This window comes from Castanea sativa, chromosome 12 (genome assembly GCF_040712315.1).
Source record: "Castanea sativa cultivar Marrone di Chiusa Pesio chromosome 12, ASM4071231v1".
NCBI lineage: Eukaryota > Viridiplantae > Streptophyta > Magnoliopsida > Fagales > Fagaceae > Castanea > Castanea sativa.
Window position 1 is genome coordinate 41,054,197 of NC_134024.1, and position 144,179 is coordinate 41,198,375.

The 144,179-nt window shown below is 33.8% G+C and overlaps 4 protein-coding genes and 3 pseudogenes across 5 annotated transcripts; 6 read left to right on the forward strand and 1 right to left on the reverse strand.

The window, feature by feature from the left end:
- Nucleotides 1-10,238: 10,238 nt before the first annotated feature.
- Nucleotides 10,239-15,590, forward strand: LOC142619768 (GDSL esterase/lipase At4g28780-like). The gene is made up of 5 exons (XM_075793043.1): nucleotides 10,239-10,560; nucleotides 10,695-10,822; nucleotides 12,167-12,409; nucleotides 13,822-14,074; nucleotides 15,135-15,590. The coding sequence occupies exons 1-5, from the start codon at nucleotides 10,290-10,292 to the stop codon at nucleotides 15,365-15,367; spliced, it is 1,128 nt and encodes a 375-aa protein (XP_075649158.1). The 5' UTR covers nucleotides 10,239-10,289; the 3' UTR covers nucleotides 15,368-15,590.
- LOC142619767 (uncharacterized) lies at nucleotides 14,339-51,215 on the forward strand. 2 transcript variants are annotated; one of them, XM_075793042.1, is made up of 17 exons: nucleotides 14,339-14,344; nucleotides 40,908-41,017; nucleotides 41,119-41,221; nucleotides 41,957-42,025; nucleotides 42,203-42,319; nucleotides 42,423-42,496; nucleotides 43,182-43,284; nucleotides 43,825-43,867; nucleotides 44,312-44,374; nucleotides 47,106-47,335; nucleotides 48,521-48,641; nucleotides 48,778-48,881; nucleotides 49,096-49,209; nucleotides 49,297-49,467; nucleotides 49,558-49,701; nucleotides 49,818-49,963; nucleotides 50,686-51,215. In XM_075793042.1, exons 2-17 carry the CDS (start codon nucleotides 40,954-40,956, stop codon nucleotides 50,835-50,837), a joined length of 1,818 nt encoding a protein of 605 aa, XP_075649157.1. In that variant the 5' UTR covers nucleotides 14,339-14,344; nucleotides 40,908-40,953; the 3' UTR covers nucleotides 50,838-51,215. The 2 variants fall into 2 exon arrangements, with proteins under 2 accessions (XP_075649157.1, XP_075649156.1); XM_075793041.1 differs by lacking the exon at nucleotides 14,339-14,344 and having other exon boundaries at nucleotides 40,832-41,017.
- LOC142620679 (dehydration-responsive element-binding protein 2B-like) lies at nucleotides 17,912-19,451 on the reverse strand (annotated as a pseudogene).
- Nucleotides 51,216-63,521: 12,306 nt separating the features above from the next.
- On the forward strand, nucleotides 63,522-78,925 carry LOC142619571 (CLIP-associated protein). Its single transcript, XM_075792715.1, has 20 exons — nucleotides 63,522-64,211; nucleotides 64,311-64,373; nucleotides 66,433-66,501; nucleotides 66,716-66,881; nucleotides 67,896-68,057; nucleotides 70,421-70,518; nucleotides 70,852-70,926; nucleotides 71,006-71,074; nucleotides 71,158-71,243; nucleotides 71,322-71,439; nucleotides 71,879-71,977; nucleotides 73,081-73,435; nucleotides 73,603-75,383; nucleotides 75,524-75,625; nucleotides 76,485-76,589; nucleotides 76,738-76,812; nucleotides 76,896-76,964; nucleotides 77,126-77,194; nucleotides 77,459-77,560; nucleotides 78,469-78,925. The coding sequence occupies exons 1-20, from the start codon at nucleotides 63,720-63,722 to the stop codon at nucleotides 78,628-78,630; spliced, it is 4,317 nt and encodes a 1,438-aa protein (XP_075648830.1). The 5' UTR covers nucleotides 63,522-63,719; the 3' UTR covers nucleotides 78,631-78,925.
- Nucleotides 78,926-80,666: 1,741 nt separating this feature from the next.
- LOC142620681 (two-component response regulator 24-like) lies at nucleotides 80,667-91,677 on the forward strand. The gene is made up of 4 exons (XM_075794006.1): nucleotides 80,667-80,759; nucleotides 81,573-81,742; nucleotides 89,004-89,292; nucleotides 91,501-91,677. The coding sequence occupies exons 1-4, from the start codon at nucleotides 80,667-80,669 to the stop codon at nucleotides 91,675-91,677; spliced, it is 729 nt and encodes a 242-aa protein (XP_075650121.1).
- Nucleotides 91,678-96,564: 4,887 nt separating this feature from the next.
- Nucleotides 96,565-97,342, forward strand: LOC142619143 (two-component response regulator 24-like; annotated as a pseudogene).
- A 21,608-nt stretch (nucleotides 97,343-118,950) lies between these two features.
- LOC142619130 (two-component response regulator 24-like) lies at nucleotides 118,951-119,687 on the forward strand (annotated as a pseudogene).
- Nucleotides 119,688-144,179: the final 24,492 nt, after the last annotated feature.

Sequence of the window (144,179 nt, forward strand, 5' to 3'; positions counted from 1 at the left end):
GTAGTATGGTAGAAGAAGATGTAGGGTAAAAGAGTACTGTAAATATATTTGTAAAGTCATTCAGCCAAAAAAAAAAGAATATATATGTAAAAGGTTTTAAACAATGAGTAAGGAGAGAGAAACAAAATTGATATTAATTAAGTGAATAATGTGATATTAATTAAGTGAATAATGTGTAAATCAATTAGCATTTAATGTTATTTTTTTAACCATTAGATCAATTAGAAATCTATGACTTAAAAAAAGTGTAATTCTTGTTGAGTTATACCAAGTGTAACTTGAACTCATTTATTTATTTATATATATATATAAAAGGGAAATTAATATGTTTGGGTAATCACAGGAAATCTTTTGATAACACATATTCCCATTGAGAGGTGCTACGTCCACAACATTTTTACAACAAATCATAGGTGGTTAGTTGTTATTGGTTCAAATTTGAACCTAACACTAAGATTACTTTTTTGCCCCAACAATAACATCCAGTAACATCCTGCCACTTAGGATTTGTTATAAAAATGTTGTGGACATATCATTTCTCATTCCCATTTGAACTTTTGCTTTTTAACCGAAAATCCATAATTGGTCTCCGGGAAAACAGATAACGACCTGTAGGCCTTGAATCTTTTTTTACTTAACTCAAACCATATCATTTGTATTATGGATTGTTTTGAGAAATTATTAGCGAAGCTAGTAAATGGAATCTTGAGCTAGCTGCTACTTGAGACACTATTTTGTAAATAAATAATTATCTCGAATAAATTAACTTTTTTATTTTTAATATTTCGATTGCCTAGATATTATTATTTTATATTTAACCAATTTGATGAATTACTCTTAGAAATTAATAGATAATCAAATCACTCTTTCAATAAATAAAAAATAATCTTCTTGCTTTTTACGTAAAAGCCTTAAGTATTCTTAAAGTATAAAAAAATTGTGTTTTTTCCTCTCACATTTATAATAGACTCCACTATAAATTTAATGAATAATCATAAATATAAGAGAAAAGTACCATTTTTTATACCCTAAGAATATCTAAAAATTGCTCACTTTTTACGTGTTACAATCCCCTTTCAGTGGAGTTCTTAATATAAGATTATAGTTTTATTTATTTATTTATTTATTTATTTAGCTTTGGACTAACATAACTATTTTCATAGATATTTATGATATGTTTGTTTTATGACGATGTAAAGCTGTTTTTAAGATGTGATTTTTTTTTTTTTTCACAAGATGTGATTTTTTTAAGGAAGTGGTTGCCGACAGATAGTAAGGACACCGTAGTCATCATCACATTATGAGCCTCATCAGCCAACATGATTAGGGACCTACGTCGTGCGAAAAAATAGACAAAAGTGCATTCTCCTTTCAAAAAAAGACAAAAGTGCATTCTACCCTCTTAATTATTTATTACATTAGCTATTAATCAACGTGTGTCTATACATACATATATATATATATATATATATATATATATATATATATATATATATATATATATATATATATTTAGAGAGAGAGAGAGAGAGGAACGAGCAAGACTTTTTTTTTTTTTTTTAGAGATAGTTTTAATTTATGACGTTCGTTCTTGATGATACTGTTTATCATCAGATCAAGACACCAGTTGGTTTTTAATGTAAATCAGAAATAAGAAAGACTTAGATACTGTATTTAGATACTGTTTCAAGATTCTGTCATCTAAAATTTTTTTTATGGGATAGAAGTGTAATTTTTAGATAAGTATTAATATGGCTGAATCTTAAAAAAGAAACCTAAAAAATAACATATAAAATATTGTACCTAAGTTTTGTATTATATAAATTACTTTGTCGGCCATTAATTCACTTATCTTACTACTATTTCATAATTGAGGGAGGTGCTAAATAATATGAGCCCCAACCAACGTGATGGCTTCGCTCCACACGTTGCTGTCCAACACAAAGTGAGGCCAACGCTACGTTATGAGCCCTTCACCAAAATTTAAATGTATGTTTAACTTTTAGTTTTGGTGTTCCTGTTTACCGCAAATATCTACTTCACTTAAAGGCAAATCGTTAATATTGGGAAGTGATCATTGATATTTGTTGGTGCATTTTAATATTAATTGACAAATAAATTTAAATACTTATGTGTATCAGGAACGGATCTAGGAGGGGGGTTTAAAAGGGCTTGGCCGCCTTGGGCCTTAAAAAAAAAATGGTATAAGCCCTAAACAAACCCATGTGAGTTCTCAATCCAAAACACAACAAATTTTATTCAAAAAATAATAATAATAGTAATAATAACAAATAAAAACTAATGGTGTTTTGTATCATTTGTCTTTGTTAATAGATAAATGTATCTTAATGTATTAAGAAATAATGATTTTACGTATTTGTCTTGATTAATAATTTGTTAATACTATATGAATACTGATTTGGAATTTTTTATTTATTTATTTATTTTTTTGTTTATCATCTGGCCCCGGTAGCTTGAAATGGAGAGTTATTGTATTACAAATAACTCCAATCTTTAATTCTAGACACTCGTACCATTAAAATAATTATTATTATATTTATCATCAAAATAAATATGATGATAATGTTCATTATTCTTTTTTTTTCTTTTTTCTTTTTGTTGAGAAAACACACACGTGCACATATATAATGTTCATTATTCTTGAGTGATTTTATGAGCCTATATATGTACCTATTTGCACCATATATATATTATAAAAGTATCTATGTATATAAAAAAGTGATTTACAATTGTACATATTTGTAGAATTGTTGGACAAAGAATGGTGTTCTTCTAGTTGAACATTTGCTCTGCAAATTCACGAAGCTTAGAGTGTATGTGGCTGGTTGTTATATCTTGAGAGCTTTGTGCCAGTGAACCCGTTACAGTGATTAAGATATATTTTTGATATTTTCTTGTGGTGCTGTGAAATGCTTTAAAAAGAGTGAGTGTACTAGCGGCTCCAAGAATTTTTTTCAAAATGTTTATTAAGAAGCATAAATTATATAATCTAATAAACAAAGAAATTCATATATCGACAACAACAACAATAAAATAATACGCAAATACATAAAGTTTATAATTGCCTTTTACGAGTTTTCATATTTTGAAATCATTGCATGATAGTCTCATTATCAATGCTACAAGCTAGATCTCTTTCAATGTACACAACTAAATAATCATTCATTCACTAAATGTAGAACAAATTATGGAGTAAAATTTAATTTTATTGGCATAAAAAAACTGAAGGTCTATCCAAATTTTTTTTAAAAGATAAACAAATAAAAAAATTTAAATTATTATATATTAAAAAAAATTTCAGGTTAGAGTGGTTCTAGGACTACTCTGGCCTTAAGGTGGCGCCACCCCTGGAGTATACCATGGTGATATATATCTTACTATTCTTATTATTACAAGTTTATTTGCACATTATATGTGATTATTTATTTAAGTGATTAATATAACAAGTGAGTAAAATTTTCAAATAAAAATTGTTCATAAAAAAAAAATTGTTTTTCATTAAAACAAACGAACTGTAGGTTTTTGCACAAATCGAATAGAAAACATATGTGACCATTGAATGGTGGGAGTCTACCATGCATCTTTTCCATTTTTCTTTCCCTTTCCCTTTCCCTTAAATGATCTGTAATTAATGCATGTCCTATAAGGCTATAAAAGGCTATTAGTAGAGCCCAACTACTTAGAGAGCTTCACTTTCACCTTTCATAAATGAGGTACTAAAAAGCTTGTCTCTTGATATTTGACATTGGAGAACAAATTAACAATCCGCGGAGGGTTGGCCCTCCCCTCCCCTTTTTTCCTAGCTGGAGTCGTTTTCTTATGTAGCTATTTAATCATGAGTGGATTACAACAAGGCTTATAGAATTCTTCATTATAAGTTATAACCGACCAAACTTGTGCTAGAGATTAATTGTAGGCAACCTTTTCACAATTGTTGACTTGCGCACCATTGTGATTAAGTGGTACATAATAAAAATAATATAAATGTTCGACACAAGTAAAAATAATATTTTAATTATAATAAATTACGTTAACAATTGTGAAAAATGTTGTATTTACCATAACTACTCAAAAGAATTTCTCCCCAAATATATACATCCCTCCCTTCCCTTGTTCTTTTTCGCTTAACACGCCTAACAATTTTACTTGTAGGGGTTTCCTGATATCAAAAACTCCTGGATTTAACAAAATAAACAGGGCTTGCTCTATGGTGGAAGGCTTAAAGATTGTTCATTGAATGGTGTTACAATGCGTGGCCTATGACGAATGACCATGTGTCTTTGAGCCCCTGACCATACTAAGTGAGTTCAAGGACTAATCTAGAATTGCTATTAAAGGAGAGAGATAGAGGAGATCACAACCTCGATCAGTCACGGATTTATGCATTCTAGTTTTTGCCCTTTTAATTATATCTTTCAAAGCAAAAACTCCAAAGATAATGATGGAGATGCATGAGGTTGACATATATAATGGAGTTCAAAACGTAGAGACATAAAAAGCAGTTGCAAATACATTTACGAGCAGTTGGACTCCAGAAATTGTGTAAAAAGAGTAGTACTGTAACCGACGCACCGTCATACTTAATTATTTGATTGAAAAATTTGCAGAAGAAATCATGAAAGTCAGCTAAATGTTCAAGTTGGCCAAGTTGGCATTCTTGACACACCAAAGAACTTAACTCAGGCCGACAGACACTAGGGTTTCAAGCAGAGAGGTCGGTGTTACCGCTGACACTAGACTCTTGGACATTTTCTTTTTGCCACAAAAGAACAAGTGAGAAGCAGAATATGGGGGAAAAAGAAAAAGCCAAATTGCAGATTGATATTGGTCATGTATGTAGATCTTTCTTACTAATTGGTTACTCCGTTTTAACTGATGAATTAACTTTCTTTTATAGATGGAGTTTGACCGTGCAATTTAGGATAAGATTTGTCCCTCTCTCTCATGTAGTTGAATACTTAATTCTCAATGTCTCATCACAGGTGGTGACAACAAAATTGAGTGATTATATAAGATTGATGGACCCTAATTTTATGGCTTAAACTTTTAAATTAAAATAGTCGCAGACCCACGCATTGGGCGAGATAATTTTTTTTTAGGGTGATCTTATTAAATATATTTGGGGTAATAAGTAATAACGCTCTCTCATTTTGTTTATATTAATAACAAAATATTTTAAATTTATTTAAGAATCTGTTTATAAATGTTTAACCATGGTTAGTAAAGACACTACTCATAACTTAAGAATGAAAATACAAATTTCTAAAATACCAAAACATTTGAAATGACAAATCTCTCCATAACTCATTGGGAAAAGAATGGGGAGGGGGGGAAGCAAAAGACATTACTTAATATTTTGAAATACACTTTAATTTAAAATTTTAAAATAAGAGAATTTAATTTTAAAATTAAGGATAATTTGGAAACCTACCTTAAGCACAAGTAGGTTAGTACACAATATTTTAATATTAATTTAACAAAGTCAAACAAATGTAAAGGATAAAAATATTTTTTCCTTTCAAGTTTGGGGTAGAGTGTCATTTCCTCAAACCTCAATGAAGGGGAATGTAATTACCCCTATATTATTATTATTGTTGTTGTTGTTGTTGTTATTAATAATTGATTTTTCATTTTCTTTTAAGTTAATAAAAACCTTACATATACCCTTCTATTTATTTATAGAATATACATTTTTTTAACCTTTACGTATCTTTTTTTTAATGTGAATCTTTACATATACCTTAAGTAAACTCTATTTATTCCACTTCTTTAGATGTGTAAAATCATAAACTACTACTTCATAATGATAATAGCTAATTAGTTTTATCACTTTTTTTTCATAATTTCATTTATAATGTTTTTTACTGTTATCATATATTTACTAGCTAATGATTTTCATAACAAAGGTGCTAAATGAGATGTAGCATCGTTTATTAGATTTTTAAATATAATTGTGTATGAAGATTATATATGTGTGTGTGTGTGTGTGTGTGTGTCTCAAAAAAAGGATTTTAAAATTTTCTAACTTTATTTCTTATGTAATTTCTATTATTACATGAGAAGATCTCCTTTTAGTTATGAATTAGAGTTTGATTAGTTTTAAGTTTAAATATATTGCTATGATTATGTTTAATTATTGATTATTGATTCATTTTTTTTATGTGAATGTAACAGTTGATTTTATTGAACTGTAAAGTTTTTAATGTTCTCCATATTGGTCATATTTATTTTTTAGTTTTACTCCTTACAACCTCTTTGTTTTCCAATTAATAGTTACTGATTGACATTTTTTTTCTTTACCATCTCTCTCTCTCTCTCTCTCCATAGGCAACCTACTATTTTCCAAAATTTGATGATGATTTTATTGCATTAAACATTCATTGTAGTTTTTTTTTTCTCATTTAATTTTGCTACCCTTAAGTTAGTATATCCATAACTATTCTTTATATTATATTTAGTTTGATATCCTTATTATTATTTTTTTAATTTAGTATTTCCCAATTGGCATTTGTTTTGTATTATATTTTTTCTTTGATGTATTGGGTTTGAGAATGATTGTGTCCCTAGTATTACTCCACTTTATGAGGACACTTTTATTTATTGAATTTAAGTAAAATTTTAATTTTTTTAAATAAAAAGGAGAGAAAAATATAATAATTTAATGATATGGAAGATGTGGGGAGATAAATAGTGATATTAAGGTAGAAGCTAGCGGGGAGATGAAAAGATAAAGGTAAGGAAAAAGCTTGAACAAAGGGTAAATGTTTTTTAAAAAAAGTACAATTTTTTAAGGATAATTTTATTGATTTGAATTTAAATAAAATATTCCATGTTTAATTATTAAAAAAAAAGAGAAAATATAAATAATTTTCTGATGTGGAAGATGTGACTGAATTTAAATGTTGAATAACATAATATGAGAAGAAAAAAAAAAAAAATAAATATATATAACAATAAATACCAATAAAGAGAACAATTGCACATAAAAGATTTTTGTTTTTTCTTATAACTCTAATAAAGATTGATGGTTTTTTTTTAATATGTGTTTTTGTATTTTGTTTTTTTAATTTCCCATCAGAAAGTATTTTCTTTCCCTTTTATAATTTTGATTGAATTTTGGTTTGGATTTATGGGGGGTAAAAGCTATCGAATAAACATTTGGGCTTTGGGCCTGATTGGCTAGTACCAATTTGTTTTTGTTAGGGGGGCCTCTAGACCCACGAGTCAGCCTACACTACAGACGTCCGAGGAGTTGTCCAAGGATGAATGTCTCCTCGGATGGGCTCGGTGAAGATCCTAGGATTTGCCAAGAAGGTTAAAAGCAGAATCTTGAAAGAACTGATGGGTAAGAGGGTGATCCAAGCACCCTCTAAGATGCAAGGATGTGAGATAAATATCTAGGAAAAATGCTGCTACCTCCACATTAAAGACCCTGCATCTACCTTCCTGGCCGCATTAATAGGGAAATGACCTCTGAACAGTAGGATTCAGCTTTCTTGCTATTGTTTGAAGATTTCAAGAAGGTGGCGAATGGGACAAGTATCTAAGGGGAAGATTTGTATGACACATGGATGAACAGTGGAGGGGAAGAAGTATATAAGGAGACGAGAGAGGAAAGAGAAAGGGATCTGCTCCACAAACTAAAACAAGAACTAAGAGTTGTAAATTTTGGCCTGGAAAGAGAGTATTTATACAAACCATCATCGGCTTACGTCCGAGGAGATCTATTTGTTATATTCATTCATCATTTGCGCAGATTGTAACATTCCAACTTGTTAATCAAACTTTCAACATCCCGAACCTAGATTTCAAACCCACACTCTACAAATCTTATTGTATAAGGCTCGTTGGGCCTGAGCCCAACATTCGTTTTTAGGTCCGGGTACAATTGTGCACTTATAGGATTAATACTTAATTTATTTTTAAAATAGGAATTTGAATACGCCTACCAGTTTTTTGACTAATAAATTATTATAAATTCTATTTTTAATTTCTTTAGTTTTATTTTAATTTTGGTTAAGTTAACATTGTAATTTTGTGATGATTTTTAATTATTATGATAATTTCCTTATTCCTTAAGAAATGAGTTGTATATTAAGCAAGTGTAACACACTACAACAAAGTTAGAAGAATATGGTTCACCCTAAAAAATATTAATGAAATACACAAAAAAATATTAAAATGATTTGTAGAGATAAAAAGATTTAAAAAAAAAAGTGTAAAAAACTTCTCTTTTTTTTGAAAAAAAAGACAATGCTTGAAGTAATTGTTACTTTTAATATATTACACTTCACTGCATACTATTTATATTCCCACACATTGCGCGAGTCTGCGGCTAGTTTCCTATAAAAACTAAATGATTCTACAAGTCTTCTATTGGGAATAAATTCTAATCTTAGGTTGCTAAATGCCAATGTAGTAGAAACATGGTGAGAGAGAATAATGTGTTGTGCTCATGGTTAGTGTAATAAGCATGTGATCTGATTGTGGGCTTCTTTTATAATAGGATCTTTTGTTACTCTTAGAGCAAACAAAATGACACCCTTATCCCCACCCAAAATGTTTTCCTATAATGACAAGCTTTATCTTTTAACCTCTAAGAAATGCAATGCAATGACCAAATGATATGCCCAATTATATATTGTCTCTAATCAAATAAACAAAGGCTTCTAACCCCTTTAGGTACAAGTTTATACAGAATTCAATTGTTTTCAATTTTTTCTTTTCTCTGTAAGAAAGAACCATCAACCTTAACTAACCAAAAAAAAAAAGAACCATCAACATTAATTAGAGTTATAAGAAAGAACAAAAATAGGATAACATTTAACAATTAAAGGAAAAAAAAAACAATTTAAAAAACAAATCTAAATGGCATTAACCAATGTGGAGTTTTAAAGAACTATTGGTTTACCTAGAATATAATAGAGAAAATAAAAATGAGACTAATACTAATTCTAGGAAACATATATAGAGAAATAAAAATAAGGATGCTAATTAAAGAACATTGGCAATACCATCATTTCCGTTTGAAGCTTAATCATAGCTCCACTAATTGGCTAACCTTTAACTTTTGGGGAGTATATATTTAGGCGTTCTCCAATGCCGTAAAATTCCTTATTGTCTAGTTTTACTTGAAGTCCGGCAAACTACCCGATTAAATTAAGTGAGAAAATGAGCATAATAATTCTAGTGTAGAAAAAAAAATATAAAAAAAAATAAAGAATTCCAAAAGATTAGTAATTTGGCATAAATAGAAGAATGTATAAAAAAATTATTGAAAAATTGAGAGAGAAAGAGAGAGAGAATCTTTTTTTGAATTCTAGCAAACTAGCCGATTAAATTAAGTGAGAAAATGAACATAATGATTCTAGTGTAGAAAAAGAAAAGAAAAAAGAAAAGAAAAGAAAGGATTCTTAAAGATTAGTAATTTGACATAAATAGAAGAATGTATAAAAATTCATCGAAAAATTGAGAGAGAGAGAGAGAGAGAGAGAGAGAGAGAGAGAGAGAGAAAACCTTTTTTGTGAGAGAAAACCATGCATAGAATGGAAAAAGAGTGTGAATAAGAAAAGACAAAATAAATGAAGATGAAGAGAAAGAAGAAAAATAATATTTATGTAGAGGGTAGTAGGAAGATGAAAAGAAGAAGAATAGTATTTATGTAGAGGGTAGTGGGGGGGATGAAAAGGTAAGGGTGGAGAAAGGTTGGAAAAAGTATACATATTAAAATAAAATAAAAAGTAAATGTTAAAAACAATTATAGGAAAATTGGAAAGAAAATGATAATAAGGTGGATGTTGATGTGACTCAACTGGAGCGTAGCAACAATAAATATTACGATTTAGCTTATATATATATATATATATATATAGATGATATTCTAATTCTAACGTGTTATATCAATATAAGTTCACACAAAACAAGTTTATTATTGAAACTTTATCAATATTGGATTAAAAAAATTCATTTTTTTTAAAAGACTTAAGAAATTATCTCCTAAACAGTGGGTACTTATTATATGCCAACAACTCCACTTCCTTAATTACGCAACTTCCACCCAGATTTCTTCTGAGCCTTTGCTTTTGTACATTTTTGTCCTCATCCCCTTCTCATGCATGTACAGAAGAAAAGTCCCATTTATTACATGAAAAAATGGGAGAAGAAAAGGTCAAAACTTAAACCCTATAAAACCATCCCCACTGTCCAATTCACAACCAGAATCCTCTAAAAATAAGAGAGAGAGAGAGAGAGAGCTGGGTGCCAAATAAATGGCCACTACATTATTGACCATGCCAAGTCCTAGGGTTTTAATGCTCACCCTAACCATTGTCCTAGTAGTATCAGTACTGGGCACAGTTGCACCTAAAGCCGAGGCAGCTCGTGCCTTCTTTGTTTTTGGGGATTCACTAGTAGATAGTGGCAACAACAACTACTTAGCAACTACTGCACGTGCCGATTCTCCACCAAATGGTATAGACTATCCCACCCACCGGCCAACTGGCCGATTCTCCAATGGCTTCAACCTCCCTGACATTATCAGTGAGTTTGTTGTTTTAATTTCCATTCCACTTCATTTCTCTTTTCTAAGCTTAAAAAATTTTCCTTGTACGAATGTGTTTCATTGAACTAATTAATAAAACATAATAAAATGTGTGCAATATATAAACACTTAGGTGAGCAAATGGGGGCAGAGCGCACATTGCCATACTTGAGTCCTGAACTCACAGGACAAAAACTGCTTGTTGGTGCCAACTTTGCTTCAGCTGGCATTGGAATCCTCAACGACACCGGAATTCAGTTTGTAAGTCCAACATAAATGAAACTTTCAGTTCATTTCTTTTGAGTTGGAACTTTTCTACCGTTTAATGCGTAGAAAAGGTTTATAACAACTTTTGCCATACTTTGACGTGGTCAACTACTAAGTTATTTTGAAATGTAAATGATATTATGTTATTTTCTTTCACATTTATTATACCTATCATAAATATAAGAGGAAGAAACATCGTATCATGCACTGTTCTTTCAAAAGTACCTAGTGTAAGTTTGGAAAGTGTCTAGTGTTTAAACAGTAGGTTCCGTGCACTATTCACGAGACTCACAAGTACGGAATTTAATAAAACTTTCATTAAAATTAAGTCTCATTATACTATTCACACATTTAAAAATTATTTTGTTACAGTATTTTTAATTTTCAATAATAAGTAATATCCAAACAGATTCGTAATAATAAATTATGGATAATTGTGAGCGGTGAAAAAAGACCACTTTGGTAAGTTGTAGCAAATAGAGTGATTCTAGAAGAATTTTTTTTCCCACTTTTAGCTCTATTTTTGTGAATACTTCCCAAAAACATTCTCTTTTAGATTTTTTTTAAAGAAACTTCTCTTTTAGTTTTTTAATTTATTTATGTATGTACAACATATTAACGCCTCTTTTTTTTTCTTTTTCTTTTTTTTGGGTTCGAACATATCCTAACCAACTTTTACCCAATAAGCAAATAAATTTTAAACAAAAATCACCATCCAAACAAACACTTTATATGTAGAAATATAATGATAAAAAAAAAAAAGAAAGGAGGTGAAAATATGGAACTTTGGCATGTGAAATTGAAAGACATTTTTCTAACCCGAACTCCAAAGTTGCCTTCTCTTGACTTCCCACCAAGAAGATTATGATGTAGATATATGTATGTCAGAGCTTGAAATAGAAATGTACGTATGAGCTTGTATATGTACACCTAAAACTTGATATTGTAATCGATGGTTCCCTAGTCAAACATATAATACCGAATTTGAAATTGGAGCAGCCACAAGTTAAACTGCTGGCTGTCTCTTGGGCCCCTAATTGATTCTACCATGCATAGAGGCTAACGAATAGACAATAACTCTCCCCAAACATAGCTTACAACTTTTACTGTACTGTGCCCTCCAAAGAAATCTGCTACCTGAAGAAATCGAAGAATTTCTTCTGGACATATAGTTTATAAATATCCCTCTTCATAAGTATGAAGGTTACTTTTAATTTTTGACACTGTTTGGTAAATAGTACGCATTAAGTTTTGTGCAGCAATTTATCAAGCATTCCTTTGAGGTTAAAGTTTAAATGAAGTAATGAGTAGTGAATCAAAAAAATTTTCATTTTGCAGGTGAACATAATAAGAATCTTCAGACAGTTTGAATTGTTCCAACAGTACCAGCAAAGGCTGAGTGCACAAGTCGGACAAGCCCAGGCTAAGCGGCTAGTGAACGATGCACTTGTCCTCATTACACTTGGTGGTAACGATTTTGTTAATAACTATTTCTTGACACCTTTCTCTGCAAGATCACGCCAATTCTCCATCCCAGATTACTGTCGTTACCTCATCTCTGAGTATCGAAAAATTCTAAGGGTAATTCTCATAAATAAAAATTTCTTCCCTTCACAAAATCCTAGCTAGCTAGCATATTTTGTTCTGTAAGTTAAATTACTAATTGTTTAAAAAGTTTTAAACTATGTAAATTTAGTAAATTTAACCATTTAACTATATACTTAACACTGTTGAGAAAATTGAGTTTTGGATGAAAATATTTGGGGGAGTATTGAGTTATTTACGAAATAAATGTTTGGTGGGTGAGGACCTAGCAGCACGTTTAATTGTTTCATAGATATGGTACACACATTGAAGACTTGATAGAGATGGAGGCCTCTTTTTTCTACAAACCATGCATGCAATTGGGGCCAAATTTTGGTCAACTAGCAGGGGAAGAAAAACCACAATAAGTGTACGTACTGTAGAAGCATTAATTTTTTTTTCACAATTACAGATGATATTACCAACTCCTTATTAAAAAAATAATAATAAAAAAATAAAATAAAAACTTTTTTTGATCTTTCGCTATCCCACTGGATTAAAGACCCTGGAAACCCCACTTCCCTTTATTGCCGTATCTCTGTGGCTGATCAATATGGTTGATATGAAATCAATGTTCAGACTTGGTCAAATACCATATATCCAAAATCATATCATTGAATTCAGTTATCTTATTTTCTTAAATGACTTACTCATTGTTATCGAAATATTAATTAATTTCTTCATCTTTTATTAATTTAAAATTTTAAAATAAATAATAATTTATTATGCTTTATGATATAAAGCATATATAAGTGATCTTGCATTAAATCTTATATCTATTTTATCTTCCATATTTCAAAAGTTAAAAATGAACTTATCCTAAAATAATAAGTGATAATTCATAATTTACCAGTTTTCTTTAATTGATTCCTATATATTTTATTTAGTTCAACTAGCATACTAAAATATAAAAGATGTGATTATGAAATTTGAATTCCAACTAGTCACTTACACCAAAAACTAATTAATGTTTTGATTTGATAATAAATAAATAAATAAAAGAGGACATAATTCTTACAAGTGTGTTAAATTTAAAATTTGTTACAACTTACAAGTACTCAATTGTAAAATAAATGAAAGTTACTTTAAACCAAAAACAGTTTAGCAATTGTGGGTTCTAGTTAACTCAATTAACAAAGTCTCTAATGGTTGAATAAGAGATCTAAAATTCAACCACATTTATATAAAAATAAAAAATAAAAAAACTTATTGGTGTCTTAGTCTGATGATAAGTTGAAACTCTCTAAAAAAAAAATAGTTTAGCAAATTCTTAATTAGAACCTCTCTATCTTACTGAAAAGAAAAAAAAAAATCCCATATGCATGTTTTGCTTTTGTTCTTTTTTTATTTAATCATTTATTATTTTGTTTTGGCACTTTGGTGAAGATTGTTTTCTTGTGAAATTGTAGAGACTGTACGAGCTGGGAGCCCGAAGAGTAATGGTGACAGGAACTGGGCCACTGGGTTGTGTACCAGCAGAGCTAGCCATGAGGAGCAGAAATGGGGAATGTGTCCCAGAGTTACAACAGGCTGCAGGAATTTTTAACCCAGAGCTCGTCCAAATGATTCAACAACTCAACAGTGAACTAGGCTCAAATGTCTTTATTTCTGCCAATGCCTTCAATATGAACATGAACTTCATCACCAACCCCCAAGCATATGGTTTGTTTTCCTAATTTGCACCCTATATATATAGCAACATTAGTGATAAAAAAAAATATCACAACTATTTTACTGACATATTTCTAAAATAGCCTACCACCTCACACACACACAAAAATAAAATAAAATAAAATAAAAAATAAACCTGTTTCAACCTTTTATTCTTTTGGGTTTTTCATACTTTTTTCAAATGTTTTGATCCTTTTAAAAAAACCAACTTTTTTCCTCCAAAAAAAAAAAAAAAAAACAATACCAAAACCAAAACCAAAACCAGAACCAGAACCAAAACCAAACTTTTTTTGTGGTGTATGGTCCTGGCCCTCCTGGGTCCAGACCATGTAGAAGGCCACGTAACAATGAAACTTGTAGAATTTTCACGTCATTTGGTATATAAAAGAAAATTTGTAAAAAAAAAAAAATCATTTTTAAGATAAAAGTATTCCCCTAATACTTGTAACGTAGCTACAGTACAAAGATCAATAAGTTTTTTTTTTTAATTTATATTATTTAAAGGTCGATAGTTTTGGGTGATCATGAAAAAAACTAAAACGTTTTAAAAAATAGTAAAACTCATAAATATATCCTCTAAAAGAGAAACAATAATATAAGGACCCAATAAACTTTTTTTTTTTTAATTCCAACTATTCAATCTCTATATTCTATAATGATTTTTTTTTTATTTTGGGTGGAAGTGGAACTCATAAAAGTATTTGAAAAGAAGAACTTGGATTTTAATTTATAGTTCAAATTTTTATTAATACAATAATTTAAAATAATCAAGGTAAAATATTATTTTAAATCTATTACATTAGAAATATTTCTGTTGAAGTAGATTCTCAAAACTCAAATCTATCATGTGATAATAACATTTATACCGAACAATATATATAACTTTCAAATTCCTTGATTTTAAATCCCTAAATCCAAATGCATCCTATTATTTTGATTGGCCTTATATCAGCAATTTGTGACATGGCTCTTATCTTTCTACTTCATTCTCCATGCATATTTGGTTGGGAAAATGAGTAATTAATTGTATGTTTCTCCCTGGGTGGAGCAGGTTTTGTTACATCAAAAGTAGCATGTTGTGGCCTAGGCCCCTACAATGGACTTGGTACATGCAATTCACTGTCAAACCTATGCCCAAATCGGAACACCTATGTTTTTTGGGATCCTTTCCATCCAACGGAGCGTGCAAACCGGCTCATTGTTCAGCAGATCATGACTGGTTCCACAGAGTACATGAACCCAATGAACCTGAGCATCATTATGGCCATGGACTCCAAGAACTAATAGCTAGTATTATTATTATATAACTAATAATCCTCAAGAAATTTATATATTTAGGTTCCAATGTACTTATTATTCTGTGTCTCTACTCTCTACCCCTTGAATGCATGTTTGCTGGTGTGGATTATCAATACAGTCTATTGGCAATAAGGTACAAGGCTCATATCTCAATTGTGCAACTTTTTAAATATAAATATTGATGAACTTTGAGATCTGGTTCCTAGTATCTCTGCGACTTGTGGCTGTGCACTTATGCGTTACTTGTATTGTATCTGATTTCCTTGTGTTGCACAATCACGTCATATTAAGTGGCTTGGTTGAAATTTGATTGTATAATGTTGATGTATTATTGATAGCTTGGTGAAACCTTATTTTTCCTATTTCTTATTATTCCTTTAAGGCTTTACTGTATGAATTTACTAATTGGAAGAAAATAAAGTTCTTTGAAATTGTGAACTTCAAAGTCTATCCTTTTTGAAGTTAAAATTAAAAGTACAGCTTGGTGACCCTATGTATGTATAGATGCAATAATATTCATGTCTCTAATTTATCTTATTTATGGGAGATGTATAGCAAGCGTATTCAAAGAAACCATTGATATATTGTCTGTTGATCATTTTCTTTTGTGATTTCTTTGGACCAATAAATAAGATTAAAAACAAAAACAAAAACAATACAAATAAGATGAGCATGAAAGCTCGTCATTATATTTTGCCTATTGTTGGATATTTTTATAAAAAATATCATATTAATTTTATGTGAATTGAGAAAATCAATTATTCCTTAATGTCAGATGCGTTAATTGCTAAATTTTGAAAATTCAAAATTTGAATAGCTATTGTCAATGGTTTTAATTAGAAAAATCTCTGAAAATTAATGTGAATTTTAATACCATATATTGTGAGCTTTTAGTGTACTTTCCATTCTAAACGTTTTGTATTCAAACGTTCTTATTTAAATATGGCATAATAACGTTATATTTGCAAGAATCTTCAGCACTTAAATGTACAGTTATTACTAAATTATTTTATGTTATAATAAGTTACCATATATACAAAAATGTTTACTATTTGGTTTAATGGAAAGTGGTCAAACAGCTAGCAATCTTTTTTAGAGTAAACGGCAGAATTAGAACTAGCAGTTTTTGTAATATAAATTCAGCAAGACTTTTGAAAAGCTATTATGGGCCATTAAATGTTTGGGATTATGATGCTTTCCTTTTTGTTCTCAACGTACAAAAGCTTGACCGGTTTATATAATATATATATATATATATATATATATATATATATATATATATTTATTTATTTATTTATTTATTTATTTATTTATTTATGATCATTTAAAGTTTTAAATATAGAAAACGTTTTTACTTTTTTGACTAATGACAAGCAACATATCTTGTTATATATATACATGGAAGGAAATAAAAGTGAAACACAAAAAATCTCTATTTTTGAATTACAAAGCTGCAAATTTTTCAAAAAACAATTTTTTTTCTAAACACTTACCATCTTTTGCTTCCTACTACTCACAAAAAATATTTTATCTTTTACAAAATATTCTGGGAAAAGAAAGTACTATAGAGAGCTTATATCCTACGAGTAGTGTAGGCTCGCAAGGATAATCAGCAAAGGTTGCTAGGCTGTTGTATCCTGGGAACAACGTGCAGAAACTATTTGTCTAACTACATCGGATATACCGTAGACGGCACGATTTGTCTCAAGACAGTGACTTGATCCACGCCTCATCTCCGCCACCTCTTTTTGGTAAAATCAAATTGTGTAATTTCCAAGGAAAATTCAGGTATTATCTCTCCTTTATTTCCAACACTTATCATATAGTTGGTTTCAATTTTATTAAAAATAATGTTATGTTTACAACAAATTAATCATAAGTGACAAGTTTTTTTTGTTTTAATTTAGACTCACCATTAAAAAATACTTTTTTTATTCACTAATAATAACTTATCACCTAAGATTTGTTATGAAACTTTTGTGGACATAGTATTTCTCTTATGTTAAACATGTTATAATTATTGCCATCTATGCATTATAGTTATTGCCAGATTTTTATTGTCGAGAATTGGAGCGAAGAGACAATGAAATAAAACAAATAAAAAAATACATTAAGAGGAACGAAAATTTACTTGAATAAAGTTTAATAGAACAATAATATAACAGCTGACAGCTGTTATCCTCCATTGAATCTTCAGTACAATACTTGAACCTACTGCTATACTACTTCTATTCCTAAATTATTCTAATGAAACAGAAAAACAACTATTGATTAAAACAGAATAAGTATGCCTATACATATACCCTACCAAAACCTTTTGATGAGTAATACCATTACCAACCAAACTAGACATTTACATGATGTCTAAACCTTAAAATAGAATCAGTAAGCATATAAAAATCCCCTACCAAAACTTTTTGCTAAGTAATATATATACCAACTAAAACTAGATATTTACATAAAGTCTAAACCTCCAAAGCTCACTCCAATGAACAGTGTGTTATAAGTGATATAACCGTAAAGAACCAACTAAAACATCTCCAATCCAAGTTTATCTGCACCATAACCAAAACCCAGCACTGAATCTGTGTTGCATAGAGGATCACTGTTTAATAGTGCCATAATTTCAGCCATAAAAATTTCATTTTCTGAACAATCCCGCAAGTAATCCTGTCCATTAGACTCATCCTTTGATTCTACGCCCACCAAAATACTCGGCATGGCAGTCGCAAGTACTCCTGTCCATTAGACTCATCCTTTGATTCTCCCCACCAAAATACTTGGCATGGCAGCTTCAGTGACAGGATAATACAGAGCATCCTCCTCAGTAAAAATCTCAGACACACAGGTAGACTTAGTGGCGGAGCCAAAAAGTTTTCTTTAGGGGGCCACGACTAACCTAAACCATATATCTAAACAACACAAAACTCAAGAAGAAGATAAAAGTTCTTATCATTATCATTTATATTTAAAATGCTATGAAGAATTCTTTTTAAATTTTATGTTTCAATTTATTTATATTTTTTAGATGTAAAAGAACATTGTCATTGTTTATTATTTACTCTATGATTTATAAGTTATCAAAATATTAAATAAAACACGGTTTCTTTTAACAATCTGCTAGTAGCAAGAGATTGTAATTAAAACAATTATAAATTATAGATATATGGTTAAAACGATTGAAAATTACGTGGAACAAGGAAAAAAAAAGCATTATACTTGGAAAGATATTATTACATTTTACACACCAAAAAAATTGAAAAACAATAATGTTATTTACAATCTAATATATATATATATATATATATATATATCATCACTCTTAACATATATTATGAGAGAATTATTACTGAATTATTTGTTGATTATGCTTACTCTAAAAAGTATTTAATTTAGACATTTAATAACAAATTGAGGGGCCAAGTTGTATTTTCCCAAGGAGCTACTTATAAATATAATTACATCATAAAGTAAGATATTTTTCAAAATGTTTTGGGGGGGGACTTGGCCCCCTCTGCTCCCTTTGATCATCCGCTTCAATCCAACTTCAATGATAGGATAATAAGGGGCGTCCTTTGTACAAAACTCAAAAAGGTTTGTCGCAGTTGTGGATTTAGATCCCACAGGACTTCCCATCGAATAAGGGCCTGATTCAGAAGAAGACAAACAACACTCCTTTGCAGACTCCATCATGAATGTGTGACTCGTGACATTTGGAAAGTTGAGTCAAGCAGAGACAACGTACGTTGTCCTAGTAGCTTCATCATAAGCGGAGGCAGCATCAACTACAGTATCAAAAGTCCCAAGCCACAGTATGTTTCCACCATTTGGCTCATGAATTTATCCCATGTCCTCTTCCTAACTCCTCTGTAATGGCACTATGAATTTTCAAGCCCTCCCTTTCCTTTCATACACCCTTTGGCCGGAACTTTAGGAGTATGCACAAGACTTTAGGAGTAGCACAAGACTTAAGTTGGGTAGCATTGTATTCTTTCCACTTAGCCAGTCTCTCAGCTACAGAGTCTTCTCTAGTCTTCCTCTTTCTCTTCTTCTCATCAAGATTGTCCATTTGAAACTCTTTCAAACAATTCCAATAATGCACCTGTTCAACAAAACTCCTAGAAACACTAAAATTCAGTAACAATGTCTAATTTCTCAAAAAAAGAAAATCACAAACCCTTTAGCAACAAACCCCAAAAAAATCAAACAATCAAAAAAACGCAAATGCAAAAGGAAATTTATTTATTTTGTATCGGTCAAACAGAAAAGGAAATTGAATTTCCCAAACAAACCCTAGAAATTTAATTTAATAATTAAAAAAATCCCAAACGGAAAAGGAAATTAAATGGCCCAAACCGAACAATTACAAACCCTTTTGCAACAAATCCCCCAAAAAAAAATCAAGAAAACCCAAAAGGAAAAAGGAATATATAGAAAAGAAGAATATTTTTTTTTATAATTTTTAAAACATAAAAAATGAACCGCTCTAAGACTCAAGAAAACATAGGTGCGCCTCTAGGGGCTGCGCACTTACGTCCAACACACACGAATGCACCATGCGGCTGTTGATGCAATTGCAGGCACATCCATCACAAATCCTTTTTTTTCGAATTTTGATTCAGCCCAATACGGACTGATTCGGTCTGGAAAGGGATGAAAGAGCGCCAAAATAAGTGTTCTTTTTTAAAAAAGTAAAAAAGTAAAAAGCAAAACAAAACAAAACAAAACGCACCATTTGACTCTAGTTTAAAGGGGAAAAAAACCCTAAAACTACAACTCAAGCTCTCTCGTTCTCTTTGTTCTCTCTATCTCCAATCTCTCTCTCTAATCCACACTCTCTAACCCACGGCTCATCCAATCAGAATCCCTTCATCTCTCCTCAAGCTCAATGACCTAAGCTCCCTCTTCATCTCTCGATCTCAAGCTCACTGACCCAAGCTCACCGGCAAAGGTATTTTGCTTTCCTTCTCACCCTCCATCTCTTTCTCACATGCTCTATTGCTCATTCTATATCTGTCCCTCAATCTATCTGACTGTCTCTATTATCCTTTTTTTTTTTAAAAAAATTATATAAGTTGTAATGTTAAGACTTGAGTTGATTGCTTGATTTTTTTATTTAGTTAGTATATGTTTGTCAAATTATTTAGTATATGTTTACCATTATATGAATAAATATGTATAGCAACATATAGAAAATATAAATATAAATATATTTAATAATTTATTAATAAACGTATCATGTTGCATCCGCACCTTACTTTTTCAAAAATTGCTGACTCACCGCACCGCACCCACACCTGAATCTGCACTTGTGCTTCCTAACAATGAAGACCACAAATGAACAAAGAAAAATCCAAAATTTCCACATTCAACGAAAAGCCTAAAAACCGTAAACCCATTTACAACTAAACCCAAGAAATAAAAATCAAACAAGAAAATAAAGAAAACCCAAAAAAAGGCAAAAAAAATTATAAAAATAAAAATAAACTTATACAAATTGTTTGAAAATTAAAGTACCTCCTCTCAGTTAGTCGAAGAAGACAAGAAAGAAACTTCTAGTGTTTGTAATCTTTGTTTGATTCTTTCAACCAAAACAAGGCATTTCAGAACGATTAAAGGGGGGGGGGGGTGCCAATAGAGGGCATTAGGGCAACAATGTCAAAATTTTATGAAATTTGGCAGGTTGAAGGAAAACGACATTCTAATCCAGAATCATAACAGGCATGTCGCCTAAATTTAGGTGAATTCCTTCGTTAAGGCCCCCAAAACAGTGTTTTTGCTATTTATAGTAATATTTGTTTTTCCTTAATAACTTTTAGTTTAAAAGTCAGAATAAGATCCTGTCTATTTTGGGACAACTCTTAAGGTCAGTAGTTTATGATTCTACATTTAACTCAATTTTGCCATTTTTGGTAAATTTCGGTATTTTGTCACATAATCACTTAATGAGTGCAAATTAGGGTTTTAGACGTTTTTCTCAGTATTTATACGTTTTTTAGCCTTTACAGGCAAATGAGACTATTATCAATAAACACAAATGTTTTGTCAAATTTTTTACTAGTAGATTCTAGTTTTTTTTATTTTATCTCATTATGGATTTAGGAAAACCTCTCGTGGATTTGAGGTTTACTACCAGAAACTAACAATTTAGTTTATGTTCCATCAAGAGAGTATCATGTGTGCTTTTTCCAGGTTTCTACGACATCAATTGGGTTACAAATATCATATCTAAAAAAACCCCCAAAATTATAGAAAGATATATTTGTAACGATAGAGAGTTGGAAAATACAGTTAGAAATAGTTCAATTTCTTAGGAAAACAAATTATCTTCAATAAATTTTTGAGAATAAACTATGGATTATATCATATTACAAAATAATTATATATTCTCACGCATTACGTTGGTCTGCGACTAGTTGTTCAATTAGCCCTAAATCATTAAAAAATTGTTCATATGGATCTTGTTTTCTGAAAATTAGACTCATAAAACAAAATAAAAACCTCATATGTTGGCAAAGTATAACTTTTGAAATCTTAACTAGACGAATCCAATCTGATCCATGTGTTGGCAAAGTATAATGAACCCTTCTTTTAAAATTGATTTTTAAAGCTATTGTTTTGGCTTCGAAAATTCAACTATTCACGTACAACTTTTCAGAATTGTAGTAATACGACATATTGAACCCCCCAATTTGATGGAAAATTCGACAAACCAATTGCAAAGAAAGCAACATAAGTGCAAAGAAACCCAACATAAGCTAGGTTGGGTCCAGAGGGACTTGTAGCGTAACATCCCAAGTCGTCTGGGACAGTAACAATTAGCCTAACTTGTGGAGAAAGAGTGGCTTAGCAAAGAAAGAAAGAATCTAAGGCCAAAATGGGGTGAAAATGGCCAAATATTACTATTTTGCAAAATTTGTAGCAAACTAGCACTATTTCGGAAATATTTAGCAATGTATCACTTTTTTAGTACTCGAGTTTCACAAAATCGAGTTCTAAATAGTACTCGAGTTCAGTAGTCTCGAGTTCCTAGGGAGTCGTCAGCGTGACACTGCTGACCTGAAATTTATGCAATTAAAAAAATAATGTGGTACTCGTGCTTAGTAAACTCGAGTTCCATGCAATACAATACTCAAGCATACCAAGCTCGAGTTCTTTATAAATAAAATTCTCTTTATTTTTTTTTCTACGGTACTTGAGCTTACTAAGCTCGTGCTTCTTGTAATATGAAACTCGATTTGGTAAGCTCGACTTCCTTATAACTTTTTTTTTTTTTGGATAATCGACAAATAAACATAAACATAAAAATAAGTAGTTTTTTATGTTTATATTTATTTAAATAAAAGCATTGTAAAATATAGAGATTTTAATTTCAAAATATGAATTTTTATGCCACTCATACCCCTCGTTCATTCATTTTGAACACACTCATCAATTTCTTACTTGTCGGAAGTGTTATGATCAAATTGGTTAAAATATTGGGTTTACAGTGAGAAATTAGAATAACATGTAAAAGAAAAATCTCACTCCATTTTTAGGCATGGGCACACCAAAAGAAGTTTAAGCTACATATTGTTACTTTATTAATCCTGTTCTGAATTACTGTATGGTCAAATGATTAATAAGTATTGCAAAAATAGTGGACCACTCGAATATAAAGAAGAACTTAAGTTTTTCCACATCTGGATATGTAAGTTCTTGACTTGCAGCATTTCTAAGAGGAATGTGAAACTTTTTTTTATGTATATCTAAATGTTTGGCTAATGATGTGAAAGTCGCTTTGGCAACTTTTTTTCTTGGCGAGTTGTAGCACCCCATGTTTAGATATTGTTCACTATTTTCTCCTAAAACACCTCCTAAAATTGTGTTCTCTAAATTTAAAAGCCAAATCTGTATGCTTTTTCATATTTAAATTTCACAATAATCGAATCCATTTTTCTGCATTGATAAAATCTATTTCTACATTAATAAAAGTTGCTCTTTGCACATCATGTAAACTATATATTCAAATCTGCTTACTGCATTCATAAAATCTGTATTCTGCATTAATTAAAACTATTCATTGTTTTCTTATAAAAATTGTTCACTGTTTTCTACTTAAAATTATTTTTTGTTAAACATTATTTAAAAAATTGTTCACTTTCTATTTTGCATAAATTATTCTCTATTCATTGCATAAATTGTTTACTGTTTTCTCATAAAACACCTAGTGAAATCGTGTTTTCTAAATTTAAAAGTCAAATCTAAATGCTTTTTCATATTTAAATTTCACAATAATCGAATCTATTTTTCTGCATTGATGAAATCTATTACTACATTAATAAAATTTGCTCTCTGCACATCATGTAAACTGGTTTTTGTGTTTTTTTTTTTTTTTAAATATGTAACCATATGAATAATGGACAAACTCCATGAAAGAAAAATGAATGATTTGTATAAATCACCTAATGGTAAATGCCTCGAATAATTCAAATTTGTAAAAAAGTTTGAATTAGTTGAATGTGAAAATTCAGGAAAATTGATGGAAACTCAATGAACGTACCAAATCGTGAAGGTGTACATAAGATGTACAGATAGTCTAAACTTGTTGAGATTTTTGATTTCATTGAAAGAACAAAATAATGAAAATTCAATGGAAAAGTATGTACGTTAGATGTACGAATCGTATGAATTTGTTTAAAAATTTAAATTCATTGAATGCAAAAAATTGTGAAAATTCAACAGACGTACATATCGTGAAAATTCAAGCGAAAATTGTACATTAGATGTATAGATACTCAAAATTTGTTGAAAATTTTGAATTCATTGAATGTGTATAATCGTGAAAATTCAATGGAAAATTGATGAACATACCAATTCGTGAAAATTCACTGGAAAATTTTGTACACTGGATATACAGATCGTTCGGATTAGTAAAAGAATTCGAACTCATTGTTTGTACTTTCAACTAAAACAAATTTTTGCAACAAGTCCTGGGTACAAATTCAGAATCATTGTTCAAATTCATTCATTGAATGTACAAATTCGGAAAAAATCGATGGAAAATCAATGAACGTACCAAATAGTGAAGGTATACATAAGATGTACAGATAGTCTTAACTTGTTGAGAAATTTGATTTTGTTGAAAGTACAAATTCATGAAAATTCAATGGAAAATTATGTACGTTAGATGTACAGATAGTATGAATTTGTTTAAAAATTTGAATTCCTTGAATGTACAAAATCGTGAAAATTCAATGGATGTAAAGATCATGAAAATTCAAAGGAAAATTGTACATTAGATGTACAGATATTCAAAATTTGTTGAAAGTGTAAAATCGTGAAAATTCAATGGAAAATTGATGAGCATACAAAATCATGATATTAAATGGAAATTTTTTTACATTAGATGTACAGATCATTCAGATTAGTAAAAGAATTCGAATTCGTTGAATGTACAAATTTGTGAAAATTCAATGGAAAATCGAAGAACGTACCAAATCATAAAATTCAATGCAAAATTGTGTACGTTAGATATACAAATACTCAGGACTTGTTGATAAATTTCTTTTCGTTGAAAGTACAAAATCATGAAAATTCAATGGAAAATTGTGCACATTAGATATACAAATCATTCGGATTTGTTAAAAAAAAATCAAATTTGTTGAATGCACAAATTTGTGAAAATTCGATGGAAAATCATTGAACGTACCAAATCTTGAAAATTCAATGGAAAATTGTGTACATAAGATGTACAGATAGTTCAACCTTGTTGAGAAATTTAATTTTTCTACTTTTTCTGCATTGTGCACTTTAGATGTACAGATCATATGAATTTGTTAAAAACTTTGAATTCGTTGAATGTACAAAATCATGAAAATTCAATGGAAAATTTTGTACCTTAGACGTATAGATCGTTCAGATTAGTAAAGAAATTTGAATTCGTTGAATGTATGAAGACGTGGAAATTCGATGGAAAATAAATCGAAGAACATACCAAGTCATGAAAATTCTATAGAAAATTGTGTATATTAGATGTACAAATATTCCGAACTTGTTGAGAAATTTGTTTTCGTTGATAGTACAAAATCATGAAAAATTCAATGATAAAATTGTCTACATTAAATGTACAGATCATTCGAATTTGTAAAAAAGTTCGAATTTATTGAATGTGCAAATTCGAAAAAAATCGATGGAAAATCAATTAACGTACCAAATCGTGAAGGCGTACATAAGATGTACAGATAGTTCAGACATGGAAAATGCATGAGTACATAAACATAGGCAAAATAATTTTATGCAGAATGCTAAAAATAGTTTATGCAGAAAACAGTGAACAATTTTTTTGAGAAAACAATGAACAGTTTTAATTAATGCAAAAAATAGATTTTATGAATGCAGTAAGCAGAATCGAATATATAGTAAACATGATGTGCAAAAAACAAAGTTCATTAATGTAGAAACATATTTTACCAATGCAGAAAAATAAATTCGATTATTTTGAAATTCAAACATGAAAAAGCATTCAGATTTGGCTTTTAAATTTAGAAAACACGATTTCACTAAGTATTTTATGAGAAAACAATGAACAATTTATGCAGACAGAAAATAATTTATGCATAAAAGAGAGTGAACAATTTTTAAATAATGTTGAACAGAAAATTATTTTATGTAGAATGCTAGAAATAATTTATGTAGAAAACACTAAACAATTTTTATGAGAAAACAATGAACAATTTTAATTAAAGTAGAAAACAAATTTTATGAATGCAGTAAGCAGATTTGAATATACTAAAAACATGATATGCAGAGAGCAAATTTTATTAATGTAGAAACAAATTTTATCAATGCAGAAAAGCAGATTAGATTATTGTGAAATTTAAACATGAAAAAACATACAGATTTGGCCTTTAAATTTAGAGAACAAAATTTCGGGAGGTGTTTATGAGAAAATAGTGAACAATATTTAAACATGGGTTGCTACAACTCGCCAAGAAAAAAAGTTGCCAAACTTTCACATCATTAGCCAAACATTTAGATATACATAAAAAAAAATGTTTCACATTCCTCTTAGAAACACTGCAAGTCAAGAACTTACATATCCAGATGTGGTAAAGCTTAAGTTCTTCTTTATATCCAAGTGGTCCACTCTTTCTATAATACTTATCAATCCTTTGACCATACGGTAATTCGGAACAAGATTGATAAAGTAGCAATATGTAGCTTAAACTTCTTCAGTGTGCCCATGGCTAAAAATGGAGTGAGATTTTTCTTTACATGTTGTTCTAATTTCTCATTGTAACCCCCAATATTTTAACCAATTTGACCAAAACACTTCTGAGAAGTTAGAAATTGATGAGTGTGTTAAAAATGAATGAACAAGGGGTATGAGTGGCCTAAAAATTCATATTTTGAAATTAAAATCTCTATATTTTACAATGCTTCTAATTAAATAAATAAAAACATTAAAAAAAACTACTTAGTTTTATGTTTATGTTTATTTGTTGATTATCCAAAAAAAAAAGTTATAAGGAACTCGAGCTTACCAAACTCGAGTTCCATATTACAAGGAACTCAAGCTTGGTGAACCCGAATACTGTAGAACAAAAATAAAGAGCATTTTATATACAAAGAACTCGAGCCTGGTATGCTCAAGTATTGTGTTGCATGGAACTCGAGTTTACCAAGCTCGAGTACCACATTTTTTTTTAATTGCACAAATTCCAAGTCAGCAGTGCCATGCTTGTGACTCCCTAGGAACCCAAGTTCACTGAACTCAAGTACTATTTTAGAACTCGATTTTGTAAAACTCGAGTACTAAAAAAGTGGTAGATTGCTAAATATTTTCGAAACAATGCTAGTTTGCTACAAATTTTGCAAAATGGTGGTATTTGGCCATTTTCAGCGCCAAAATGGCATTTTACCACTATTTATGGATATATATATATATATATATATATATATATATATATATATATATATATATATGAATATACCACTGTTTCGGAAATATGTAAGGATCTACCACTTTTTTGGTACTCGAGTTTGGAAAAATCGAGTTCTAAATGGTACTCGAGTTCCATGAACTCAAGTATTAAAGAAGTGGTACATTACTAGTTATTTTCGAAACAATGGTAGATTTTCATATATTTTGCCTAAAGGTGCTAGAGTGCCATTTTTGCCACGAATCTAAAGCAACTCGGAGTAAGCGAGAAGATATCTTATACCTCTAGCATATGCATCGTGGTGCTCATATTAGGAAAGATATCTCAAGTTATGGATACATACAACTGGCCTCTCCCAACAGATGGGACCCAACTATTGTCAGTCCCTTGCGTGTATTCCTCCTCGTATTGTCTTTTTTTTGGGTAAAACGTAGTGTGTCTCACGTCAATATGAAGTTTACTGTGCATTAGATTAGGTAATTAGTGGGATTGAGGACCCAGTTGGGAATTAAAAAAAAAAAGTGACTTTCAATCATGACCTACAAATTTGGAGCTCATCATTCATATGACCTATAAAGTTGGTGCTCATTATGATCATCTCTTGGCTCCAGTCCAGTAACTAAACAATTACATTAAACCGATATATAGTTGGTAATCATCATTCTTGACCTATAGAATTGGTGCCAATTATGATAATCTCTTGGTTCCAGCCACAGAAATAGTATACATACCAAATGGTTAAAATTCATCAAACAATGTTGATTTCTGTAAAAATTGGGTGCAGAGTATTCCTGTTGCTGGCAGGCATCACAAATAGAAAGCGGGTTTTTCCAAGCAACTAAATTACAACCCTTTTCTTCTTCAGGATAACCTTATGAACACACAGGATTTTTATTTCTGTAAGCTAAAATTCAGTTTTCCCACATAGGATTTTACTTCTGATAGTCTTAAGAAGCCTAATGAATTCTGTTGGGATCCCACACCCAAGATATGATGCCATAACTTGTCTGAAATCTGATGGACTAGTACGGCAAAACTTTAGATCATAACCTCCAACACTAGTCTCGACTCATAAGTCTCTTCCCTTTGTGGTCGTTTCTCTCTTCTCTGCCTGTGCTTCTGTAAACACTCTTATGGGATTTCTTCTCCTTTGTGTTTTACCTGTTGGCCTTGTGCCAAACTTATCTTAACATTCTCATTGGGATATTCTCCCTACCCACACCCTCCATATCCACCATATCTCCAAACTCAAAGAGGAAAAGTTTTTCACCAGTGTGTGATGCCTTATGCCTCTATCCCACTCCTTTAATTCACTTCTTCATATTATACAACAATACATGGTTACATTTGACAAGAATATATAATGGTGCAAAACCAAAACTTGAAGTCTTGAAAATTTTATTAAAACTTTTTTTTTCTTCAAGGTCACTCGTCAATCATCACTGAAATTGTAATTTAAAATCATGATTTCAATTCAAAAATTGAAGTCATGATTTCAATGTAAGAAGTGTGTATCGTTTGTGTGCTATAAGCGGGAGTGAAATAAACACCACCCTTTGCTACCATTGATTAGTTCAACATTAATCTCCTTTTTTTCTTTTTTCTCGTTGTTGTATTTCCTCATGGATTCTCCGTTTGTCATATTTTGCTTTTAGCATATTGAGTATTGCCACTAGGGCTGTCCACGGGTCGGGTTGGGTCGGTTTTGGACCCAACCCGGACTCGACCCGCCGGCGTCGGGTGGAGGGGCGGAGGAACCTGTAACCAACCGCCGGAAAAATTGGTCGAGTCGGTTTAGGGTGCGGGTGAGCGTCGGTCGGGCCGGGCGGGTCGCCGGAATAAAGAAAGGATCGAAATCTGAAAAAAAGCGTCGCGCGGAATCTGAAAAAATTCGTCGGAATCTGAAAAAACTCACCGGATTCTGCATTTTCTCACCGGATTGTACATGTTTTTGCTGAAAATCGCTGGGATTTGGCCGGATTTCCTCGAATCGAAGCTTGATCTCGTCAGATCTCCTCGATTCGAAGCTTGTTATCGTTGGATCTCCTTGAATCTAAGCTCGATCTTACCAAATACAGTCGAGTTCTCTTTAGATTTCCTCGAATCTAAGCTTCATCTCGCCGGAGTTGGCCGGATTTAAGCATATTTGAGTGAGGATTTGAGCGGATTTGTGTAAAGAAAGGCCAAACGTCGCCGGATCGGAGCTAAGAAACCCAAACGTCACCGGATTTCAGCTTCTTTTTGAGGTTTTGTCGGGCGGGTTGGGTAGATCGGGTTCTTGAGGACGAAACCCGTCACTCGACCCGCCGGGGTCGGGTTCTGAAGACTGGGACCCGTCACCGACCTGTCGGAGGTGTCGGTCCGGCCATGACGAGTCGGTTTCGGTCGGGCTGATCGGGTCCGGCTGGTCGTCGGGTACTCTGGACAGCCCTAATTGCCACCCTTGTTTACCTTCTTCTTGATCCTCTCACAGCTTCTTTTGTAGGTTTTCTTTTCAAGTTTAGCTCAAAAATTCCTTTTTTTTTTCCTTAATTTTTGGGTTGAAAAGTATGAGATTTTATTATATCTGGGCTAAACTCTTTAGTTTTGAATTAAAAAATACAAATAAAATAAACATCAGAAATTAGAAATATAAACCCTAAAAATGCAATAAAAATGATAAATATTCAAAAGAGTTACTCGGTCTACATTGGTCCTATTCGGTCCATGTTGGTCCATTCTGCCCACTTTGGTTCTATTCGGTCCACATTGGTATTCGGTCCAATTTGTCCATTTGGTCCTATTTAGTCCACATTGGTCCTAATCTATCCACTATGGTCCTATTCGGTCCTATTTGTTCCTACTCAGTCTACATTAGTCCACTCTGTCCTATTCAGTTCACTTTAGTCCTATTTGGTCCTCCTTATTCCCATTCGGTCACATTTGTCCATTCGGTCCACTTTCTTCCATTTGGTCCATTTGTGTTCACTTCAGTCCATTTAGATCACTTCGATTCATTTTTGTAAACATGCATACAAGGAAAAGACATGTTTAGGTTGAGAGTAACTATTCTAAATCCAAATTTATTTAAAAATAGAATAATATATATATATATATATATATATATATATATATATATATATATATATATCTCAAACCCGTAATATCTAAAATCTTAAACATAGCATATATTGTTGTTATACTTTTGTTGAGCCACATTAACATAGCATTTTAGTCCACTTTAGTCCGACTAAATTTAAGTGAAAGTTTTTTTAAACATTAAGGCTATGAAAATACAATCTAATATTTATGGTAGTTATTCATTTATTTTAACAGCATTACTTTTAAATAAATTGCATGAGATTGATTATACATTCAAGCAAAAAATAATTAAATAAATAAACAAATGTGTGCATAACTAGACCGAATTGACCGTATGGACCAAATTGGATCAAATAGACCTAACTGGACCGAATTGACAAAATTGGACCGAATAGATAGAAGTGGATTGAATGGACTATATTGACTGGATTGGGCCGAATGGACCAAACAGAACTGAATTGACCAAAGTAGACCGAATTGAACTGAACTGGACCGAATAGACCTAACTGGACCTAATTGGCCAAGTGGACTGTATGGACCAAATTGGACTGAATAGACCTAACTAGACTGAATTGGCCAAATTGGACTGAATAGACCATATTGGACCGAATAGACCTAAATAGACCAATTTGGACCGTATGGACCTAATAGAACTAACTAGACCAAGAAGATTAAAAGCTGCAAAGCACGCCTTGTAGCATGGAGCAAGTTAGCCTTCGAAAACACAAAAGCTCACCTAACAGAAAAACAAATGGAACTTGAGGAACTAGTGAAACAGGGGTATGCACCAAATCTGAAACGTATAAAGTTATTGAAAAGGGAGGTCAATGAATTGATACACCATGAGGAAATTTTTTGGAGGCAGCGGTCTAGGTCCTTATGGCTTCCGGCGAGCGACAAGAATACCAGATTCTTTCACCAAAGGGCTAGCCAAAGAAAAAAGAAAAATACCATTGATGGACTGTATGATGAAAATGGAGTGTGGCAAACAAACATGGGAAGAGTCTACTATTGCTGAGAATCCATGCTGACTTGTTCAAAGCCCACAGTCATACAAATATGGATAGGGTGTTGGATGATGTTAACAGGGTAGTCATAGATGAAATGGTGCAATTTTTAAACCAGCCATACTTGGAGGAAGACGTAAAGAGAGCTCTCTTTAGCATGCACCCATCAAAATCTCTCGGACCAGATGGTATGTCTCGTTTCTTTTTCCAAAAAATTTGTCACATTGTTTGGTTGAATGTAACCTTGGCTGTGTTATTTGTCCTACACTCTAGAAAATATATAAGGAAAATGAATTTCACACATATTGTACTCATAACTAAAAGAATGACCCATAAAATATCATGGAGTTCCACCCTATAAGTTTGGGTAATGTTGTATCTAGTATTGTATCAAAAGTACTTGTAAATCGAGTAAAATCTATTTTACCCAATATTATATCTAACACCCAAAGTGCTTTTATTCTTGATAAACTTATCATAGATAATACTACAATTGCATTTGAAATGCTTTATCGAATGCGCGACCGGAGAAAAGGAAAAACATGTCACATGGCGATAAAGCTTGATATAAGCAAGGCGTAAGATAAAGTCGAATGGAGTTTTCTCCGATGGATTATGCTCAAGATGGGACTACCTAATCATTGGGTGAATTTGGCTATGGAAACCTTGAGTACAACCTCCTTCTCCATACTCATCAATGAAGAACCAAGAGGCCTCATAAAATCAACCCATGGAATAAAGCAAGGTGACCCTTTATCCCCTTACCTCTTCTTATTTCGTGCTGAGGGGCTATCTTCTATGATCAGGAAGGCAATGATTACCAATAAATTAAAGGGTATCCAAAGTTGCCGAGGCGGCATTCGTATCTCCCACCTCTTCTTTGCAGATGATAGCCTGTTGTTAAGGCTAAGAGAGGCGAATGCCAATAGCTCCTTGACATCCTTACACAATATGAGGAGGCCTTAGGACAAGCAATCAACAAACAAAAAACTACAATTTTCTTCGGCAAGAACACTACCCCAAGAGTTAAGGAGGAAATTCAGAATTTGTTCGGTGCACAAGTCATGACAAATTGTGAAAAATACCTTGGCCTCCCTGTGGTTGGGGGAAAATCTAAGGGGTAAATATTTAAAGATCTACAGGAACGGATGACAAAAAGGGTGATGGGGTGGAAGGAAAAAATAATTTCTATAGCAGGAAGGGAGGTGTTGATAAAGACGATGTTGGCTTAGTATTGGTGGGGCCGAACCCGCAATGAGAAAAAGATACATTGGATAAACTGGAATAAATTGTGTACCCCAAAGAATAAGGGAGGAATGGGCTTTCGAAATATTCACGTTTCCAATCTAGCTATGTTAGCCAAGCAGGCGTGGCATTTGGTCACAGGTACACAATCTCTATTTTATAGAGTATATAAAGCTAGATATTTTCCCCGGTGTTCATTCTTGGAGGCTGAGTTGGGTCCAAATCCATCATTTGTGTAGTGTAGAGTGATTGCCGCAAGAGAGCTCATCATAGAGGGATCACACTAGCAAATTGGGAATGGGCAAAGCATCACCATTAACAACCAAAAGTGGCTGCCACGTCCACCAATATTCAAACCAGAGGCTGACACATTAATGAAGGTAGGGGACCTTATTGACAAACACACCAATCAGTGGGATAGGCCACTGGTTACAAGCCACGTTCACGCAGTCCACACAAGAGGATATTCTTAGCCTTAGACTCGATGACCTCCAGACACAGGACAGAATTTCTTGGAAGGAAAACAAAGCCCACTGCTTCACAGTCAGGTCGGCCTACCTTGTTGCCCTTCGCTTGAACCAAGGAGGAGTGGTTGAGCACTCCAGAGCGCATGAGGACAAGAGGTTGTGGAACAAATTATGGAGATTGCGTGTACCACCGAAGGTGTGAAACTTCCTATGGAGAGCATGTTCAGACGTTCTTCCTACTCGAGCTAACATTGCGCGACGAAGACTCCCTATTAACCCTCGCTGTGTAATCTGTGGCCAGGCAGAAGAATCGGTCTGTCATGCATTATGGGAGTGTCTGTTAGCCACCAATGTTTGGGCACTGGTTAAAGGAAAACTACAGAAAAGCTCAGCGGTAGTACAGGATTTCCACTCCCTTGCTAGACAAATGGAAAACAAGCTCACGGGTAAGGAAATGGAGGTATGGGCAATGGTTGCTTGGTCCATTTGGAACGCTAGAAACCAATTCTGTTTTGAGAAGCAATCCCAACATGGAGACATACTCCACGGTGCCATGACCCTGCTACAAGACTACCAACGTCTGACTCAGCACCTTGCCGGACAGAATCACCCAACGTGAAAGGGCTTTAGTGTTTTTATGTTGTGTAATCTCCTTAGTTGTTATAAGTGGACCAAGAAAATTGTAAGCTACTCTGGGGTTTCCCCTGTTTTTTTTATTAATAAAATTCTATCTTCACTGTCAAAAAAAAATATTAATTGAATAATGTTTTCTTTTAAAAAAATATATTTTCTTACCTTTTAGGATCCAACTAATTATGTTTTTGTATTCAAGCTCACAAACATTACCTTTTTAATTGGTAATATGGTTAATTACGTAATTTTTCTTGTGACATAGTCAATCTTAAATAGGATTTTATCAATTTTAATTTTGAATTTGAATTTTTTTTTTTTTTTTTGCAAATTTAACTATAACATATATTGTTAATAATATTTTATAAGTGATTCATCTATTATGAAAAAAAAAATCTAGCCTTTTTTATAATTTAGTACATTAGTTGGAGTATTGCATTATTTGCAAAATTTCTTTTAAAACTTTTAATTCTAAGAAGAAATCTTTTTTTGAAGAAATTCTAAAAAGAAATCTAAACCGTCAATATCAAAATAAATATTATGCTTGGGATAGGCACTCTCTTTTGCCAGTGTTGGATTTCAGGTTTGAACTTTAGATTTTAATGATGAATTTTTATTTTTTTTTGAAAAACATTAAATTTTTTTTAAAATTTGGATAGAGAGAGAAAGGAAAGATCTATGCACCTTGGGTGTGTTTGGGAGAGTAAATATTGTTACTATCTTAAAATTGCATACTAATAGAATGCATAACATTCAAAAGAGGATAGGTTTTTTTTTTAAATAACTTTTTTTCATAAAATTTGTTTAATTGGCCGAAAGAAGGTTCTTAAAATTTTTTATCTTACACAATAAGACAACTAGATATAATATAATTTGTTATATAAGGGCCCTTGGGCCATTGCCGAGTACTGGTAGCAAATTATCTTAAAATATGATGAATGGTGACTGGTGAGTATGTGCAACCAAAACAAAAAATGCACCAAAAAACCTACTCACATCAACTTATTCATCTATCTTTCAAGATGGGTTTTTAAATCTTTGTTTATTTTTTTTTGTGTCTAAATAATTATGATAAAAGTAAAAGTGTGTTTGAAAAGTGAGAGGAATAAAAAAAATAAAATAGAATTTAGAATGTTGAAATCAAGATGCAAGCTCAAAGGTTCATCAATGGAGGAAATGACAGACATGCAGAGAGAAAGAGAGAGTGAATGAACATTACGGAGCTTGAGAGAATGATTTCTATATATTATAAATATCTGACTCTGCTTCCTTATATACCAGAAACAGAACACTGAAAGTCAACTATTACAACCATGACAAATGGCAGATGACAAACTAACTAAAAATATTCTGCAAACTACACCCGTACTAATATATACAACACTATGCTACTGTAGCTTAGTACTACTATATACTAAATACAACACAGAACCACTAAAACTAATATCTACAAGATATTCTATGCTTATAACAAATATCTACAAGACACAAATATCTACAATCTACAAGATATTTAACACTCCCCTCAAGATGACTAAGGTCATCTTGGATAACAAGTAATGAAATTGTTTATGCCCGAGTGCCTTAGTGAAGAAATTTGCAATTTGGTGTCTAGTAGGTACATGGATGGTCTTGATCACACCATCTTGAATCTTATCTTGGATGAAGTTATAGTCCATTTTTATATGCTTTGTTCTTTCGTGGAAAACTGGATTGGCAGTAATACAGTTGCCTTGCTATTATAGTAAAGAGAAGCTGCAGATTGTGCTCTAGTCCAAAGGTCTTGAGTAAAGCTATCAGCTAAACAACTTCACTTGTGATTGTAGCCATTGATCTGTACTCAGATTCTGCTGAAGATCTTGATACAACCGGTTGCTTTTTACACTTCCAGGAGATCAAAGACTCACCAAGAAAGACACAAAAGCCTGATATAAACTTGGACATGCTTTCCAATCAGCATTACAGTAGGCCTTAAGCTTCAATTCTGAGCTTGCAAAACGAAACAAACCCTGACCTGGTGTCTTCTTTAGGTACTTAAGAATTCTATAGGCTGCTTGCAAGTGAGGCACCTTGGGAGAGCTCATGAACTGACTAAGTTTGTGTACTGAGTAGCATATGTCTAGTCTAGTGAGTGTCAAATAGAGTAATTTACCTATCAACCTTCTATACAAAGAAGGATCAGGAACATCCTCACCCATTGAGCTACTGAATTTGGCAGATTGCTCCATTGGCATATTAGTAGGCTTGCTAGCTAGCAAACCTGTATCAGACAATAGCTCCAAGGTAAATTTCCTTTGACATAAACTAATACCCTTCTCAGTTCTAGCAACTTGTTGTCTAGAAATATTTCAAAGTGCCAAGATCTTTTAGCTCGAACTTGTTGTCTAGAAAAAGTTTGAAGGTGTTAACAGCATCCACATTATTGCTAGCTATAAGAATATCATCAACATACACTAACAAAATGATGATTGAACCTTTGTGGACCTTGGTGAAGACAGAGTAGTCAGATTTAGATTGGATAAAACCATCAGCAATGATAGTAGCAGACAACTTAGCAAACCACTGTCTACTAGCTTGCTTGAGACCATAAAGAGACTTTGTGAGTTTACACACCTCCCCCTTGCTGCCAAATCCAGGTGAAGGAACCATGTACACTTCCTCATCTAAATCCCCATGAAGGAAGGCATTGTTGACATCCAATTGAGAAAGATGCCAACCATAAACAGCAGTAAGAGCCAATAATGTTCTAACAGTGACAAACTTCACCACAGGAGAGAAAGTCTCATAATAATCAATACCCTCAGCTTGAGTGAACCCCTTTGCAACCAATCGTGCTTTGTACCTCTCAACAGACCCATCTGCCTTGAGTTTAATTTTGTAGACCCACTTGCAGCCAATGGGAACCTTGCCAGGAGGAAGTTTGGTCATAACCCAAGTGTTGTTAGATTGAAGAGCATCAATCTCAGCCTTCATGGCAGCTTGCCACAAAGGATCAGGCAAGGCTTGAGCATAAGAAGTAGGTTCCTTGGCAACAGTTAAAGCAATGGCAAAAGCCTTATGTGAAGTAGACAATCTATTATATGAAAGAGTAGAAGATAGAGGGTAAAGAATACCTGGACTGTTAGAAACAGAAGAATCATGAGATTGAGGTAAAGAAGTTGTGGCCAATACATGAGCAGAAGCAAGATTACAGTGATATTCATGAAGATATGAAGGAGGTTTATGAGGCCAAGAAGATCTTCTAACAATTGGGAACTCAGGTACAGGAGAAGAAATAGGATCAAGAAGGTCAGTAGGATCAGAAAGAGCAAGAATAGATGGAAAAGGAGCTGAATCAGAATGCACAAGGTCAGGAAATTCATCTGGAGGAACAGCAGGTTCAACAAAAGAGAAAGGAAAAGAAAATTCTGCAGAAACAGAAGGAATAGGATCTGAAACAGAATTCTGAGGTGGAAAAATAAGAGAAGAATTGGGAGTAGGGGCTATGATAGATTTAGAGGTCCAATGTTTGAAAGGAAAAATGAACTCCTGAAAAATAACATCCCTAAACAAGAAAACAATCTTAGAAGCCAAATCATACAATTTATAACCCTTGGTACCAAAAGGATAACCAATGAAAATGCATGCCTTAGCTCTAGGATCAAATTTTGTTCTATGTCTAGTTAAGGTTGAAGCATAGCACAAACAACCAAAGGATTTAAGATGACTATAGGTAAGTGGATGACCCAAGAGTTTCTCATAAGGAGTAAGATTTTGTAACAATGGACTAGGAAGCCTATTAATGAGATATGTTGCTGTCAAAACACAATCTCCCCAAAACTTCAAAGGTAAATTAGCTTGAAATCTTAAGGCTCTAGCAACATTTAAAAGATGCCTATGTTTTCTTTCAACCACAGCATTTTGCTGTGGTGTTTCAACACATGACAATTGATGAATTATACCCTTAGAAGCATAAAAAGAAGAAAGGGCAAATTCAGGTCCATTATCTGACCTAAGCACTTTGATAGGAACATTAAATTGTGTTAAAATCATGTGAAAGAAGGATTGAATCGAGGCAGAAGCATCAGACTTATGCTTCAACAAATATACCCAAGTACACCTGCTATGATCATCAACCAAGGTAAGAAAATACCTTGATCCATTCAGGGAAGGAGTGGAATATGGTCCCCAAATGTCAGCATGAATCAAATCAAAGCAAGATAAAGAAGTGCTGGAAGAATGAGTAAAAGGCAATCTGTGCTGTTTAGCTAAATGACAAATGTGACAATCAAAAGGCGTATTTTTATTGCAAGAATTGATTTCAGGTACAATATTATTTAACAAAGTCAATCTTTGTGCAGATGGATGACCTAATCTATAGTGCCATAGCCTAAAAGCACTATCAGAAGAATCAAGACTACAAGAATTAACATTTTTGACATGAAAACAAGATGACAACATTGACAAAGCCTCAGAAACAGAACTTGGTAGAATGACCTGTGGAGTGCACTGCAGTGTGTAAAGACCTCCTTGCTTTTTACCCAACCCAATCATCTTCCAATGCTGTAAGTCCTGGAGAAAACAATAATTGGAAAGAAAGATACAGCAACAAGAAGGATTCTGGGTCAGTTTGCTAATAGAAATAAGATTGAACGAAAAACTAGGAATGCAAAGAACATTCTCTAAGATTAAGGAGGCAGAAAGTTGAACAGTGCCTATATGAGTCACCTTGACCATATCACCATTGGGTAATCTAACAGAAATCTGAACAGAAAATGTAATGGACTTAAAAAAATGAAGAGAGTGAACCATGTGGTCAGTAGCTCCACTATCAAGAATCCAATCAGTGGAGCCTATATGTGAAGTATTAACACTTGAAGAAAAAACTGAATACTCAAAGGATGGATAGAACCAGATACCTGACAGCTCTTGACCTTGAGAACCAAATGGAAGCTGAGAACCAAGAGGAGGCTGAGTTATGATGCTAGCAACCTGGTGAGTAGTGGTCAAACTTGCTTCTGGTGGGGCTTAAGTACCAAAATGACACTGTGAATTCAGCAAACCAACCAACTGTTGATACTCAGCTCTAGTGAGGGAGATAGGTTCATTGGAACTATCCTTAGTTGCAACCAGATTGCTTGCAAAGGTGTGAGACTTGTTCTTGAACTTGTACCCAGGAGGATAACCATGTAGCTTGTAACACTTATCAACTACATGTCCCATGACACCACAGTGAGTGCATTGAGGTCTGCCACCAGCCTTTGACTTATTGAAATTCTTGGCAAAACTACCAGACTTGGATTCCAATGCTGCCAATGCAGCTGCTGTCTCAAGCATAGCCTTCTTACCAGAACCAACTTTTCTTTGCTTCTCATCTTGAAGTAAAAGAGAGAAAACTTTACTCGAGGAATGTATAGGATCCATAAGAAGAATCTGACTTCTGACAGCTGCATAAGTCTTATTCAACCCCATTAAGAAAGACATAGTACAATCCTCTACTTGAAGTCCACAGGTACAAGTCATATAATTGGTAAATTCATCCCAAAGACCCTTAAATTTGGTGTAGTATGCATTGATGGTGAAGTCTTCTTGAGTCAAAGAACTGATTTCTTTTCTCAACTCAAAGATTCTAAGCCCATTGCCCTGCCCATATCTGTGCTGCAAGTCAATCCACACATCTCTGACAGTATTGAAATACACTATACTTGGTTGTAAATCCTTAGAAACATAATTAAACAGCCAAGCCAAGACAGTGCTGTTGCATTTACACCAGGCTGTGTAATAGGGATGATCAACAGATTGAGGTTTAAGAATAGAGCCATCAATAAATCCTAATTTAGTCTTGGCATCCAAAGAGATGAGGATTGCCCTACTCCAAGTGTTATAATTCTCCTCAGTAAGAGGTTGAACTACCAATGAAACACCAGGATTATCACCACTAGATAGGAAATATGGACTGGAAGAATTTTCCCAAGGTTGAGCAGTACGAGCCATTGCACTAGTTGTGCTTTCAGTCATACTTAGAGCAATGATGAAGATACAGATTCCCAAACTAGAATTAACAAAGGCAAAGAAAACCAAAATTAACTCTCCAGAGTGTTCTTTAAGAACAAGAACCAAATCAAATCAAGATTCAATATACAACCTTGATGAAATCACAACAGAGAATTGCAAAGTGTGAATTGAAACCCTAAGATTGAAGAAAACCAGATCAAGATTCAATTTACAATCTTGATGAACACACCACAAATTGGGAATTGAAGCCCTAAAATTGGAAAGAAAACAATGTCCAATAACAAAGAAAGAAATCTAGGTTTCAATATGCTAAAGAAGACAAAACCTAGAAGAAGATGAACTTAGTGCAAGAATCAATTAGAAACACAATGAAGAAAAAAAAAATATTCTAATTGATCTGAAAGAAGCACCAAGAAAGAACGGAAAGATGAAAATTGAACTAGGAAGAATCAGAGAATACCAGACTTGAGCGATTCCCTGAACTAGTTTAGCTCTGATACCATGTTGAAATCAAGATGCAAGCTTAAAGGTTCATCAATGGAGGAAATGACAGACATGCAGAGAGAAAGAGAGAGTGAATAAACATTACGGAGCTTGAGAGAATGATTTCTATATATTATAAATATCTGACTCTGCTTCCTTATATACCAGAAACAGAACACTGAAAGTCAACTATTACAACCAATACAACCATGACAAATGGCAGATGACAAACTAACTAAAAATATTTTATAAACTACACCCGTACTAATATATACAACACTATGCTACTGTAGCTTAGTACTACTATATACAAAATACAACACAGAACCACTAAAACTAATATCTACAAGATATTCTATGCTTATAACAAATATCTACAAGACACAAATATCTACAATCTACAAGATATTTAACATAGAATAAGGAAGGTGAAAAGAAAAAGTAGCTAACTAAATTAGAAAAATAGGTTTTTATCCATAAAATAGAAAGAAAAAAAAAATCTAAGAAATCTGCTAGCAATGCTCTTCCTTAATTATGGCTTAAGGATTGAATCATTGAACCTCCCCATAAAAATAAAATAAAAAAATTTGTCGAGTGGTGCAATAAATGCAATAACTAAGAAAAACGGCGTCGATGCCTCTTGATATTTTGTCTTTCATTTTCGTGTGTTGCTGTGTCCGAGCGTGAGTGTTGTCCAAAACCAAAACCTAAACAAAAACCTTTTTTTTTTTTACCAAAGAATGAGAGAGGTTCCATCTTTGATATCCTTATGTATTCATTCACTCAAGAAAGAACTCATCCATGGTATTAATTTATTTCTTTTACTTTTATTAATTCATTATCATGCTTTAATATCATTGTTTTTTTAGTTTGATTTTGTTGTCTATGTTGTTTCAAACTTTCAGGGGATGATCTTGTACCGGTTGTCTTCGAGCTTCCACACGAGTTATTTGATGCCTTAGTTTTAAGGTTGCCCCCATTGGCCTTACAAAACTTGCAAACACAAGCGTATGCTCACTCGATTCTCCTACTTTCTCACCAACACTTTTTTTTTTTTTTTTTATTAATGTGTTTTGTTCACTGTTGTTGGGTTTGGATTTTTATTTCTGGGTTTCTCTTTTGAACAATCAAAGAATAGAATTTATCAGAAATGAGTGAAGAAATTTTTTTTCCTTGCACTTGAATTCAGTGTTGTTCTTTTTTCTTACTGTAGGATTTGGGTTTTTTTGCGAACATTAAAGAAAGGCTAAAATCAGTGTGACTCATGATCAAAAGCAATGGTGGGTGTGTGTAGTTATAAACTGTGATGATTTTTACATTTAATATACCCAGTGCACGAAGCTTTGTGTTTTCTTAGAGGGTTAATTGGTAGGCAACCTTATCTCCATTTTTTTTTTTTTTTTGAGAGGCTAATTCGTGAACTCAAACTCACACTTTGTCGCTTTTGGTAAAAGACACTTGACATCACAACGAGGCCCGACCTCTACAATTATAAAAATTTAATGGTTGTAATTATATGGGGCTAGTTGCACTTCTGTTTATAACCATTTTTGGGTGAGATCAAATCCGAGGTCCTTGGGACAACATTCATGAGAGTGTATGAGACTTCAGGAGTAGGATACCAGGCACCTTTGTTGATGTAGTGTAGTTAATTCACATCTCTCCTACCATTACTAATTACTCACCTTTCATTGACCCTTTCTTTTTACTCTGGAATTGTTATCCAATTTCTTGTTTGAACAGGCCATTTGAAGACCGTAATTACCAGGAGTTTACTGATGATTGCTTTAGAAATGGAAGAAAACGTGGAAGGTTTGGAACAATTGAGTGTTTTATTTATTTATTTTGATAAGAACAATTGAGTTTTTTTATTTTCTTTAATGACATACTCATTCATACATTCTGTGGAGTTTTTACTCAATTTAGGGATGATATGTAGAACAGTACAAATGCCCACTGATTGGAACTTTTTATTTTTTTATTTCACAGACATTGGAATTTTAACACAGAATGGAGAGCATTATACAAATTGCGTTGGCCTGACCTTGTTGAGCAGATCGAACCAGTTGATTGGCAGCAGATGTATTGGGAAATGCATTTGCAAAAGTAGGCCCATTTGTTGACACAAACTTTTAAGTTCATATTGTTACATATTCATGGTTTCATCTTATGATTTAGGCCTTTTGTTATGTTGAACAAACTTGAACAGTTGCCTAGATGAGGCAACAGAGATAGCATTGCTTCCATCTTTTAATGGATGTATTGGTGACATACGAATTCCAGGTACTAATTATGATGCTATAATTATCTTTCAGCAGTATTTGAACATTCTGAGTGAAAATGGCTTCCAGCTTAAATTATAAAGTTTGTCGAGCCTTGTAATAGAAAATTGGGTTTAATTTTCCACCATAGCTGGACGACATCATCAGTTGCTTCCTTTCATGTACATGCAGAAATGCATCTGTGTTATTTCTTAGTGTAGATCATAATTATGAAACTAATTTTATCACTTTGGACGCATTCCATTGCACTTGTAAAGTAATCCAAGAGTCTTTTGTGTGTTAGAAGTATATTCAAGTGAATTTGATGAAATAAATAAACAAGTTGATGTAGCTGTTCTTCCAGAACTAAATTTTATTTATTTAATATATCATGGATGCCCTCTTGTGGAGCTCTAGGGACGGGGAATTGATGATTAAGAACTCCCCCCTGATTCCATTGTAGAATTGAGCTTTTGAATCTCATTAGTAAGTTTCAAAACTGCACTTAGTGGGTACACATACATCACAACATTTTCTTTTTCATTGTCTCCTTTTGTGACTGTTATAAAGATTCTACATAGAAAAAAAAATAGCAAAACAAGAGCTTTCTACTTCAACATAAATTTTTTTGGGGGGTTCGTTTTTGTTTTTATTGATACCTTGCTAAGTTTGTAAACATTTGTTTCCTCATTTTTTGTTCTGTGCAGATGCTGTATTAAAATTTATTGGGGTTGATGGACAAGAGAATCATTTAACTTCTGATTATTTGAAGTTATCTTATCATTGCCAAGCTTTTGTTTGCTATGCTAGGTAACACATTATGCTAGTTTTTACATTATGAGAGCTTATGCCAATGTTCTATTATGATTTGCTGGAATCTAGTTACAATATAACAGAAGTACTTCAGCTATCTATTCCTATGCATTTTTATACTTCTTTTGCCTGTATTTATTCTTCTTGTACTAATAAATTTACTTACGATTTAGTCTACACTTTGCATCATCTAGGTTATTTCCAAATGTGCTAAAATGAAGTCTCTAAAGTTTTTATATCATTAATGTTTTTCTAAGCTTAAGTCTTTAATTCTTAGATCATGGTATAAATGGATGCTTGGTTTTGGCTGCATCCATGTTTCTTCTCCTTTAGATTTTATAGATTGGCTAAATATTGCTTATAAAATTTTTGGGGAGCCTTTTTCTATACATCCAAGTGTACATGTGGTCTCTCCTTTTAATAAAATTTTTTAGTGCTTAGATTAATTAAAATAAACATCTGTTATTCTTTCTTTGTTGATTTTTTGAGTTATAAGGATTGTTTAGGTTGTTACATGATGTTTGTTTCTTTGTGCAGATGTCTGAGACTTCAACATATACTTTGCACTGCAGAAACTTGTGTATGTTATTCATTTCATAGTAGAAGATGTCAGTTACTTGATGAGTTGGTCTTTAGTATCTAAATATGTTTTAGTGCCCTGTTTCATTTGGTTTTGGATTATATGCATGTTTTGGATCCCTTCTTTGATTAATGAAAACAATAATAAAAGATTGGGTTCTATTTTGCTTCTCTTAAAACTGCATTCTCTTTTCCAATAAAAATAAAATTCCTGCACTCACCATATTTAAAAATAAATTTTTACTAACACATTTTTTTCTGCATGGAGGGGCTATAAACTGTCTTACAGACTAGGTTATAAGGTATATTGCTGGTGGCATAAGAATTGGATCTAATTGACTCTGAGAGTGCGTACACATGTGCATCCATGCACATCTGCTAGTGCTAACATAATTGCTTGACATATGTTGTCACTTTATCTGCCTCTAATATTATTCTCTTGCAGCATTTATTGAGAACTGGCAAATTAAAGAGCTTGGTGCTAAGGTGGATCAGATCCAAAGAGCATGTATGTTCAATTGTTTTCCAAGTATTCTTAAGTTTATAAGACACTTGTGCTCCTTTGATTTGTGAGACGAATAACTTCATTGGTTAAGAGATGAAACTATTTACATGCATGCGAAAGGACCAATTGAAGCAAACACAACTGAGAAATAGAATAAGTTATTAACAGCCAATGTGCTTTAGCTCAACTAGCACCTCCTCGGCTTTCAAATGCTAGGGGGAGAGTGAGGTTGTGAGTTCAAAACCAACTGGGTGCACGCATAAGTTACCAATAAAAAAATTGTTAGCAACTTTTTTCCTTAATTAGTATTTTTTTTTTTCTATCTTGTTTAGACTTCTGAGGTCGCCAAATATTTTTCCAAGCAACATTGAGTCATGCATGTTCCTAGGCAACTGATTAGGGATAAGGTAGTTTTTTCATTTCAAGTTTCTGGCTAATTTCTTCTCTCTTTTGTCTTCCCTCTCCCCACTCCCCCCCCCCCCCCCCCACCAAATAAAAATCTCACCTATTTGATTGCCTCATCTTATAACAAGGATTCATCACTTTCAACAAGCATTTTCCATGAAAATGCATGCATAATTCCATCCATTTCCCTGTTAGTTTGGAAAACTGACTAAAAGTGTCAAGAAAAAGATCGGTTTCATAACATTGACTGTACGTGATGATGCCAAAATCGTCAGTTGGGTCACTCGTCCAATTCGGAGCTTTTGGCGATCTTGTAGGACCTGCGAGATCAAGAGAGTTCATCGAAAAGACCACCGGGTTGTGCCCGGTGGGTGAGCCTCCGATGCTTCAGTTAGTATCAACCCAGATCTTTCATATATAGATGGTATTTTGTAATAGTTTCTAACGTACCTTAGCAAATGGACAAATTGTCCTTTTTATAGATGACATAGGTAGCTGTTGGACATAAATAGGGGTGATTATTACCCTAATTGTAACGTTCTTTATCTTGATAAGAGGGTTTAAGGTCTTTGATGATCGTTATTGAATGTGTTGGGCAGTTACTCATCTATCTTTGATGGCCTACTAATGACGCAATGACTGTCCATTAAGATGGACGACCTTAATAATTTTTATGGACTCTAACATCCATTTAAGGAATCTTGTCACTTAGTCCTCGTCAGTGATTTACATCCGTCTTTGCGGAATCTCATCACGTAGCCATTTTTTGGTGATTTACAAGTCATTTAAGGAATCTTGTTTATTTGACTCATGAACATGTTATTTTATTAGGTTCAATCAAGAGCCCTATAATTTTGAGATAAAAACAAGCCTTATAACTTGTTGGACTCAAATAAAGAAACAAATTTGAACAAAAAACACTCACTTTTGAAATAGAAAATCCTTAAATAGGAAATAAATATGACAATTATTTTCATACTCATAGCATATAATAAGCCTAATTTGTAATCACGTTAAAAAATAATAATAACGAATCACAGCTGCTAATGTGGTATGTCATACTTGGTGCTTTAGAAAATGGTTTTTGATGAGTCCATAAAAATTATTAAGGTCGTCCATCTTAATGGACAGTCATTGCGTCATTAGTAGGCCATCAAAGATAGATGAGTAACTGCCCAACACATTCAATAACAATCATCAAAGACCTTAAACCCTCTCATCAAGATAAAGAACGTTACAATTAGGGTAATAATCACCCCTATTTATGTCCAACAGCTACCTATGTCATCTATAAAAAGGACAATTTGTCCATTTGCTAAGGTACGTTAGAAACTATTACAAAATACCATCTATATATGAAAGATCTGGGTTGATACTAACTGAAGCATCGGAGGCTCACCCACCGGGCACAACCCGGTGGTCTTTTCGATGAACTCTCTTTATCTCGCAGGTCCTACAAGATCGCCAAAAGCTCCGAATTGGACGAGTGACCCAACTGACGATGATTTTGGCATCATCAGTACGTATCATCCCATACTTGGAGATCACAAGAAAAATAAAAGACAGGGAGTTTTAGTGTTTCAGTGTCATGTAAACTTAGAAGACAGATTAATGGTCCTATAGGATACCACTTCAAGGAAAAATCATATCAGTTTTCACTGAACAATATGAGTGTACAAATTATTTACTTAGGACAGAGCATTCTTAAAGAAAATATGAATGGAACCTACAAGAAAATCTAATCATCATTCATCAATAAAATTTTTGAATGAAGTAGTCTAAGTTAAAATGCATATGAGATTCTTTGTGGATCTGAAGATAACAATTTGCCCCTTTTCCATTATTCTATTGCGGGGGCTGATGAAATATAGACCAAGTTGGCAACTCCTTAACAAAATACATTCAGTATGCACCATGAAATGAAAGCAGAAAATTTTTTATCTTCATATGGTGTGATTCTGCTGAAGCACCTTCTAGGAAAATGTTTTGGAATTTGTTACCTGTGCTAGGTTCATTAAAAAATATTTTGGTTTACGTGAATACTAAGAGCGTGTTTGGATACCGCTTATTTGCTGAAAACTGAAAACTTATTGCTGAAAACATTGTAACAAAATAATTTTTAAATGTGTGAATAGTGCTATGGGACCCAAATTTACCTAGAAATCTGTGAAAAAGTGAGTTTGGTGGTATGTGAACAGTACCCATGGGAGTATGGGACCCACTAAAAAAATGCTGAACGCGCGGATTGGGCAAAACGCCCAATCCAAATGCACGCTAAATGCTTCCTTCCAATTGCTAATATGATAATTTTCCATGCACCGTTTTTCAGATTGATGGGTTATGCGAACTTCTGAACCAGAACAGTGAAACGTTAACATCACTTGAATTCATTCACTGCAAGCTTTCCTCAAATTTTATCAACGCAATTTGTGGTTCTTTACTCATACAGAGTATGCAAACCCATGGGATACAGCACTTCTCCATCAATGCATCTAGCTTTCTTGAACACAACCTTTTTTCATTACCTGTTGGACTTTCATCATTTTTATCATCGGGAAGGTACATCCATTCTATTAACGGTTCACGTTTATCAACTTGTATGTATATATTATCTGTGATTGACTGGGTTGCTTAACCTGCTTATGAACTCACAAACCTTTAGATTGTAACTACAAAAACTGCTGTCTGCTGTATTCTAATTATGTTTCCTTTTTATTACAATGTGGTGCTTCAAGGGGTATATGGGGTTGACATCTTATAGAAGCAATTTGTCCCTTTCCCATGGCCAACCATGAGTAGTGGAAATCCTATTGACTGCCACTTGTTTTATTTTGTTAACTTCTCCTTCCTATTCTTTTTTTTCTTTTTCTTTTTTAATTCCACTATTTTTTTTTTCAAATACAATACATTGTTCCTCTGTATTTTGTGGTGCATTTATGTTGGCATAGCAGTTCGCACTCCCTTATTTTGGACCAATAATGTTGAAGATTTAGAGTTTGATCTGCTTGTAAGGAAATCCCATCTCTTAAGATTTGTAAACTTTTCAAAGAAGTTGCAATCAAGTGATCTATGATACCAGAAAACCCTAGTTCAAATCAAATGGTACTCAATGAAATAGGTGTTTGAAAATGGGATAAAATCAATGTGGCAGACAGTATCAGGCAGAGAAGTCAGTTCTAATATCTCAGATTAGATAACAGTGACAATCTTTATCCACTTCTGAGTTGGGCGCAATAGAAAGCATACAATCAATTTTCCAGTACCGTTGTGAGTTGATGGAGTTTCAATGCCTGGACTTTTGTAGTGATACTTATTGGGCTTTCTTCTTGGATTTTCAGAGAGCTTGGGATCTAATCTCATTAGGCAAACTTTGTCAAGGCCTAGTTATCTTTAATGCATTACACATTTCATTCTTGCAGAGCTATATGTTTATTGCTTTCAATTTTTCTTTTAAAAAAAGAGATCTAGTTTGACCAATATTGCAAAATCATATTATACCTGCATAGAAGAATGCAAATATTAATTACTTACCTAAACATTTAATCTCATTTAAGATGAAGTCTGAGACTCTGAAGTATATAAGCATATAATACTATTACAAAACTTAAATATTTAATTATCTGCCACTTAAAGAAGAATTCAGATGAAGCTTTAAGCATTTTTAACTGTATGTGTACTTAAGGACTCCAACATATCCAATGGTATATGCCATTAGTCATGAAGTCCCTGTTATTTTGCTATCAGGTCCTTGTGTTCATTAAACTTCTGTGACAACCAGCTGGGTCGAAATTTTGCAAAAATGGTCTTTAATACCATTCTCGATGTTTCATCTAGCATATCCATCCTTGATCTTTCAGAAAACAATGTGAGTCATGCATTCTTTTTTAGATAATTTATATACTATGTATTTGATTAGCTAAAGAAAAGAAGAAGAAAAATATATATGTATACTTTGTATCTTTTACTTTAAACCAACATAAAGCTTCATAAACACTTTGCAGATATCTGGATGGCTTTCTGATTTTAACAAAAGATCCTCTGGTGGACCCTTATCATCCTTAGGAATTGGCAAGTCCTTGCAATCTTTACGTGTTCTCAACCTGAGGTACCACACTAGCAAAGTTATGTCTTATATGCAAAATTATTCTTCCCTAGGATCAATTCATGGCAGTTGTGGTATCTTGGAAATTGTAAATTGTACCCCTGGGTTTGTGCCTAGTCTCTTAGAGGATATGAACTACCACAAATCAATGCTGATAATGTTGTAGTGAGTTCCAAATATTCTTCCATGCAAAGAGAGCTTACTAATCTGATTTTAGGGGTAACAATCTACGCAAAGATGATGCTGAAAGTCTAAGATATGCATTAGTTCATATGCCTAACTTGGAGGACCTGGATATAAGTGACAATTCCATTGAGGATGAAGGAATCAGGTGAGTTGAATTTCCATTCTCCTTATGTGTTTTTCGATGCAGTAGCGAATAGGCATTTGTTTTCTCACACTATCTTTGAACTTGCAGGAGTTTAATCCCCTATTTTGTTGAAGCAACTGAAAGATGCTCCTCCTTGGCTGATTTGAATTTGGAGGATTGTGACCTTTCATGCAATGGAGTAACCCAACTTCTACATACGCTTTCAACCTTTAAAGGACCACTAAAGTCCCTATCTCTTGCTGATAATTGCCTTGGCAGGTTTGTCCGGTTGACACTGGCATAGAAATTACACTTCACCTCATCTTTTTTTTTTTCAAATATGTTGAGATTATTTGTACTGTCTTCCAGCCAGGTAGCTGTAGCTTTGGGAAAATTTTTGCAGACATCCATTGAAGTACTGAATATTGGAGGTATTGGACTGGGTTCAACTGGTTTTCAGGAGCTACAAGAAGGCATGACGAAGGAGTTGAAGCTAGTCAAGATTAACATAAGGTTCAAATTGATGCTTATATATGTTCTTTGTAATTTTTTGTGGTTGCTATGGTAACTAATATTTTTTACTTATCAAAAAAAATATGGTAACTAATATTTTAATGAATTTCATACAGCAAAAACCATGGTGGGATTGAAACTGCCAAGTTTTTATCAAAACTTTTGTCATTGGCTCCCAAACTTGGTGAAGTTAATGCAGCATATAATTTTATGCCTATAGAATCCTTAAGCATCATCTGTGCAGCACTGAAAGTTGCAAAAGGTAATTATTTGAAACTTTTAGTAATTTTTGAATGGATAGCTTTTTTATTATAGTAAATTTTCAAATGTATATTTGAATATTCACTAAATTATAAGTGCAGCTGGTTTCCTTCTTTTTGCATTGACATCACTAGAGAATTCCAGAATATGAAATTGATTAAATTCTATCATTTGTATTTTTTTGACGTAAATTATGCACTTAAGACTAACTGCATTTGGAGTTGCCAAGATGCAAACAATGTTCTATTTACTCTGTTGTTCTTCACGTAGAGATTCAGTACACTATCTGAGGAAAAACCCTCACTCAACCTTACTTTGATTGAGCCAAGAGAGAGTATCATTTGAGTTGCATCTATAATTGCAATCTTGATAGTATTGTTGTACTTGTATCTTTAATCCCATTAAACAACATGCCAGTGTAAAGGAACAGATATCATCTTTTTTCAATTTGATAAAGACTATGCAACTCTAGAAATTTCAAATGCTAGATAAAGCTAAACATATTATTAATTTGGAATGCTATTTAATACATAATTGAACCATTTTTTCCGCTTATTTTGCTTATGCTAAGACTAATATTTTTTTAATCATACAACAATAATAGGCTACTACATAAAATAAAAAGGGGGAAGGGGGGGGGGGGGGGGGGGTTTAGCGTGTCCATATGAATTCCTCCCATCAGGAACATTTGGAGAGTTTTACTATATTCTTCTTGTGATTTAGGTCATCTTGAGCGTTTGGACTTGACGGAAAAAACTTTGGACTATCAGTTGGCGTATGCTTCCATGCTTAATGGAATTCAATGTAATGGAAGGCCCATTGTAACTCTTCCAATACGATCAGCCGCAGAGGCACCTTATGATGATGATCCCTAGATGTTAATGCTTTCTTCTGTTTTTACTCAACCAATATATATGGTACTGCACATTGCTGTTTCCTGAGTTTGTGATCAGTGCATTGAAATTATGCCAGCATTTTGAATGTAATTTTTTGTGTAATGCATAAGGCTTTTTCCCTTCATAGTTTGTAATAGGTTAGGGTTGTTCACTGCTCAACAATTCTGGTGTATACAGTTATTTGATTTGAGCTGTATTAGATTCATCAGTCTGTTGTAACCATATTAATGTTGTAATTTTCTTATACATGTGTTGCCAATTGGAATATATAACTTTTGTAAAGCACAATGATAGTTAAACTTTATAAGATCTTAGGGCCCTCCATCACAAAATATGTGGGGTCAAGATTTTGCTCTTTGATTATGTTTTAACACCTAGTGTCCAGCAGGATTTTATTATTTCTGTCTTTCTGCTTGCTGTCTTTTATCTTTGGATGATGGTTCTATTGCCTGCTTCCCAAGGGAACACGGAACACTTACGGGTTTAAAATCCTGATTGGCCCATTTTTTGGGGTTTCTATTTTTTTTATGAACGAAAAATTGGTAGAGGGGTGCGACTTGAGTTAGCATCTGGGTTTCTATATAATCTGAATGCTGCTCTGCCTTGTATTTTCTAACGTACCAAATCAAGCTCCACAGAGGGAGATGCAAGGATTTATTTAAGTGAAAACGAAATATTGCTCTCAAGGCCTAGGCATGGATTCGCTTGTATAGAAGAAAACAGACAACATTATTCGATATAAATCATGCAATGACAGTAGGCCAATGTTTTGGACAGGTGGTTCTAATAATTGCTTTTTTCTACGTATCTATTTTCAGTTCTTTTTCAACTTCAACCCTTGTTTGGATATCCCATTTAAACAGGGTTTTATTATGTCTAGAGACATGGGTCACCCATGTCACTGAAAATGAAACAAAATAGGAATTCAAATGGCTGCCAATAAGATAATAACAATGTTATAAACACAACAAAATTCATAATTTTTTTCCACAACTTTTTAAGGTTGCAGATTGTGATAGTAAAATCATGTTTATATGAGATTATTTTTATTGTATACCAAGTACAATCTGCCAATTCAATAGTTGTGAAAAATATTAGCATAATTTGTTGGTTCATTTGATTTATGAGATTACCACCAACATTATTTATATTATATACCAAGTACAATTTGACAACTTAATAGTTGTGAAAAATATTGGCCAAATTTGTTGGGTCATTTAATTTATTGATAAGATAAGATAGTAACTATTATTCTCAATGACGGCTCTTGTGCGTAAAAAAGAATGCCCACACGTGTTGCTATTACAAGCTTTCTTCTTCTTCTTTTTTTGAGAGAAGTGTTGCTGTTACAAGCTTCATGGTCTGTATAGTGCAGACTCTCAAGTCTCAATAAGTAATGAACCACCCTGTTGTGTGTGTGCGTTTTTTTTTAGAGAGAGAAGTGTGTGAGTACTTTAATAACTTGTGCATCATATGGAGGAAGAGAGTCGTTTCCATCATGGTAATGAGGAAGGAAAAAGGTGATAAAGACATCCCATCTTTAAGAAGTTGGACAGGATGGGGTTGTGATGCAATGTAAAAAAGCTGACTTGTCCATGAAGAATGGTACTAAAATAAACTAATAAAGGCATCACTCTCACAACTGTTTTTTTTTTTTTTCCTCCCTTTCTTTTTCAATTGGAAGGATTTCAGTTAACTCAACTAATAAAGTTTATGATGGTTGAATAAAAAATCTAGAGTTCAATTCCCGCCTACACCAAAGACCGATTGATATCTTGATCTGATGATAAAGAGCTATCATCAGAAGTAGACGTTATAAGTTGAAACTCTCTCAAAAAAAAATATTAGAAACCCCTCTTTGGATTATAATGGAGAGACAATGATTTTCCTTTCTTTAAACCCTCTCTCCTTCTAATGTAATGTGAGCCATTCGACTTTAGGTTCATTGTTCAACAACATTCAATTTTAGGTCTATTAATTGTTCAACGACAATGAGAGACTTTATCTTTACTAAAATTTATTTAAGTAAGCTTATATTTATGAAAACATGTTTGCAAATATCGAATTATCAATAGTAAAAAAATATATTTGTAATTGATATTCTAATCTATGAAAACAATAAAACACAAACCTTAACACTCCGTTTGAGAGGAGCAAAAAGAATGGAATAAAATGAATTATTTTGGAATATTTACTTCATTCATTAGCTTTCTATTCCCTTATTTGGAAATTTAAGTGAGAGATAATAGAATAGATAGGAAAAAATACTCATTTCTCTCTAGTTTCTCAAAACATTAAATTTCCATCCAAACATTAGGAAGAATATGAGGGAATGTAATTAATTTTAATGAATTTTTTACTAAAAATTCCTAAAATATTTCTATACATTTAGTCATTTTTTGAAAAATGAGAAGTGCTATATCCATAACATTTTTATAACAAATCAAAGGTGGTAACATGTTATTGGTTATAATTTTAATTCACAACTAAAATTACGTTTTTGCCCACTAATAACAACTAATAACAACCTATCATTTAAGATTTGTTGTGAAAATATTATAAAAATTCTATGAACATAGCATTTCTCTTTAAAAAAAAAAAAGAGTTTTTCTTTTTAAAAAGAGAAACTTAAATACTCATTCAATTCATTTCTATTTCTTTAGATTAAGTCCACGTTTAGCAAAAATTATTTTTACCAACTTATTTTACTATTCAGCTTATTTTTGCTATTGTTCATAGGTCTTACTATACTTTTTGGTACTATTTATGGGTCTCACTGTACTATTTCAGATAACTTTTACCTTTATCTACAGTACCTTTAACAAAACGTATTCAATTTCAGCAAAATAAGTGGATCCCATATACTAGCCCGTTTCATTCCATTTATTTATAAACTATAAAAAAAAGAATAAAAAAAGAAGTGTAATAGTGTTGGGATTGCTAAGAATTGCCCTTGTGCTTAGATACGCAAGTATTCCCAACAAACCTGATCAGCCAAGCTGTAAAGGTCAAACTATTCACAACAAAATGGCAAAACCCACTTAATTATATCTTATGGTATTAGCAAAAACCTAACATGATTTTTTTTTTTTTTAAAGAGAGAAAGTGGACAACTTTTTTTCCTTGAGCTATGTCCAAAAGTAGTTGTTGAGTTGGCTTTGTCATGAAGTTAGCCTTTTTCCCTCGTCGTGCACTGCCAATCATCTCCCCTTGGGAACTTATCCCATCCAAAACCCAATTAACAAACATTTTATTATGAATCTATCATTACTTCAACGACCCGTGAACAAACAATCTGTTAGTAATTTCTGGTAGCTAGAGCTTGTTGTCATTGTTCATTTTGGAGACTATGCCTATGCCATCATTTTATTTATGGACCTTTGTTTCAATATCCCAAGAAATAGTGGTCCTGCTCCACATCAATCTTCATCTATTACAGTGGCGGATATATCTGAGACTATCTGAAAGGGTAAAAACTATAACCTTGTATTTTCAGAAAGCAAAAGAAGGCTGGGAGTAAGACAAGAGCAGGGTAAGTCAGGATGGAGTGTGAGGTGGAGGCATTTTGTTATCCCTAATTAGGTGGTTCTACTTCTATCCTTGATTTGATAGAGATTATAGAGAAACGAGACGGACGCAATGAGAACATTGAGAAAGAATTAACAATTATATTTAAAATATAGCAATATAAAATGTATAAATAAGATGCTTATAAAAAATTAAATTATATATATACACACGCTCAAAATGGAGTGGGACGAGACAAGGCCCGTCCCCATTTAAATCAAGCAAAACCAGAAAATTTTGCCATCTCCGCTTCCCAATTCTGGAAAAAAGAAATTGAAAGCAGGGCTGAATGTAACATAGATAGATACACGCCAATTTGGTAGGCAAAGTATTTCATCTTGCATCAAATAGAATATATGACAATCTGATATACTGCTTTATAATAAAACGAAAAATTAAGGTAATGCGTGATATTCACACATGACTGAATCTTGGCTTTAACGTGATTTTGGAATAAAGAACAACAAAGCCTTTTAGTAAAGTATTGGAATACTGACAGAATATTTTAGATGAAATCACTATATTAATTAGCAATACTGTGAAAGGCATTGTGGTACGAATGCTAATAGAAAGTATGAATAATGAATCTATAGCTATAAATTCACTACTCTTATCATTAAGGTGTTGAACCTTAAAGCTTCTGCTTATTATATTGATGGTCCAGTGGCAATTAATGAATACTTCAAAATGAAACTTCATTGATAAATGAGGCTAAAAGAAAGGGAAAATTTTTAGAAAGACAAAATTTTATGTAAATGGTAGAAACAATATGTGGAGCCCATGAGAGAGAAATACAAAAAATTATCAACAAAATTAATCATTTTATTATTTTTCTCATAAAATGTTTCTAGTAATAGTTTATAAATCAATGCCCTTAGTAGGCATTTGTTAACATTTCCCAAAAAAGAACGAAGATAAGGTAATAGCTGGTAAGAGTTTTACTTAATTCTAGGGTTTGCAGTTGCTGATCTACGAAGTATGTTACTTCTTTTCATTTTTTTTTCTTTCTTTTTTTTATTTGGCTTCAAACAATATTTCAAATTATATGATACATGGATGTTAGAGTTACATGTGCGCCATTTGATTACTCATGGTTAGGGATGCGACATTTATTTATTTATTTTTCACAATTGTTGACATACTTTAATAGTTTAAAGGGATAAGTATGCATTCTAATAATTTATGAGAGGTAAATGTTACGCAGGTAATTGTTTAAGAGAGTAAGTATATATTCTTCATTATCTAAGGGGCAAATGTAAAATGCGGTATAATTTAAGGGGGTAAAATGTAATTTTTTCTCTTTTTGTGAAATATGACTTGTTTTAATTGGTGTATAATAAAAATGGTATTAGTGATGGACACATATAAAAAATTATGTTTCTTTAATTACCAAAGCTATGTCAACAATTGTATCAAATGTCGTGTCATGGTATTACTCTAGTTTTTAAAGGTGATACCGCACAATGCAGGAAACAGATCACTTTAAATGTAACTTTTTGGAACTAAGGCAGGAGACAAAACCATAATTTTATCTTTGGGAGAATAATAAATATACTAAAATTTTAAAATAAAGCAATGTATGTTTAGTGTTAACTAATTTTTAAAAAAAAAAAAAACAAAATAACTGTTTTTAATACATTTCACTCAATCATTTATCAAAATGGAACATAAAATTCTTTTAAATCCCCATATTCACTCATGATTAATTATGTACTGAATTTGTAGAAAGTTTCCTTTTAAGGTATAAAATTAACGAATCCATCAAAATAACCATCTTCCCTTTATTGTTAAAGCTTAGATTTGGCTTCTAAATTATTTGAATTTTTTTTTCTTATAAAAATTGAAAAAGTTAAATATTGTAATATGATTTTCCATTATCTATAAAATCAAATAAAAATTATATTTTTTATTCAATTATATGTCTAATAATCTTTTTACTAAATAACCAAGGAAAAAAATACACACCCAAACACAAACAAAAAATTATTAAAAAAATACTTAAACAATCTTTTAGAGCCAGACAATACGGTAACATATCTGAATTTGAAGGTCTTTTTTTTTTTTTTTTTTTTGTGATAATCTGAATTTGAAGGTCTACAAGTTTTAACTTTGGATCCCAAATAAAGGTGTCGTGTCAAACAAATGGTCAATAGTCATCAACCATTTGTACTAAAAAAAAATACACGCACCATCATTTGAATTAGGGGGAAAAGTCAAATACTGAAAGTCAAACACATAATTATCGCAATCTTATAGAAAAAAACTCCATGAGAAACACAGTCTATTGAGATTTGAGACAATTATCTAAATAAAATTAATGCTCAAATCAAGAAAAAGGGTCAAATTTTCAATTTTCAATTTTGGGCATTCATTTCTGACTAAGGCTATATATGAGTACATATAACGCCTTTCCAACTTAAGTATATTTTCCGAACAAAAAAAAAAAAAAAAAACTTACATATATTTTATTCCTTTTCCCTAAAAAAAAAATGTATATTTTATTCCTTTAATTTACACTAAATGAATTCGATTAATTAATTTTTAAGATTCTTAGAAGTCCATTGCTTAAAGGCTCGAATTATAATTCACTATCATCACCTGAAATTTGATGTTGTACAAAGACTTCAATAGGACTACGAGTAGGAATAATGTGGAATTCGTGCAAAGCAAATTCAGATCCTCTATGCTTAGAAAAATTACCCAAAAAAAGAAAAGAAAAAGAGAGAGCAAGTAGAACAAGCTCCTCGAACCCTACAAAATCAAGGGTAACTATAGGATACTCCCGGAGTACCATAAATGTATACTTCCCTTCTTATATAATTAAATTCATGGCAAGACCCACAACTCATGTGAGAAAGGGGAGTACACATTTATGGTTTTTTCGGAATATTCAAGAATTTTCCCAAAAACAAATAGTTTGTCTATTAATCAAAACAGTATATCCCAAAAGGACACTTATTATAAGGCTTATGTTAATGAGTGCATTTAGGGTAAGGGTTAATAAAATGAAAGATTTGACACAATTTTCATAGAAAATATAAAAATCCGTCAAAATAATTTATTTATTTTTTCCATAAAAATTTTCCAAAAATATTTCCTAAACCAATATACTTGGGGTATCTCTTAACTTTTTTTCTTATTTTAATGCATTAACTATGATCTCTTGGGGCTATTAGGTCTCAACAAAAGTAACTAGATTGTTAAATGGTAAATTACTATTTTGGTTTTTTTTTTATAAGTACTATTTTGGTTCTTAAACATTACTAAAAGTTTTTTTTTTTTTTTCCATCTCTATTCTTTTAAAAAAAATGTTTTGTGTCCCTAAACTATTGAAAAGTTCATTTTTTGCCCCTAAACTTTAGAAAAAATTTTACTTTCTGTTCTTAAATTTGACCAAAAATTTGTTTTTCATTCCCTAAACTATTTTTTTTTATTTTAAATTCCATCCCTATTTTTGTCTTTAAATTATTAAAAGAATTTTTTACAATTTTTTTTTATAAAAAAATTTGTAGAGTTTAAGAACCAAAATTGTATTTTGCACTTGTTAAAATATTGATCATAACTATAAACCCACTGAGTTTTTTTAATTTATTTTTGGAGATAAAAGATAGGAATAAACCCACTAAGTTGGCTTGGATGTTACTTGTTAGCATGGAGGTGGATCTCACCTTGAGATACTGGAAATTTAACAAATTGAGCATCCATCAATAATATCCAAAAGAATGAAATTCAACTTCAACATGTAAAAAAAATCAACTGTTTTCACACTTCACATGAGAAGACATTATATGTCATAACTACTTGGAAGCATATAAAAAAATAGTAAATTACAAACTACACTCTTAAGGTTTGAAGTTTATTGAATTTTACACCTTGAAGTTTGGTTCCATTAGTAAAACTCCACCATTTGTTAGTTTTGGCTGTTAAGTGACATGTTGGCGTGCTAATGTGATTTTTTGGGTGCCAAATTAGCCTCCCAAAATGACATTGTTTCACTTAAAACAAAGAGCACTGTTGGTGCTTCCAAAATGATGTTATTTTGGGAGGCTAGTTTGGCAAAAAACAAATACACTTCAGCACAATAGATAGTGGTTTAACAACCAAAAACTAATGAAGGGTGGAGTTTTGCTAATGGAAATAAACTTCAGGAGTGTAAATCCAATTTTTCAAACATCTGGACATAAAATCCAAAAAAATATAGATTTTTCCTTGAAACATGTAATATGCATTTAACAATAATAATAAGTACCATACAATAAGCATGATTTACTCAAATTTGTGCACAACAGATTTTCTTGAGCAAGTATATTGATTTTTCGCCTAAAACACATTTTACACTCTATAAATATGGGTTACTTCTAAATTGGTCCTCAATATTCAAAAATTGCAATTTATATAATTGACTATTACAACAGTATCAATTTTCTATCTAATACAACATTCTTTTTAGGTGAGTTAACAGCAAGTTGTAATAGTTGATAACATAAATTGTACGATTTAAGAGTTGAAGGTATAATTGTATAAATAAAGACATGAATAAGGCTTAAAAGAAGATAAATAGAAAATTTAAGCCCTCGTTTGAGAGGAGAAAATGGAATGAAATAAAGATGAATTAAAAAAATAATTTTAGAATATTCTTCTCTTCCCTTATTTGGAAGTTTAAGTGGGAGAGAATGGAATGGAATATGTAAGAGGGAACATTCATTCCTCTCTATTCCCTTAAAATCTCAAATTTTCATTCCCTTCGAAATTGGGGGAATGAGAATGAATGAAATTAGATTTAATGCATTTTTACTAAAACTCCAAAAATACTTCTATATATTTAACCCTTTATTTAAAAATAAGGTTCTAATAATAATATTATGTAAAATGATTCCGTTCAATTCCCTTTATGTTACTCATAAACAAAATTACTTATACATTCCATTCATTTTCATTCATTTATTTTAAAATATCCAATTAAAGTTATTTAATTTAATTTCATTCCATTCTTTTGTATTTCTTTCCCTTGGTTAAATATATTCCATTTCATTCCATTCTTTTCCATTCTCTTATGATTATTCCATTCCATTCTCTTATGAACTCTCAAACGAAACCTAAATAACCTCTTAATGGGAATGAGATTATTATAATGAAAGTTAGATTTCTTTGATTTGAGGTTGTGTTAAAAGTTCTTTATTTTTTGGCTGAAGGGTGTGTTAAAAGTTAGAAGTTATTATTCATTGTAAAGGTCTTAGATTTGGTGACATTTCTTCTTTTCCTCTTTTTGGGCGCTATTGTCTTGTCATGCAAATTGATTTGAGGCAAGGACAGAAAGTTAAGGGCATCCAAATTCGTAGAAATGCCCTTGTTGCTAACCACCTTCTGCATATGGTTAAATATTATTATTATTATTATTATTATTTGATCCGTTTGGTTGAGGAGAAAAGTGGGGAGAAAATGAGGGGAGGAGAAAAAAGGGGATTGAAAATAGTGGGGTGACTAGGAGTGTTTTTCCTGAGTCCATTTTTTGGGGGGTGAAAATGTGAAATGGTTTTCTCCCCAATTTGGGGAGAAAATGAGAGGAAAAGAGTGGGTTTGATGAAAAATTACTATCTGCCATGTTCTCTATTAAACAATTTTTTTTGGCCCCATATTAATTTTATTCATTTATTTTAGTACTTCCTTATATATTATTAAAAAAATTTCTTAATACTAGGGGTATAGCTGTATAGGAGTAAATTTATACAATATACATTTTCTATCATTTCATTTTTATTCTTAACCAAATAAAACAAATTTTCCATCTCTTCACTTTCCACAACTCCAACTAAATATCATGAGCGAAAATTAAAATCTCTTCCCCCTATTTTTCCATCCTTTCCCAATTTTTTCATCCCTAACCAAACAGACTTTCTTCAGTCAATTTGTTACAACCATGTTAAATCGATAATCGTGAAATTTCTAAATGGTTCATCAATTATTCCAAATTATAAATTTTTTCTCATCTTAACTTACACTGTTATTTTCAGCAAGATTTAGCACAAACCCTAGGTATTAAATCTGTATTACACCAAAAATAAAAATTAGTTTGTTCACTTTAACTTCTTTAGAAGTAAGATGGAGTTTTTATTCAATTTAGTAGATAAGTTTTCTGATTCTAACAAAAGAAGAAGATAAGTTTTCTAATAATCACTCTAAGTTAGAGAGCTAAACTCAATTTTTCCCTCTTTGCTCCTTATGTTTTTAAATGTCTTAACATTCTTAAAGCAAATGTAATAGAATTGACTTCCTTGTGGCAAGAGTTTTGTAACATTAACCTAGATTCAAAGTATAAAAAAAAAAAAAATCCCATATTAGTGGTATTTGGTGGAGGAGACCGACACAATAAGAGAAGAATTCACACAGTTAGTTAATAAACATTGTGTTTTCTTAAAGATTAGATACGACTAGGATTAAAGCAAACTCCTCTTATTATAAATGGGATTAAGAACTCTAGTTTCAGTGACTAAAACGGAATGTGAAAATGCATATATGGTTAACTCAATTACTTTTTGGAATTTTACACATCTGATATCTACGACACATATTCTAGTTTGTCACGGGGACCTCCTCTTCATTAATGTTTTCTTATGAATATTTGGTAATGGTGTACCTTACGAGAAATTATTATTTACATCGGGAGAATTGTTGATATGGTTCTATTTGGCCAATAAGATGATGCTATTTATGTAAATATATGTGTAAGCTTCCTAATTAGCGTAAAGAATAAAAAATAAAAAATTAGTAGACAATGTCGCATTTGCATAAATAACAATATTTTATTAGTTGGGAGGTCAGGGAATACTATGTTAGCAGTCCTCTTTATAGACTTAATAATTTCTTGTACTCTACCTGCAATGTAAAAAAGTGTTGGATTATGTTAACTAACAAAATTACGGTTTTAATTAGAGAACTGTTTTTGTTGTTGTTGTTGTTGTTGTTGTTGGATGTGTTAATAATAACTCCTATTATTTTGTTGTGCATGCGTTAATAGCTATAGTATTGTTGAATTAAGTAATTTATCTCCATTTAATTCACGAGTATCTAATTATAAAGAAAGTTTACTTATTTTCTGCTTTTAATTGTTTCTTTAACTTGCCATATTACTACCTTAAACATTACAAAAATTAATCTTTAACTTTGTTTTTTTAAAAATATTTTTTTATACTACATTTACATTACAGAGCATTTCACATTTTGACTTCATTCTGTATTTAAAGTTTCCAATAATACCTCATAAATAAAGTAATAAACTACAACTCCTACTATTTTTCTAAATAAAATTCCATATTAAAAAAATCTACCTGACAATAAAGAAGAACCCACCACGCTCTAATATGCATTTCGGAGTCACAAACCCAGGCCTATCACCATCTGGGCCACCACACACACACACACCCCCCCTCGTAAATCGGGGCCAACCCCCCAGACAATACCACCCTCTTCAAAATTATATAAACAAATAAATACATACATTTCTCCTTTAAAATTTGAGGTCATTTTAAATTTTTTATTCATTTTATTTTTATTTTTATATTGGCTTTATCATGTATTTTTGTTAGTAAATTGATTATTCATAATATATTTTTACAAGTGTCACAGTGAAAAATTCTTACATTACACAAAATTTTAGATCTAGTTTTTGATGAAGTAGTTAAATATGAAGTGCACTCAGAGGGTTAAATTACTAAGAATAATGGATTACAGAGCTAAGATAAAAATAAAATCTTGTAGAAAGGTCAAAATATTTATTTGTCCCAAATTATTGTTTCTTTATTCCATTTTAAGGTATCCCTGAAAATGGTCCCCATTGAAAAGTCAATAGATCAATTTCCAGACTTACCATTTAATTTTAAAAATCGTGAATATCATTTTTTTTTTTGCTAGAGTTTAAATGGAAGACAAAATTTAATTTACACTTCAATTTATAATAGGAATATGATGTGTACCTATCATGTTTATTGAACATGATTATGATTATATTCGATCATTTAAGTGCGAGTAATATGTAATGTACATGACAATGATGCACGCTATCTTCTTATTGGAAATTGAAATTATAAACAGAATTGTTGAAATTATAAATAAAACTTGAATATTTTAGCTGATATAAAAGACTATATTAATTAATGAGTTAGATTCAAGTTACACTTGGTGTAATTTTAAGCAATGTCACACCACTTAATATATATATATATATATATATCAATAGTCAAAGTTTAGAGAAAAATCTAATTAAATTCTACAATTGAAGTCCAATTTGTGCCATATGTCCTAAATTATTTATTTTTAGAGAGAGTTTTATTTCTTAATTTTGGATTCAAAAACCAAAGAGTTTAAAATTAATGAACATAAATTTAAAAAAAATGGACAATTTACATTTTCTATTCTTTTTTTTTGAAAAGATTTTCTATCTAATAATATTATTATAAGACTTTTTTTAAAGAGTTAAAAAAATATAAGAATTACTATTAATAATATTTAAAAATTATATACGTAAGAATTATATTATTTATTTTAATATATGTTTTTTTAAGTATATCCATGTATATACATAGATTATTATTTTTTAATTGGATACACATTTTGACTAATCCATTATTGGTTTATATTATTTTTGTATATTTTTCATAATTGCAAAATTTTAAAGTGATTAAAGATCAACAACCATGCCATTAATTACTATTTAAATTCAAGTTTTATATTTTAAAATAATGCAAAAAATTTAGTTTATAGCATTTAATTAGCATAAAAATTTGTATGCACCTTAAAAACATACACATAATTCAACGATAAAATTTTTAAAATTTGAATTGAGCAATAGTATGAATTCGCATGCTTAGAATTACAGGTGTAACTTTACCAAACCCAAGCCATAAATAAATACTCCTTTTCTAAACAATTGAGTTTTAATAAACAACCTCAAATTTCGAAATAAATAAAAAAATAAAAAAAAGCCAAAACAGACAGAGAGACACAGTGGTATATTGGGTAAATTAAACAGAAACGAGTGTCAAATTGCACAACCACCGCCCCCAACCACATTAGTCTCATCATCTTCTTCCCCGTCAATCTCAGTAAAGCAACAACAACAACAACAACCTTCACTCTCACTCTCTCTCTCTCTCTCTCTCTCTCCGCTTAATTTAGCGGCAAACTCCTCCACTCTCTAACTCTCTCTCTACATCCACATTGCTTTCTCACTCCCTCACCAACACTCTCGATTTATAAACAACCACGTCCAGATCTGACCCTAAAACACAGCAGATCCAAATGGAGGAAGCGTTAGAGCTCGCACGTGCGAAAGACACGAAGGAGAGAATGGCCGGAGTGGAGCGCCTCCACTCGGTTCTAGAAAGTTCTAGAAAAACCCTAACGTCTTCGGAAGTAACTGCTCTAGTCGACTGCTGCTTAGATCTCCTCAAGGACAACAACTTCAGAGTCTCCCAAGGCGCGCTCCAAGCTCTCGACTCCGCCGCCGTCCTCTCCGGCGACCACTTCAAGCTCCACTTCAACACCGCCCTCGTCCCCTCCGTCGTCGAGCGCCTCGGCGACGCCAAACAGCCCGTCCGCGACGCCGCCCGGCGGTTCCTCCTCACGCTCATGCAGGTCTCTTCTCCGACCATAATCGTCGAGCGAGCGGGGTCTTATGCTTGGAGCCACAAGAGCTGGAGAGTGAGAGAAGAGTTCGCTCGCACTGTCACTTCGGCTATCGCGCTTTTCGCCTCCACCGAGCTCCCTCTTCAGCGCGTTATTCTCCCTCCGGTAACTTCATCATATAATTGTTCAGTTTTCAACAATTTGAAGAGCGCGATTTTGTTTTTAATTAATTATAGATTTTTTTTTTGTTTTTTTCATTTTCAGATTTTGCATATGCTGTCTGATTCCAATCCTGGTGTTAGAGAAGCCGCTATTTTGTGCATTGAGGTTGGTTTATGTTATATTGAAGATCAGCTACATCCACTACTTCATTTATTTTATTTTATTTTTATAATTTTATAAATTTTTTTTAGTATATTACTTTACTTTAAAGATCAGCCAAGTTCAATACTTGATTTGTTAATTTTTTTTTTTGATTTTTTCAATGCACAAATGAATTCAGGATTGCTATGATTTTTTTTTTAAAAATAGGATACCTTGATTTTGTTCTGAGACATTTTGCTTGACATTTTTTTTTTGGTGATGGAAGATTGGACGAAGGAAGTGTGTTAAGGGATTAAGTAATATGGAAGTAGCAATGATTTTGAAGCTTGCTATTAGTGAATGTTGGATTTTGTAGTTTGTCCTTAACCGATAATTTAATTGTGTGAAGAATGAAGATTTGGTATGAGTCTATGAATACCCTATGCAACTTAAAAGTGTCTCAAGATGGTTGGAGGATTATTACCATCAATTTTCAAGTTTTTCATGTCTTTTGTGACCAATTTTCTATGAGGGGATAGGAGATCTACTGAATATGTTGTCGCTATGGGATATAATTTTTTTTATATTTTTGATTGGTAAATTATGTATGTGCACTAAGCACTTTAGTTCTTGAATCTGTGGCCGCAGTATACCTTTCGTGCCATTTGAGCTAGAGCTCATTGGCAGGGATAAAGATCATAAACGTGCTCCTGCTACTCCAACTCATATAGGAACTCTCCATCTCCATCTACATCATATTTACGCTTTACACTTGAAAAAGAGAAGGGCTAAATCTATGTACTCCCCTTCAAAAATTACCGCTTTTTAATTACACCCCTGATTTTAATTTTTTTAATAACACCCTCCTACTTCAACACTAGTTTAATATAACCATGTATGTGCTATTTTATTATTATTATTTTTGAAAGTATTGTTAGATGCAAGAGAAGCCATATAACCATGTATGTGCTATTTATGTCAATTGAATCCTTAGCCATTACATAGAAGCATTGCTTAAACCATCTTGATCTCAGATTTCGTATTCTTCACCCCCTGCTTGGAGAGTGGGCTACAATAAGGAGATTGGGTGTGTATGTGGAAAACTAATAGAAGAGCTATTTGGGTTCTTAGAAATTGGTTAGGAACTTAGGATTCTGTCAATCTTTTGTTGCCTCTAACTTTTTGAGTTTTCTTGTCCTTGGCATTTTTCATGATTTTTGTACTCTGATTTTTTCTGTATTTGGAAAAAAAAAAAAATTTTAGTTAGTTATGTCTAATAGCAATTAGGGGGTCTTACTTGGTCCATCTCTTGCCTTTTGGGATTTGTATGTTTTTTAAGAATCAGGTGTCCTCCCTCGGGTCCTTAAATTAAAACTTCTAGTCAGCATCTTAGGGCCACCTCCTCATATTAATTATTTGGTGTGTGTGGGAGGGGGGGACTATACATACTTGGGGGAATAATAGGCGCTCGAAGAGCTCCGTAAACTCATGTTAGCAAAAAAAAAAAGGTTTAAATTAACGAAGTTAGTTTTGGAAATTTTTGTCTTTTTATTTAAAAGACAATAATGATGTTTCTCTGAAAAATTGGTTGTTCTAAATAGGACCAGGATGAACAGAGTATAAAATTGAGCCATTTATGAACATTGGGACGTGATTTACAATCTTTGGAACTTCTCATTTGATGATTTGCTTATATTTGAAAAAATAGAAACCTTTTTTTTTTTTGATAAAATAAAAAAGAAACCTTCTTAGTTGATTCTATTTAAATGTAGGACTGATTTGTTGCATTAAACAATTGTTATTGATATTTTTGAAGGAGTGATACGAGTTTTATGGGATTGATATTTTGACTTGATATGTTGCATTGAAGGATTGGAATTTTGGAATTTTAGGTGTATCAAATGCTATGGTAACCGAAGGGACCATTGCTAGGCAACTGGGTGGTCTAGTTATGCTATACTCTTACCTCACATAAGTACTTTTATAGATGTTCTGCTTAATCAGTCATCTCAGTTGCTTGTTGGAGACAAATGAACTTCTAGACAACAAATTGATCTGATATTTTTTCTTTGTTTGTTTGTAGGAGATGTATGCACAGGCTGGACCTCAATTCCGTGACGAACTTCAGCGCCACAATCTTCCTTCATCCATGGTGAATATCTAACTGATAACATCCCTGTCTCACTCTCCTATAGTTTTTACATCTTGCAAATGTAGGCTACTTTGTCTTCCTAAATTTCAGATATTGTCATAAACAATAAACGCTTATATATAGACTGGTTGGTGATATTAAAATTTCTACATAAAAGGATGGTATTACTCTTTTTTATTTATTTATTATTTTTTGATGCAATATATAACTGCAGGTGAAAGATATCAATGCCAGGCTAGAGAGGATAGAACCACAAATTCGCTCTTCAGATGGAGTTACTGGCAATTTTGCTGCAGGAGAGAGTAAACCTGCAAGCCTTAACCCCAAGAAAAGTAGTCCAAAGTCCAAGAGTTCCTCAAGGGAGACATCTCTCTTTGGAGGTCAGGAAGCTTTGACCTCAAATTTTATTACTATTCTGATATTTGTTTGCTTGTGTTTATTTTTTTTTGAAAAATAATTGGCCAACACTTCAACTTTTGTACATTCTTTCCCCTGCATTTTTTCTTTTCCAAATCACGGTCTTAAAAGTCCATAATTTTCAAAGTATCATGTCTCAAGGATAGCTTGCTACATCTTTGAAAGTAGCGGTTACATTGTTTTGTTTTATTTAAGATTGTGGAATTCTTTACTTTTTTGTGTTCAAAATTATGTAATACTACTAAGTGTGATTATTTTCAAATTATCTTTATCTTTTGACTGCATGTGAGATAAATTTAGCCTTGTCTAAAAAGAAAGAAAGAAAGAAAAGAGATAAATTTGGCCTTGGAAAGGTGGGAACTGATATAGTAACATTGCAAGGTTACTTTGGTTGATTTTGGAGGTTAAATGTCACTGGAATTGTGGCCTTTAGAATAGATTCTATATCATATTCGCAAAAATGTAGTAATACACTTACTACTTTGCATTAGTTTTTTCTCTTTTTAATAATTTTTTTTATGGCACCTATCAGTTGCAAATAGGAGCTCTTTGTTTCAATTTTTATGCATGTTCTATGTTTTTGATCAAAGTTGGCAATTCTGCCTAAAGCATTTCTCTTCCATGCAGTAGTTAAATATTTCACTTCCGTAATAGACTTGGAACATTATAGGCAGAGATTAACTGTTGAATATTGTTATCTTATTTACTTTTAATATAATTTTTTGTGGAAATTTATTTTTTTTATTGTTCTTTTCTTGCTATATGTGACATTTTGAATTATATGTGAAACATATGGGTTTTGCCGGAAAAATTATTGATGCTGTCAGCACTACATGTGCTAAGTCTGATGTTCATGTTGTGGGTGCTTTTTTTTTTTTTTTTTTAAATTTTATTTTATTTTATAAATATTGGCATTTTAGTCTTTTCACTCTCTGTAGATTTGGTGACATTTGATAGTGGGTGCAATTTCTTTACAGCTGAAGGAGATATTACTGAGAAACCCGTAGACCCAATTAAAGTATACTCAGAGAAGGAGCTAATACGGGAAATTGAGAAGATTGCTTCTACCCTTGTACCAGAAAAAGATTGGTCTGTCCGGATTACTGCGATGCAGAGAGTTGAAGCCCTTGTTTTTGGAGGTTGGTTATTGCTCCTGTCTCTGTCTGTGCTTGTGCATCTTTGCTCATGCCTGTCTCTGCATGTGTTTGAAGATTATGGTTTTAAAGTAATACTTTGAAATTAAGATATGAATTTATATACTTATGCTGTTTTGGTAAAAGAGAATCTTGCCTTTGCTAGTGAAAATAAGAAATTATCCAAAGAGCTGGCTAAATGTGGACAAGTACAATAGATGGGTTTGGTTGTAAAATACTGATTAATGAAAGAGATGATGTGTTAATAAATACTGGTTTCAAGAGTACGCATGTTTTATACTACTTTGGTCATGAAGTTCAGCGTTACTACTAGATTGTGTGATGACATTGATGAGGTTCCAGTTTTGGTTGATTTAGTGATCATGGAACACATGAGGCATTATTAATTATAGAATATGTGTAGCTCTCTATACATAGCTTGTTGTATATGCTTATTCGTAAACAACTAGAGATGGGGTGTAAGTGTCTGTGCCTGATTTGATAGGTCTTTTTAGGGTGTTATATCTTGCTTACTCTTTTATTGCTTAATATTTTTATGCATCTTTGTTATTTTGGTTGGTGATTGCAAACTAGTGAGGCTGTAGGAGGTTTTTGGCTGAATTCATCCTTCCATTGTGCAATCAATCCTCCTCTCTCTCAACCTCCTCCTTTTTTTGTTCTTCTCTTCTAACATTTTTTTTTTTGAGATGTGGGGCTTCTACTGGTCATTGTGTCTTTCACTCCCATGAGTATATAATATAATTGTAATGTTACATGTATGCAATTTTAAACTATGCATGCATATGTTAAACAGGTGATTATTTTGGTGCCATTGTTGTCTATGCCCTAGTTTACCTCTTCCTGCTTCTCACCTTTTACATTTTAACTCTGGTTTGAATAGTGTTTCCTATTTTGTAAGGATTGTACTTGAAAAGGTGAATTATTTCAATCTAAGGGCACCTTTCAATGGAAAGTGTTTCAGATAATTATTTCTTCTTTAATTGCCAAATAGGTGAAACCAGACCGGAGTTTATGACATTCATTGTGTAACTCCAAATCTTTTGATTATAATTTATACCCCTTTCTTCCATGCTTCAATTTGATCATTCAATTTGATTTGTAGCATACTTGTGATGGACCAGATGCTTTGAGACTGGAATGGGCATAATCTTTTACATTCTTCTGTCAGTAAAGGTCAATTATTTTTAACTTAAGGTGCAAGATCTCACTTTGCCAGGGGCCTTGAATGCTTGAAGCTCAACTGGAACTATTAAATTATCAAAATAAAAAAAAGGTTCTCATTTTAACTAAAATTAAGATTTAAGACTGAATTAAATATGCTTGAGTTGAGTTATATTAGTTTCATATAAAAAAAAAATACTTGCATTAAGTGCGTTCCAATTCTCTCAATTGATAAAGTCTTTTGTTCTTGAATAAGAGATTTGGGGTTTGAATTCCGCCTACACCGAAAACTAATTGGTGTCTTGGCCTAATGATAAAGAACAATCATGGAGTGGACCCATAGGTTAAAATTCTATTGTACTTCACCAAAAAAAAAAAAATAACTTACATTGAATGAGCACGACTTCTATGAAGTAGAGGTCATCGATCTAGTTGGATGGGACATCCTCCCACATGAATTCTGACTAGTAAAATGTTAATAAATCGATATTGAATGTTCTAATAGGATAAAACCCACCCCAAATACTTATCTACCGACCGTTTTGGTGTGCCTGCTTACGTTTATCAATTGAACAAGAATGCTGGAAGGTAATATTCCTGTCCTTGCCATTGCCCTTGGTGAGATGAATTAGTGAATTAACCCTACTATTTTATGCTTATTACATTTGGGAAGGTGGTGACAGTTTAAACAACACTTGAATTTACATTACTCATATCATCAATTTGGTTGCAATTTGGCGTCCACATATTGACAATCAGTGAGGGGCTCATTTTGGGGTTCCATTAGGTTAAGATCACTCTTTCTTGTCTACCTAAGCTTTACCTTTGATCTTTTTTTCCCCCTCCTTAATTCCTCTTTGATGCATCATTTTCCTTTTTTGTTTTCGCTCATATGACTAGTTGTGCATTTTACTTAAAGTAAAGGTAGTTGGGCTTGAGATCAATTCATCTTTTTCCAACTGTAACTTAGGTAACATTTAAAAAAAAATTGTAATACTACGAAAAAAAAAGAAACCTTTTTTATATCTACTTTTTTATTTTTCTTTTCCCCTTTTGTCACACTTAAGTTATTTCAGAGTGTGTGTTCTCAATCAATTGGTTGGCATGGCTTGGATATGAGTTTTGTCAAACCATTTATTCCAAATTTACATCAAGGCATATTTATCATTGTCATTTTTTTCTATCAGGTGCTACTGACTATCCATGTTTCCGGGGACTCTTAAAGCAGCTTGTTGGCCCTCTAAGCACTCAATTATCTGATCGGAGATCTAGCATAGTGAAGCAGGTGTGCTTGCATTTTGTTGTGTTTCCAGCTTCCAGTTGTAGTTCCTTTGTGTAATTCAAATCACAGTAGGGAAAAAAATTGTAGTGTAGATTTAAATATGCATTAAGAAGGGAAAGTCTTTGCTAATCCCTGGCTGTAGTCTTGGTGATGTTTTGGAAGGAAGAATCTAGGAATATGGTCATATTTGGGTACAATGTAAATGTGTCTCTGATAAATTACACTGCTGCAACCCCAAATATTTATCTGTTTTTTCCATCCCTCTTGATATTCTTGTAGTTGTATGTAGCTTTTGATCTTTTTTCCCCTCCCTCTTGTTTGGTTCATTCTTTCTAGGCATGCCATCTATTATGCTTTTTGTCGAAGGAGCTGTTGGGAGATTTTGAGGGATGTGCTGAAATGTTCATTCCGGTAAGTTTTACCTTTTCTTCTTGACCATAGAAATCTTTAAATTTTGAAATATTTAATGATTTTATTATATGATAATCAGGTCCTTTTCAAGCTAGTTGTGATCACTGTACTTGTAATTGCAGAGTCTGCAGATAACTGCATTAAAACGGTAATTCTAGCCTTTGTTTGCTTTCTCATTTTTCCCCTTCACTCTCTATGTGCTTCCCTTGACTTATCCTTTTTGCATTCCAGATGTTGCGCAACTGCAAAGTAGCCCGTGTGCTCCCTCGAATAGCAGATTGTGCAAAAAATGATCGTAACGCAGTACTTCGTGCGAGGTATGACTGTCAGTTCTTTTATAGTTTATAGCAGTGTGTCATTGTTTCACTCACTATTTATATTTTGTTGTACTTAAGGTGTTGTGAATATGCACTGTTGATATTGGAACATTGGCCTGATGCACCTGAAATACAGCGATCGGCAGATCTATATGAAGATCTTTTAAGGTGCTGTGTTGCAGATGCAATGAGTGAGGTAATTATATATGGAATTCTTTTAATTTTTTGTGATTGGACTTAAAAATGCATTTTACACTGTTGTTGCATGATAGGTTATACTTGTGCTTGTGAACTAACATGCATGACATTGGAACTGCCCATGCATAAGCTGACAGGTTGTGCTTTTATAGTCGTCGTATTTCTAGTTTTCTACTTCTTTGAGTTTCTAATCATCATTCATTTTAAGTTATTTTGATCCTCCAATTTGAGGTTTTAATTTGTTCCTTTCAGTGAAGGGCCTCTCGCTCTCTCTCTCTTCAGTATTTTTCTTTTAAAAGAAAGGGGAATTTGGGATGAAGAACTCATCATCACCATTATCAACTTCCTCTCCTTCTTTGAGTTCAATAACTAATATGCTTCTCAGATTAATTACTGGCATCTGTGACGAGAAAATGCTAATTTGTTCAACTTGACAGGTGCGATCAACTGCAAGAATGTGCTACAGAATGTTTGCAAAAACTTGGCCAGATCGTTCTCGCCGCTTATTTTCATCCTTTGATCCTGTTATTCAAAGGGTAAATGTTTCTTTTCCTCTTGATGTTTCAATATTATTTTTGATGATTAATATATATATTTAGAAAGTGCGAAAAGGGGTTCAATCCTAGTACATGGGAAGTATACAACAGAAGATCCAAAAGTAAAAGAACAAAAAAAATACAAAAAATGAATCATCTATCCAGAGACTCTATAAAGTTTGAAGTAGAGAAAGAAATAGAAGCCGAAGTCAACTCATAGGGCCTTCAAAAATATAAAAACTTTAGCTTCATCAAAGCTAACTCCTTTCCCTCAAAATAAATATTGTTCCTTTCTTTCCATATGCACCTCATTAAGTATAATGGAATAGCTTTCATTATTTTGTTGCTAGCCCTCTTGCTGAAGTCCTTTACTAGTTTTCAGCAAAATAGTAAATCCATCATGGAGCTAGGCATTACCCAACTAAAGTCAAACAAACAAAAGATTAATGGCCACATTTCTTGAGCAGTATCACAATGGAGGAAGAGATGTATAACTGACTCCTTTTGGCTCTTTCGAATAACATTGATCTATAATAGTTATCCCCCTTTTCCTGAGATCATCTGTTTTCAAAATTTTCCTTAATGCAGCACACCAAGAGAAGAAGAAGGCCACCCTCGGGGATACACAAACTTTCCATATGCTTTGCCATGGAAATTTTTTTCCCCCTTGTATAATTCCCTTTAGCTCTTCACTTGCAATCCATTGTCTTTTCAGAGGGTTCCAAACCATCTTATCTTCCTCCTCCCACCGTAGCTTGCTAGCATAGAAATCATTTAGAAAATGCTTAATTGATTCTAGTTCCCAAAGTATGTATCAAAAAGGGTTCTAGTTCCCAATCATGAGTCGCTTTGAAGAATACTAGGGTCCAATGAGTTTATCCATTGCACTAAATCTACCACTCTGGCACCTGTCTCTGGCTATTAGGAATAGCTCAGGATCCTTTTCCTTAAGCATATTATCACCATTCCAAATATTATGCTGAAAGCAAATTCTGGATCCATTCCCCTCATCAAATCTCACAAATTTAAAGAAGCCATCCCAAGATGTTTGTTTCATTTCATTGCTCAAAATCATTGTTGGAGTTAAATCCTTTTTTCCACAGATAATAAATGAAGAGGATGGGGGCATACACAGGCGACATGCTTCCCCTTCCGTCCGTGATAGAGGTGCACTGACATCATTTACCTCTCAATCATCTGCTCCCTCAAATCTAGCAGGATATGGAACTTCTGCTATTGTTGCAATGGACAGAAGTTCAAGTTTACAGTCAGGGACATCTCTTTCTGTTGGACTGCTGTCACAAACAAAGTCACTTGGTAAAGGTAATGAACGCAGTCTTGAAAGTGTCTTGCACGCGAGCAAACAGAAGGTCAGTGCAATAGAAAGCATGCTTAGAGGTTTGGATCTGTCAGAGAAGCATAATTCTTCAACGCTTCGATCATCTAGTTTGGATCTAGGTACCAACTGACTTTGCCTATTAATTATTTTTCCTTCAGTGCAGACATTCATTGTCGAGTTTCAGTGCATGAAATCGTTCAGTGATGCTGTGATGAATGCCTTTGAAATTGTTACATTTTGAACAACCTGTGAATGGTAAATTTTTCTCTTATTGCCCCTAGTGCAGGAGTTGACCCTCCATCGTCTCGTGATCCACCATTCCCTCCTGCTGTCCCAGCTTCTAATCATCTTACAAACTCTTTAATGGCAGAATCAACTGCTTCAAGTAACACTAAAGGTAGCAACAGAAATGGTGGCTTAGTTTTGTCTGACATCATCACTCAGATTCAAGCTTCCAAAGATTCTGGGAAATTTTCATATCGGGGTAATGTGGCAACTGAGCCTTTGCCAGCATTTTCATCATACCCAGCTAAGAGGTCTTCTGAAGAGAATAATGACATAAGGGAGGCCAGGCGATTTGTGAACCCCAACATTGATAGGCAGTATGTGGATACACCTTACAAAGATGGGAACTTTAGGGAATCACAGAACAGTTATATTCCCAATTTTCAGAGGCCGCTTTTGAGAAAGCATGTTTCTGGACGGATGTCTGCTGGCAGGAGAAAGAGTTTCGATGAAAGCCAGCTGTCACTTGGGGAGATGTCAAATTATGCCGATGGTCCAGCATCTCTAAATGATGCTCTGAGTGAGGGACTCAGTACAAATTCTGACTGGTCTGCTAGGGTTGCTGCTTTCAATTATCTTCGTTCTCTGCTGCAACAAGGCCCAAAAGGTATTCAGGAAGTAAACCAGAATTTTGAAAAGGTAATGAAGTTATTTTTCCAGCACTTGGATGATCCCCATCATAAAGTCGCACAGGCTGCTCTCTCAACACTCGCAGATATTATTCCATCTTGTCGAAAGCCATTTGAGAGTTACATAGAAAGAATCTTACCCCATGTTTTCTCACGTTTAATTGACCCAAAGGAATTAGTTAGGCAAGCATGCGCTACAACCTTGGAAATTGTAAGCAAAACTTACAGTACAGATTCTCTTCTACCAGCTTTGCTCCGTTCACTAGATGAGCAGCGATCACCAAAGGCCAAATTAGCAGTTATTGAGTTCTCTATCAGTTCCTTTAACAAGCATGCAATGAGTTCTGAAGGCTATGGTAATAGTGGTATTCTTAAGTTATGGCTTGCTAAATTGACTCCTTTGGTCCACGATAAAAATACCAAGCTTAAGGAAGCAGCTATTACGTGCATTATATCTGTTTACTCCCATTTTGATTCAACAGCTGTTCTGAATTTTATTCTTAGTTTATCGGTTGAAGAACAGAATTCCCTGAGACGAGCCCTAAAACAGTACACTCCTCGCATTGAAGTGGACCTAATGAACTTTTTGCAGAACAAGAAAGAGCGGCAGCGACCTAAGTCCTCTTATGATCCATTAGATATTGTTGGAACATCTTCTGAAGAAGGATATATTAGTGCATCGAAGAAGAGTCATTTCTATGGAAGGTATTCGGCTGGTTCTATTGACAATGATGGTGGGAGGAAGTGGAGTTCTACTCAAGAATCAACACTGATCTCTGGAAATGTTGGCCAAACAGTTTCTGATGTAGCTCAGGAGAACTTGTATCAGAATTTTGATACTGGTTCTAATACTGAGGGCCTTAATTCTAAAACCAAGGATTTGCCTTACATGGTCAATCCTACAGGTCAGAATTTGGGCTCCTGGTCCACCCAGCTAGAAAATGTTGACAATAGCGTGAACTTGGAAGGTTTATCTTCTCCTCGCCTGGACATCAATGGTCTGATGAGCTCGGATCGCTTGGGGGTTGCACAAGTCTTGGGCCATGTTGATGAAGCTCCAACTGAGTTGGACCTTAGCCATTATAAACCAAAAGCTGTAAATATTAATGCTATGCCGGACACAGGACCCAGCATTCCTCAAATTCTTCATCTAGTGAGTTCTGTGATATCTGAAGCTTAAATTAGTTTTTTTCTCAAATTTATGTTGAGAGATTTACTTTATACACCGTTATTGTTTAGGACATAACTTCTAAGATAGTTATACAAAGAGGGTTTACCTTTGTTTTTCTTTAGATATGCAATGGGAATAATGACAGCCCTGCTTCAAGTAAGCGTGGTGCACTTCAGCAGTTAATTGAAGCTTCCACGGCTAATGATCACTCTATTTGGTCTAAGGTATGTTCTGTTTCCATATTTGCTAGCAACCATAGTGCACTTCAGCTGTTAATAAATGCAAATGTATGTACCCATTAGTTACTAGAATGAAAAAGCTAGATTTTCTTGTGATGTGGAAGAAAAACATGTGACCTTCTGATCTGTGTTGAGTTAATCCACTTTCTTGATCTAATAAATTGTTTGGAATCCCTAGTAGTATTTGAAAATTTGAAATTAGTTTAATTGCAGTAGGCACTTTTTTATACAACTAATTTACATTTGAGCTCTCTTATTCTGTGTTGGAATGATTATGGTGTTCTGTTCGGTATTACTCATCTGATAAGACCTGGTTTATTGGTCACAATTGAGCAACCAAGTTCATTAAGCATCCTTTGTTGAGTACTGTGTTCTTCAGAAATCATCTTACAAGGGCAGTGAATTCAATGATATTAGCAGTGAACAAGTGGAAAAGTATAGAATAAGGATTATTCTATTAATACAATCTAGATACACTATTATGGAATATTTGTTGGAGTTTACTTGTTATCTGTTAATTAGAGAAATAAATAATGTGTCAACTGTCAAGTGCCTTCCGACTTTGGCACACAACCAAGCACATGTGGCATCATTACTTGACTCTGTTCTGTATTTGTTTTATTCTTTTTTTTAAATGATATAAATTATTAATTAAATTTGACCTGTTGCTGCTGTGTGTATCTAAGCAGTAAAGTTTGAATAGCTGTGTAGTTGAGGAGTTGGTTGTAAGTTTATAAATGAATCCCTTCAAAACATTTTTGGTAATGTGTATGTTAATGAAATCTACTTTAAAACTTTTTTGTCTACATGTGTATGCTAATGGGGTTTCATGGTATATTTGCAGTACTTCAATCAAATATTGACAGTTGTACTTGAGGTGTTGGATGATTCTGATTCCTTAATTCGGGAACTTGCGCTTTCATTGATTATTGAAATGCTCAAAAACCAGGTTTGTTTTTGATACACTTTTGTATATCATCCCATATATATATATATATATTTATTTATGCTGAGGGGCATTTCATGCTTAACAACTGTCTTCATTTTTCTCCACCCCCCTCTCCTCTCCTTTCCTCTCTGTGGTTTCATGTTTCCAGAAAGATGCAATGGAAGATTCTGTTGAGATAGTAATTGAGAAGCTGCTTCATGTTACGAAGGATATTGATTCCAAGGTTATTTATTCTGTTGAAATATCTTAGTTGCTGTCTACTTGCTTTCCCTTTCCATATCTAATTCTATTTTACTTTGTATTTAGGTTTCAAATGAGGCAGAGCACTGCTTGACTCTGGTTTTGTTTCAGTATGATCCTTTCAGATGTTTAAGTGTATGTTCCGAAATACTCTCTCTCTCTCTCTCCAGGAATATCTCCTTCCCTTCCCATCTCCACCACACCCCAAAAAGTCATATGGAGAAAGAGTGTCTGCTTTGTTCACCCTGTGCTTTATCAAAATATAACAAAGATGCTCTCAATTATTGATACTGCAGGTTATTGTCCCTTTATTGGTTACTGAAGATGAGAAAACTCTTGTTACTTGCATAAACTGTTTGACCAAGGTACCTTTCTTGGAACAGCCATTCATTTGAGGTGTAACAACTATCAATATCATGAATCTAGTCTCTCAGTAGGAGGTTGCTTCTTATTGTAGCGTCATGGATATTTTTTTTAAGCATATTGAACTCTTTATGTTTAAATGAGGAATCTGGATGACCTATTTTCTGAAGCTTCCTAAACTCTGTTTATAATTAAAAAATCAAGTTACCTATTTTAATTCTTATGCTATTTTTATCTACACTAATTTTTAAGCCAATTTTTATCAGCTTGTGGGCCGGCTCTCGCAGGAGGAACTGATGGCTCAATTACCCTCCTTTTTGCCTGCTCTTTTTGAAGCATTTGGAAATCAGAGTGCGGATGTTCGTAAGGTACTAATTTATAAATCCGCACTTAATAATGTGTTTCTGTGCACTAAAACAGTTTTTTGTTAATGGTAGAAGTGGAGAGAACAGATGCAGTTAAAAATATTAATAACTTATCTTTGGTATTTAATTACTTAGGCCTGATAATCATCCCCATTAACTAGAATGAGAAATGAAGTGTTGATGTACAACATTTATATTACAGTGTACAGCTAATCACTGCATGACCTCAGTTGGCCTTGTTATTTTTTTTTTCTATACTTGCTACACTCCTTTACATTACCAAGTAAGAGTAAATGCTATAAACTTCACATACTCTTCTCATCACTTCTTTTCTCTAACCAGACTGCCACACTTGCCAATTTCTTTACTGAAATTTAAACAACAGAGTTTTTTGTTTTATAAAAACAGTTTTATTCTTTGACAGGTGATTTGAGATCAAAGTAATGGATTAAAAGATCTGTTTTGTCCTTGTCTTGGCCTCGCACTAGATTATTCTTAAAACATTGTTTTCATAATAGTTTGTTTGTACAGGTTTTTGTTTTTCTTTTTTTTTGGGGGGTGGGGGGGGGGGGTGAATTATTGTTGTTGAGAAGTATTAACTTGGCGCAGAAATGAGAAAATAACTTGGAAATGTGTTTCTGTTGTTGCCCCCTAATAACCTAATAGATGCGATGACAAATTAGATAAAAATGGGAAAGAATGAGAAGCTTGCACGCCTCCCCCGTTCCTGCCCGTTTTTGGTGGAATGTAACTGATAGGAATGAATGATACGATATGACACTATGATTTCAGATTACTATTAGACCAGATAATGTGCTCAACATGTTTATATTGATGTAATTCTATACCCTTCTCCTTATCTGTTCTATTTCTAATTTTGTGTTACTGTATGTCAATTTTGGGATGTACAGACTGTTGTTTTCTGTCTAGTGGATATTTATATCATGCTTGGAAAATCATTCTTGCCTTACTTGGAGGGGCTTAACAGTACACAATTGCGGTTGGTTACGATTTATGCTAATCGAATCTCACAGGCTCGGACAGGCACTGCAGTAGATGCTAATCATGATTAGCCAGTTGAGTCAGAAGGATGTTGTTGGTATGGGGTGTTGGCTTATTCATTGTTGTGTATTTTGTATATTGTGTGAATGCATTGCAGAGGCAGGTTTTCTTCTCTCCCCCACTCCGCCTAATTTTTAATATATATTTTTATCTACCATTTTTCCCCCGGTTTGGTTGGTTTGTGGAAGTAGAGTGTTTTTGGTGGAAGCAAATATTGAATTGTACTATTGTGTCAATATTGTAATCTACATTTTTAGAACATTATCATTTATATGGAAGGTTTTGGAAAATTTTTTTTTTTTTTCCCTTTATTGTAAAAGTTGAACACATTCACATTTTGTATTGTTTGATGGCATTCACGCACGTGCATACCTGCGCACACAAGGCTCAGAAGGAAATGAAAATGATACACTAATCTCACAAGGTAGCTGGCGAAATGCCTTGCAGCAATACTCAACAATATATCACGCAGGAAAAAAAAAAAAACTAAAATCCAGATTTTTGTTATGATTTTTATATAATTTTATAAGAGAAAAATTCAATCCTTGTTTATTTTAAAATGTAAAACAAACGCACGATCCCTAAGCCTTTAAAAATACTGAAAAACACTCTTTCCGTAAATAGGAGAGGTATCCCAAGTTCCCAGCTGAAAGAGGACTTAAATTTCTTCCATAGTTATAAAAGCTCTAATACATGGTTAATGAACCAAACATTGAAACCCATGAAATTACTCACATAAGTCCTCTAGGAAACCATAGAATTTACTCACCCGCACAAAATTCGAGCAACTTTTTCAACTAATAAAAGGAAAACGTTAGTCATATCTACACTTACACTACAATGTTAAGTCATATGTGGACTGCTCGTAAATTACTTATAAATTCAAGATTCACCTAGTTAAGTTATATGTGGACTGCTTGTAATCAATCAATATATATATATAAATGCAGAGACCTTATGTAGCAGAGCATGAGGTTCTGCTAAGTGGCGCCTTCTATGGTTAGCTCTTTTGTTTAAGCTATCTAGTTTTTTTTTTTTTGGCTTACAAGTTATTACACCTCATCTTTTATTACTCCTCCTCACTCCTCTCTCTTCAATTGACTATAAAATAATGTTTAAACTCTCAAGTATGTCTCTTACTCTTACAAAACCCAAACATATCCTTAATTACACAAACTCATTTTGTTTTACCTCTTGCTATTCCGAGTTTTGACCCTTCTTATTTCCATTTCAATCTCCTCTCTTTCCCATACATTTAGTCACACAACCAAAAAACCAATCTTCCCTTAAATATGTGGTTGAATCTCAATCTCAGAGGATTGTGTGAATGACTTCAAAGGGCCTCAAATCCACTCCGGAGATGTTCTCCATGCTTCGCATCGATTTCATCACGTCACTAAATCTTTCTCTCTCTCTCTTTGTTTCTCTTAAACTAAATTGTTATGCTCTTTCTCTTTCTCATTCTCCTTTTTTAGAAAAATAAAAATAAAAACAGATTATTAGCTTCTTTAAGAATCTCAGGAACTCCACGTGGGATGCTTTTTTAGCGCACAATGTTTTGTTGAATTCTCTTTTTGTTTCCATAGAAATTAGCATCTTAGAGATTTTGGCTGCAAATTTTCAAAATCAAATGAATTTGAATTTTGGGTTTCTATGTGGTCTTTTAACGATTGGAATGATTCCAGGAATATAGGGCCGACCTAGAAGATTAGCCTTAACCCAAACAGTCGACCTGTTAAGGTAATAAGAGAACCTGCGTTTGGGTTTTTTAAATTCTTAAAAAACATCGTTTGGGTTTTTCATTTTATAAATTTATTATGGAGTTAGATTCTTTACAAAAAAAATCAATAAGAAACTTTTTTTGAAACGAAGAAACACAATTCTGTTAATCTATCAACCACCAAACATTACCCCTATACTTCTCTCTAATTGCAGATGGCAGTTAATTGAGATAAATTTATAACTAGTGGTTCAGCCAAATCCCACAAATCAAATGAATGGGTTACTTCTGAGCTTCTAAAGTGGCTTTCCTAGATAGAATACCTTTATGGACCTAATATACATAGTCAGTAATCTCCAGACCAAGAACGACCAATTCCCAGAATTGCAGAGCTCTATAATCACTATGAATGGCAGTAGAGTAAGAACTGATACTACACAATCATATATAACTACACACCATAACTGCCACAAAAAAAAAAAAAAAAAACCCAAGTGTCAAGCTTCTATTAGTATGGCTACAGTAAGTGAGGTTAAGTAGTGTATTAATAGTTGGTCATTATTTTGCAAGTGTAACCCAATAGTGGCCTCCTTTAAGTAAAGAAATTTCATCTCTTGGCCAAATTTCTGGAGCCATTTGACATAAGAAAAAAAAAAAAAATCCTTTTGTTTTATGCCTTTTATCTATTTTTACTACCTCTTCTCTTCCCTTCTCAAAATTTTTGTCTGGCAAGCTCTTTTATAACTAGAACAGAAAATTATCAATCTTTGAAATTTTTTATATTTTTTATTTAATATTACCTTGGTTGGATAATCGTCCCCAAAGACTTCAAGAAATTTCCAACAACCACATTTTTTGCACTTATCTCACTTCAGTCAGTTGTGCAACAAATGCTTCTGAAGATGGAAGGTTGGCATGCCTATCATTGAAGGTTATCAAGGTTAGTTTTTATCCTCTTAAGTTTTGTCAAACAGCCTAAAAAATTTAGTATTATTAGTATTATAGTTCTAGACTATGAATCAGTTCCATTTAGAAGTTGCAACTTAGCATTATAGCATTTAACATTCTTTGAATACGTTTGAAGAAATTACTACCAAAATTTTTCACTACCATTACTTTTCTTGACTATATGAAAATTTTTATGAATTTATTAGTCCTCCAACATGAATCATGATTGCAATAAAGTTGATTTATGAATGGAAATTCAGTCTCCTTTTTTAAATTTTCTTTCAGGCCTTAACTATAGTGTTTGATTATTACAAGGGCAACGCTTCAATATTTGATTACTACAAAGGCAATGCTTCAATAATTGATGATGTATTTGCAACACTTTGGTTGAAAATTCATGGTGGCAAAAATGTCCATAATGTGTGGGACATTTTTAGGGTATTAGTTCTTGGTAGGTATTCAATAAATTCTAGAGAAATACATAATGAGAATTCCAAGTAGAAGACTTGGTCTTGGTGCCAGAGAATATATTTCTTAGTGCGTTTGGCCATAGATTATGTATATTAGAAGCTTCAAGGATGATGAAAACTCATTTTAAATGAATCATTACACTTCTATTAATAAGTTGAACAATGATGAGATATCACCCTTTCATTCTCTTTATAAAGATGAGTATGGTTAAGCAAAAATATCTTCCTTCTAAACTCTATTCCATAGTGATACAATGGTTGGGAAATTATGCGTTGGGCATAATTTGGTGGTTTACATACAAGACTTTACTACTCTTAGGAGCACTATTGGGTATATTTGTTAAAACATCAATACCATGTAGCTCCTTGACAATTAGTATCTATGTGGTAGCTAGTTGATAAGATTCAAGAATTACTTTGAGGAATGTACTTCATAATGATTTGGAAATTTAAGGGTTTTCTTTTTTTTTTTTGCTCCATCCATTTCTCAAACCATTTATTGATAGATAGGAGTTAGGTTTCTTCTAGAAAAGAAAAGAAGAAGAAGATAGGATTTAGTTTAATACTCACAAACCAATCCAATTATATGCTCGCTCTCTTTCAAGGGATGTGAAATTAATAATTGTGCATGTAACTTAAGAAAAATAATTAAATAATCGTGAATTCATGTACCCAACACATGCATATCATTAATTATGTTATTCTTAGTAATTTCTGTTTCCTTTTTATTTTCCTCTTATTTAGTATATAAGATAACTGAACCTAATTATGTAAATATTTTACCATAGGTTATAAATATTAGTTAGAAATTATTTGAAAATGAAATTATAAAGCATCCGCACATCGCGCGAGACATCATCTAGTTACTTATAAATTCAAGATTTACCTAGTAAACACTTAATGTGGAATTTAGCACTTCTCGTAATCTATATTTATATATAAATGATATGTCTACAACATTTTTACAACAAATTCTAAGTGATAGGTTGTTACTGGTTGTTATTATTGTGGCAAAAAAGTAATCTTAGTATTAAGTTCAAATTTGAACCAATAACAACTAACAACCTGTAATTTGTTGTAAAAGTGTTGTAGACGTAGCATTTCCCATTTATATATGAATATCTAAAAGTTAAAGCGTAGCATTTAATGTTGTCATGTTTCTCTTGAGCCACATCAGCAATCATGTTATTGTCATTCTTTTTTCTGAATTTCTCCTATAATTTTAAAATACTTTTCCTAAATTTTAAAATACTATTAATGCCAGCCTTATTTCCATCATAAAACCCAATCTATATGCATGTATATTACGTTAATGCTGTCCACCCTAAAGCCCAAATCCAATCTGAATAGTCTTTACTCTTTAACACCAACCCTTTCGGTCTCCCCATGAATTTTCTTTCCATTTAACGTTAATTTTCTAAGAATATCGTTAGTTGCCATGTTGCAAAATAAACTAGAAAAGTAGCATCTCGAGTTTTTAAAACTAGAGATCAATGGTAGAACTTGAGTTTCTAAAACTCGAGATGCAAGCAATAGCATTTGATGTGGAAAAAATTCCACATGGAACTCGAGTTTTAGAAAATCGAGTTCCACCATTTTCTTTTTCACATCAGCTCTTCATCTTTGTTTGTTTCTTCTTCTTCCTTAGTTCTTTTCTTCTTCCTTCTAGTTTGAGTCTTCCTTTCAGATTTGAGTCTTCTTCTTCCTGCCCGATTTGGCCCTCTGTTCTTCTTCTTCTTCTTCCTTCCTGATTTGATCCTCTGTTCTTTGTTTCTTTGTTCCTGCGTGATCTGATTTGTTTTGATTCGTTTCACTATAGAAATCGAGTCTTGGGGACTTAGATTTACTTTTTGCAAACTTGAGTTTTTAAGACTCGAGATCTATGTGGCGAAAAATAACCAGATCAGCAAGGGGAATTCGAGTATTTGAGACTCGATATTTATATTGAAATCGAGCCTTTTAAACTTGAGATGCTAGTTTGCAGTATTGTTTCTATTGCATGTCAACTTATTATATTCTTTCCCTCACCAATGTTATCCTACAAATTTCCTCGTCTCCCCTCCTTTTGCTCTACCTATGTTTCACCGTTTCAAAACTTCAGGCCTTCAGCTTGTTAACGCCAACTTCTCTCTCTCTCTTCCTAAGATAGTTTCAAAACTTCAAACCTTTGGCTTTCTAATGCCAACCTCACTTGATGATTCACTTCAAGTATCCACATTAGAAATTACACTTTAAAACTTGAACGCAACAGTAGGTTCTTATTAGATATTTCAATAACATCACATCATTAATGTAGCCATTCCTTAGAGAAACAATGGTGCTTACTTTATTGCTATGCAATCTTTTTGATTTTAATTCACTGAGACTCTAGGTACTTTCATTTTTAAAACACATACCATACCTTCTTGCTTTTATTTATTTAAATGTTAATTTTGTATAATGTGTTTTATTTATTTTGATTGTTATGATATTTGTAGCTGAACTTTTTTGCAGTCACAATTTTTTATTTCTCTTCATCCCCCTCATGAAGTTTGTGAGGTTTTTTCTGCATAATTAATATATATGAACATAGCTAGCTATGTACCATTTTCTCTGTTTATATGATTGAATTCTTGTTTTGGGCGATTCAATTAATTTCATATTTTTTTTTCAGACATCTTTTGAGTAAAGATATGAGTTTTAACTTTTTCATTGTGTCATGTAGTCCATATACCTGGGTTTAGGAACATATTGCGTGTATCATTGAAATTCTGCAGACGTGTTTGAGCAAAGGTGGGGGGGTTTTCTATTTCCCACCATATCTCATAGTCACTGTATGTGATTTTTTTAGGATCTCACTCGATTATTCCATGAACCTTTCTACTTTTGCAATCTTCTCTCCTAATTAGGTGGATGTAAAAGTTTCCCACTTTCAAGAATGTACTTCAGGTTTGGAATTTGTTGCTAGAAAAAAAAAAAAAAAAACACAAAAAATCAACAAGCCCCTCGATGCAAATAATTTGATTTATGCAATTCCTTGGTACAAAACTGATAATAACTTGCACCTGTGGAATGTGTCTTTTATTGATATTGTATTAATCTCAAGCCCAATGGGTATGTTAGAATTATCATTTCTTACTCGAAGGAAGGGTTTTTCTGCTCAGGTATGAAGAAAGTTGGGCGATGATATTAATTACTAAATTAGTCTTTCCCACTAAAGTTGATATGATTTCTTAATTACTAAATCAGTCTTGCCCACCCTTTTTGTGGATTAAATGGTTTCTAGGTAATCTCAATTTGAAAAAACCTCCCTTTTTTTAATTTGTGTTTTAAACAATAGTTTCTTCAAAGACATTTTCTTTGCTTTTGGAAAGCAAAAGGATTTTTTCCTTTAATTCTGGCACAAAGCAATAATCCTCTGATGTTGAATTGGTAAACTTTGAATTTTCCTATTTATTTTCTTATTAAACACCATATGACTTTGTTCACTCTTATATGATCTTCTACTATGTGCATATCAGGGACGGAGCCAGAACTTCGAGTTAGGGGGGGGCAAAATTCTTCTAAGATTGAATCTTACAAAAGGACTCATTTTTATTTTTTTATAAGAACAAAAGGACTAATTATTATTACTAAATAAAGACAAATATAAGAATGCGGATAGTATGCATAAGAAATTAATTATAAATTTATTTCTTATCAATTCATAATTTAGTTTTTAATTTATAAATTTATTAGCTTGTTATAGTTAACACATTTCCCTCAACAACCCAATAGCCAACCAAATGTTTTTATTAACTGTACAATTTTTTTTTTCTTTAACTATACTTCTTTTTTTAATAAGTTTCTTTAACTTTACTAAGTAACTTTTTAGTAATTACTCACTTAATCTATTCTCTTTATAAGTTATAATAGGTCACGCTCACACACACTCAACACTTCATAGTTTTGCAACATATTTCACAAAGAAAAATTTAAAATAAAATTAAAAAAAAAAACAACAACAATGCAATCACAAACAAAGACACAAATAACATAAATGGGTATGGAGGGAGATTCCAAGAGATAAACAAAATACACAAATGGGCATGGAGGAAGTGAAAAGAAATGTTTGCTATTCACGTACACTAAATTGTTTGGGCTGATCTGTCTTATTATTTGGGTTGGTTTGTTGTGTTGCTTAGACATTTTTTTTTTTTTTAAGGGGCCAAGAGTTTGGAGATGGGGGGCAGGTTTAATTCTTCTTGGGCCTAAATTGTAACTCAAGCCTATTGCATATATATGGCTGTTGGTTTTTCAAAATCTCAGGGGGGGCAATGGCCCCCCAATGCCAAACTGTAGCTCCGTCCCTGGTGCATATCATGTGCTTGTGTTGTTGTGCAAGTGCAAATGTTTTTCTTGAATTAGTAACCTAATTTACTAGGTTATAAAAGTAGCAGAGATTCTTGTATAAAAAATTTAAGAAGGTTCGTATTTTTTTGATTATGATTGGGGTGTAGTGGCAGATCTATGTGTTTTACTATTTGTTTTTGTTTAAAATTATTTTATTTATGGTTTTTGCATTGTTTCCTAGGTTTAGATGGTGTATCTTCACTGTTAAAAGTTGTAGTTAAAGCTTGAATGTTTTAGTTTAGTCATTTGACTAATGGAAATTAATTGTTTGTTTTAATTTTTTTGCTTTTAAACAGAGAAATAGGTGTTAAACTTTGTTGAAAAGGTTGATGATGGTCATTGCAATGGAATAATTTCTTTCAAAATCTAAAGCAAACGAGTGGTGTAGACTTAATTGGATTGAATAAAATTTTTTTAATTTTTAAAAAGAACGAATTATCTTCAACACATTTTAGAGAAAAAAAAAATTATAAATTGTATTTTAATTAGAAAATAATTATTTATTTCCACATATTGCGTGGGTCTGCGACTAATTACTTATACACCTAAGATTCACCTAGTAAAAACCTAATGTGGAACTTAGCACAGGCCTACAAAACTCTCATTCAAAAAATTTAATCCAATCAAATCCATACAATTTAGAGTATTACAATCTCCTTCCCTTGACGTCCTAGTCACAACCTACATTGTGTTATAGTGCCCTTGAGCTACATGGCATACTAGGTTGGCTTTGGTACTGTTTCTAACAAGGGTGGCGCCTAGGAAGCAGTTTGGAGGTCTGAAATCCATGGAAGTAGTTTATTTATCATATTAGGAGGTCTTGCTTCACATGAAGTAACCATCAAAATAATTGGGTCCATAACACTATGTTGCACCACATTTTCACCAATTCATAGGTGATCACCTATGTCTTCAACACATTAAAGTTTCTCCTCTTGTGGGGGTGGGGTGGGGGTAAGAGCCAGGGTTCAAGTCTCTTAAACGGAGATTCACACACATATAGTTAGATTAGAAATTAAAGTGAGATTTCTATATCATATAAAAAAAGTAAAAAACTAAGATGATACCACATCATTAATCCACTTACCTAACCTTAGAATAAGGTTTTCCAAATCAATATTATTAGACTCATCCACGTTAATTACTACCACACACCCTTTGCGCATGATGATCATTCCACAAGTGTAAGTGATGGTCATTCTACAAATATAAATGCTAACGATTGAACCTTGTAGGAAAATATCATATGAGCCTAACGATTGAACCTTCTTTTTTCTCTTTTGTGAGACTGTTGTTTCACAGTGGATGAAGGGTTTTTACTTTTTAGCGAGATTTAACTTTAAAAGCTTAGCACCTAAGTACTGTATGCGTTTTCAAATCAAGGAGGAGAAAACACTCTTATTACAACTAACAATATATTTGAGCTCATTTAGAAGCATTTTATCTAGAAGGTGATTTTAATATTATAACAAATTAGTTCGAAGAATAAAAGTAATCAAAGCAAGCGTGCAATTATCTTATTTTTTACAAAAGTTTCTGCAAATGAAATATTAATGGTGCAAAAATCAGTTGTCTTAAGCTTTACCATATATGAAAGAAGTCTGGATCCATTTACTCAATTTTCATAGTTATGTTCCTGTGTTGTTCAATAAGACAACAAAATTACTACCGGAGACTGCAACATAGGAAACACTAAAGTGCGAAGTTATGCAACTTGTTTCTGAAAATGAACTAAAACTGGTCAATTTTATGTTACTCAACATAAGGATAGTTCAAAGCTAAGTTGGTGAGAAGAAATATTTTACTGAAATTTATTTCGACCTCAAGCAAAAAGCTAGTCTCATGCTTTATGTCACCATTAAATGTAAGGCAGCTTGCAAAGTTTTAAGTTCGTTTGTCCATCGACATTGAATTTAATGCATGCCATTGTATAAATAAATGGACAAATATCTACAGGAAAACTTAATTTTCCCGTTGGTCCCTAAAACTATAAGAATGAGATCCTAGAAAATGAGAAATTTCATTTTTAATTTTAAAAAATGTGAAATTTTGAAATGGTTGAAGTTTTAAATTTATTTATTCACATTTATAAAAATAGAAAAAAAAAAAATTATCATGTTTAGCACGTGTCGATCATTAGTATTTTGTTCTTGTGTCATTAAAATGGCATGATGTATGAAAATCATGGATGTCAACTTCATAAAGAAAAAGTCTGGCTGTCAGATTACAATGCATCTTTTACTACAGCTATGTTACCACGAATCTCGGGTTTCTGCACTCTCTTTTTGTCAAATTCTGTATATTTTATGCCCACTGGATATGGTAGTACACATAGAAATGTTAGCTGCTTCATCTATATAAGCTGATTTAGAAGTACTTGCATTATCATCAGCATTGAGCTTTGAAGAGTATAGTGGTAAGTCACAATATTACCTAGAGTTGTCCTAAAACAGTGCTGTTGGTTTCTTTTAAAAAATATAATTTTCCCCTTTCTAATTTTCCTCTTTCTAGACAGAAGATGTTGCTATTTGCAGTTGGGCCAAAAAGAGCTTTGGCCCTACTTGACTAAACAGAGTAGCTACAACTAAATTCTTATTAGTTTTATAGCTATAAACTATAATTGTGTTTATCTATGAAGCCTTTGCAAGTATTTATCTCAAAAATGAAGCTTGAGTTTGTATTAAAAAAAATGAAGCTCGAGTTTGTTGAGGAAGAAAAAAATGTGTAGGAACAGAGATGTATTTTTCATTTTTTGGATAATTTCAGTATTGATTTCACTTAATTATATGACCTATTGTTTGATGCAATTGTGTCTAAATTAGTTCATTTTCATTCCCATCTTATTGTGCAGAAGTTATTAGTTGGATTTAAGAAGGAATGGGAGAAGAAGTGATCATGTTTCCCCCATTGGAATGAGTGGAGGCTCAGCTGAAGGGAATGACAACAGCGAGGGGCAGCCCTTTTCCTGCAAAAACAAGCTGACAGCGCTTGTGGTGGATAATGGAGGAGTATGCCGAATCATACAGACGGCACTCCTACGCTCCTATGGTGTGGAAACAGAAGCTGTAGAGATTGGGGAGGCTACAGTGGAGCTCATTGCCTTTGGAGCAACTTTCAATCTCATTATCATTGAGATGCTTTTGCTTGTCCTGAATGGCCCTGAGGTATATATTACACTGGGAAGCACAGGTGCGTCGTTTGGGCCGCCGCACCTGCATCCGATGCGGGGAGGCGCAGGCGACGCCACTGCCTGCGCGTTCGTGCCGCGTCTGACATTAAAAAAATAATTTTTTCGGTGCGATATGCGCTGATTCGGGCTGACGTGCCCGAAATCGGGCCGATTCGCGCCGATTCGGCCAGAATCGGTTTGTATCGGGCACAACACCAATACTGGCCGATACCGGTGAAATAGGCCGATACGGCCTAAATTCAAAAAAAAAAAAAAAACAACAGGTGCGCAACGCACCGTTTTACTTGGCCGAAAAAAAAGGTACAAACGGTGCGTTTGGAAAAAAACAAAGACCCTATAGCTCTCAGCCAAAACTCTCATTTCTCTTCAATTTTCAGTTTTTCACTCAGTCCGCTTCTGCTCTCAGCTGACCCAGCCCTCTGCCTCTTCAATCTTCATTTTTCTTGTGCCTCTCTCCCACTCTCTGCCTTCACTCTTCAGCTAGGCTCTCTCCCATTCTCTGCCTTCACTCTTCAGTTGTGCTAGTCTCATTTTTCAGCACTCCACTTCGTCTCCCTTGCTCTCCGTCTCCCCTCACTGTCAGGTATCATATCTCTCACACTCACACTCTTAGTTAATTGTTAATAGATGATTTTTTATTTAGTTAATAGTTATTATTACTCATTGTGATTTGTGATTGTGTTGTGAATCTGTGATGTGTGATTGTGTTGTGAATCTGTTATTATTACTCATTTGTGATTGTGTTATTATTACTCATAGTTAATAGTTATTATCACACTCTTAAATTTGGTATATGTTTATATAATATGAAAAAAGTATGTTTAGCAATATATTAAAAATATAAATAAAAATATTTTTAATAATTTTTTAATCGCCGCATCCCGCCGCACCCGTACCCTACTTTTTTAGAAATTGCTGAGTCCCGCACCCGCTCCCGCACCTGCACCCGAATCCCGAAACGCACCCGTGCTTCATAGTTATTACATCTTTCTATTTTATCTTATTAGCTAAAGGGCCAAGCTCAATTAATTATCTAGTTATTCATAATCAACTTGTTATAATAAGGTAAAACTGCAAAATTGACCCTCTAACTTTCAACGTTTTTTATTTCAGTCCTCTAACTTTACCAACATACAAATCAGAAGCAAACCCACCAATCAAAATCGTCTGGGCATGAACCTGACGCCCCAAACCCGCATCCAAAACAACACTACAAGCTTTAAAAAGCGCTGAAAGTGTAAAAGACACAGGCCCAGTACCTTCACTTCTCATACGATTATACAACACAACTGACTCCAAAAAGGGTCCTTGGGTAGCGTAATTGCGAATGAGTGCAGTCCAGAGAAATGGGTTTGGGTACTTAACCTGATGAAATACAAGACGACGAGGGTAAGAGTGAACTGGGACATCGAGTTTAGTAAGCATACATATAAGCTTAGTGAGAACGTAGCAGCATTGGTCGAGACCCTTACAGAGGATATGGGCGTGGACTGGTTTGATTTGAGTGAGTTGGGTACAGCCATGGAGAACAGAGATGAGGTGTGACTTGAAAAGCTTTCGTTGCTGAAGCTGAGAGAAAGGCGGCACGGAATGGGTGAGGAGGATGATGGATGAACGGAACTGGGTCGACGGTGGAGAAGATTTTTCAGATTTGGTGTTGCTGGGTTTGTAATTGTGTTCGTCTTGTGGCTCATTTGGGGTGGGGTTGCTGGCCTTGGCCTTAAATTTTATTTTTATTTTATTTTTTTTATAGATTTTTCATTTTTTTTCTTTTAATTCCGAATTGTTTTTTTTTTAATTTTTAAAAAGAAGGGTAAAACGGTCATTTCTCAGTAAGTTTAACGGTAATCTTAACTAAGTTTTAACAGAAGCTTGGATTAACAAAAATTGAAAGTTAGAAGATTGAAATGACAAAACTTAAAGTTAGAGGACTGAAATTAAAAACGTTGAAAGTTAGAGGGTCAGCTTTACATTTTTGCCTTATAATAAATATCTTCTAATATGTCAAGGGTTTTGTAACTCAATTGGTTCCCCTAGTATTTTCAATGGAGGAGTCCAAGTTCAAATGCTCCCTCGTATAGTGTTATACTCATGCTAATTCATTCTTCATGTACAATTTAACTTCCGATTTATTGTACTTTAGCCAAAAGATAATAATATCCTGTTCTATCTCATATATTAGACTGCTAGGCAGATTCGTAACATGGGTGCCCAAAGCAAGATTTTGGGGATCACTGCATTTTTTGAGGAAAGGGACCAACAAGAATTTCTTGCTGCTGGAGCGGATGAGTTCATTGAAAAGCCATTGTCACCAGAAATTGTGATCCCAATCATGAGGGAGCTCGACAACTATATGTGAAAGCGCACATCAGAATAGCTAGAGGAAATATGGAAATGCTAATCCCTATCATATCATATTGTACCGTTATCTTTTTCTATGTTATGTTTTTCATTTGGACTGATGTACTCATTTGTCATAGGCACTTGTAGTTGACATTTTTCCGCGTCCTTATCCTTTAAAATTTAAATAAAATTACGTCCTCTAAGTTTCTTGCGAATTCTTGTATCACATGTTTATCCTCTATTTTATGCTCTTTTCCTTCTCATTATTATCGTTACTACATACAAAAATGCCAATTCTCTATTGCATTCGATGTCAGACTACCTATATGCCATCGTTGTTAGTTGGTCAATCGAGGGATGGAACCATAATTTCATCTTTAGGGGACCAAAGTGTGAACAAAAAGGCTTTAACCACTTAAGAATGTGGAATATATATATATATATATATATATATATATATATATATATATATATATATATATATATATTCTTCTTTTTTTGAAAGGGGAATATTCATTCAATTAAGTGGATAAAATATCATGATACAAAGTATCCATGGCTGATGGGGGAGAGTCCTCCATCTAGTACAAATCCTCATCTAATGCATGTCTAGCATATTGAGCCAAATCATGGGCTACCCTATTCCCACCCCTCCTAATATAGCAAACACTAGACCAATGCAATCCCCTTATCAAATGTCGAATGTCAATAGAGAAGTATTTTCCACAGAAGAAGAGATGGCATGAATAACATTGCTGTTGTCACCCTCAATAATCAACCTAGAAAAACTTGCATCCACAGCAAATTCTGTAGCTCTCCGGCAAGCAACTCTGCTTCTTCACTTGTGTGCACATCCAGTCCACTAGCAGTCATAGCAGCCGTAACCTCTCCCTTTTCATTTCGAACAATTGCTCCAAAACCAGTTCTGCCTAAGCCCGAAAATGGTGCTGCATCAAAGTTGAGTTTGTACGCCTCTGGTGGTGGTTGCCATACCTCTTCACTATATATTCAGTTGTAAATAAATACAAGAAAAAAAAAACTAGCGCAATTATTTAGTGTTATCCAAATCTATATATATATATATATATATATATAAATAGAGACCTCATGCGGAGTACATGAGATCCTACCATATAGCGCTCTAATATTGCATTTAACTTCTTTAACCCCTTCTCATTTACCCTTTTTTACTGTTACCCAAAAGACTGTGTTAACCTTTTTTTTTTTTAATTTTGTATTTTTTAACTGTTAGCATTTACGTTGTGTAGTGCTACGTAGGACTCCATTCTCTGTCATCTCTTCAAAAGCTTAGCTGTTGTTTCTTCTTCTTCTACAAGATTTAGTCGTTTCAAATTGCCAACCTCTCTGTCTTCCTCATAATTAACATGGCTGTTCTTACGTTCCCGTTTTCATCTATTATAAGTGAAATGAACCTAAGGATCATTGCCATAATATATTTAAATTCAATTACTATCTCTCTCTCATGTCTTCTCTTCATCAACTTTAAACCCGTCAATGAGACTGTGCCCAAAAAAAGGAGAAAGAAAGATGATTGCTACTTAGGAAGAAAGAGAGAAAGAACTTCAAGGCTAAATAAGACATTCACAGATACAAAAGGAGCAAACTTCAAAGGCCAGACCTAACTTGCTTTTAATTGAAGGTTAATCATTCTTCTTCTTTTTAATACGAATATAGTGTCTCTATATTTATGCAATTTTTTTAATCTCTTTGTTTGTTTATTTTATTTGAAAGATCAACTTTATGAACAGAAAAAGTTGTTGCATGTAATGTGTTTAATTAAATTTCTCTAAGAAAGGTGATTTGGAATCCTTTGATTCAATTTCTTAGAGTGTTACAGTCTTCTATATATTTGGTAATTTGTAAATTTTTTTTATTTAACCAAAATTGTAGTAAATTTCGTGTATAGGTTTTTAGATTTGCTATAAGACTTACTTTATTCTAGACTGAGTAGTGATGACCCTTTCCACATTTGATGTTACAAAAGAAAAGACTGCGTCTTAATTTGTTGAGAGCCAAGATGTTTCTTTTTATGTTCGCAAGCACTAAAAGTATCTTCTCAAATCAATCTCATAGGGTCAGCTTTTTGGCTTAATATGTTTCTGTATATGTTCACATACGTTTATGTTTTTTCCTAATGGAGTTTGATAGTTTGGCAGATGAAAGTTTCTTCTAATGATATATGTTCCTAAACTTTCCAGTTCTTCGAACAATTTTTGGCTTTCCTTGACATAAATCAAATGGGACCCTCCCAAGAGGATGTTTGTGCTTTAATTGTGACCAGAGATTAGAAACCATTCTCTATTCACTCTCCAAGGTATTTTGTGCTTAAAGTCATTTGTTTCATATATATTGATAAAAAATATGATTCTTCCATGTGTTCTACAATATTAAAAAGGTCCATTCTCATCTTGATATGTAGATGACAATAACCTACGATGAACTCAATTAACAAGTTCAAAAACTCCAATTTGCATTTAGTTCTTCCCATAAATAACATATATGAATTTATATATTTGATAAACTTAAATATGCATTCAACGAAATTTGCTTAAATATCATTTTGATTCGTTTGGTACAGCCTGCAATTAACTCTAGTAAACAAAGTGTTGGAAAGACCCGTCTCAAGGAAAGAGCCATGTTTACTGATGAATTTTTGTATTGGGTTTGTATTGCAACACTGCTGGTTTCTCTCTTTGTTTTAATGTGTTTTCATTACATTGTAATCATAAAAAGATATTTTTCTTTTCTTACATTGGTTTTTCCTACTGCAATAAGATCCATGAGGTTAGGGGGCGACATTATCCTTAATTATGATGGTTAGTGGACAAAGTTATTTGGTTTTCATAGAAAGTAACATCTCAAAAAAAAGATTCTGAAACATTTCCTTTCAAAATTAAATGGATTTTAGGTTTGTATGTGGTCTTTTAATGTTATGAAGATCCTAGCTAGATGGATTGGCATAGAATCTCAAGGCGAACTGTGATTATCGATGGCCTGTCAAGGTTAAAAAAGAAAAAAAAAACTATGTTTGTGCTTTGTTTTTGTTTGTTTATATATATTTATATATATATATATATATGCTATAGTTAAGTTCTTATAGCAAGTGATGTGCTATAATATATTGCATAAAACATTACAACATTAAAACTATATTGCACGGACAACTTATTAGTAAACATTAAAAGCTCATGACCATTATCAAAAGAAGAAATGTTTTCCTCTCTTGGTAACAGAACCATCACTTTGTCTTGTTTCCAAGATCTTTTAATTTATTACTTGGAGAATCATATATAAAGTAACTGTATGCGTATTCCACTCTTATTTTTTTGCTAAGTACTGTATGCGTATTCAAATCAAGGTGGAGAAAACACTGTTATTACAACTAATAATATATTTGAACTCATTTAGAAGCATTTTATTTAGAAGGTTATTTAAATACTATAACAAATTAGTTCGAAGAATTAAAGTAGTCAAAGCAAGCGTGCAATTATCTTATATTTTACAAAAGTTTCTGAAAATTAAATATTAATGGTCTTAAAATCAGTTGTCTTAAGCTTTACCATAAATCAAAGCAGCCTGGATCCTTTTAGTCAATTATCATAGTTATGTTCCTGTGTTGTGAGTATTGTTCAACAAGACAACAGAATTACTACTAAAGACTATATGCAAACACTAAAGTGTGAAGTTATGCAACTTGTTTCTGAAAATGAACTAAAACTGGTTAATATTATGTCACTCAACATATGGATAATTCAAAGCTAAGTTGGTGAGAAGAAATTTTTCACTGAAATTAATTTTGACCACAAGCAAAAAGCATTCTCATGCTATATGTCACCATTAAATGTAAGGTAGCTTGCAAAGTTTTAACTGGAAAACTTAATTTTCGGTTGGTCCTTAAAATATATATAAAATGAGATCCTAGTAAATGAGAAATTTCATTGCTAATTTTGAAAAATGTGAAATTTTGAATGGGGTGAAGTTTTTAATTTATGCATGCACATTTATAAAAATAGAAAAAAAAATTAGCATGTTTGGCATGTGTCGATCATTAGTAATTTGTTCTTGTGTCATAAAAATGCCCAGATGTATGAAAATCTTGGACATTAACTTCATAAAAAAAAAAATCTGGCTATCAGATTACAAAGCATCTTTTACTACAGCTACGTTACCGCGAATCTCGTGTTTCTGCACTCTCTTTTTGTCACCATCTGCACATTTTATGCCCACTGGATATGATAGTACACAGAAAAATGTTAGCTGCTTCATCTATATAAGCTGATTTAGAGGTACTTGCATTATCATCAGCATTGAGCTTTCAAGAGTCTAGTGGTAAGTCACAATATTACCTAGAGTTGCCCCAAAACAGTGCTGATGGTTTCTATTTAAAAATATAATTTTCCCCTTTCTAATTTAAATTATTATTGTTGTATCCTCACAATTTAAGTGCACTTACGTCGTTGTTCCTGAATTCCTGAATTTCATAAAGTTCTTGCATTTCTAGACAGATGATGTTGCTATTCGCAGTTGGAACGAAAAGAGCTTTGGCCCTACTTTACTACACGCAGTGGCTACATATGAATTCTTATTAGTTTGATAGCTCTAAATTATAATTGTGTTGGCCGATGAAGTCTTTGCAAGTATTTATGTCAAAAATGAAGCTCAAGTTGCTATAAAAAAAAAAAAAAAATGAAGCTCAAGTTTGTTGAGGAGGAAAAAAATGTGTAGGAAGTAGGAACAGAGATGTTTTTTTCATTTTTTTGGATAATTTCAGTTTTGATTTCACTTAATTATATGACCTATTGCCTGATGTAATTGTGTCTAAATTAGTTCATTTTCATTCCCATCTTATTGTGCAGAATTTATTAGTTGGATTGAAGAAGGAATGGGAGCAGAAGTTGATCGTGTTTCCTCCATGGGAATGAGTGGGGGCTCTGCTGAAGGGAATGACAAGAGCGAAGGGCAGAGCTTTTCCTGCAAAAACAAGCTGACAGCGCTTGTGGTGGATAATGGAGGAGTATGCTGAGTCATACAGACAGCACTCCTACGTTCCTATGGTGTGGAAACAGAAGCTGTAGAGACTGGGGAGGCTGAAGTGGAGCTTATTGCCTCTGGAGCAACTTTCAATCTCATTATCATTGAGATGCTTCTGCCTGTCCTGAATGGCCCTGAGGTATATATATTACAACTATCTATTTTATCCTACTGGCTAAAGGGCCATGCTCAGTTAATTATCTAGTTATTCATTATCAACTTGCTATAATAAGTATCTTCAGATATGTCTAAAGTTTTGAAACTCAATTGGTTCCCCTGATATTTTCAATTGAGGAGTCCAGGTTCAAATGCTCCCTCCCATGTTATTCTAACAAAAAAAAAAAAAAAAAAATATAGTGTGATACTCATGCTACTTCAGTCTTCATGTAAAATTTAACTTTCGATTTATTGTACATTAGCCAAAAGATAATAATATCCTGTTCTATCTCATATGTTAGACTGCTAGGCAGATTCGTACCATGGGTGCCCAAAGCATGATTTTAGGGATCACTGCATTTTTTGATGAAAGGGACCAACAAGAATTTCTTGCTGCTGGAGCGGATGAGTTCATTGAAAAGCCGTTGTCACCAGAAGTTGTGATCCCAATCATAAGGGAGCTCCACAACTAGATGTGAAAGCGCACATCAAAATAGCTAGAGGACTTATTGCAATGCTAATCCCTATCATATCATATCATACCGTTATCTTTTTCTATGTTATGTTCTTCATTTGGACTGATGTACTCATTTGTCATAGACACTTAAAGTTGACATTTGTCCGCGTCCTTACCCTTTAAAATATAAATAAAACTGCGTCCTCTGTTTCTTGCGAATTCTTGTATCACATGTTTGTCCTCTATTTTATGTTCTTTTCCTTCTCATTATTATCATTACTGCATACAAAAATGCCAATTCTCTATTGCATTCGATGTCAGACTACCTATATGCCATCATTGTTAGTTGATCAATCAAGGGATGAAACCATGATTTCATCTTTAGGGGACCAAAGTTTGAACAAAAAGGCTTTAACCACTTAAGAATGGGGAATATATATATATATATATATATATATATATATATATATATATATATATATATATATATATATATTCAGTTGTAAATAAATACAAGAAAAATACAACTAGTAGTTATTTAGTGTTATCCAAATATAAATCAAAGATAAGATTCAATAAGAGTTTTTTCATACATTTCAACTCAAATATTTATCAGGATGTAATTTGAATTAAAAAAAAAACCAAAAATCTTCTATGATGGATTTTATACTAGATTTTGCAATAATTCCCTTTACTCAAAGATAATGGCTATACCGAATGATTTTACATAAAAAAAAAATTAATTTGTCTTCTTCAATTTGAAACCTAATTTGTAGCTGCAATTATTTATTTATTTTAAGAGTTTTGAAAACAAAAAAGAAATGATGAATTGATGAGTTCAATGAAAGAAAAAAAAATATAAATTTGAGAAAATGAAAAAAAACCAAACTATCACACCCCCAACCCAACAAATGAACTAGGCTTATGACAAGGGTCATAGCTGCTGCACAATTATTTCACCTTATAAGTATGCAAGACCTTGCTAAATTGCGACCTCAAATAAAAAGGAATAATGGAGTTGCATAAAATACTAAATACTATAAGTCTTATCTTATTGTGAAATTAATCTTAAACTCTACCATGCCCCACTTTATTGTGTTGACGCCTCATTTTGCAACCCGCATCTAACCTCACCTAGAGGGTAAAAGAGTAATTTTTCCTTGAAAATATGCGTCTTTATTCTGGTCATTAAATCCTAAACCTCATTTCACTAAAATGATCTTGATTTTGTAACGATCAAATCAATTGGTCATAAGCTATAATCGGACCATCAGATTGAAAGTTATTATCCAATCAAGTTTTAATGGCCGAGATGCACTATCACAAATTGAGTCCGATTATAGGTGATTATGAACAATTTATTCCAATTGGTTATAATTATAATCAATTTGAGATTAATGATGTGTCATAATTTGATTGGTTAGGACTACATTTTATGGTAAGGTTGCATACACCTAATTAACTAGATAATTGAACATTAATTACTCAATGAGTAATTTGTGCAATTATCTTTTAATTAGAGTAAATTTGGAATCAATTAAGTCTGAAATGAGAGTGATTGGAGCCTTTTAATGTTAATTGGGAGCTAATTTGAGACCTATTAATGTTAATTGTAATGAAACCATTTTTTAACAAATGACCTCTGCTCACCATTTTATCAATATCTCTCATAATATTTTGAATCTGTGAATGAGGTTAATTTTCCCAGAAACTACACATCCGGGGCTTCAATTTGAGTATAAGAATGAGATAATTCCGATCAGAATTGAGTTAGATATGATTTTTCAAAGTTGGCTCTACAGGCTGTTACAGCTGCTACGGGAAAACCGAATTTAGGCTTGCTCCTCACTCCCACCAATCTCTACATTCAATGCTCTAGATTTTCCCCAAGCCTAAAATGAGGTCTAGGTTCATGATTCTTTGTCAATCCTCATTAATGGCCTTCTATTCATATTTTCTCTATCACTACTATATAAACCCCCCCTCTCCTTCATTCCAAGACACAAAAAACCCCCTCTCTTCTCCTCTCTTGAGTTTTAGGAAATTGAGTAGTTTTGTCATATCTTGGTCTTCTTGAGACTCAAGGTATTGAGTGAGACTCACTCTTCTTCTCCTAACTCTTCTTTTCCTCCACCCTTAGAACCTTCCTCAAGAGTCTCCTCATCCACCATATAGATCTTACATGAATGTATCCCTTTCCCTAATTTTTTTTGTGTTGCCATGATGAGAGTTTAAGTTTAAAGTATGATAGTAATCATTTAAATTCCCTTGAATATGTTTGAATGTTCTTAATTGTTCTTACGTGTTCTTCACACATTCTTGGTTGTTCATCACATGTTCATGCATAACACTAGTTTTAATTTTAAATCCACATAAAAAACATGAAAAATATGTTTGTTTAATAATTATTTTAAATTCTTGAATCTAGGATATCACTATCCACACACATTCACTAGAATATTTTTCAATACAAATGAAATGCTTAATAAATTGAATTAGGATTTATCACATGCACACACTTTAAATTAAACATGCAAATTAATTGATAACATATTGGATAATGTGATATGAATATTGGCCACCATAGTTTAGAAGACCGGTTTCACCGGGTAAGGTGGGTGCCTAATACCTTCCCACCTTGTATCATAGCCTCCGAACTTAGATCAAGGGTTAGTAGATCAAATACTTATTCATGTAATTTTTAATTTTTAGATTGTAACTAGGAAACAAAGCCATGTACTTTATCTTAGATTGTATCTAGGACCAAAGCCATGTAATTTTCCTATAATAAATGTAAATTCAATTGAAAATTAATAAAATGAGGAATTTTTCAACTTTGGTTTTCTTATCCCAATAATTAAATAAGTGCCGACTCCATTGTAAAACCCTTTATCTAAAGGGGGAAAATATAATCAGTCGAATCTCCATTTTAAAAGGTAATAACACGACTCCACCTATTTACGTGAGTTTGGCCCCCAACACTTTATAAAAATGGGCCGGAGGCGCGGTCTTTCACATACTGAAAGCCCCAAAACGACAGATTCCTCTCAATTTGAAACAGAAAAAAGAATAAATGAGGTAAAATTGTCCACTCAGAAAATTTATAGGCTTTGCATCATATCAATAAAATCACTGGATTTCAATGAAGTAATAAATAACGCATTTGTTTGGATTCAAAAGTCATGCATATGAGATCTTTCTACATCATCAATCCACTTTCCTAACCTTAGAATAAGGTTTTCCAAATCAATCTTATTAGACTCATTCATGTTTAATACTACCTTGCACCCTTGGAGTGTGATGACCACTTCACGAGTATAAATGTTTGTATGGTGTGGGTGGTAAGGGTTGTTTGGGGGCCTTTTTTTGATTGCTCGACCACGTGTTGTCCGCTGAAGGGATAACCTTGCTAGGCCCGAGTTGTGTTTGGGGAGTTGCATTTAGAACTCAACATTGGGCCATGTGGTCCAATGGCTACCGGTGTACTTTTAAGCCTATAAAACCATTAAAGCCAAAGTTTAAGAATCATGATAATGGTTGAATAACTATGTAATATGTGTTTGATATAATAGTTTTGATTAATAGTTATAATAGTAGTTGAAATAAAGTAATACGTATTTGAAAGGTGAAATAATCATGTAGTCAATGATGTAAATTTAAAGATATGTAAGCAGAGTCACTTATCTTTGCATGGTTTGTAGCTCCAGCTGTATAGCATTAGTAAGTTGATAGCATTCCAGCAAAATGACTCCAGCGGTGGAGAGATAGTTTGCTATGATAACTTCAAAATTGAAGGGGAAAAATGGGTGTAACTGGAGGGAGAGAGAATATGTCCAGCTGTGTGTAGGGGCTGGTTAAGCTTGCCCCTCTTATCATGCATTTAAATGAGTTTCCCCCTTAACAATGATTTTTTAGTTGTTGTGAAGTTATGAATAGTGTTGCCTTCCATGAGAAGGGCTTTTGTATGAAATATTTGTGCATTCTAAGAGAAGGGTTTTATGTAAGATGGATTTGTACCTTCCATGAGAAGGGCTTTGATATGAGATCTTGGTGCCTCCTAGGAGAAGGACTTTAGCATTAGAAGTTTATACCTTCCATGATAAGGGCTTTTATAAGAGAGGTGGAGAAGAGCATTGAGACGTGTTTATGGGTAGCAAAATAGTAGAATTTTAGAGTGAGAGTGGAGTTTAGAAGAATTGTAGTGTGTTATATGTAATGGTGTAGTAAGTGTGTATGAGATTGTGTAAGAGAAATGGAAAAAGAGATGTTTAGAGATATGGGCAGCAAGATAGATGTATTTTTTGAATATGGAGAGTGAGCGAATGAGTATAAAAGAGAAATGGTGTTGTAGTGTGTTTAGCAATGTTGTTGAGATTTTCTGCTGGAGGATGGATGAAGGCTTATGAAGGGTAGTTATGAGCTAAGGGCTGAAAAGTTTAGTTCCTAATTTGGAAACTAAAAACTCAGAAGCTTAGAACTTCTTTAAAAGCTTAAGAAGATAATTAGAAGGAGAGAGAATAAAGAAATTTTTGAGAGAGTTGTTCTTCTCTATTAGTGTGTTGATGAGGGGTTCTATTTATAGCTGAGTTTAAGGGGGTATTTAGCAAAGAATCTCAACCAAAATTTGTCCCAATTAACAATAAATCTTCAAAAAATCCATCCTACGATTTGGCCAAAAATAGTATGTTTAGCTTTAAGATATTCTTGGTATTTTGGGTAATAGCTGCTGGAGGAAAGAGTAGCAGAAAAGGAAAATATTTTAGCAAGAAAAAGAAAATTTCTTTAGTTGGTTTTGGTTTTTAGTCAAATGAGGAAAATTAGTAATGCTAAGGCTGTTGGGTTAGCTATTACAGCTGTTTTGAAAAAACTGTCTCAGCTGTTAGGAAAAGTTGTCATAGTTGTCATAAGACAGTTGTTGCTTGGGGTAGAAGTAGATGTGGTCAGCTTGGATGATGTCAGGCTGTTGGAGAGAATATTCAGCATTTATTTCATGGATTTGGCTGAAAATGGTAAAATCTCTTTTAAGGGCATCTTGCCATTTTGGGTATAGCAACTAGCTGCTGGGATTTTAGCATTAAATGGTTGGTGATATCAGTTTTAGCCAGGTGTCAAGTGCTGTTGTTGGTGTTCTGCTGGAAATATTTCCTTTTTTGGGTGTTAATATTTTTGGTCCAAGATTCTGTTACAACACATTTTTAATAAGTAATAGAATGATTGATTGATAGTTAATGAAGTTTTAGAGATCTAGTCAAGGTCTCATTGTGTTGTGACTTAATCTTGGTGAGCAAGGAGATCATTTAATGCTCTGCTCTAGCAGCTGACAGAGGAAAATTTGGTCTGATTGTGGCAGATAGCAACTGAGTATTAGAGATATCATGATTCTATATATTTGGAGATTAAAGATAGGCAATCAGATTAGGCCATGTGTTTGAGTTGGATTTTAGCTGAAAGTAATAATAAGATTATGTGGAATAATATAATGAAATTTCTAAATTTGTATAGGAACAACCAGAGGTTGAATGAATAGTTATTTTATCAATATTTAGATGGCTGGAGTTTTTGAGTGTTTGTCATATGATGAATATTAAGTTTTAGGAAAAGAACAATGGGGGGTTTTATCATTTTAAGTGCTACGTGATAAGAGATGCTTACCATATGTTACCCACTATACATGGACTCGTTAGAGTTCAGGGAGTTGGAGAATACATGCCAAGCAACATATTTCTTTTATCAATTTTAAACCGTTGGAGCTTTACTGAACATACCTCTTTGCCCTCCAAACCACGACTCCCAAAGTTTCCCTAAAGAAACTCATGGACTTGGATCATAAGTCGAAGATGAGATGACGTGCCTTGAGTTTTGTTGTCATTTTGCGAAAATATGAGCTTTTGTTGAAGAAGCCGCTTGCCATGAGTGTAAGAGAGGTAATATGGGCCTTGAGCTTGGATTCATTGCTTGAGCCTGATCCATATGTTGATGTTGATGATGATGATGTCATGGGGTTATGATCCTAATTGATAAAGAGGAAATGTGGACCATAAATCCGCCTTTTGAAGTAAGGATCTTGTGGGCCATGTGAGCCCAATTCTAAGATATAAACTTATTTTGGGCTTTAAAGAGATTTACTCCAAAAATCAATAATATGTTGATGTGGCATGGGTTGCTAACGAAGTGGTGCCATGTGGGGCAAAAAAAGAGTTCTCAACAAGTGTTGGGTTCAAATTTCTAAGAGGGAGCTTCAGGCATATACTCATAGATTAGGGTAGTGTAGAATTCTATTTCAGATTAAAAAAAAAACCATTCACATTAATCTCTATAAATAGAGGCAAAATCAAACTCAAACTCTATTAAAAAAAATGATAAAGGTACTACAAGTTTTATCATGAAGTTTATAAACTAATGTAGCAGTAATGAATTAATGTAATTGGTGCGATTCAATTACTTCATAATTGAATATTTGAATTGACTTTATATAGTTGATAACACACGAGTTTGTAAATTCAATGTACTAAATTTGTAGTTCTACATTTAAAAGATCGGTCATCTCACCCCTTGGACAACCAACCTTCAGCATTATACACCCTCCACACACTCACAATTCCATTAACCCAAAACATTCAATCCAACCAAAACCCACAATAATCCGAACCACTGTCTCATGTTTGGCACTCTTTGGAGGAAAAGGCAAGGGTCGAGATTAAGGGAGGAGAGGATTGAATCAATGGCAAAGCAAGGTTTTGAAACCCGGACCGTTTAATAAACCGTAAAAGTGAGAGGTTCAAGGTTTTCAAGGTTAGACCGAGGTCAACCTAAGGTCGAACCGTGATGATGTCATAATTAATTTAATAATTATTTAAATTATAAATAAATATATTAAATAACTAAAAATTGAAAATTTAACTAAAATAATCCAAAACAAATATAGATAGTATTTTTTATAATATAACTTTCATAATATAAATAAGAATTATTAAATTCTAAAAAAACATAAATAGCTATTGAGTTTTTAAATTATTTTTAAGTCATGACAAAGTACACTTTAGTACCCAATAATTTTTATTTTATGAAATTCAATAAAATAGTTAAGAGACAAATTAGTTTATTTGCTCATGCCCAAGCCCATTTGACTGCGGATCATTTTTTTCCCAACTCCCAAGCCCATTTGAATAGTCATTGTTCACCACTTATTATGAATTAAAAAAAAAAAAAATCAAAAGCTATATGTTCCATGCATTTAAAAATTGTTAAAGTTAAATAAATAACAAAAGCCAAGGAGGAAGTGCTTGACAATAAGCAAGCATTATAGTTGACAGAAAAGCAAATATAAGTGGGTGAGACTAAAGCACATAGCTAGTGTTCAGAAGTAGCGAAGAACTCTACAGCATTTTTAGCAATACTTTCACAATAAAATTTATGTGAAAAGTTGTTACTAGTTCTAATTTGAACCCACCATTAAAATTATTTTTTTACTTATCAATATTAACTAATAACTATCTGTTACTTAAAATTTATTGTGAAATATTGCGGCAACATTTGATTATGATTTTATTTTATTCTTTTTCCTTTCTTTCCTTGCATCCATATGAACCATACGTTTCTTCTTCTTCTTATTTTTTTTTCCTTTTGTTTTTTATCCTCCACACACGTTTCCCCATCCCCACTCCTCTCATCTGACTCCTCTCTGGCTCTCTGCTTTTACTTTTATTTCTTCATCTCTAGCTCTCTTTCTCATTTTCTTTCTCTCATACTCTCATCCTGTCACACACACACACATTACCGGCGACGAACAAAGCTAGAAGATCACCCCTCTCGTCTCCAGTTCCCTTCCTCCTGCAAACTCGATGAAGATCTCCCCTTCTTGCTCAAATCCCTAAATTACCCTTTCAACTTCAGCAAATCCATTCTCAAAGCACCTGGTACTCCTCACCACTGGCCTTCCATTCTTGCCATCGTTCACTGGCTCGTCCAGATCATCTTTTCAACGACAATCTCTCATCTTCTGTGTTTTTTTTTGTTTTTTTAGGATCATATTCAAAGGGAAGTAGGGAACTATAAGAAGCGGTTTGATCATGGTTCTCAAAACTGTGAGGTCCGACCGTGGTTCGCACGGGTCCCTGCTTTATCCCCATGGAGCGGTTCTTGAGGCTAAAAGAATTGCAAAAATGAGCGGTTCGAGGTTTTTCCGGTCGAACAGTACGGTCTGGTTCGGGTTTCAAAACCTTGTGGCAAAGTTGGACTAACAGAGAACTAAAAATAAGAAAGTGACAGATTGAGAAGAAAAGGAATATTGAGAGATGGGTTTTTAGTATTGGCTGTTAGATTTATTTATTTATCTTTGGTGGAAATGGCTCTTAGAAACTGAAAAATGCAGGAAATTAGCCATGAAATGAGAGATAGGGGAGCAGCCCTTTGGACTCTTTTACCGGGATTAAGAGTTTCTTGTAAACTAAAATTTTTTCTTTGAAAAGCTTTATTTTATGGTTATGATAGTGGATTGATGATGTGGCTTAATATATTTGCCTTTTATTATAGAGGAAAATTTTTGTTTGTTTGGACCCTTAAATCAGATTTTTAAACTTAATTAAATAATCAAATAGTTGCCTAGATTGATTATTCAGATTTAAGTTAAATATATACAATCATATCACTAAGTGCGGTAAAATAAAGAAGACAAGTGATATGATGACCCAAGAAAACCAATAAAATTGTTCAGTTTCATGATAAAAAACTTGAGGAGAATTCAACTTAGCTATCCTTAAGGTAAACAAATCCACTATGATAGAATGAAAGTTTACAATAGGTTTTCTCCCTAAAATCTAAAGCTACCTCTTGTAGAACTTACTTACATAACCACGTGCAGCTTTGAATTCACAGACTCTTCTATCTTGAATCTGCAGCACACAAGCTCTCCGTTTGTGACTTTGAGATCCCCCTCAAAGGTTTTAGATCACCGTCAGTAGTTGATCTTTATACAGCAACTTGTTTCCACCAGTTTTTGATTGTAGATCTCATTTCGCTAGATGCTTGTTGAGTTAGAAGGTTACAGAAACCTCTCATATCTTACAGGAGTAACTCATAAGACTTCTAAGAACTTCTAAAATGTAATCAGGGTTTTCCTCTTATACCAAGTACTTTTTAACTCAAACCCTAAACATTTTTGTAGGCTTTGGGTTTGATTTAAAATCTGCTGAACATGACTTTCGATCGGTAGAGCTTGTCGTTGAATTGATCGAGCTTGACAAATTCTGAACTCTTCATTCTACAGCTTGGTTGTTCTTGAAATTTGACTTGAACCATCATGATCAATGTCTAACACCTAATCTAGACAAGTTTTATTCTCAATTTGCCAACATACATAAATTTGAAATCTAAATATATAATCTTAAATATTTAGAACCTAACAAAAAATTCATAGTGTACATTGTACTAGGCTATAAGATTTACATTGTTTGTACAATGTAAACTTATAATTACCCATTTAGAAAAATAATGTGAGAATTTAAAGAACTCTACATGGTCCAGTACATAGGAAATTTAGAGAATCTTGATACTAGGGTCCATTTGAGAATATCTTATTTAGTTGAAACTGAAAACTTTTATTAAAAATGTAGAAAAGTTAAAAGTTAGCTAAATAGTATAATAAGATCCATAAATAGTACTAAAAAGTTCAGTAGGACCTATGAATAGTAAAAAGAAGAAGTTAAAAACTCAAATAAGCTGAAGCAAATAAGAAAATCCCAACCGCAATTTTGAAATGATAAAATAAAGGCACGTAACAAAAGAACTGAGAACATGATAGATCATTTTTAAGATGATCCTAATCCCATTTGTAGGAATGCAACACGAGGTACTGCATTGATGCAGCCGATGCATTGTTGGTTTCAATTGACAGGGAGAATTTTGCACTTAGCTAGCTTGCGTGAGTGCCAGGAATTTACTGAAATCCTTCATTGTCGTCATTCCAATTGAAAAATGACTTCACCTAGTTTGAAAGACTATCTCGACATGTTTCTCTTGAAGGAGAAATATATAGCCATTATTCTTGAAATATTCCCATTCACTATTTACTTCTAGGAGGTTGTAGGAAAATTTCGTATTAGCTAGCCTAATGATTGAACCAGCTTCTTTTTTCTCTTTTGTGAGACTGCTGTTGCATGGTGGATGAAGGTTTTTTACTTTTTCGTGAAATAAACTTTAAAAGCTCATGACCATTATCAAAAGAAGAAATTTTTTCCTCTTTAGATAATAGAACCATCACTTTGCAAAGTGATGGTTCTATTACCAAGCCAATTGACTTGTTTCCATGATCCTTTAATTTATTACTTGGAGAATTGTATATGAAGAGGGTAAAAATTGATGAGGGGTACTCTTGAAGAAACATGACGACCTTTGGCCAACTGGCCAAAAGTGGACGGGTCCAAGGTGCACGGACACACAGTGGATGGATGTTAGTGACACGTGGCATCTATTTGTTTTGATTAAGCTCGAAGGATTCCTAAATGGGATTAACTTACGTCTCACGATTAACTTTAAAGAATCCCAATATGAGAAGAATTCTACCTAGCAAAGGATTTCGTAATTTACGCTCGTTAAGGAGGATCTTCCCTATAAGGAAACGCCTTGATGCGCAAGAAACAGAGGCTGACTCTACTATAAAAACCCATGAGCCCTGAGAATACTAGGTACGCATAATTCATCCCAGCTCTGGCACTCTAGAGTTATGAAAAGTTCTAACTTGACCTTCGGAGGGTTTTTGGCTGGCACCACACCGGTGCTCTCTATTAGGTCTTCTCTTTTTGTTGTGTAGGTGTTGTTTCGGGCACGTGAAGATTGTGTGACTAATTGGTGATTTTTCATCATCATCAGTTGGCATCATCTGTGGGGAACGCTAACCACTGAAACAAGCCATACATATATCGCTTCCCAGAAAAAAGTTTCATGGTACTCACTCGTTTAATGGCAACAACCAATAATAATCAGGGTGATGAACCACATACCACGGCCTTGGAGAGGCAAGTTCAAACCCTTGCGGCAGCAGTAGAGTGCCTAACCAAGCGGAATCATGATTTGGAGGAGCAGTTATGGCAAAAGAATGCAGGCCCTGATACACAGGATGAAGACCAAGAAGGAACAAGTGCTGAGAGGAGAAACCAAGAAGGGCCTGAAGGTAGCAATGCTCTAAGTAGACTGGAACGGCAGGACACAAGCCGACCATCTGTTTTTGAAGTCGTCCCGTCTCACATAGTCGCTGAGATGTAGATGATGAGGGAGCGGATGGACTTTATGATGAACGCCCTCAGGGGACGGGTATCCAGCGATCTCGATGACCTAGTCTAGCGGACAGATTCACCTTTCATGGCGTTCGTCAGTTTGTCCCCTCTTCCCCCAAAATTTTGCATGCTGCAAGTAGAGAATTATGATGGGTCTAAGGACCCCTTAGACCACGTTGAAGAGACCTACAAGGATCTGGTTCAGCAGACTGACACCCAACTCCATTGGCACCTTCAAGGAGTTAAGCGCTCAATTTGCCTCACACTTCATCGGGGGTCACAGGTATAAGAAGTCTACTGCTGCATGTTTGATGAACATTAAGCAGCGGGAAGACGAGACGCTAAGATCCTACATAGCTCATTTTAACAAGGAGGCTCTCTCGATCGATGAAGCAGACAACAAAATACTCGTAGCAGTGTTCACCAATGGGTTACAGAAGGGTAAGTTCCTGTTTTCTCTATATAAGAATGACCCGAAAACCATGTTAGAGGTGCTTTACAGAGCGACTAAATACATGAACACAGAGGACGCACTCCTGGCCTGAGAAGAGAAGCCCAAAAAAAGGGAGAGGCAGGAAGATGTGCAGTCGGATAGAGGACGAAAAATGGCTAGGACTAAAGAACGACGGGAGGACAAGTGCTCCAAGCCACCTATGGGGAAATTCACAAGCTTCACTTTGCTGACCGCCTTGATCTATCAAGTGCTGATGCAAATTAAGGATGAAGGAGCCCTAACTTTTCCTGGCAGGCTGAAAGGAGATCCAAACAAAAGGTCAAGGGATAAATATTGCCGTTTTCATCGTGATCATGACCACGATATGGTTGAATGCTACGACCTGAAGCAACAGAATGAAGCTCTTATCAGGCAAGGAAAGCTGCAAAGGTTCGTCAGCAAGGATAAGATGGACCCACCATAAGACCTGGCTCCCCGATGGGAAAACGAGTGCCCAAAACCATCGATAGGAGACATAAGGATGATTGTTGGGGGCATAGCGACTGCGGGTTCATCCAAAAAGGCCCGTAAAACATATCTAAGGATGGTTCAGAGTGTCCAGATGACGGGTTCTTTATAGAAGATGATGCGGATTAATAACCTAGTCATCAAATTTTCGGAGGAGGATGCACGACGTCTCCACCACCCGCATTATGATGCGCTTGTCATCAGCCTACGAGTAGGAGATTACAATATGCACTGGGTTTTGGTTGACAACGAAAGCTTGGCTGATATCCTCTACTACCTCGCATTCTAGGAGATGGGGATTGGTAGAGAGCAGCTAGTTCCGACGAACGCCCCACTCGTCGGCTTTGGAGGGACAAGGGTCTACCCCCTTGGGGCCGTTACGTTGTTTGTGACGGTGGGTGATTACCCCTAGCAAATCACTAAAGATGTGGCATTCCTTGTGGTCGATTGCTCATCGGCTTACAATGCCATCCTTGGACGACCCACTCTCAATTCATGGAAGGCCGTGACCTCGACCTACCATTTGATGGCCAAGTTCCCTACCGAGTATGGAGTAGGAGAGCTACGCAGAAATCAGGTAGCCGCGTGAGAATGCTACATAGCTATGATGGGGATGGACGACCACCTACAAATGATGAACATAGGAGAACATCGTATGGTAGCAGAACCGATGGAAGAATTAGAATAAGTACCCCTCGATGATTCTAGGCCTGAATGGACCATGAGAATAGGAACTTTGGCCAGCCAGTCATTACGGCAAGCACTTGCAATGTTCTTAAGGAAAAACTAAGACTTGTTTGCATGGAGTCATGAGGACATGCCAAGGATCAACCCGTCGGTCATAGTCCATAGGTTGAATGTATCACCCTTATTTTCTCCCTTCCGATAGAAAAAGCGAGTGTTCACCCCAGAGCGAGACAAAGCCATAGCCGAGGAAGTGCAGAAGTTACAGGAAGCAGATTTCATACGTGAAGTATACTATCCAGATTGGTTGGCAAATGTAGTAATGGTCAAAAAAGCTAATGGAAAGTGGAGAATGTGTGTAGATTTCATGGATCTAAATAGGGCCTGCCCTAAAGATAGTTACCCACTCCCACGTATTGATACATTAGTAGACTCAACCACAAAACATGAGCTTCTAAGCTTCATGGATGTATTCTCTAGTTACAACCAGATCAAGATGGATGAAGCCAACCAAGAGAAGATGTCATTTGTTACAAGCCAGGGGTTATTCTGCTACAAAGTAATGCCTTTCAGACTCAAAAATGCAGGAGCCACGTATCAGAGATTGATGAACAAGATGTTCGCACACCAGATTGGGAGAAATGTGTAAGTTTACGTCGATGACATGCTAGTGAAAAGCATCCAAGAGTCCGACCATTTGAGCGACCTCTAGGAGACCTTCGACACTCTTTGGTCTTACAACATGAAATTAAATTCGAGAAAATGTGTGTTCGGGGTAACGACAGAAAAGTTCCTGGGGTTCATGGTATCCCAAAGGGGAATCGAGGTAAACCTGGAGAAAGTGAAGGCGATCATGGAGTTGGCTCCGCCAAAGATGGTAAAAGAAGTACAAAGCTGAGGAGACTGATAAATGCCTAAACAGGTTTGTATCAAGAGAGACTGATAAATGCCTCCCTTTTTTCCGCACGCTGAGGAGATCGTTTGAATGGACGGACGAATGCCAGCAGGCGTTTAAAAATTTGAAGGCGTACCTCTCTTCTCCGCCATTACTCAACCCGTCAGAGCTGGGGGAAGAGTTGTTTCTATACCTAGCCGTCTCGCTAGTGGCCGTTAGTGCGGCTCTTGTTAGAGAAGAAGATTAGATGCAAAGGCCCGTATATTTTATAAGCCGAGCGCTCAGGGGAGTAGAAGAAAGGTACCCTCAAATGGAAAAGCTAGCTTTCGCACTAGTGATCGCGGCACAGAAACTCAAGCCATACTTCCAAGCACATACCATAACTGTCCTGATAGATAAGCCCCTGCGAAAAGCAATGAGTAGCCTCGAAACTGCAGGACAGATGGCGTCGTGGGCGGTCGAGCTGAGTGAGTTCGACATACAATACCAACCATGAACTGCTGTGAAGGGATAGGTAGTAGCGAACTTCATCGCTGAGTTCACTCTCATGGAAGACCAGGGGCAGAGGAAGTTCCCATGTGGAGCATCCACATAGATGAATCCTTCAATAGACATGTAGGAGGGGCCGACATGGTACTCCACACCCCGGAAGGAGATAAGATTGAATGCATGATCCGTCTGGACTTTTCCACAACCAATAACGAAGCAGAGTACGAAGCCTTAATAGCAGGACTAGACCTTGCAATAGCAACTGGAGCTAAGAGTGTGGTCGGATACTCTGATTCCCAAATAGTAACTAGTCAGGTTAATGGCAGTTATGAGTGCAAGAATGAAAGACTAAAGAGGTATCTCGAGGAAGCGAAGGGTTGAACTAATAACCTCTAAATGAAATTGGTTCAAATCCCAAGGGAGGAGAACCAAGGTGCTGACCGGCTTGCAAAGTTAGCTTTAGTGGAACCTATGATTGTCCCGAACTAGGTATTATCCTTCAATCAACTCTCATCATTAATAGACAATACCGACATACAAGAGGTAAGCGATGTAAGCTGTTGGATGACCCCGATAGCCGCCTACCTAAAGAACGGCGAGCTATTGGACGACAAGGAGGCCGCGAGGAAGTTGAAGATTAAAGCGGCCCGGTTCATCTTGATTAAAGAATTCCTATACAAGAGGGGTTTCTCCTGACCCTACCTAAGGTGCCTCGCCTCCCAAGAAGCAGACTATGTTATAAGGGAGGTCCATGAAGGAATCTGCAGAAATCACTTGGGATCGAGGTCCTTGGTGTACAAGCTACTTCGGGTAGGATATTACTGGCCAACAATGCAAAAGGATATTGATGCTTAAGCTAGAGCCTGCGACAAGTGCCAGTGGTTTGGCAATTTCATAAGGCAACCAACAGAAGAGCTCACCACTATGACGACCCTATGGCCATTCGCGCAATGGGGGTTAGATATCATGGGCCCCTTTCCAACAGCAGTAAGGCAGCTGAAGTTTCTAGTAGTTGGCATTGACTACTTCACTAAATAGGTGGAAGTAGAGGCTTTGGGCACTATCACGGAGAAGAATATCCGGAGCTTTGTATGGAGGAATATTATTTGCAGGTATGGTATACCAAGGGTGCTTGTCTCAAACAACGGATAGCAGTTCGATAACGATGTATTTCGAGATTTTTGTTCCCAGTTAGGGATAAAGAACCACTACTCGTCACCTGCCCACCCACAGGCCAACGGACAGGTTGAAGTCATGAATCGATCCATGCTCAAAATCATCAAGACTTGGCTTGAGGGGGCAAAGGGCATATGGCTGGATGAATTACCAAGTGTTTTATGGGCATACAGGACAACAACAAGGACACCAACAGGAGAGACACCATTTCGACTGGCATATGGTAGTGAGGCAGTCATCCTAGCAGAAGTAGGGCTTACAAGTTACCGGGTTGGGAACCACGATGAGAGCAAGAATGATGAAGCCATGTACTTATAGCTTGATCTGGTGGACGAAGTCAGAGCAACGACCAAGCAAAGATTAGCACGGTACCAGAACCTCATGGCGAAGCATTACAACTCTAAGGTCAGGCACAGGGACTTCCAGGCTGGAGATCTTGTCTTGAGGAAAGTAACCGGTGCTACAAAAGATGCCTCCCAGGGGAAGCTGAGACCTAATTGGGAAGGACCGTACAGGATCACCTCATGGCATAGGAAGGGAACATACTACCTAGAGACACTAGAAGGACAAAAATTGAATCACCCATGGAATACAGAGCACCTGAAGAAGTTTAACCAGTAGACGATGAACAAAGACAACGATAACATCACACTCCTCATTTCCAGTTTATCTTTTTCAGCAGATAGTTGTATTTTTTATTTTCTACCGTACTCTTATAGCCCAAAGGGCAATTTTCTTGTTTTTTATGAACAATATTCTACTCATCCATTATAATAAGAGGGGTTTATTCAAAACATATTGAATGTTTTCCGCTGAGATTCATCTACTAAGTCCATAGATTGGACGGATTGTCCCATGAAGGATGAAATTTAGTAAAGTCCACAAAGTGGATGGATCGTCCCATGAATGATGAAATTTGGTAAAGTCCACAAAGTGGACTAATCATCCTATGAATGATGAAATTTAGTAAAGTCCACAAAGTGGACGAATCGTCCCATGAAGGATAAAATTAAGTAAAGTCCACAAAGTGGACGGATCGTCCCATGAAGGATGAAATTTCGTAAAGTCCACAAAGTGGATGGATCATCCTATGAAGGATGGAATTTAGTAGTCCATAAAATGGACAAAATTTATCCAGCCCACAAAGTGGACGGTTCATCCTAGGAAGGATGCAATTCACCTAGTCTGTCAAATGGACGGATCATCAAATGGAGGATGAATTTATTAAGTCCATAAAATGGACGGATCATCCTAAGAAGGATGAAAATCACAAAATCCATCAAATAGACGAAGCATACCATGAAGGATGAGTTCACTGAGTAAATAAATTGAACGATTAGTTGTATGAAGAATGAATTTAAAATGATGGATCAATATAGGAAAGGCAAAACTCATTTAAAATATATACATATGATAAATGTCTACAAAAAGGTGACGGTTAAATATGTTGTTCTCCCATACATTTTGAAACTTAAAAAAAAAATAAAACAAGGTATGTATTACTCCGGGACTATAATCGTGTTCTCCTTGCCATCAGGCTCTTGAGTTAAGGGTTGACGAGTGTTATCTTCGACGGTTCCTTTCTAGTCAACCTTTTGGGCCTTGTCGTCACTTTGGTCTTCACCGAAAAGCTTGTCCGTACCTTCAGTATCAACGGGGCGAGTTGGAGTCTGACCCTCAGGATCTATGGTGATGTGAGAGAGGTTCAGGTCAGGAAAAGAAGCTTTGACTTGACAGATGTAGTCGTCAAAGCCGTCAGCAAAAGAGGTACCCAATTCACTTAGAAGTGCGTTAGAGTCTCAGTACTCTCTAATAGCGTCAACTTTTGCATGACGGAGGCTAACATCTTTTTCCTTCAAGGCTTCTTTCATTGACTCCACCTACTTCTCCAATTCACCACGAACCTGCTTGGATAGCATCAGTTTCTCCTCATGATGGAGCTTCCAAGCCTTCAGCTCCGCCAGCTCTTCTTTAGTTGCATTTGATTTTGCACGGACATGCTCCACGTCTTCTTATGGGCAAGGCAACGATCCATTAATCCCTTCACCATTCGGACCCCCTACACAATATGAAAGAGTGAGTATGAATTGGTGAAAATATGACGGAGAATATAATGATGGATAAAAACCTGTGTGAGGTTGAATAGCACCGTCTCCCCTATTGCTTTTGTAGCATGGTTGCCTAGATCCTTGTAATCCTCATCCTTAATGATGAAGGTGACTTGATTAAGGGCATACTGGGAATCTTCTTGGAGGAGGATGGGAGGCTTCTCCTTGACGGGGTCTGGATTAACCATCATACCCTTGCCCCTTCCTAATCCAAGCTTGGGGGGCAACTTCAATCTGCCGGATCCTTGACTGGCAGGTAACCTTGTCACCACCTTTTGTTTCTTACTATGACGGTTAGATTTTTCTGCCAGGGGTCTTTTCGTGGACGAATGGGATGAACCCAGCTTGGGGGGAAGATCGCAAACTTGCTTTTTCTTAGCAGTAGCCTACTGCTTGATGAAGGCCCTTCTCCTAGCATCTTCCATTTCTGCTAAAAGTGGACGAGTAAAAATGATGGTAAATAATAATACAAGTACAACAATCTAAGGACTTACGTCTGCGTATTCTTGTGTCGTATCGACGGGCGGCGATAGTGGGTTTTGGACCGTCGTAGTACCAATGAAAAGTATCCAAAGTGACAAGCTTTATCCAAGTCCTCTTTGACAATCTAGTGGTATTAATTTTTTTTTCTAGGAAACCGAATTGCTCGACGGTAACTAGTGGATGGTCGCTAGCTAAAAAGAAGAGGATGATTAGAACCACAAAATCAAAAATATAAGAACAAAACCTAATAAGGATGGACACATACCAGACGGGGGCATTATACCCCATGTCGTATTGACGGGCATATACTCATGGTCACCTAGACGGCCCATCCAATTATCCCCACAGAGAAAGAAATAACGACCCTTCCAGTTCCTGTTAGAGTCCGAGGTCTAGCACACTAACCTAAGTACAGGGTTCTGTGGGAGAAAACTATACATCCCCCTCGATTGGGCAATCTCAGAAGGACGGTAACAGTGGAAAAATTCTTCCACTGTCAACCGTTGCGCACCATTTGACATCACCCCGTACAAAACTTATACACCCAGGAAAACCCTCCAGGCGTTCGGAGAAATCTAAGAGACAGACAGTCCCAGATATTGTAGAAGACGACGGTGAAGAGCACTCAACGGAAAGCAAAACCCAGCTTTCAGCATCTGCTCGTACACCCTAACGTCTTTAAGACCCCTATAATAGCATATCTTTGACTTGAAGGGTAGACAGATAAATATGTTTTCAGGAATCTGGTACTTCTCCCTAAGTGTATTGAAGTGTGGTTGCTTGATGGAAGAGACGAAGTCATTTACTGTCCACAGAGGGAGCATGATGAACTCCCTGAACCCATCAGGACCTATGACAGACTGGATAGGAGGATCTACGCCATCTAGATCGTCATTTGAGTCATATTCTGACCCGTCCTCATCCTGCACCTCTTCCTTCGTATTGTGAGGAGAGTTGGTTGACGGTTCCCTCTCCTTGCTGGAGGTGCCAAGGTTTGCTTGACTTGACGGAAACACCTCATCGTAGCCAGCTCCGTTGCGGACAAACAATTGATCACTTGACGCCTCACTAAATATCTGACACCTACAAATGACGGATAAAAGAAAACCTAAGACCCTAGGTCTACCTTGACAACGGACCGACCTATGCCAATAAAGGAAGAAGAAAAATTGAGAAAAAGGAAAGAATACTTACAGCTTGATGGTACAAGAAGAGTGACGGAAGGACAATAAGAACGGTAATACAAAATCAACTAGGCGACGGTCAGAGAAAAGTGGATGGAAGCGCTTTGATTAGTAAAAATGTTTCCTAAAAGGCAAAAATGAAAGGAGCGAGCAACATATATATAGAGGAACGGCTCGGAAGACGAGGCGATGCTTTGGTTCGAGCACTCAAAGCTAGCCACGTGTCCTTACAGCATTAATAACCCTAGGCTAGTCTGTCAAGTCATTACACACTTCTCAAGGTCAAGAATCAAGCCGTCACTCCATGGATCCGTGCAATGTAGGTGACAGACCCAAGGAGTGAGGGGGCAACTGAAGAGGGTAAAAATTGATGACGAGCACTCTTGAAGAAACATGACGACCTTGGGCCAACTGGTCGAAAGTGGACGGGTCCAAGGTGCACGGACACATAGTGAATGGATATTAGTGACATGTGGCATCCATTTGTTTTGATTAAGCTCTAAGGATTCCTAAATGGAATTAACTTGCGTCTCACAATTAACTTTAAAGAATCCCAATATGAGAAGAATTCTAGCTAGCAAAGGATTTCGTAATTTACGCTTGTTAAGGAGAATCTTCCCTATAAGGAAATGCCTTGATGCTCAAGAAATGGAGGCCGACTCTACTATAAAAACCCATGAGCCCTTAGAATACAAGGTACGCATAATTCATCCCAACTCTGGCACTCTAGAGTTGTGAAAAGTTCTAACCTGACATTCGAAGGGTTTTTGGCCGGCACCACACAGGTGCTCTCTGTTAGGTTTTCTCTTTTTGTTGTGCAGGTGTTGTTTTGGGCACGTGAGGATTGTGTGACTAATTGGTGATTTTTCGTCATCATTAGTATATAAATTTACTGTATGCGTATTCCCCCCCCCCCCCCCCCCTTTTTTTTTTTTTTTTGCTAAGTACTGTATGCGTATTCAAATCAAGGTGGAGAAAACACCCTTATTACAATTAATAATATATTTGAACTCATTTAGAAAGAAGCATTTTTTTAGAAGGTTATTTTAATACTATAACAAATTAGTTCGAAGACTTAAAGTAGTCAAAGCAAGCGTGCAATTATCTTATAAGTTTCTGCAAATGAAATATTAAGGGTGCCAAAACCAGTTGTCTTAAGCTTTACCATATATTAAAGCAGTCTAGATCCTTTTGGGCAATTATCATAGTTAAGTTCCTGTGTTGTGAGCATTGTTCAACAAGACAACAAAATTACTACTAAAGACTATATGCAATATAGGAAACACTAAAGTGTGAAGTTATGCAACTTGTTTCAAAAATGAACTAAAACTGGTTAATATTATGTCAATCAACATATGAATAGTTCAAAGCTAAATTGGTGAGAAGAATTTTTTCACTGAAATTTATTTTGACCTCAAGCAAAAAGCCAGTCTCATGCTTTATGTCTCATGAGATCCTAGTAAATGAGAAATTTTATTGTTAATTTTGAAAAATGCAAAATTTTGAATGGGGTGGAGTTTTTAATTTATGTATGCACATTTGTAAAAATAGAAAAGAAATATTAGCATGTTTGGCTTGTGTCAATCATTAGTATTTTGTTCTTGTGTCATAAAAATGCCCAGATGTATGAAAATCTTGGATATTAGCTTCATAAAGAAAAAAAATCTGGCTATCAGATTACAAAGCATCTTTTACTACAGCCATGTTACCGCGAATCTTGGGTTTCTGCACTCTCTTTTTGTCACCTTCTGCACATTTTATGCCCACTGGATATGATAGTACACAGGAAAATGTTAGGTGCTTCATCTGTATAAGCTGTTTTAGAGGTACCTGCATTATCATCAGCATTGGGCTTTGAATAGTCATAGTGATAAGTCACAATATTGCCTAGAGTTGTCCTAAAACAGTGCTGCTGATTTCTTTTAAAAAAAAAAAATTTCCCCTTTCTAATTTGAATTATTATAGTTGTATCCTCGCAATATAAGTGCATGACATGGTTGTTCCTGAATTCCTTAATTTCATAAAGTTCTTGCATTTCTAGACAGATGATGTTGTTATTCACAGTTGGAATGAAAAGAGCTTTGGCCCTACTTTACTAAACGTAGTAGCTATAATTGAATTATTACTATTTTTATAGCCCTAAAATATAGTTGTGTTGGCCTTTGAAGCCTTTGCTAGTATTTATCTCTTAATTGAAGCTTTAGTTTCTAAAAAAAAAAAAGAATTGAAGATTGAGTTTGTTGAGGAAGAAAAAAATTTGTAGGAACAGAGATGTATGTTTCATTTATTGGGTAATATCAATTTGATTTCACTTAATTATATGAGCTATTGCTTGATGTAATTGCTCAGAAGTTATTAGTTGATTTAAGAAGAAATGGGAGCAGCAGTTGATCATGTTTCCCCCATGGGCATGAGTGGAGGCTCAGCTGAAGGGAATGACAAGAGCGAAGGGCAGCGCTTTTCCTGCAAAAACAAGTTGACAGCACTTGTGGTGGATATGCCGAGCCATACAGACAGCACTCCTACGTTCCTATGGCGTGGAAACAGAAGCTGTAGAGACTGGGGAGGCTGCAGTGCAGCTCATTGCCTCTGGGGCAACTTTCAATCTCATTATCATTGAGATGCTTCTGCCTGTCCTGAATGGCCCTGAGGTATATATTACATGCTTCTATTTCATCTTATTATCTAATGGCCAAGCTCGATTAATTATCTAGTTATTCATGATCATATCGTTTGATACACCAAAAGTTTTGTAACTCAATTGATACCTCTAGTATTTCCAATGGAGGAGTCCTGGTTCAAATGCTCCCTCCCTTGTTATTCTAAAAAATAAAATATAGTGTGATACTTATGCTACTTCAGTCTTCATGTACAATTTAACTTTCCATTTATTGTACTTTAACCAAAAGATAATAATATTCTGTTCCATCTTATATGTTAGACTGCTAGGCAGGTTCGTGCCATGGGTGCCCAAAGCAAAATTTTGGGGATCACTCATTTTTTGATGAAATGCACCAACAAGAATTTCTTGCTGCTGGAGCGGATGGGTTCATTGAAAGGCCATTGTCACCAGAAATTGTGATCCCAATCATAAGGGAGCTTGACAACTAGATGTGAAAGTGCTCATCAAAATAGCTAGAGGACTTATTGCAATGCTAATATCTATCGTATCATATCGTACCATTATCTTTTTCTTTGTTTTGTTCTTCATTTGGACTGATGTACTCATTTATCATAGGCACTTGATGTAGACATTTGTCTGCATCCTTATCCTTTAAAATTTAAATAAAACTGCGTCCTCTAAGTTTCTTGCAAATTCATGTATCATATGTTTATGCCCTGCTTTGTGTTGTTTTCCTTGTCATTATTATTGTTACTACATACAAAAATGCCAATTCTCTATTGGATTTGACGTCAGACTACGTATGCGATTGCTATTAGTTGATCAATCGAGGGAAGGAACAGTGGCGGCGCCACCTTATGGCTAGGGTGGTCCTAGATTCACCTTGACTTGAACAAAAAAAAAATTATATATAATAATTTAAAATTTTATATTTATTTACCTCTAAAAAGTTTTTTGAGACCACCTAGAATTTTTTTTATGCCAATAAAATTAATTTTTGGTTCATAATATGAGCAACTTAACAATATATTGGGGTCTTTCAAGCAAAAAGGAAAAAAAAAAAAAAAAAAATTGAACTAAAATCTAAAAAAAAAAAAATTAAAATAAAACTACTAAATGCTAGGAAGTGGCTTGATTTATTCGACTAAGCACATTACCCAATACAACACAATTTTCAACCTTTTATTATTATTTTTTATTACAGTATTATTTTTCCTCACTAGATATATACTACTTACTTCTCATTTTAAATTATTTTTTCTTATTTATTCTTAACCACACACGTCTTCTGTCTCCTCGATTTTTACATTTCATACTTTTAAATTTTATCACATCTTCATTTATACTTTTACATCTACATTTTGCCTTCGTCTTTGTTCGTAACTTCAGTTTCTTCTACTAGTACCAGTGTGGCAGTGCCTCTTCTCAAGTTTTAAGTCTTAAATTTCTCAATACAATTTTTTTTTTAGCTATTCAGGTACCTTTGTTCATTTCATTTCATTTTTTTTTTCCTTTTGAGGTTTTTTGGTTTACAAAATGCAAATTTGTTTTGGTTTTAAGAACAAATTTTTTTTTTTAAGCACAAACTTCATGTTGGCCGAATCTTGAATTTCGGCCAGTATTTATTGAAACACTCGAAATAGACCGAAATAACCTGAAATTTTTTCCGAAGTGGAATAGGGTGGGTTATTGTTCCGATTTGTTTACCGGCACGATATTTTCCAGCCGTTACGGTCGGAATGGAACGAAATTAATAACATTAAATCAAACATAATTATCTAAAGGCCAAAAAGAAATAAGATTGTGTAATTTATGCTTCCTAAGGAACACCCTAAATAAAATTCCTGGAGCTGCCACTGGGAAGGAAACATGATTTCATCTTTCGGGGACCAATGTTAATAAAAAAGCTCTAACCACTTAAGAATGGGGAATATATACATTCAGTCGTAAATAAATACAAGAAAAATAATACTAGCATTTATTTAGTTTTATCAAAATATAAATTAAAGATAAGATCCCATAAGGGTTTCTTTATACATTTCAAATTAATTATTTATCAAGATGTAATTCGATTTTTTTTTTTAACTTCCAAAAATCATCTATGATGGATTTTATATTAAATTTTGCAATAATTCCCTTTACTCCAAAATAATGGCTATACAGAATTATTTTACATAAACAAAATATTTTGTCATCTTCAATTTGAAACCTAATTTCTAGCCCTAGTTATTTATTTAAAGATATTTGAGAACAAAAAATAAATGATGAATTGATGAATTCAATGAAAGAAAAAAAAAAACTTTGAGAAAACGAAAAAAACGAAACTATCACACCCCAACCCAACAAATGAACTGGGCTCATGACAAGGGCCAAAACGGCCTCACAATTATAAAGGTTTCACCTTATAAGTGTGCAAGACATTGCCAAAATGGGACCTCAAATAAAAGGGAAGAAATGGAATTGCATAAAATACTAAATACTATAAGTATGATCTTATTGTGAAATTAATCTTTAACTCATCTCATGTGCCTACTTTAGTGAAAGCCCCAAAACTTAACATTCCTCTCAATTTAAAACAGAAAAGAGAATATATGAGGTGAGCTTGTCCACTCAATAAATATCGAGACATTTTATTAGTAAGTAAGCAATTTCCGAACTAGCCGAATCAAGCATGATAGAAATTACAAACAATTTTCCAATCTCTCTCTCTCTCTCTCTCTCTCTCTCTCTCTCTCTCTCTCTATATATATATATATATATATATATATATATATATATATATATATATATTTATCTAAAAGCCGAAGCGTTACATTTATTGTTGTTACGCTCTAGTTGAGCCACATCAGTGTCTACGTCATTATTTACTTTTTTTCCAATTTTCCTTTAATTGTTTTTAACACTTTTTTTTTTAATATCTACACTTCTCCAATCTTTCTCTCTCCCATACCTTTTTATTTCTCTATTACTTCTTCAACCTTTCTCCCTTTCTTACCTTTTCATCTCCTCACTATCCTCTACATTATATCATTCTTCCTCTTTCCCTTCATTTTCCTTTATTTTTGTCTCTTCTTATTCACACCCTCTTACTATAAATTTGTCAAAATCTCTTCCATTCTATGCATAGTTTTCCCTCACAAAAAATGTTCTCTCTCTCTCTCTCTCTCTCTCTCTCTCTTTCTCTCTCAATTTTTTGATGGATTTTTATTTTTATTTTTCTTGCATCACTGCTTTAGGTTGAATTTTTTTTTATTTTTATATTCTTTAAAACTCTACTTTGGGTTAACGCGATTTATTTATAAATTGTTGTTTTTTTTTTTTTTGGTTCTCTTTGATTGTTAAATGTTATCCTATTGCGTTCTAAAGAATTAAATATTATACATAAAAATATGATATTATTCTATTACATAGCATGGTTTGGATAACTTTGTATTTATTTATTGTAATTTTGTATATATTCTATTACACAGCATGATTTTTGATAATGCTCAATTTAGATGTTAAACTATGAGCCTTAACTAATTATTGTTTATTTTTTAATCTTTTGTGGTTGACAAAGTACTCTTAATAGTTCTATTAGAAGTACTCTATAATGCCATTTATTTAGAGAAAAGTAAAGGTTAGCCAAACGAAAATAATTGGGTGGGTGACATATTTTAGCTTTTGCAGTTTTATTTTAATAATTATTATTATTTTATAATAATGCATGTATAAAATTCAATTCTTAGATTTTGCTAATAATTTTTTATTTGAAAATATGTTTTGGGTGGACGAAATTACAATTTCTGCAAAGAAAATAACCTTAATAGATTATCAAAAACAAATTTATATCCTAATTGGTCCAATTAATCATTGTTAAGTTTTATTAATTTTTTTAGGTTCGTTTTTTGGTGTTTTGGATTGTAGGAAAAAAAAAAAAAGGTTTGAGAAAGTTTGTTTAAAATTAAAAGAATAATTTCCAAATTTTATATTCTTTTTAAAGATTCACAAAATGTTATAAATAACTTTTATTAAAAAATGAATATTTTTGTTAACTAGCCTTTTGAATTTCTAATAAAATTATATTATTTTCATTTTGGTACGACAAAATTTATATTTATTATTTATGACTGTTCCTATATTATATTTATGATTGTTCCTATAATAAATAAAAATATGATTACAAAATACATTACTCATTACTAAATTAGTTTAAATTGTAATTTTTTTTAATAAAACCATCTTAAAAATAATTATCACCCACAACGTGCGGGTTCGCTGCTAGTGCATATAAAGTTTATAGGCTTTGCATCATATCAATAAAACCAATGGAATTCAATTAAGTAAAAAATAGCACATTTATTTGAATTCAAAAGTCATGCATATGCTAAGATCATATACTAATAATCTACGTGACTATGGACACAACTTCTCCCTATGACTAGGTTTAGAATCACAAATTGGGTTGAAAAAAATGTTCCAAAAGCAACAAGTTCTTGAGCCTCCTTTTGATTTACCATATTGGTAGGATTCTAAGCATATTTAGATTGTATATTTAATATCATTCAATTCATAGTCAATATCGCATTTGCCAAAGCTCAAAAAAAGATTTCATTTAGGATGAAATACACTATTGGCCACATGGAACCATGCGGCTATGTGGGGTTCCGGCAACACCACCATATTGTTCCCTACTTGGTCTTTAAGTTTTCCTATTTTGTATTTTTTTTTGCATTTCTTTTTTTGTTTTTTCCCCGGTTCTGATCTGATTTTCATGCTGCTGTTTAGAGGCCTTTCTGTGCTCCAATTTCTTCAAAATTGATATCCTTGGAAAGCTCTGGATGTCTAGTTTCCATAGGCTCTGGCCTTGTTCTATTTGGAGTTATGGTCACCAATATATCGCGTTTGGAAGAGAGGTTATGTAGTTCAAAAAATTCTGCAACACTTTTCTTGAAATATATATATATATATATATATATATATATATATATATATATATATATATATATATATATATATATATATTTCAAGAAGTCTCAGAGTAAGACTTCTCAGAGTAAAACTTCTCAGGACGATAGCGCAGAAGGCGGAAGTACAACAGATAGCAGATATATGGAATAATTCAAAGTAAATTATAATTGAAAGTAAGGCGGTAGAACCAGCCAAGCAGTTGTATATCAAAATAATTCAAAGTATTGAAAACAGCAGTGTTTATTGAATATACATCAAAATACTTACAGTAGTAGTAGTAGCAACAAGATTACAGTGATCAACAGGTTGGGTAAATAGTACAAGGCTTGAAAGCTAGTCTTGGTTCCTAATTACAAGCTTTGTGTAATTAGTGAGATATCTTGATCTAAGGAAGTCCTAGAGAGAGTTCTAAGGGAAATCCTAGAAAAGATTCTGAGTTTAACAATAAGGGACAACCCCCCTTATATAAGTGAATAAAGCAGTAAATAGTACAAAGCAAATAGTGACATTTTACTATTCATATCAGGACCCGTGAGGGGCATTAGGAGCGCAATATCCGGAAGGAATCAGATAAGCTTTTGAGACCGAAAGAAGTTTGGCATGTTGTGCCCAAAATATCAGCAAAATAGCAAGTAAATAGCTTTATCTTTTGGAGAAGTCTTCATCTTGGAAAGTCAACAATGGAGGAAAGTTAATACGTAGTGATGGTGCCAGAAGAAATCATTATTATCAGGAAAGCATCTTCGGCAAATAGTAACTAGTGAATATTGTAGCATCATCTGGCTAGACCAATAAGAAAGTCTTGAACTAGGATCACTATGCTTCTAGGTAGAAGCTGCATCAGATGGGTAACCATCATAAGGGTCCCCTGGAGAGGGATCCCATGGGGGATCATCATTGCATTCATGTTCATGATAAGTTGGCTATTGGTTACAGAAACCACAATACATTAATGGTTCGTAAACAGGATCTCTTGTGAGAAATATTCTTGGGACATCATGTTCTACCCATTGTAAGTGCCGGACCGCAGAAGCATAAGGTTTGTTAACAAAAACAGAAATTCTGTCTGTACAACCAAAGAAATGGTAATCTTTCCATAATTCTTCAGAAACATCAAGAATTCGATTATTAAAGTAACTTCTCCAACATTCAGCAAGAGCATAGGGATGCCTATATGAAACATAAGCATTTCCTTCATACCATTGGCCTTGGTGAGTATATCCATAGATTAAAACAAGATGCTTGGAAGGTTGAACATTCATCCAATTATTCTTTTCCCATTTGGGCAAAGTACTCCAACATCGGATGGAAACATAAGGGGTTACTGCAACATCTGCAACAGCCTTTTGGATAATATCAGGAAATTGGTTAATTTGATCATGGCTTATTAATTTGATGAGTCTGACAAAACCAAATTCAAACATTTGAGAAAGCCAGAAGGGATCATTATGAAAACCATCTTCATAATTAATCAAAAGGCCAGGGAAATGATGGGTTTTTTCATGTACTCTGAGACTGCTTCCAAAGTATTTTCCCCATTTCTTTTTCAGGTAGCCTTTGTTGGGGCCATCAGGTTCAACAATGGTAGGGGCAATTGAGACAAGGGTTTTGAAATGTTTTAACCAAAGATCAAGATCTTTAGTCATAGCCTTGCTCTCAAAAATACAAGTTTGTACTTCTGGAGGCAAATTGGCAACAGCACTTTTAAGCAAAGATTGGTTTTTTAGACTCAATCTAGCAAAATCAGTACCCATTATAGTCTTTCTATCTATTGAATGGATTTTCTCTTTGCCAAAGAGTTGACTAATTAGGTTTGATGCATCATGATGGTTGTAAACAAGGCAATTAAAAAGTTTGGTCGATAAAGGCTGCATTTTCAATAGTAGGGTCAACAATTTGGGTAGTAAGGTTAACAAGGTGAATTTCAAGTGCCCTTATGGTTTTGTTGAATAGTTTGTGGTGGTTTGAAGATTGGGCAGCTTGAAGGTTATCTAGAATGAATTTAATGGAATCTGGTAATTCACTATAGACTCCATTATGGAATTGCAAGTCTTTATTCAATACTTCCTGTAAGGTTAATATGATATCACCACTGGAATATGTCACCTCTGCCGGGACAAATTCCTGAAGGGATGTTGCATTACTGGATTTTACTCTAGAAGATGCGCCTTCATGCATTACGAAAGGGTATCCCGCTGGGAACCTTTCGTCTTGAGGAAAGTCCTATGCAGGTGCTTTCCCCTTGTCCCTCTTCTCTGCCGAAGAAGTCATAATATTCCACTTAGTAGTGGTAGTATTAAATCTTACTTTGTCCTGCCAAGTAAGGGAGAGGATGTTAAGCCAGTTGGCTATAGTTAATAATATGATAGAATATTTTTTTGACAAGTGAGAGTAAATAGTATCAATAAAATTCTTTTGAAAAGTATGTTTCAAAAGCCAAAGGTCAATAGTAATAGATATTAGTTGTGCTGGACAATGAGTGTTGGGATGACAATGATTAGTTTGGAGAATATTGGAGTAAGAGGAGGACATGCTACGGACAAATTTGGACCAAAGCAAAGACTTGGTCAAAAGCCTAATGCAAAGAATGCTTTTTTGAGTTTTAGCATCCGTAGGACATTCTTTGGTGAAGATATGCTTTCCACTAAGGTTTTTGTCATCATGCAAGTAGTCAACAAAAGAGATATTCATATTGTGGGGGTAACTACCATTCATCAGGACATTGTAACAATTGTCAATAATTGTTGGCAACAAATGAACATAGAGTTGTCCACTAGTCTTCTTAGAGCTATCTTCTTGTTTAATAAAGCTAAGATGTTTATTAACATTATCAATATGAGTTTCACATTTTGAACAAAATTTGAATTTTACTTTCTGTCCAAAAGGATCAGTAGTAATTCCATCATCTTCAGTAAGAAAAGGGTACAAAGAATCAATAAAAGGCAAACCAAGAATTACTTTATCAGTCATGTTTTTAACAAGTACAGAGGGGATCTTAAAGCAAACACTATCATGGCAAACACGAGCATTGTTTAATTCATACTTGATTTTCATTTTAGTTCCATTAGCTGAAACTAATCTTTCAGTAGATTTTTCAAAGTATTTAGAAGGAATCAGGCCTTCTTGAATACAATTAACATCAGCACCAGAATCAATCATAGCAACAACATCAAAAGCATAGTCATGAGCAACAACAATTTTGACTTTAATGTACCATTTGGGTAGCATATGTTTAACAAGAAACAATTGATTATCAATCAAATTAATCAAGGTACGATTAGAAACATTACCAGAAGGAGAAGCTTGTTGATCAGATTCATCTCCGTCTTTTTGCTCATCATCATCAGATTGGTGTTTATCCATAGTTTTATCAATATTTAGAATTAACAATTCTTGTTTAAGATGATCATTATCATGTTTAATAGTTTTAACATCATTTTTTAATTGAATTATCTCTTGTTTAACAGTTTTTATTTCATGTTGAAGATCATTAACAGTTACCTCTTTTGATTTATTTTTATTAAATCTTTTCAGAGTTTCTTCAAAACTTATCGTAGAATTAGGACTTTTAACCTTATCTTCTTTTGTTAAGTTTTTTAAAAACTTGTCAAGATAATCTTTCTGTAAATTAGGGTCTTCAATTTTACTTATCATTGTTAATAATAGGTCATCATTCTCTTTACTTTTGGTTAACATTTTAACAGATTTAATCACGTTACAACAAGAATCTCTACAGCCAAGTTTAGAAACATCACTACGGGAGTGATAATCAGAATCAGATGAGGAGGAAAAATCCTCTTCAAAGGAATCAGTTGAAGCAGCAGATTCAAGAATCTGAAATAACTCATTTTGATCATTATTATTAATGTTTAACATGTTCAACTTATTTTTCAACTTACCAGGCTTTTGGTTACAGTCTTTACTGAAATGGCAAAATTTGCCACAGTTAAAGCACTTACCTTTACCTGATCTCTGTTTATCATGTTTTCGAAAAGCAGATTTGTTTTTAGCATAAAAATCATTATGTTTTTAACAAAGTGGGTTCTGTATCTTTTATGCTTTTTATGGGAATAACTTTTGTAAACCTTATCATGTTTACTTTTTCCTTTTTGCCTGGAAGGGGCAATAGGAGGTAAACCATATTGTTCGCAGAAATTACCCATTTCATATTTAGCTTTCTTTTTACCTTTTAACTGTTGTTTTAACCATTTTTCATCATTGCACATATTAATTCCAATTTTCTTAATAGTGCTGAAAATATCACCATAGGTTAAATTATCAAAATAAATAAAATCATTTTTACCAATTAATTCATTTTTTACCTTATGAGCAAAGATAGGAGGCAAACCGTCAATAAACTTCTCTTTCCAATAAGGCTTCGTAGAGACTTTTCTGAGCATGACTCTGGAAGTAAATACATCTTGGTACCATCTGTAATCAGACATAGTAGGACATCTCAAATTATTCAAATAATCAGAAATTCGAGACGAAATATTAGCTGGAGTACCAACAAAATGTTTGAGAATGGTGTAAACCAAAGTATTGACACCATCAGGAACACCACGGTTAATATTTTCATCAAAAATGGGCATACCATCAGTATCTCTTTTAACAGCATGTTTAATAGATTCTCTGGATTCTTCTGTGAGATGTGAATCCCACCATCCTCGAAGAGAACCAGTAAAACCAGATGCAAGCAAATCAACAATATCAGGATGATCAAGATTGTCATGGTTATTTTTGTATGCAATACCAACCATAGACATGTGAGCCATTTTGTTAATAATTTCTTGTTCAGACAAACCATCAATATTCCATTCATAAAGTTTATCAGCAGAAACAGAAAATTGAGTTTGAGAAGATCTTTCTTCAAACTGTACATCAGGAGGAGTGGGCTTAGAATACCAATTTTTTGTAAAAGACGTGGGATTGGGATTTCCAACAAATCTTTTAATTTCAGGTAAACTGATGCCATCATCAAAAGCATTTTTAGAAGATTTTGAAGATAATGAGTCAGAATTTGTGTCGTCATCGGAAACAATTTCTTTCTCATTTCTTGAAATAGCACAAGTAGCGCTTCTAGAAGTAGAAGTTTGCTCGGTTTTAACCTTTAAATCAGCAAGCATTTTTTCAATCTTTTCAACAGTTGATACTTGGGAATTAACTAAATCAAAAGTCTTACTCTGAGAAGTTTTAAAATCAACATTTTTTCTTTGACCGGGTAAATCAATCAAAGGTTTCTCAGGTTTTGAAACAGTAGGTTTTTCAACAATTTTTTCTTCAATACGGTTAAGCTGTTGACCAATAATATGCAAAGATTCATTAGTAAAATTGTTTTGTTTAATAATGGCATAAACAGGAGTTTTATCATCAGCAATTTTGAAAGGGGAGGCTTTCACCTCAGTGCTTTCTTTATCATTTTTGCAAGTAATCAAAACAGTTTCAAGGGGTGGATGACTAGATTTAACAACAGTTTTATCATGTTTAACAAAAGCAGATTTTTTTAATTACGTTCAAGTAATTGGTATGAACCTCATTTCTTGAAACATAATAATTCTCAAGATAATCAAAAAACAAAATATGTTGCTTTAACAAATTCATTTTTTCTCTCCATTTCCTTTTGATTCTGTCTTTTTCAGACTGAGCACAAGTACTTTGGTAATACTTTCTTTTATCACGGTTTGCTTTAGAAAAGAATTCATTACTTAAAGCAACCATATCAATTTGAAAAGAAGGGGTTTCAACATCCATATCCATCAAATTTATCACACGTAGATGTTTAAAAGGAGGAGGAGGTTCAATAGGTGGAAAATCAGATCCAAAAGGAGCTTCAGATTTTGCATCTTCTTCTTCTTCTTGATCATATTTTGGGAGAAACTCAGGTTTAGTTGAATAATAAGTATTGCTAACCTGGGAATTGTTGCAGCAACACCTTTTAGCTTTAAATCAAGTGGTTCAAAATTCTTTTTCAAAAATTCGTCAACATCAGCATTTCTTTTAACAACACTTTCAGATCCAACAAAGGATTTTCTTCCTTCATTGATCTTTAAAGGTTTGTGAGTAGGAAAACATTTGGTATCATCAAAAAATATTTTAACAGTTCCATCAGTGTATTGTGCAATATTAGTAAGATCAAGTTCATCAAAAACAGGTTTAACAGGTGGTGCAACTTGTTCCAAAGTCCATTCTTTGGGAAGAGTAATATCTTGCCATTGAATCATTTTAGGAATTTGGATCTTAGCATCAGGGGTGAAACATTGAATTAACATATTTTTTCCAGCAGGATCACGTCCTCTAGACCGAGGAGTTAGCTGGGAATCAAGCAATCTATAAAAAATTCGGTAAATAAAAGTAAAAGGTCTACTACCATCATCCATATCATAACCAGAAGTCAATATATTCAAAGTTAAAGCTTTAATAATATTAGGATCATCAAGAGCAAGAGCAAGATCAGGATAACAATCAAAGTAAACAGGACCATCATACAAAGAAGCAGTAATCATGCCAAGAATGCTATCATTAAATTTCTTAAATCTAGCATCACGTAAACACATAAGCACAGAAGCATCAATTCCTTTTCTCGTTAAAGGTTTAACAGCAACTTGAACCAAACCAATGTGCAAATATTTAAGATTTTTCTTGGATAAAAACTCGTTAATATTTTTCTTGGAAAATAAACAACATTTTTCATGAGTTTTAGAAATAGAAAAGGTTTGTTCAACAGTTCTAGCTCTAAATTCAGAGAAAATACTTTTTTCAGTCCAGTTAAGATCATAAACAGATTTAGTAGAAATCTTAGGAATATTCCATTTTCTAAAATCTGGGTACTCACTTTCTCCAACAATGAGGTCTTCTTCATTTACAATATCAGGAGGACAACCAGTCCTAGAGCTAACAGAGGAGTCGGATCTCCACATCCTATCAATATCTTTCTTAGTTATAACACTCAATTATCATGTTTTTCTCACAGCCGTTGCATTTCGTAACACATACCGGTCATCAACCCTATTCCTCTCACGCCCTCACGCTCTCCTGCCTTCACGGGCCTTACTGTTCGGATTTGGGAACTTTTACAATGGCGGTGGCGCCAATGACGGCAAGGTCAACACAACAATGAAGTATCACAAGGTCAGGCAAACACGGACAGAATATGAAAGACACAACACTATCGGCCAAGGAAAGTGTTGTGCTTGTGCTATTTCAAGCACAAGCAAACTTCTACTTCCCCCTTGTCTCAATTGCCCCTACCATTGTTGAACCTGATGGCCCCAACAAAGGATACCTGAAAAAGAAATGGGAAAAATACTTTGGGAGTAGTCTCAGAGTACATGAAAAAACCCATCATTTCCCTGGCCTTTTGATTAATTATGAAGATGGTTTTGATAATGATCCCTTCTGGCTTTCTCAAATGTTTGAATTTGGTTTTGTTAGACTCATCAAATTAACAAGCCATGATCAAATTAACCAATTTCCTGATATTATCCAAAAGGCTGTTGTAGATGTTGCAGTAACCCCTTATGTTTCCATCCGATGTTGGAGTACTTTGCCCAAATGGGAAAAGAATAATTGGATGAATGTTCAACCTTCCAAGCATCTTGTTTTAATCAATGGATATACTCACCAAGGCCAATGGTATGAAGGAAATGCTTATGTTTCACATAGGCATCCCTATGCTCTTGCTGAATGTTGGAGAAGTTACTTTAATAATCGAATTCTTGATATTTCTGAAGAATTATGAAAAGACTACCATTTCTTTTGTTGTACAGACAGAATTTCTGTTTTTGTTAACAAACCTTATGCTTCTACGGTCTGACACTTACAACATTTTTTGAAATATATATTTCAACAGTTGATCCTTGGTAATTAACTAAATCAAAAGTCTTACTCTAAGAAGTTTTAAAATCAACATTTTTTCTTTGACTGGGAAAATCAATCAAAGGTTTCTCAGGTTTTGAAACAGTAGGTTTTTCAACAATTTTTTCTTTAATACGGTCAAGTTTTTGACCAATAATATGCAAAGATTCATTAGTAAAATTGTTTTGTTCAATAATGGCAAAAACATGAGTTTTATCATCAGCAATTTTGAAAGGGGAGGCTTTCACCTCTGTGCTTTCTTTATCATTTTTGCAAGTAATCAAAACAGTTTCAAGGGGTGGATGAGTGGATTTAACAACAGTTTTATCATATTTAACAAAAGCAGATTTTTTTGTTACGTTCAAGTAATTGGTATGAACCTCATTTCTTGAAACATAATAATTTTCAAGATAATCAAAAAACAAAATATGTTGCTTAAACAAATTTATTTTTTCTCTCCATTTCCTTTTGATTCTGTCTTTTTCAGACTGAGCAAAAGTACTTTGGTAATACTTTCTTTTATCACGGTTTACTTTACAAAAGAATTCATTACTTAAAGCAACCATATCAATTTGAAAAGCAGGGGTTTCAACATCCATATCCATCAAATTTATCACATGCAGATATTTAAAAGGAGGAGGAGGTTCAATAGGTGGAAAATCAGATCCAGAAGGAGCTTCAGATTTTGCATCTTGTTCTTCTTCTTGATCATATTTTGGGAGAAACTCAGGTTTAGTTGAATAATAAGTATTGCTAACCTGGGAAGTGTTGCTAGCAACACCTTTTAGCTTTAAATCAAGTGGTTTAAAATTCTTTTTCAAAAATTCGTCAACATCAGCATTTCTTTTAACAACACTTTCAGATCCAACAAAGGATTTTCTTCCTTCATTGATCTTTAAAGGTTTGTGAGTAGGAAAACATTTGGTATCATCAAAAAATATTTTAACAGTTCCATCAGTGTATTGTGCAATTTTAGTAAGATCAAGTTCATCAAAAAAGGATTTTTCCTCCTCATCTGATTCTGATTATCACTTCCGTAGTGATGTTTCTAAATCCCCTAATATTAAACTTGGCTGTAGAGATTCTTGTTGTAACGTGATTAAATCTGTTAAAATGTTAACCAAAAGTAAAGAGAATGATGACCTATTATTAACAATGATAAGTAAAATTGAAGACCCTAATTTACAAAAAGATTATCTTGACAAGTTTTTGAAAAACTTAACAAAAGAAGATAAGGTTAAAAGACCTAATTCTATGATAAGTTTTGAAGAAACTCTGAAAAGATTTAATAAAAATAAATCAAAAGAAGTAACTGTTAATGATCTCCAACACGAAATCAAAACTGTTAAACAAGAAATAAGTCAATTAAAAATTGATGTTAAAACTATTAAACATGATAATGATCATCTTAAACAAGAATTGTTAACTCTAAAGATTGATAAAACTATGGATAAACACCAATCTAATGATGATGAGCAAAAAGACGGAGATGAATCCGATCAACAAGCTTCTCCTTCTGGTAATGGTTCTGATTGTACCTTGATTAATTTGATTGATAATCAATTGTCTCTTGTTAAACATATGCTGCCCAAATGGTACACTAAAGTCAGAATTGTTGTTGATGATTATGCTTTTGATGTTGTTGCTATGATTGATTCTGGTGCTGATGTTAATTGTATTCAAGAAGGACTGATTCCTTCTAAATATTTTGAAAAATCCACTGAAAGATTAGTTTTAGCTAATGGAACTAAAATGAAAATCAAGTATGAATTAAAAAATGCTCATGTTTGCCATGATAGTGTTTGCTTTAAGATCCCCTCTATACTTGTTAAAAACATGACTGATAAAGTGATTCTTGGTTTGCCTTTTATTAATTCTTTGTATCCTTTCCTTACTGAGAATGATGGAGTTACTACTGATCCCTTTGGACAGAAAGTAAAATTCAAATTTTGTTCAAAATGTGAAACTCATATTGATAATGTTAATAAACATCTTAGCTTTATTAAACAAAAAGATAGCTATAAGAAGACTAGTGGACAACTCTATGCTCATTTGTTGCCAACAATTATTGACAATTGTTACAATGTCCTGATGAATGGTAGTTACCCCCACGATATGAATATCTCTTTTGTTGACTACTTGCATGATGACAAAAACCTTAGTGGAAAGCATATCTTCACCAAAGAATGTCCTACGGATGCTAAAGCTCAAAAAAGCATTCTTTGCATTAGGCTTTTGACCAAGTCTTTGCTTTGGTCCAAATTTGTCCGTAGCATGTTCTCCTCTTACTCCAATATTCTCCAAACTAATCATTGTCATCCCAACACTCATTGTCCGGCACAACTAATATCTATTACTATTGACCTTTGGCTTTTGAAACATACTTTTCAAAAGAATTTTATTGATACTATTTACACTCACTTGTCAAAAAAATATTCTATCATATTATTAACTATAGCCAACTGGCTTAACATCCTCTCCCTTACTTGGCAGGACAAAGTAAGATTTAATACTACTACTACTAAGTGGAATATTATGACTTCTTCGGCAGAGAACAGGGACAAGGAGAAAGCACCTACACAGGACTTTCCTCAAGACGAAAGGTTCCCAGCGGGATACCCTTTCGTAATGCATGAAGGCGCATCTTCTGGAGTAAAATCCAGTAATGCAACATCCCTTCAGGAATTTGTCCCGGCAGAGGTGACATATTCCAGTGGTGTATTAACCCTACAGGATGTATTGAATAAAGACTTGCAATTCCATAATGGAGTCTATAGTGAATTACTAGATTCCATTAAATTCATTCTAGATAACCTTCAAGCTGCCCAATCTTCAAACCACTACAAACTATTCAACAAAACCATGAGAGCACTTGAAATTCACCTTGTTAACCTTACTACCCAAATTGTTGACCCTACTACTGAAAATGCAGCATTTGCCGACCAACTTTTTAATTGCCTTGTTTACAGCCATCATGCTGCATCAAACCTGATTAGTCAACTCTTTGGCAAAGAGGAAATCCATTCAATAGATAGAAAGACTATAATGGGTACTGATTGTGCTAGATTGAGTCTAAAAAACCAATCTTTGCTTAAAAATGCTGTTGCCAATTTGCCTCCAGAAGTACAAACTTGTATTTTTGAGAGCAAGGCTATGACTAAAGATCTTGATCTTTGGTTAAAACATTTCAAAACCCTTGTCTCAATTGCCCCTACCATTGTTGAACCTGATGGCCCCAACAAAGGATACCTGAAAAAGAAATGGGGAAAATACTTTAGGAGCAGTCTCAGAGTACAAGAAAAAACCCATCCTTTCCCTGGCCTTTTGATTAATTATGAAGATGGTTCTGATAATGATCCCTTCTAGCTTTCTCAAATGTTTGAATTTGGTTTTTTCAGACTCATCAAATTAACAAGCCATGATCAAATTAACCAATTTCCTGATATTATCCAAAAGACTGTTGCAGATGTTGTAGTAACCCCTTATGTTTCCATCCGATGTTGGAGTACTTTGCCCAAATGGGAAAAGAATAATTGGATGAATGTTAAACCTTCCAAGCATCTTGTTTTAATCAATGGATATACTCACTAAGGCCAATGGTATGAAGGAAATGCTTATGTTTCACATAGGCATCCCTATGCTCTTGCTGAATGTTGGAGAAGTTATTTTAATAATCGAATTCTTGATGTTTCTGAAGAATTATGGAAAGACTACCATTTCTTTGGTTGTACAGACATAATTTCTATTTTTGTTAACAAACCTTATGCTTCTACGGTCCGGCACTTACAATGGGTAGAACATGATTACCCAAGAATATTTCTCACAAGAGATCCTGTTTACGAACCATTAATGTATTGTGGTTTCTGTAACCAATATTCAACTTATCATGAACATGAATGCAATGATGATCCCCTATGGGATCCCTCTCCAGGGGACCCTTATGCTGGTTACCCATCTGATGCAGCTTCTACCTAGAAGCATAGTGATCCCAGTTCATGACTTTCTTATTAGTCTAGCCAGATGATGCTACAATATTCACTAGTTACTATTTGCTGAAGATGCTTTCCTGATAATAATGATTTCTTCTGGCACCATCACTACGTATTAACTTTCCTCCATTGTTGACTTTCCAAGATGAAGACTTCTCCAAAAGATAAAGCTATTTACTTGCTATTTTGCTGATATTTTGGGCACAACATGCCAAACTTCTTTCGGTCTCAAAACTTATCTGATTCCTTCCGGATATTGCGATCCTAATGCCCCTCACAGGTCCTGATGTGAATAGTAAATGTCACTATTTGCTTTGTACTATTTACTGCTTTATTCACTTATAAAAGGGGGGTTGTCCCTTATTGTTAAACTCAGAATCTTTTCTAGGATTTCCCTTAGAACTCTCTCTAGGACTTCCTTAGATCAAGATATCTCACTGATTATACAAAGCTTGTAACTAGGAACCAGGACTAGCTTTCAAGCCTTGTACTATTTACCCAACCTGTTGATCACTGTAATCTTGTTGCTACTACTACTACTGTAAGTATTTTGATGTATATTCAATAAACACTGCTGTTTTCAATACTTTGAATTATTTTGATATACAACTGCTTGGCTGGTTCTACCGCCTTACTTTCAATTATAATTTACTTTGAATTATTCCATATATCTTTTATCTGTTGTTCTTCCCCCTTCTGCGCTGTCGTACTCCCTCTTTTATGGTATCAGAGCCATTCTTTCCTTGGCCGATAGTGTTGTTGTGTCTTTCATATTCTGTCCGTGTCTACCTGACCTTGTGATACTTCGTTGTTGTGTTGATCTTGCCGTCGTTGGCGCCACCGCCATTGTAAAAAGTACCAGATCCGAACAGTAAGGCCCGTGAAGCCAGGAGAGCGTGAGGGCGTGAGAGGAATAGGGTTGATGACCGGTATGTGTTACGAAATGCAACGGCTGTGAGAAAAACATGATAATTGAGTGTTATAACTAAGAAAGATATTGATAGGATATGGAGATCCGACTCCTCTGTTAGCTCTAGGACTGGTTGTCCGCCTGATATTGTAAATGAAGAAGACCTCATTGTTGGAGAAAGTGAGTACCCAGATTTTAGAAAATGGAATATTCCTAAGATTTCTACTAAATCTGTTTATGATCTTAACTAGACTGAAAAAAGTATTTTCTCTGAATTTAGAGCTAGAACTGTTGAACAAACCTTTTCTATTTCTAAAACTCATAAAAAATGTTGTTTATTTTCCAAGAAAAATATTAACGAGTTTTTATCCAAGAAAAATCTTAAATATTTACACATTGGTTTGGTTCAAGTTGCTGTTAAACCTTTAACAAGAAAAGGAATTAATGCTTCTGTGCTTATGTGTTTACGTGATGCTAGATTTAAGAAATTTAATGATAGCATTCTTGGCATGATTACTGCTTCTTTGTATGATGGTCATGTTTACTTTGATTGTTATCCTGATCTTGCTCTTGCTCTTGATGATCCTAATATTATTAAAGCTTTAACTTTGAATATATTGACTTCTGGTTATGATATGGATGATGGTAGTAGACCTTTTACTCTTATTTACCGATTTTTTTATAGATTGCTTGATTCCCAGCTAACTCCACGGTCTAGAGGACATGATCCTGCTAGAAAAACTATGTTAATTCAATATTCCACCCCTGATGCTAAGATCCAAATTCCTAAAATGATTTAATGGCAAGATATTACTCTTCCCAAAGATCAAGATCAAGATCTTTCCTTGGCCGATAGTGTTGCTGTGTCTTTCATATTCTGTCTGTGTCTGCCTGACCTTGTGATACTTCATTTTTGTGTTGATCTTGCCGTTGTTGGCGCCACCGCCATTGTAAAAAGTCCCAGATCCGAACAGTAAGGCCCGTGAAGCCAGGAGAGCGTGAGGGCGTGAGAGGAATCGAGTTGATGACCGGTATGTGTTACGAAATGCAACGACTATGAGAAAAACATGATAATTGAGTGTTATAACTAAGAAAGATATTGATAGGATGTGGAGATCTGACTCCTCTGTTAGCTCTAGGACTGGTTGTCCTCCTGATATTGTAAATGAAGAAGACCTCATTGTTGGAGAAAGTGAGTACCCAGATTTTAGAAAATGGAATATTCCTAAGATTTCTACTAAATTTGTTTATGATCTTAACTGGACTGAAAAAAGTATTTTCTCTGAATTTAGAGCTAGAACTGTTGAACAAACCTTTTCTATTTCTAAAACTCATGAAAAATGTTGTTTATTTTCCAAGAAAAATATTAACGAGTTTTTTTCCAAGAAAAATCTTAAATATTTACACATTGGTTTGGTTCAAGTTGCAGTTAAACCTTTAACAAGAAAAGGAATTGATGCTTCTGTGCTTATGTGTTTACGTGATGCTAGATTTAAGAAATTTAATGATAGCATTCTTGGCATGATTACTGCTTCTTTGTATGATGGTCCTATTTACTTCGATTGTTATCTTGATCTTGCTCTTGCTCTTGATGATCCTAATATTATTAAAGCTTTAACTTTGAATATATTGACTTCTGGTTATGATATGGATGATGGTAGTAGACCTTTTACTCTTATTTACCGAATTTTTTATAGATTGCTTGATTCCCAGCTAACTCCTCGGTCTAGAGGACGTGATCCTGCTGGAAAAACTATGTTAATTCAATGTTCCACCCCTGATGCTAAGATCCAAATCCCTAAAATGATTCAATGGCAAGATATTACTCTTCCCAAAGAATGGACTTTGGAACAAGTTGCACCACCTGTTAAACCTATTTTTGATGAACTTGATCTTACTAAAATTGCACAATACACTGATGGAACTGTCAAAATATTTTTTGATGATACCAAATGTTTTCCTACTCACAAACCTTTAAAGATCAATGAAGGAAGAAAATCCTTTGTTGGATCTGAAAGTGTTGTTAAAAGAAATGCTGATGTTGACGAATTTTTGAAAAAGAATTTTGAACCAGTTGATTTAAAGCTAAAAGGTGTTGCTAGCAACAATTCCCAGGTTAGCAATACTTATTATTCAACTAAACCTGAGTTTCTCCCAAAATATGATCAAGAAGAAGAAGAAAATGCAAAATCTGAAGCTCCTTCTGGATCTGATTTTCAACCTATTGAACCTCCTTCTCCTTTTAAACATCTGCGTGTGATAAATTTGATGGATATGGATGTTGAAACCCCTGCTTTTCAAATTGATATGGTTGCTTTAAGTAATGAATTCTTTTCTAAAGCAAACCGTGATAAAAGAAAGTATTATCAAAGTACTTTTGCTCAGTCTGAAAAAGACAGAATCAAAAGGAAATGGAGAGAAAAAATGAATTTGTTAAAGCAACATATTTTGTTTTTTGATTATCTTGAAAATTATTATGTTTCAAGAAATGAGGTTCATACCAATTACTTGAACGTAATAAAAAAATCTGCTTTTGTTAAACATGATAAAACTATTGTTAAATCCAGTCATCCACCCCTTGAAACTGTTTTGATTACTTGCAAAAATGATAAAGAAAGCACTGAGGTGAAAGCCTCCCCTTTCAAAATTGCTGATGATAAAACTCCTGTTTTTACCATTATTGAACAAAACAATTTTACTAATGAATCTTTGCATATTATTGGTCAACAACTTGACCATATTGAAGAAAAAATTGTTGAAAAACCTACTGTTTCAAAACCTGAGAAACCTTTGATTGATTTACCCAGTCAAAGAAAAAATGTTGATTTTAAAACTTCTCAGAGTAAGACTTTTGATTTAGTTAATTCCCAAGGATCAACTGTTGAAAAGATTGAAAAAATGCTTGCTGATTTAAAGGTTAAAACCGAGCAAATTTCTACTTCTAGAAGCGTTGCTTGTGCTATTTCAAGAAATGAGAAAGAAATTACTTCTGATAACGACACAAATTCTGACTCATTATCTTCAAAATCTTCTAAAAATGCTTTTGATGATGGCATCAGTTTACCTGAAATTAAAAGATTTGTTGGAAAACCCAATCCCACGTCTTTTACAAAAAATTGGTATTCTAAGCCTACTCCTCCTGATGTACAGTTTGAAGAAAGATCTTCTCAAACTCAATTTTCTGTTTCTGCTGATAAACTTTATGAATGGAATATTGATGGTTTGTCTGAACAAGAAATTATTAACAAAATGACTCACATGTCTATGGTTGGTATTGTATACATAAATAACCATGACAATCTTGATCATCCTGATATTGTTGACTTGCTTGCATCTGGTTTTACTAGTTCTCTTCGAGGATGGTGGGATTCACATCTCACAGAAGAATCCATAGAATCTATTAAACATGCTGTTAAAAGAGATACTGATGGTATGCCCATTTTTGATGAAAATATTAACCGTGGTGTTCCTGATGGTGTCAATACTTTGGTTTACACCATTCTCAAACATTTTGTTGGTACTCCATCTAATATATATATATATAGATATATCTAAATCCATGGCAGATATTGTCAAGCTCTTTTTGTGGGAGGTAGCCAAGGCGTTATACTTCAATCTTATTTAGACGGATCACCCCAATTTTTGCTTAGTTGGTACAGTTGCGTGAAAACGGTCTGAAAACAACTCTTTTTGATCTAAAAATAGTCAAACATATAATTAGGGTTTTTGAATTTTATTGATATCTCATCTGTTTTAAATCTAATTTTGGTGCATGAATTGTCGTTTCAAAGGGAAAAATATGACCTACAAGATGGTCCAAAATTTAGCCCGATCGGATGGTTGGATCAAAAAGTCAAATTTTGATTGTCACCAGTTAGGGTTTTTGGTCTTAATTCTTGTTAGAAGTGACTAAATTGGTTGCAACTTTTTGCTTCACTGTTCGATCATGTTGCATTTATTTATTCCCCTCTTTTGGCCTTAAAAATCTTGATTTTCACAATTTTTTGAATTTTAAGCATTATTTTGACGTGTTAATTGGGGTCAGACAAAATACGGTATCGACAATTGTTGGTTTGAATTTTTAGTTATGTTAGACATTTAAATACTAGATAGTTCAAAGTGGGTATTGTCAAAAAATTTTAATTTGTTGTATTGTAATATAATTATCTTGATTAATTAAAGAAGAATTTTAATTGTGGAAGAATGAAATTAAGGAAGAATCCTAAAAATTGAAAGTAGTGATTTTTTTTAATCTTAAAATTTTCAAAAAATTGGAATAAAGTGGAAAAATTAGAAAAGTAGGGCCCTCAATTCTAGGTGCGCATAACATGAGGAGTGTTACAACTTACAAAATTAATTAAATAATAAATAAATTCATTCTCAAACAAATTTTTAGACAATGACAACATGCCTATAGAAAGAAAATTTTGAGAGCTAAGGATGTATAAGGGATTTAGGTTTCAGGACATTTTTTTTTAATAGTGATTTTCGTCACTCTTCACTTAATTTCCATCATCCATAACTCATTTTTCATGGGGTCCACATCCATTCTAGCTGTTTGACATGATTTTTTTCTTAGTTTCCATCACTCATAACTCAAAAAAATGAGTTAAGAGTAACGAATAATGAGAACATGTTTTCCTTTCTTTTTTTTTTTTTTTTAACTTTAGATTTTGAAAATAGATTTACTATGGTAATCTTGTAATTTTGCTCAACTAAATGGGTCCCAACCATATGTATTGTCACCATCAATTGCAAAGCACTAATGTACACCAATGACTCTTTCACTATGCAAGAACCAACTTTTGTTTTTTTCCTTTACTTTTCCTATACTTCCACTATTCCTTAACAATTGTTTTGGTCTCCATTTTATTGTGTTTTCTAAAAAGTGAGTTAAAGTTTTCTGAAAGCTCTTGCATCCAGAGTAGTGAAGAAGATCTCTCTCTTCTATAGATCTCGCTCTTGCAACTTATTTTCTTTGGTCTTTGCTCTTGGGTTTCTATTTCTGTTATGAAACCATGGGTCCTTATTAGCCAGACAATAGATTTAAGAAAATGGAGAGAAGGGGATAAATTTGTAGTGAGAGAGAGAGAGAGGCGCGCAGAAAGAGAGGTGAAGAAAGAGGGTAGAGAAAGAGAGGTAGAGAAAGAGAGGTAGAGAATGAGAAATTTTATTAGGTTTTGTTTTAAATAGATGAAGATGTGTGAATAGGGTTTGGAGTGGAGAGAGAGTGTCTACACGGGTACTCAATGTCCCTGTTCTATGCATTTTGCAGAGCAATAATTTTAGTGGGTCCCACAACTTTGCTTAAAGTTGATTTTTTTGAATTGAAATATCTATTGAGAATTTCCATCCAAACACACACACACACACACACACACACACACACACACACACACACTACAAGTAGAGTTATGTGAAAATTTTGAGTTAGAAATATGAGAATTGGGTAATGAGTTTGAGTGTTGAGATACGAAAATTGAGTATCCTCCAAACCAAACATGACCTAAGTCATTGAGGGAGCAATGTGCTCATAAACTATAAAGCTTGGCTGGTTTACAACTCCATTTCAACGCTATTTGAATGGATTTAAAGTTATTGCGAAAGATACAGATACGGGTACTGTACGGGTATGGGACCTGACCTTTATCTTTACTTAACAGCTAACTTTATTTTATTTTAGGTGTAAATGCACTTTTATTCCCTACATTTTGGCCCTATTTCTATTTGGGTCCCTACATTTTCATTTCACAACTTTTAGTCCCTAAACCAATTAATGCGTGTTATTTTCATCCTTTCCGTCAATCAACGGACCGATATATCTGAGGTGGCTAACAGAGGAGTTAAAATATTATTAAAAATCTACCATGGCACTCGTCACCCATACCACATGGGTTTCCCGCCCCTTTATTTCACATGTGACCCTCACTACCACGTAAATCCCCCAAATCAATTTGTTGCTACAATAGTTTATGGATTTTCATTTTTCAAAGCATTATTTGTGTTTTAGGTGAGGCGAAAGTTTAGGTTCTTCCAATGATGTGGTGATGAGATATATGATTGTGGTAAAGTGCTTATCCCATAGCAAAGGCAAAGGATCATCACACTTGAGGCTGAGCTTGTAGACTGCAAGAAGAGAGAGAAGTTTTTAGTTGTGGTTGTGGCATTGTTAGTGGTGATATTTGTAGCTTTATGTTTGGTTAGGTACAGGGTGGAAATAACTTGTGTGGGTTGCTATGGTTGGTAGTGTATGTAGGGTTGCAGTGTTAATATATAGAGGCTTGGCAGTGTGCTCAATTTTGGTAGGATTAGTTATTAGCAATGATACACCTGCTGCTTATTTTGTACTCTTTCAGTTGTGAAATAAATGAATACCTTTCTCATTAAATGTGTGGGTGTGTGGATTGGAAATTTGAAATAGCAGGATGTTATGTGCTACTACTGTTGCTATGTTGCTTGTTGGGGCATTAGTTGTGTTATAAATAAGCACAACAACAACCCAGAATATGAGAATTGAATATTTAATTGAACTATCAATGAAGAAACAAAAAGCTGAGGAGAAATGTCCCTGTTGAACCATGTAACATAGTTCCAAGTGCATGCAACAAAGGAAATTGGTATTAACAGATAACATATTCCAAGAAAGCACTAGTATACACATATAAAACAAGATAGAAGGAAATAACAAACTCAATCTTGAAATCCAAACATCTTAATTAACATACTACCAAACTTAACACAAACATCTTCATAGTTATCATTTAAAAAGCAAAAGAAGTATGTTTAAATAACAAAAGGGCATTGTTCAACTGCCAATCTTAACCCAAATAGTAGGGCATTTTTAACTACAACAGTGATCGGCTTGGCTATAATTGACGAATAGTGAAAAATGTTCGTCTGTAAAGTGATCGTCATTACTAAGGACGACCGTCATTACTAAAGATGATCATCATTACTAAGGACGACTGTCATTACTAAGGACGATTGTAAGCACATATTTTTGCTCAGATATAAATTCCTCACTTAAATGGTGCAAGTGTAACGGACGTACAACCTTTCCAGCCACCAGCTCACAGCTGTTACAACTACCTTAAGCTGATCATTACACAGCTGTTACAGAACATTGAATGGGGAAGTTAACAGGCTATTAAATGAGCATTTAAGCCTCCAGCTCAACCATAACTAATGGATAGCGATAAAACGCTCGTCCATATTGCAAACCATCCATGTTAATGTCGAGTAAAAGTAGGGATGAGCGTAAATGCATTAGTTCCAGA

Coding starts and splice junctions, on each gene's coding strand:
- LOC142619571 (XM_075792715.1), top strand. CDS start 63,720: ATGGAGGAAGCGTTAGAGCTCGCACGTGCGAAAGACACGAAGGAGAGA. Junction 64,212..64,310: donor AGCGCGTTATTCTCCCTCCG/GTAACTTCATCA, acceptor TTTCATTTTCAG/ATTTTGCATATGCTGTCTGA. Junction 68,058..70,420: donor TGAAGCCCTTGTTTTTGGAG/GTTGGTTATTGC, acceptor TTTTTCTATCAG/GTGCTACTGACTATCCATGT.
- LOC142619768 (XM_075793043.1), top strand. CDS start 10,290: ATGGCCACTACATTATTGACCATGCCAAGTCCTAGGGTTTTAATGCTC. Junction 10,823..12,166: donor ACGACACCGGAATTCAGTTT/GTAAGTCCAACA, acceptor TTCATTTTGCAG/GTGAACATAATAAGAATCTT. Junction 14,075..15,134: donor CACCAACCCCCAAGCATATG/GTTTGTTTTCCT, acceptor TGGGTGGAGCAG/GTTTTGTTACATCAAAAGTA.
- LOC142620681 (XM_075794006.1), top strand. CDS start 80,667: ATGGACCTAATATACATAGTCAGTAATCTCCAGACCAAGAACGACCAA. Junction 80,760..81,572: donor TCACTATGAATGGCAGTAGA/GTAAGAACTGAT, acceptor ATTTTCTTTCAG/GCCTTAACTATAGTGTTTGA. Junction 89,293..91,500: donor TTGTCCTGAATGGCCCTGAG/GTATATATTACA, acceptor CTCATATATTAG/ACTGCTAGGCAGATTCGTAA.
- LOC142619767 (XM_075793042.1), top strand. CDS start 40,954: ATGAGAGAGGTTCCATCTTTGATATCCTTATGTATTCATTCACTCAAG. Junction 43,868..44,311: donor TTTGCACTGCAGAAACTTGT/GTATGTTATTCA, acceptor ATTCTCTTGCAG/CATTTATTGAGAACTGGCAA. Junction 49,702..49,817: donor CTAGTCAAGATTAACATAAG/GTTCAAATTGAT, acceptor AATTTCATACAG/CAAAAACCATGGTGGGATTG.